The following is a 144,179-nucleotide window of genomic DNA, read 5'->3' on the forward strand; positions in this document are numbered from 1 at the left end:
GTGGAGACAAATTTTTTCTGCCGTCTGTGTCATGATGTATGTTTCGGATGGTGTTAGGTCTCTTGTTATTGCTTGAGTTATTCTCTGTGTGGATAGCCAGTGGTGTAGTTGCTCGTATTGATATCTGTCCTTTTCCGTAAGACCTAGCAGGTCCTGGCATTCTGCGTATGTTCTGATTTTCTGACCATCATACATGTCCCCCACTTTCGTGCAATCTGCTTCCCGCCATCCTTGGAAATTATCCCTTTTCCATGCCGGGGCGGAATCCCGGATTGTCATGTATCGGTATGAAAGGGGCCGGATCTATGGTCAGTGTTCCTTTCTTGGTTGCTCTATCCCATATCTCCAGGGCTGTGCTCATGATCTCACTTATTGTGACGTTTTGATGCCTATGCTCGGGTCTGGACCATAGTAGGTGGCGCATATTTGATCTTGCTACTGCTCTGTCCTGTGCCTCCCATATTTTTACTGATATGTTTGGAATCCATTCCTTCAGGACCCACAACTGAGTATTTCCTGAAGTGTGGGAGAGCCATGCCTCCTTTTGATTTGTGCGCCGTTAGAGCTTGGTTTGATAGCCTCAGGGTTTTGTTTTGCCAGATATATTTCGTAATTACTTTGGTGAGAGACTTGAAGAATGCTGACGGGATCCTTATTGGGAGCGCTTGGAAGTAATACAGTAGCCTTGGCAGTATTGTCATTTTTATGACTGTGATTCTGCCCCACCAGGATATTGAGAGTGGGTTCCATCTTTCCAAGTCTCTTCTCACTTGCTCTATGAGTTTCATGTAGTTCCCTGCATAGAGTTTCGTTATTGTGTTGGTTAGCGTGACTCCAAGGTATTTCACCCCTTCTTCCTCCTGTTGCAGCTGTAGCTCTTCCGTTGTCCTGTGTATTTCTCCTTCTTCACCAACCAGGGCCAATACCGATGACTTTTGTCTGTTTATCTTCAGGCCTGATATTGAGCCGAATTCATCTAATTCTTGAATGATGAGGGGAAGTGTCTTTATTGGTTCTGCCATGGTCATTAACATGTTGTCTGCGTAAGCCACTGTCTTGTGCGTCTGTCCTCCCATTTTGATGCCCTTAATGTCGGGTGCCGCTCTTATCCTTGCCAACAGTGGCCCGAGGAAGATTGCATATAGGAGGAGGGACAGTGGGCAGCCCTGTTTGGTGCCTCTCTCTATTCTGAGTGTCTCTGAGAGTTCCCCATTTACTACAATTCTGGCTGCGGGTGTGTTGTATCGTATCATCTTTATATACGTATTGCCCATCCCCATTTTCCTCAGTATTACAAATAGCATGGACCATTCTACTCGGTCGAAAGCTTTTTCTGCGTCCAATGCTAAAATTGCTGCCGGGGTGCTGGTTAGTCTCACTTTCTCTATCAAATGTATGATTCGGCTGATATTGTCGTGTGTTTTCCTGTTGGGGGTGTAGCCGGATTGATCTTGATGTATCAGCTTGGGGAGTAAGGGTCAAAGTCTGTTAGCTAGAATCTTTGTGTAGAGTTTCGCATCAATATTTATTAAAGCTATTGGGTGCTATGAGCTCAGGTTCTCTGGGTCTTTCCCTTTCTTGTGAAATACCAGGATTTTGGCTCGTTCATTGACGTAGCGATGTTGGCTGTGTCCTTGAAGGTGTTAAATAGATTTGTCAGGATGGGAGCTAGAATTCCCGCGTATGTTTTGTAGAAGGCTGCAGTGTAACCATCCGGACCTGGGGCTTTGTTTTTCGGTAGGTCTCTGATTGCTCTCGCTACCTCCTCAATTGTTATTTGTTCATCAAGTGATGTTTGTTCTTCTGTTGTGAGGGTTGGGAGTGTTATCCCCTCCAGGTATTTTGCCTCCTCCTCCTCATTCGGTTCGTCCGATGTGTACAGTTTCTGGTAGTAGTCTCTGAATAATTCTTTTAACTCTATAGATTGTGTTTTCCTTAGTCTGTGTTCGTCTTTTAATGCTTTTATTGTTTGGTTTTGTTGTTTTCCTTTCAATTGTCTTGCTAGCAGTTTATCTGCTCTATTCGATTTCATCACAAACCAGTGTTTTAAGTGGAGTAGCTGGGTTTCCGCTCTTTTTGTTCTGAGTGCTTCTAGCTGGCTCTGGACGTGTCAGTAAGCTCGCTGTATTTCCGCGCCCTATTGTCTACCATTTCTTCTCTGATTTCTTCCAGTTTGCTTTCTAATTCGCTTTCCCATTGTCTGTATTGCTTGTCTTTCTGTGCTTTCAGGGCTATTATTTGTCCTCGAATCACCGCTTTAAAGGCTTCCCATATTGTGCTTTTGGAGACCTCCGGGGTGTCCTTTCGTTCAAAGTATTCTGTTATTTTCTCTCTTATTGATTCTCTCATCACCGGCTCTTGCGTTATTTCTCTTGGCATTGTCCAGCGCCAGAGACCCGAGCGTTTGCAGATCCTGGGGAGTGATATCCACAGTGGGGCATGGTCTGATGGCGAGATCTGGCCTTTTTCTATATCGTGTATCTCCCCTAACAGGCTCCCGGATACCCAAAAATAGTCAATTCTTGAACTTGTGCCATGCACGTGTGAGGAGTAGGTAAATCCCGGGGTTGTGCCTCTGATTCTCCGCCATACGTCCTCCAGGGCCAGCTTTTTCATCATTTCCTTTAACGGTTGCGAGGGCGACCCTTGTTGGGTGTGGTTGGGGTTTGAGCTTTCTTCCCTCGGATCCCAAACCAAATTGAAATCTCCTGTCAATATTATTTCTCCTATTGCAAAGTGTTCTAGCTTGTGAAGTGTGTCCTTTAAGAAGCCGTCCTGACCTGAGTATATTGTAGCTAGCGTTAGCGGGCGGTTTTCGATCTGGACTTTCGCAAATAGGTATCTACCTTTCTTGTCTATCATCATCTCTCATAGTTGTATATTAAGTTGGTTAGCGAATGCTATCAAAACCCATTTTTCTTCTCTTCATCATTGGCTTGGAGTATTTGGTTGTAAGCCCTTATGTGGACTTGTCCTTTTCTTTTCTTCTGTATGTGAGTCTCTTGCAGCATTATTACGTCATCTTTCTCTTTGTGTAGGAAGTGTTCCATTTTCTTCCTTTTCACGGGAGAATTTAGCCCTCTAATGTTGTATGTTAATATTTTCAGCCCCATTCTTTCTCTTGTGGTTCTGTTTTCTCTTGAACGTTTCTGAGTGGATCGCTGCTATATCCGAAAGTGCCGGTGTTTTGAACATTTACCCCAGGTAACTTTCTCGGTGCTCCCCTCCCCAACCCTCCCTCCCTTTCCCCCCAACTTTTTCCCTGAGGAGGGCAATGGGCCCTAAGGGTGCTCGGGCGTGTGGCCTTCGCTCCATGCCCTCTATACCTCAGGTCAGTGTCTTTCGCAGGGAGTCCTAAACACTGCTTGTCTGTTGTGGATTCCAAGGATGTCCCTGGACTCTGGAGCAGCCTCTGTCGGCAAATTGGCCCTTGCTCTCTTTTCCTTGCGAAGTCGGTGTCTCCATTTCGTCTGCTTTAGTTTGTTCTTTTATCTTCATCCGGTATTATTTATGCTCCAGATTCCTGTTTTGGCGTCTCAAGCATTTGTTCTCTGTCTGCCAGCCCCTCGGCGCATGCCGTTCTCGAGGTGCGTCCTTGTCTTGTGCTGACTCCTTCTCTTGCTCTTGCATGATTAGTATCCTGAGGCCCTCCTCGCTTGTGGTGATTTGGTACTGCTTCTCCTCCCATGTAAAGATAAGACCAAAAGGGAAAGTCCATTTGTAGCGGACCTGTTTCTCCATCAGATGTTTTGTTATCTGCGCCATCTCTCTACGTTTCCTGAGCGTGGATTGCGCCAGATCCTGGAAGAGCTGTATTTCTTTGCCGTTCATTCTTATATTGTCTATCATTCTGGCTTTCTTTAGGATTTGCTCTTTTTGCGTATATTGTGACAGTGCCACCAGTACATCTCTTGGTCGGGCTCCCGGTTCTCCCGCTCTTCAGGGCCGACTCTATGTATTGTGTCTATCTGGACTTCTTCTCGTGGGTCATCCGATAGTATGTCCTGGAACACCTGTTGGACTGCCGTATGGAGGTCTTTGTCCTCGACCGATTCCGCCATATTTTTGATTCTTATGTTCGACCTTCTGGAGTGGTTTTCTAGGTCTTCAGATTGGGTTTCTAGATTTTGGGCCAGTCTTACTAACCGTACTTGTGCTTCCGCGTATTGCAATGTCTCCTCGTCTAGATTTTGGACTGTCCTTTCCAGTTGGTCTCTACGCTCCTCCAGGTTCCCTATATCCTTTTTCAGTTCTTGGATTGCTTGTTTCATCTCCCCTTTCATGAGTTCGAATTGTGTTTGTGTGGAAGAAATGAATTGGTCTTGAAATTCTTTGAACCACGTTTTCATGTCGTCTTTCGTGGCCATTTCTGTGGCTCTTGTCTGCTCCGGAAGGGTCTTCCCCTTATCTTTTATTGTGTTTTCTTTCGTTGACGCTCCTTTGTCTGGTCCCCAGAGGTGGAGCAGGTCTTGATCTTGTTTGGCTTTGGTGATGGAGGGTTGAGTCGCCTGTTGCCTTTGACGGGTTCTGGATTTTGACATGTGTGTGCGTCTTTAATCCTGGCAGTCTTGGCAGTGTGGGTGTTTCCACCGCTTAAGCTTGCTTTTCTATAGGATACCTGCCCCGACTGGTTCTGCTTTGTTTCTGGATGAGATCTTATGGGTTTGTGTCCTTTGTTGCGCCTAGTGTTCCTCTCCCTCCCAACAAGTGCCCTTTAGCGACTGAGGGCCCCCTATAAGGAGAGGTCTTCTTAATTGACCTTTGTTCAGAGTCTCTTCTTGTTCTTTGCAGTGGGGAGGGCAGGCCTGCTTCTGAAATAACTTGAAGCACTTTATTTGTTTGTATTATTCGTCCTCTGCCTTGTTGTACACCTTAGCTTGATGCCAACAGTGGCCAATCTCGGCCTCTTCAGGCTTGTAAAGTGGCCTATGCCGTTCCCTGGGCCTTCTTTATGGGGTGGATCTCTCTTTCCGGGCCGTCCCCAGTCTCTGGGATCCCCTCCTGATGCTACTGGGTCCGGAGGAGGGGGGCGTAAGCTTGCTGAAGGGGTGCGTGCCTTCCTGCCGTCCCTGGGGGGCTTACCGTATGTGTTTCCGGCTCATTTACTCGATGTCGGCGGTCCCTTATTCCTCTGTTGATATCTCCTCCAGCGTGGAATGAGCACCACGCTGCGTCCACCTCCTTCCTTCCCGGCGGTGTTCACTGTTCGTTCGCCATGCAGGGGGATTCTCTCCCTTCTGGTGTTGCTCCGGGCCGAGGCTGTAGATTACTTCCTCTGCTCGTATCGGCTCGACTGTGTGTTTCCCGAGTTCCCACCTTGGGGCTCCGGGGGGCCCTCTGTCCGCCGTAGCTTGTTGGCTGTCACGTCTATGCCCTGGCTGTGTGATACTTGCCTGGATCCTCGGAGTAAGTGTTGGGAGATCCGCTTCAGCGCTTCAGGTGGCCGTGACTGTGTGGCGCTTCCCAGGTTCCTCGAAGTTGGAGTCCAGAGACCGCTTCTGCGCTTCTTGAGTGCGCGGCACCAGGTCGCTCCTATGGGGACTCGCTGCTGTTGTCTCCAGTGGCACCCTCCACCGTCAGAGGTCCCAGGCTCTCTCTCCGCATTGGGTAGCCACACGGGGCGGCCTCGTGAATGCTTTTCCTCTTCTTCGGTCGGCGGGGCTCCTTTTCCTGTCCCTGCATGCGGCTGCTGGGGTCGATTTCCCCTTTCTCAATTCGCCTTCTATGGAGTACCGCTCCGGATGGCCAAAATGCCTGCTTTTTTATGTTTCTTAATTATTGCGGCGTGAGCTGGGGGACGGAGCTCCGCTCACGCACGTCTACCCGGCTCAGCCGCCATCTTGGAATCACCCATGGGGATTTAGATGATGATGTGATGTCCAATGTTTCCTCTGCCAGTGCTGATGCTGAGGCCAAGCTTGAATTCATGAAGCAAGAGCTGCTGTTTATGCAGAAGGAGCTTGAATTTAACATGGCCAAGTTGAAGATAGAGCAGGCAGAAAAACAGAAGGACAGGGATCACCAGTTGGAACTGGCCAAGCTGCACGTTTCCAATGGATCTAAGGGTCCTGGACATGGGTATGGGTCCTCCTCTTGTCCAAGGTTTCCAAAAGATCTGCTCAGTGTGTATGATGAAAAGAATGACATTATGGACTGGCTGAATACTTTTGAGTATGCATGTGAAGTTCAACAGGTTGGCAATGCTGACAAGATTGCATGGTCACTTAGCAGACTGCCCCATTCTGGCTGCAGTGCCATTATGGAAATGCCAAAAGCTGAGAGAGCAGATTTTGCAATGTTGAAGCAAACTCTCATCTTAAAGTTTGGAAAGACTCCTGCCCAATACTTGAAGAGATTCAGAGAGTACAAAAAGAAGGAAGGAGGTACTTGGGTGTCTTGTGTAATTGAATCCTTAAAAAACTTGACTGGCTGGGTTGAAGGTTATAAGGTCTCCACCTTTCAGGGTATGATATGTCTTGTCATGCTTGAACATATTTTTGCATCTTGTTCCCCTGAGCTTAAGCAGCATTTGGCAGATTCAAAGGAGATAGATCCTAAGAAGCTAGCCATAGCAGCAGATTTTTGGGTGTCGCATGGAGTGTCCCATAAGGACAAGGCTCATCCTGGTAAGCAGGAGGAGGGGAAAAATCCCATAAAGAGGGTGGGGGATATGATAAAACTTCCTCCCAAAAGGGCCACAAAAAGAAACATATGGGTAAATCACAAGAGAACTCACAAGGTAGTGGAGATTATCCTTCAAAACAGAACTCATGTTACAGTAAGCCTCCCTATGTCAGCAGACCCAGTGGATCGTGTGTGGCTTGCGGAGCAAGTGACCAAGTGAAGGGGGATCCCAGATGTAAGGTCAAAACCTTGGGGGTCCCCTCTGCTAATCTGGCCTTCTCCTCCTATGTGGAAGAAGAGATTACAGGAGCATCCTTCTCCTCAGACTCCTTCCCCATTGGGATAGATTCTGAGGTAGTTTTAGTTTCCCTGGGTTCCTGGAAGCCTAAAGTCTCAGAGGCTTATGCTAGGATTCCAGACAATACCAAACACTAATTTAAGGACAGTGTGCTGATGGATGGAGTAGATCTTCCAGCTCTTAGGGATAGTGGGTGTAGTCGAACTGTAGTGGACTTTACCTTGGTAGACCCAGAGGAAGTTGCCAGAGCTCCTCTGATGCCTACTAAGGGGGCTCATGGCCCACCTCTCCAGTTCCGATTAATACCTGTAAATCTTACTATAAATGGTACAGTAGTCAGGATTCCAGTGAGCATTCAGAGAGATGTCCCAGGAAAGGTCTTGCTGGGAAATGATCTCAGAGCTTTAGGGCTTGTGGGAGATTGTCAAAATCTTCAGATGAGGTACCGCGATGACTATGTATACCACCGTCTCCAAGCACCGACCAGAGAGAGTAACCAAAGACAATCCCTGGCCAGTTATTGAGGTCACAGGTGCAGAAGCAGGAACTCAGGTGGCTCAGGTAACCAGAGGAACAGGCAGTCAAGTAAGGATATTGCACAACTATGACGGTAAACAACTCTCTAGTATAAGGAACTAAATGACACCTACCAGGGTAGCCTGCAAAGATGTAGTACGGAAAGCCCACCTCGTGCTCTCTCCCTATGATGGGTCTCAGGGAACGGTGAGCCCAACAGCAGCAAGATGACTGATATTATCCAGTACCTGTAGAGACCTGTGATGTTACTTGCACCTTCAGGGAAGAGGTGTTTAACTTCCCAAGTGAGGAGTACAGAGTTCCAAAGTTCAAGGATTAATCCAAAACAATCCGTGGGACAAGGCAGTAGTTCATGAACCAAGTAACCAAAAGTTTCCAATGCGCCAAATCCAGGAGGGTAATCCAAAAACAATCCAAAATCTGTAAGCAAAGTCCAACAAATCCAGGAATATACACCAAAGAACGTAACGCCGTTCAATGCCGAAAGCTACAGCTGAGAAGCGTGGTCATGCGGTGCCGGCAGCTCTTTATACTGGCTACTTCCTTAATTGGTCACGTGATTGGTCACGTGACAGGTGACGTGATAGGCCACATGATTACATCTGCAACGTCGCGAGCCCAGATGAGCGACGTTGCTTGCGATCACGTGACCGGAAAGTCCCAACCAGTGAGCATGGCGGTCTGCATCGGCTGCGAATTTTGTAAGCCGGCGTTCCTCAGCGCCAGCGGGACCACAGACGCCATGGGTACTGCCTTCATCTGCCTCCCGTGACATCCCGCTGTTGTTGGGAAGGGACACGGGTATTGGGAGGGAACAAGGAGCTAGGCGGGGCGTGAGCGGGAGCAGGACTGGGAACTGAAAGGAGGCGTGTGGGTGCTGAGTGATGGGGAAGGGTAGGCATGACAGAGTCCCCCCACCCAAGGACCCACGCCCACGTGGGCAGGCAGGGTTGAGCCTATGGAACCTAGAAACCAAGAGCGGAGCATGGACATTGGCAGCGGGTTCCCATGATCTCTCCTCCGGACCAAAGCCAACCCAGTCTATGAGATAGGAAAGCAATCCCCTACTGATGCGTGACCTCAAGACATCATTGACCTCATATTCTATCGCAGAGTCATGAACCAGCGGGGACGGGGCAGAATTGCCCTGTGCCGGGCAAAAAAGGTTTTAACAAGGACGTATGGAACATGGGATGTATGCGCCATACAGGAGGCAAGGACAGTTGGTAGGCAACAGGATTATTGACTCTCGTAACACGGTAGGGACCCACAAAACGAGGGAGCAATTTACGACAACCAGGTATATGTAGGTGTCGAGTGGATAGCCATACCTTGTCACCGATGTTGTAACATGGGGCAGAAGAACGTTTCTTGTTTGTTGCAGTGCACATCGTAGCCTGGGCTTCCCTAAAATGGGCAATAGTCTGAGCATGAATGCTACCTAGATCCCTAATACAGGCAGCAGCAGTGGGATTTAGGGCATTTTAAAAATCGGGTAATGGCAGGATTCGGAGGTGTTGACCATAGACCGAATAGAACGGGGAAAACCCAGTGGCTCAGTGTGGGGCATTGTTGTAGGCAAATTCTGCTATGTGTAGAACTTGATATCATGTCTGTTGATGTTGTATGGACAGGCAGCGGAGATACTGCTCGTGGGACTGGTTGACGCGCTCAGTCTGGCCATCAGTTTCAGGGTGGTATGAGGAGGAAAACCGAGCATCAATTCCTAGTAGCTTCGTGAGAGAGCGCCAAAATCGGGAAGTGAACTGGGAACCCCTATCGGAAATCATGACAGAAGGTAACCCAAAGAGACAGAAGACAGAACGAAAGAACAGCTTGGCTAAAGTCGGAGCTGAAGGAATGCCAACACAAGGGACAAAGCGAGCCATCTTGGTGAATGTATCTACAACAACCCATACAGTGTTGTGGCCCTGAATCTTTGCTAAGTCAGTAATAAAGTCCATGGTAACTGTGTGCCAGGGGCGTGGTAGAATGGGTAGAGGGTTGAAACAGACCTAAAGGCCGACCTTTCCTGTTTTTACAGTTGGGCGCATATTGAGCAGGTAGACACATAATTGTTCACATCTTTGCATATGGTCGGCCACCAACACCATCTTTGTAATAACTTAAGGGTCCGACCCTGCCCTGGATGGCCATTTATTGGTGTGTCATGAGACCATTCCAATGCTCGAATACGAGTGTCCTGAGTGGGAAGGTATAACCGGCTCTGTACGAATGGTAAACCATCATGGAATACTGGAGCCCACTCTTCAGCATCCTTGGGATGTACAGAGAACCACTGACGCATAGAGTCAAGCAGATCTACTGGCGGGGTACATAAGCAGATAACATGCTTTTTGTGCAAAAGAGTCTCTGGGAATACGGGAAGGGTCTCCCCCCTGGCAGCCGTGACAGTGCATCTGCTTTGCCATGACCTATACCTGGACGGTGACGTATGATGAAATCGTAGGTGTCAAGGAGTTCCCCCTTTCTCACCTGAGTTCGATCTTTACTGGGTTTCTTGATCGATGCCTTCTTGCGGACGGAGCGAGTCTTGAATAAGGCTACACGAGTCTCTTCCGACTCCAGCGTGCGTTCAAAGTTCCGGGATGCAAGGATCCAGGAATCCGGGAAATTTACAGAGTGCTCTACTAGCACACGAGTCCAGGAATCAAGAAAGGAAGGAAAGGGACTATGAATGGGGTTGGCTGGAAGAAGCAAGGAAAACAATATCGCGAGCTACGGAGCACATGTCTGGTCGCTACTTCACAATAGCATTGAGACGCGCGGAGCCGCAGGAGGCGTGGTCTATAAATAGAACATGCTACGTCCACGGTGTAGAGCGAGGAAGGTGTGTCACAGTGGACGGCCATGTTGGAAGTACAAGGGAGTGTAAGCCCCATTGAGACAAGGACCAGGAAGTCCAAAAGGGGCGTGTCCTGTAGTTCATGACAGCATGCCTCCTCCGAAGACCCGTTCCTCCAGGTTTGCCCGGGTGTATAAGGTGAAATCTTCTGAGCAGTCGAGGGGCCTTGAGATTAGAAAGGGGTTCCCAAGTTCTTTCACTAGGAGGATATCCTTTCCATTCAACCAGGTATTGAAGCTGACCCCAATTATACCTGGAATCTATAAATGAATGGGTCTTAAAATGCCATATTCCTTATGAATCCCAGACTATCATGCAACCTGTGGAAGCAATTGATGGAAGACCCCTTTCTTCCGGACCTATAACCCTGCAGACCAAGGAGATCGAGCTTGCTATAAATCAACATTGAGAAAGGATAAGATTTGACATCATCAAGTCCGCCCATTACCCCATGGTTTTGGGAATGCCCTGGCTTCAAAGACACAACCCCTATATCAATTGGGCAGCGGGATCCTTGTTCCTGGGTTCTGAGTTTTGTATGTCCCACTGCTTACATCCAGACCTTGATCCTACACCATCTAAGGAATTTCCTACAACTCATCAGAACACAATCTCAGTTTCAAATATCATCCGGGTCCCGGAGGCTTACCAGGAATATTCCGATGTTTTCTCCTCCGCCATTGTTCAGGCCTTACCTCCCCACAGACCTGAAGATTGTGCAATTGAGACGGAACCTTCCGCGGTGATTCCATTTGGAAGGATGTTCATCCTATCAGAACCAGAAAAGAAAGCCCTTCGTGAATACCTGGATACTAATCTCGCAAATGGCACCATACGACCATCTAAATCTCCATCAGGGGCCTCCCTGTTCTTTGTTCCTAAAAAAGATACTAAAGAACTCAGACTGTGTCTGGATTATCGAGGTCTAAATCAATGTACTGTCAAGGAGCGCTATCCGCTACCCTTGATCTCAGACATCCTAGAGGCAGTAAGAGGCGCAGTTGTGTTCACCAAGCTGGATCTCAGGGGCGCCTATCATTTGATTCATATCAGGGCAGGTGACGAGTGGAAGACAGCCTTTAGAACACCCTTTGGGCATTTTGAATACTTGTTCATGCCCTTTGGACTTGCTAATGCCCCAGTGGTGTTCCAACGTTTCATGGATCGAGTGTTCTCGGACATGCTGTTCCTTTTTGTGATTGTCTATCTGGATGATATTCTAATATTTTCGAAGGACCCTCTCAAGCATGAAGAACATGTGAAAGCAGTTTTACAACGCTTAAGCGAAAATAAAAGACCTGGCGAAGCCCGAGAAATGCATCTTCCTTACTTCTATTGTTCACTACCTAGGGTTTGTCCTTACTCCCGATGGTATCGGTATGAATCAGTCCAAGGTCAAGGCTATTTTATCCTGGCCTAGCCCCGCCTCAGTGAAACAGATACAATCCTTCCTGGCTTGGCTAATTTTTATAGGAAATTCATACCTTCCTTTTCCGAGATTGTCCAACCAATAATTGCCTTATTGAAAAAAGATGTTCCCTTTCATTGGACCATGGCCCAAGAGAAAGCCTTCCAACAGTTAAAGTCTGAATTTACACAAGCTCCCATTCTTGCTCAGCCTGATGTTAATCGACCATTCATAGTGGAGACAGATGCCTCCAATTACACCATTGGACCTGTTCTAAAACAGCAATTCGAGGATAGCTTGGAGCATCCCATCGCCTACCTTTCTCGGACATTAACTCCTAGTGAAACCCATTACTCCGTCCTAGAGAAAGAGCTGCTAGCCATCCGTCAAGCCTTCACAGAGTGGTGTCATTTACTTCTAGGAGACAAATTTTCGGTCCATGTCCGCACGGATCATCGAAACCTACAAGTATTGCAAGCCCCGGAATGTAGGAATAGTCGCCAATCTCGGTGGGCCTTCTTTTTTGCCCAATATCAGTTTCAGATTCACCATGTCCCTGGAACCCAAAATGTAATAGCTGATGCACTTTCTCGTCGTCCAGACTATGAACCTCTGGAGGATCGAACGTATCCCAAGATGTTTCCTCATACCATATTTGTAGCTCAAGCAAACAACCTCCTGGAAGAGATTCACGTGCAAACTCAGACTTCGGAACTTTGGAAAGGACTTTCAGAGAAGAATCAATGGGACTTAAGAATCAAGGACGGATACTTGTTCAAGGATTCTAACCTGGTCATCCCCACACAGAAACTACAACAAAGGATAATAAATCTCTGCCATGATACTCTTCACTCCGGTCATCGTGGTATTTCCAACACCCTCCATCTAATACAAAGACAATTTTGGTGGCCCAAGATGAAGACAGACGTACAGCTGTACATTCAATCTTGTTCCGTCTGTAATCAGAACAAACATGATAACCAGAAGCCAGCAGGTCTCTTATTACAACCAAATCCACCAACAAGACCTTGGGAAATCATAGCTACAGACTTCATTGTGGAATTGCCGCCTTCCAGAGGTTATACCACTATCATGGTCACCATTGACCTATTCACTCATATGGCTCACTTTACTCCTCTGTATAAATTACCATCCTCATCAGAACTTGCTGGTATTTTCCTGGAACACATCTTCCGACTGCATGGACTTCCTTCCAAGATCATATGGGTAAGAGGACCACAGTATATCTCTCAGTTTTAGAAACACCTCTGCAGGATATTAGGGATCCAACAAGCTTTTTCCTCGGGATATCATCCCCAAACCAATGGTATCACAGAACGAGTAAATCAAACCCTTGAACAATATCTTCGTTGCTTCTCTACCAAAGTCCAGGATGATTGGTCACTTTTAATGCCAGTGGCCGAATTCGCCTACAATAATTCGGATCATTCGGCTGTTAAGACCAGCCCTTTTTTCTGCAGCCAAGGATTCCACCCTTCGGTCTTACCTTCTGTTCTTCCACACCCAACACCTGTTCCAACTGTCGATTCCTGGATCGAAACACTCATCAATGTACGGAAAGACGGCAAGGAACATCTTGAGAGTGTGCGAATCCAAACCAAGCACTATGCAGGTTCAAAGAGAAGACCAGGACCTTCTTACTCTATTGGGGATAAAGTATGGCTATCCTCGAAACTTCAGCCCCGACATCTCAGACCGAATAAATTGGCTCCCCGGTATTATGGGCCCTTCACTATAAAAGAAATCATTAATCCGGTGGCCTTTCGACTCCAACTTCCGGACTCCTGGAAGAAGATACATCCAGTTTTTCACAAATCTCTGTTGAAGCCGTTCATCCAAGCCACCCGGACTACTCTTAGACCTAGTCCTGTGATTGTCGATGACCAGCTGGAATATGAAGTTTCTCGTATTTGTGACTCCCGATATAGACGAGGTCGGCTTCAATACCTGGTGGAATGGAAGGGCTATCCACCCAGTGAACGTACCTGGGAACCAGTCTCGAATTTAAACTCACCCAGATTGCTCAGAGGGTTCCACCGAATACATCCAGGTAAACCCGGTGGAACGGGTTTTAGAAGGGGGCATGCTGTCATGATCCATCGATCACGCCCCTTCTGGTCTTCCTGGTCCCTGGCATATCGGGGGTTACTCGCTGTAGTACACCCAACATGGCCGTATGCACGGAACGCGGTCTATCGACCTTTACGTCCTATGTAGCACGTTCTATAAATTAGCCACTCCACTGCGGTTCCGCACATCTCAACGCTACCGATAGATGTGGCCTGACGTGCTCCGTGTTTCGTACTCCTGAACTGTGTTGCTTCCTGGTTCCCGGACCTTCCTCCTTCTCCTTTCCTACTGTCAGGCTGAGAGGTCCTGTGTCCGCTGAAGCTGCTGAACCCCCGACAATCCCCCTGAAATGTAATTCCCAGAATTAGATATCAATTCAGCTCTGCAAACTACACCCCAAAGGGAAAAGGGGAAGTGGATAACAAAACAACACCAGGCTGACTGCGTCAAGGCTAACCAAAGCTGAACCTGCAGAGGATATAAGAAAAGCAGATACAAATCCTTTTATTACTTACTTAACCTTTAGAGTGGGAAAGACTTTAAATACTTAACTAATAATTAAGAATCATACCTGGTTCTTCTCTTGAAATTTCTTAGAGAAGCTTGTAAAGAAGCTGAAAATCTCTCTTACTTGAGACGCTTGAAATTCACAGCAACTTCTTAATTTGGGCAAACCTGGAAAGTTTTGCTTTTTGCCTTTTTTCCAAAATTCACTAATTGTCCAGTTAAATAGTCTTTAATTTTTTCTTTCTTTTTCTTTCAAACTTTTCTTTAGTTTTCAAACTTTTTACAATTCAATAAAGTTTGTGAATTCTTGAAGAAACACGTGCTAAACATACACGCAGATCATCTCCATACCGAAGATTCGCACGTTGAAAACTTCCTGCGTTGAAGAACACGCGCACTGTAAGAAAAATCCATGTGCAGAAAACACACGCGTTTATAAACACACGCGAAGCAGAATTCACGTGCAAACGGAATCACGCACAGATAACACACACGCTTGTAAACTCCTGCGCTGATGAATTCCCGCGCCTATTCACATGCGCCTTATAACCCACGCGCAAAAGAGTTCACACGCGGTCGAGTACCCACGTTAAAAAGCACACACGCTGGTAACCACACGCGCAATTGAGTACTCGGGCAGAAGCACACGCGCTTGAAAACACACACGCAATAGAGTTCTCACGCGGCAACAGAAACTCGCGCTTGGAAGCACACGTGCTAGGAAACACACGCGCTATAGAGTTCTCACGCGGCAAACAGATTCTCGCGCTGGGAAGCACACACCCTGGAAAACACACGCGCTATAGAGTTCTCACGCGGCGAACAGATTCTCGCGCCAGGAAGCACACGCGCTGGAAACACACGCGCTATAGAGTTCTCACGCGGTGAACCGATGCTTGCGCTAGGAAGCACACGCGCTGGAAAACACACGCGCTATAGAGTTCTCACGCGGCGAACCGATTCTCGCGCTAGGTAGCACACGCGCTCGAAAACACACGCGCTATAGAGTTCTCACGCGGCGAACAGATTCTCGCGCCAGGAAGCACACGCGCTGGAAAACACACGCGCAGTTGAATTCTCTCGCACGCGCATAGGTTCAACGGTTAGTTTCATATTACACGTAGTACGCGTTTTACAAATAGCGTTCACCCGTTAACCTCGCGCAAATTTTCAAGCGCACTCAGAAAGTTCAAAAATATAAATTCAAAGGTAACATTTTATGAGTTCTCACTTAAATGTCTTTAAGATAAACAGAGCGGCAGTTAAAACAAAGTCACTTATCTCCAGAACGATTTCTTAAAGATCTTCAGAGTTTCCTGTCTTCAAAATGAATTCCTGACAGCTGATAGCTTCTCCTGAAACCCCGAAGAAAGTAGCCGCTCAACTGCTAACGCCTGAAGGATAAAATCCACCAGGCCCAAGTCTAAAGCAGGAGCAGCCACTACACACGTCCTCTCAGCTGGGGTTTAGATGAGGAAAGGCAAAGAGTGACAGTTTAGAATGTTCATTGTTGTTCAGCAGTGTTTCCTAACCAATCAGAGCTGTCACTGTGAAACTCCATTTTGCATTGGGTCAGAACCAGGATTCTGAATCAGGAAGTTAAGGCCAAACCAACTACAATAGAAAACTTTCCACCCACACAAGGCTAATCAAAAAAGGATAATAAAAGAGAAATAAGGGGAAAGAAACTTGAATAAGGGAAAATAGCCTGAATAGGGGAAGGAAACCTGACAGTACCCCCCTCCTAATGCCCAGTCCCTGGGCCTACCTTATGTGGATTTTTAGCATGAAACTTAGCAACTAAACGGGGAGCATGTACATCAACTGAATCTTCCCAAGATCGTTCTTCAGGTCCATATCCCTCCCAATCAATTAAATACTGCAACCTTCCCCTCACTCTCCTGGAAACCAACATTTCTTTAACCACAAATTCCTCAGATGAATCCTCCAAAATCACAGGGGAAGGTGGTGTTCTAAATCTAGTTCCTGAACAAACTGGTTTTAAAAGGCTGACATGGAAAGTAGGATGTACCTTCAAATGCTTGGGTAATTTCAATCGTACTGCCACAGGGTTGATGATTCTCTCTACCTCGAATGGGCCTACAAATCGTGGACTGAATTTATTCTTCCCCTTAATTTTTAGGTACCGGGTAGAAAGCCAAACTAAGTCTCCCACCTTACATTCAGGACCAGCCTTCCTTCTCAAATCAGCACACCTTTTATATTTCAACTTGTTTTCTCCCAGCACCTTTTTTGCTCTATCCAAGTTATTCTTCATTACCAACAAATGATCTTCCACTCTAGGATTCCCAGAATCCTCCAACACCTCAAAACTCAGAAAGCGAGAATGAAACCCACAACCCAAAAAGAAAGGGGACATAGAAGTAGCATCTTTACCACAATAGTTGTAAGAGAATTCTGCCAACCATACCAAATCCACCCATTCCTCTCCAGCTTGTAAATAACACCTTAAAAACTTCTCCAATTCCTGATTTACTCTCTCCACTTGTCCATTAGTCTGTGGATGATACCCAGAAGTCAAACTAACGTCTACCCCAAGTTTCCTACAGAAGGACCTCCAAAATTTTGAAATAAATTGAGATCCCCTATCAGAGATAACTTGACTTGGGAGTCCATGTAGTCGAACCACACCTTGCAAAAAACTATGAGCCAGTTTTTCCGCGGTAACCTCTCCCTCCATTGGTAAAAAATGCGCTTCTTTAGTAAGAAGATCCACCACAACAAGAATGGTAGTACAACCCTTATCTTGAGGGAGATCAACAATGAAATCCATAGAAATAGTGTGCCAAGGACGAGGAGGAACGGGTAACGGCTCCAATAAACCATGCAGCTTCCCAACTTGACTTTTTGCTTGTGCACAGACTACACATGTTTTAACAAAGTTCAATGTGTCTTGGCAAATTTTTTCCCACCAAAAGTTCCTTCGAACCAATTCCAGAGTTTTTCTGAAACCAGGATGTCCTGATAAAATGGATTCATGACAATTTCTCAAAACCTTTTCTCTTAACTCTTCAGTAGGTAAATAAAGCTTGTTATCAAAAAATGGAAGATCGTCTTTCAAACTTCTGGCTGGATCCAGTCTCACCCACTCCTCCATCTTCTGCAAGGACATATTCTGGCGAACTTCGTTCAAAGAATCCATTTCTTTAATGGCTCCGGCTAACAAAAAACATTCTGGAGCAATTAGAGGTTCTGGCTCCAGAATCTCTCTCTCCTCACTACCAGGAAATTGGCGGGATAAGGCATCAGCTTTTTTGTTCTGACTTCCGGGTTTAAAAGTCACAACGAAATCATAATCGGCAAAGAATAAGGACCAACGAAGTTGTCGTGGAGACAAGCTTCTTACAGATTTTAAAAACAATGAATTTCGATGATCAGTAAGAACCGTTACCGTATGTCTTGCCCCTTTCAGAAAATGCCTCCATTCTTCAAAAGCGGACTTTATTGCTAATAGTTCACGATCTGCAATTGTATAGTTCACTTCAGCAGACCCAATCCCAATACATAATAATTTTCGATTTTGGGATACGAAAAATAATTAACTTATTTATTTCTTCACAATTGCCCCACAACAAGGGGCACGTGTTTTCCTCAATAAGGTTACAGCTTACGATGAATATTACTGTTTCTTTATTTCATTTTCTTCAATTTCATACTTTCACTTGTTAAGAGTTCATTTGTCAACCAACTGTGACTGTTAACTAACTTATGTTAAAAAAGTTTTTTTCATTACGTATTCTCAATTTTTTTAAATGATTCTACACCTAATTCGTGTATGTACCATTTAAACCATTGTTTTTACATGCTGTTACATGTTAGACCTTACTTTTGTATATCATTTTCTGTTTCTTTGATATAAAGCTTTTAATTTGCAATTTCCATAATGTTTATGTCTCATTTTGAAGGAATGACTTTAATTTCTGACTGCATGCAATATCTATGAATTATACTAGATATAAAGGTTTTGGGACCGGATGAATAACTTTAATTTATTCACACCCCATACGGGCCAACCTTAGATACACCAGGACTTTGCTTTGTTGTAAACACATAGTTCACTTCAGCAGCAGAAAACTTCCTAGAAAAGAATGCAACTGGATGTAGTTGACCAGTAGTTTCATTCCTTTGAGAAAGCACCGCCCCCAACGCTAAATTTGAAGCGTCCGCCTCCACAAAAAAAGGTTAAGAGAGATCAGGATGAATTAGAATCGGACTAGAAGTACATTTTTGTTTTAACTCTTGAAAAGCTTTTTCTGCTTCAAGGTCCCAGTCAAATTTCACTCCTTTTTTCAAAAGTCTCGTTATAGGAGCAACCAGCCGAGAAAAACCTTTGATAAATCTCCTATAAAAATTGGCAAACCCTAAAAAACGTTGTATTTCCTTAACCTTAGTAGGAGAGGGCAATTCAAGAACTGCTTGAACCTTTTTAGGATTCATTTCTAAACCCTTAGGTGAAATTATAAAACCTAAAAACTCCACAGAATCTGTATGGAATTGACTTTTTTCCAATTTGGCAAACAAATGGTTTTCTCGCAGCTTTTGTAAGACTAAGCGAACATGTTTCTGATGTTGATCCAGGTCAGAAGAGAAAATCAAAATGTCATCGATATACACGACAAAAATAATATCCAGGTATTCTCTAAAAACCTCATCAATAAAAAATTGGAAAGCCGCTGGAGCATTACATAAACCCAATGGCATAACTTGGTATTCAAACAGCCCAAACCTGGTCTTAAACGCTGTCTTCCATTCGTCCCCTTCCTGCACACGCACAAGATGGTAAGCTCCTCTTAAATCTAATTTAGAGAAAATATTTGCTCCTTGTATTTGATTAAGCATTTCCGAGATGAGAGGAAGAGGATACCGGTTCTTAACAGTGACTTTGTGTCATGAGGACAGGACGATGGAAGTGTTGGTCACGGTGGAAGCGCCATTAATACACCCTTCACGGCGTCCTGTGCAGTGTTCTAGCTGTTACGTTCTGTGCACTTCATATTGAGGTTAGCCACGCCCCCTCCTTGCGTTGCAACTGTTTCCTGTTCTGCGCTACACTGGTGCCTTTGGTTCCCGTGCCCTCTGTGTATTTTCCTCTCCGTCTGGATTTCTCTCATCTGTAGCGTCCTTGTTCCTGATCCTTATCTATTCCGCCTCTAGCTGTGCTACTCTCGGCATCTTTTCTTTCTGTTTATGCCTCCGTTTCTCTGCCTGCGCTCGGGCTTTCACTATCTGGTAACTCCGCCTCCTTTTCTCTGCTTTTTCAGACTGCTTTTCCTCTGGGGCATCTTTTACTTTCGCACTGCCATTTTCGCAGCTCCTTCTCCTGTTAGCCTCGGGTTTTCACTTCGGTCTGAGGCATTCTTTTGATTCTACTTTCTTTTCCTCCTCGTAAACGTTTGGGTGAGTTCATCTGGATTCTGCATTTCCCTTCTTTCTATACATAAGGTCCGCTTCCCTGTTTCTATTTATTTCTTGCCTTTGCTGTATCACGTCTTCTCTCTACCTCCTCTAGTTTCACTGCTTCTGTTTTTAGTTTCTTTTGGTCCTTCCCCATTTTTCCCTTACACCCTACCTGCAGCCTGTCCTTTGTTGGATGGATTAAAGGACTTGGTTTTCCGGCCTTCTTCTGTCGGATTCTGAAGATGGACCTGTTGCGTTGCACTTACCGGATCCCCTGCTGCGGACCCTCTTGTCCTTATTTCCTCGTGGCGCTTACTCTAGCGCTCTTCAGTTACTGTATTCTTCCCGGAACTGAAAGATCTTTGGACTTCCATTCAGCCCTGTGCACATTCAAATAATTCAGGGTTTTTTTCTGCCACTGGCTTTTTCCCCTCAACAGGCTGTGCAGGGAATCCTCTGCCTTGGTTGTTGTCTGCCTTCTTACACAACCACTGTGGCGAGTTCCCGGAACAGACCATATCTCTTCTCAAAAAAAAAAAACTCCGGACCGGACTACGCAACCTGCTGAAGCTGAAATATCTTCCTGCGAATCAGACACCGAATCACAGGTGAGCCCCACTATTGACACTTTGTTAACTGCTCGATAATCTATGCAAGTTCGAAGCGTTCCATCCGGTTTTGGTACAAAAAATAAAGGAGAGGCCGCCAGTGACTTAGAGTGACGAATAAACCCTTTGGCCAAGTTTTCCATCAAATATTCTTTTAAATAATCATTCTCTTTGTCTGTAAGAGCATATACTCTACTACTAGGCAAAATTGTTCCTGGCTCCAACTCAATTTTACAATCAAAGGGTCTATGGGATGGTAATTCTCCTGCCACTTTCTCATCAAATACGTCCCAAAAATCTTTGTAACACTGGGGAAGTTGACCCACTACAGCTCCCACATCATGACATCCAATTCCAGTCTCAGCCAGAAAACTAGACACTGAATTACTTTGTTTGACCTCCTCCTCAAAGAGACTTCCTGAAAAGCAATTCTCTTTACAAAAATCTGACTGCATGTCAATTGTCCTAGCACTCCAATCAATCAGAGGATTATGGAGAGTAAGCCAAGGCATACCCAAAATAATCTTTAACAAAGGAGCATCAATTAACTCGAACGAAATTATCTCTCTCTGACCGCCTGATAACTCCAAAGTTAAAGAACCAGTTCTGTGAGTAATAGGACCAGAAGATAGAGACATACCATCAACAGCCCTAGCCTGCTCTACAACCTCTTTCTGAAGAATTGGAATTCCCAAAGATTTTGCCAGACCCCAATCCATGAAATTCCCGGTGGCACCTGAGTCAAGCATAACAGGACCATTTCCCTTACACTCCAACTCAAAGAACAAGGATGCATTTACGGTTATATGGGGAACGCTGTCTGCACAGTATTGGCGATCTGTTGTACCTTGACCGCTGAAGTAGAAGTCTTCTTGGGAGTGTAAGGACAATTCCCTAAAAAGTGCCCACCTCTTCCACAATATAAACACAGATTGTTATCTCTCCTCCTAGCCTTTTCTTCCACAGTTAAAGGACCTCGGACCCTGGGAGGTGGATTATTCCCTTTGGATCTACTCTCTACTTTAGATCTATCCACTCTAACTAGAGACTTTACGTCGCTCTGACAATGACGCCTCTCTGCCTTCCTTTCACTCAAATGAAAGTCCAATTGAATAACCAAATCAATCAGACCTTCACAAGTAGAAGGGCGCTCAACCACTCCTGACAATGCATCCTTTAACTCATCTCTAAGGCCCTGATAAATCAACGAGGCCTGTTTATCCTCGGGCCACTTGCTTTCTAACATAAGGGACTTAAATTGTGTTATATAAGCAATCAAGTCTCTATTACCTTGTTTGAGTTCTAAAAGTTCACCATCCACTTCCAGAGATAACTGTCTTCTATCAAACATCTTTCGGAATATCTCTAAAAAACTGGTGTAATTTCCTAAAACCGTACTCCTTTGGCTCACCAACAACCCAGCCCAAGCAGATGCCTCCCCAGAAAGATAGGACAACATAAAAGTAATCTTAGATGCAGCCGTGGGAAATAGTTCTGGTCTATTCATAAAATGTAATTCACATTGCGTCAAAAACACCCTAAACCTCTTGGGGTCCCCATGATAACGTTCTGGAGGCGCCAAAGGAACTGGCATAATTAAACTCCTTACCCCTTCTGCCACTGGAGGGGCCCGTTGTATTAGTGGTAATTGATCTCCACCTTCCCTTTCTAACTCAGGTGGAGAACCAGCACCCCCTGAAACCTCATCCTCTCTCCTTTCTCCCCTCTGTTGAATTTGTGTTACTTCAACACTCAAGTCATCCACCTTTTGACTAAGTAAGGCATTTTCATCCCGAGATATTTTCAACTCCTCCCGTAACTCCCTGATCAAAGATCCTAACGCCTCCATGGATTCGTTGGGGTTCATGACAGCTCGGGCGGACTAAATTATTGGCCTTTTATTCTGTCAGGCTGAGAGGTCCTGTGTCCGCGGAAGCTGCTGAACCCCCGACAATCCCCCTGAAATGTAATTCCCAGAACTAGATATCAATTCAGCTCTGCAAACTATACCCCAAAGGGAAAGGGGGAAGTGGATAACAAAACAACACCAGGCTGACTGCGTCAAGGCTAACCAAAGCTGAACCTGCAGAGGATATAAGAAAAGCAGATACAAATCCTTTTATTACTTACTTAACCTTTAGAGTGGGAAAGACTTTAAATCCTTAACTAATAATTAAGAATCATACCTGGTTCTTCTCTTGAAATTTCTTAGAGAAGCTTGTAAAGAAGCTGAAAATCTCTCTTACTTGAGACTCTTGAAATTCATAGCAACTTCTTAATTTGGGCAAACCTGGAAAGTTTTGCTTTTTGCCTTTTTTCCAAAATTCACTAATTGTCCAGTTAAATAGTCTTTAATTTTTTCTTTCTTTTTCTTTCAAACTTTTCTTTAGTTTTCAAACTTTTTACAATTCAATAAAGTTTGTGAATTCTTGAAGAAACACGTGCTAAACACACACGCAGATAATCTCCATACTGAAGATTCTCACGTTGAAAACTTCCTTCGTTGAAGAACACGCGCACTGTAAGAAAAATCCACGCGCAGAAAACACACGCGCTTGTAAACACACGCAAAGCAGAATTCACGCGCAAACGGAATCACGCGCAGATAACACACACGCTTGTAAACTCCCGCGCTGATGAATTCCCGCGCCTATTCACACACGCCTTATAACCCACGCGCAAAAGAGTTCACACGCGGTCGAGTACCCGCGTTAAAAAGCACACGCGCTGGTAACCACACGCGCAATTGAGTTCTCGCTGTCATGATGCCTACCTCCAAGGAGCCCGGTCCGACCCAGCAACCCCAGAGGCAGGCATCATTTCCCCCAGGGGAGTGCCAGCGGGCCCAAGCTGGGGCCCTTTGGACTCAGTTCTGGCGCCTTAGGCGCCAGGCTCATGTTGGACCTCTGTCCTGGCGCCTTAGGCGCCAGGCTCATAAAGCTAGACATGTGTTCAAGTGTTTTAATGTGCACTTACCTGATGCAGACCATGCTGCCACATCCAGGCCCTCTTGAGGCCTGAATAGGAACTACTTTACCTGTGGGACTACTTTCCACCCGGGTGTGGTCGGGGAAGGATACATACCTGATCGGAGGAAGGATACACACTTGGAACTTCTTCCAAAGCTATTTAAACCACACCCGATCAGCAACTCACGCTTCGCGTTGTTCTGCTCCTCGCAGCTGGACACTCACCGTGTCAGCTCCTGCATCTGGACTTCAGCCACGCCTGTCAGCATCCTGGGTCACCTGCAAAGGGAGACAAGAGAGCTACCAGCTAATCTGCACCACGGAGACATCACCGACGATCCTGAAAGGGAAGACATCATTTTTAAAAGCATTTTGTTACGATCACTGCAGCGCTGCATTTCACTCACCTTTCCTGGGTTCCTCCATCTTCAGCAGCGATCATCCGGATACACAGCCACTTCCCAGAGCCTAGAGAAAAAGACAAGAATAAGAGGTGAGAGAAGGAAGGGAATAGGAAAAGCTCAGTTTCCTTCTAAGACTTACCTGTTGGGTCATTCCCATTTCATTTCGGGTCTTGCTGCTTCCAAGCAGGACCCCGGCCCCTATGGGGAAAAAAGACAAAGACATTAGATGAGCGAATGCAAAAACATTACCTGAGCGCTCATCTAGGACTTACCAGATCTTTACTGGAACTGCACGTTTCACTTCGGGTCGGCGCCATATCTACGGCATTCCGAACCCCGGCCCCTATGGGGAAAAGACATCAACATCAGCGCTTTGTTGCAAGAAGTCTCCAAAGGAATCTTCATTCATCACCTGAAAAAAGACAATGAACATTATTATTTAAAGCTTGAACTTTTGAACTTGCAACAGAACTTTTACAGCGCCTTACCAGTATAATCAAGCTTACCTGAACTCCCATCCAACCTCAATCCAGTGAAGTAACTGGGTTCAACGCGCCCCTGCATCAGAAGCAGGATGGAGAGCTCGTCCTTTCAGACCCTAAGGTGAGACTTCACGGGGAATCGTGGAAGGGTATCGTGGAGGGTTGGAAGAGAGTGGGAGGCTTGAGCATAACTCAGTCAGTAGGTAATACTCCCTTTTCACGCACAGGGGAATATTCCTGCGAGCCGGAGAAGCCAGAGTAGAGGGCCCTTCCTGTCCATCTTCAGAGTCCTGCGCTTCACCATTGAAGAAGCATCAGCACTCGAAGCCAGACCTGCGCCTCCGTGGGAATCAGGTGGGCGTTACAGAATGCGAAGCCTACCCACAATTTCCCACCCGAGCGCTATGGAGACTTCCGAGACGACCAGCTGGCCCAGCTTTTGAGGGAATTACGGGCAGAGGTGCACTCAGCCCACCAGGAGACTAACGCTCTCAAAAGAGAACTGATCTTATCTAAGGAAAGAACTGATGACCTAGCCAAAAGGTTATTGCAGGCCCAGGCAGGGCACGCTCCTTTACCTAATTCCGGAGACATTTCCACATCAATGGGTTTGAGTAACCCGGTACAAATTAATCTACCTGGACACATGCCTTTGGCCCCGCCTGAACGTTTTGCGGGGGATCCCAAGAAATATGCCGTCTTTATGAACCAATGTCGTTTACACTTTCTATGCAGACCCGGAGCCTTCCCTAACGACCAGACCAAGGTAGCCTTTATACTATTTTACCTCAGTGGCAGTGCTGCCGATTGGTCTATTCCATTGGTAAATCAGGATGATCCCATTCTCCAGAATTTTCAGGGCTTCCAGGCCAGCATGGAAAGATTGTTCGCTCGACACTCTCAAGGACAGGCCCTTGATAACGAACTGCTATCCTTACGACAAGGTAATCAGGATCTTCTGTCCTACAGAGCCACCTTTAACAGACTGGTTGTGGAAACTGGATGGCCAGAAAGCAAAAGGATCACATTGTTTCATCGAGGCCTGCGCGGAGAGCTTAAGGATGTTCTAGCTCAGATAGTAAACCCACCCCAGGTCTGCGCAGACTACATTGACTTGGTGGTTCAACTTGATCACAGACTTCAAAATAGAAAAGCAGATCGGTTCAAGTATGAAAACCGAGCACCGATCAAAACCCACGCTACCTCCAAGAGTACCGACGTATCTGAACCTATGCAAATCGGTGGTGTTAAAGGACCATTAACGCAGAAAGAACGAGAGAGAAGGCGGCAAATGCAACTTTGTCTGTATTGCGGGACTTCCGGTCACTTTCTTCGAAATTGTCCAGTTAAACCACTTAAGAAGGTGGTTGGAGCTACTGATAATGAATTAGAGACACCTGATTCGGGAAACGACCTAGCCCGGCAAGCGTAGGGGTCCGCTTGCCGAGCTTGAAAACTAACTCTTTGACCTCGCATTTCGTCATGCCAATGGTGCTTGTGGACCCAAAACAGCCTCAGCAGTTGCATGCTATAAAAGCATACATCGACATTGGAGCTATTGGAAATTACATAGACCGTGAATTGGCTTCCAGGATTAAGCTTCCTCTCCGCCCGAAAGTAACCCAAGATGTCATTACTACAGTAGATGGAACCGAAATAGCCTCAGGGCCTGTAAAGCATTCCACTGTTGAAGTGACACTGGTGGGTCAGGATGGACATCGGGAAGCAATCGTGTTTGATGTGATCAAGGCCCCACAATTTCAAGTAATTCTTGGAATTCCTTGGTTAGAAACACATAATCCCAGAATTGTTATCCAAGAAATCCAGCTATGGGTCTAGCCACAGCAACTTCCACCCCTGTAAAGCTACCGTCAGAATACCAAGAATTCCAAGACGTTTTTCAGAAAGAACAGGCTAACACGTTACCTCCCCATCGGTCTTATGATTGCCAGATCGATCTGGTACCCAATGCTCAACTACCTTGTAGTAGGATTTATGCTCTTACGGAACCTGAGAACCTGCATTTGCGTCAGTATTTAGATCAGTACCTAGCCAATGGTTTTATTCGCCCGTCCAAGTCTCCTGTCTCCTCAGCTCTGTTCTTCGTGCCAAAAAAAGAAGGCGACCTTGGAACGTGTATAGACTATCGCGCCCTAAATCAAATAACGATTAAGAATCGTTATCCTCTGCCCTTGATCCCTGAGCTTATCGACCAGGTGAAAGACGCTTGTGTGTACACCAAGTTAGATCTCCGAGGAGCTTATCACCTGGTGCGCATAAAAGGAGGCGACGAATGGAAGACTGCATTCCGCACCAAATTTGGGCTCTTCGAATATCAGGTGATGCCCTTCGGTTTGTGCAATGCACCTGCCGCCTTTCAGTACTTTATGAATGATGTTCTTCGGGAACTTATCGATGTCTGCGTCATTGTTTACATTGACGACATCCTGGTGTACTCTTCTTCAGAATCTGATCACAGAAAACATGTTAGGGCAGTTCTTGAGAAACTGCGCCAGCACAGACTATTTGCAAAACTCGAAAAATGCGTTTTTCATACCACAGAAGTTGAGTTTCTCGGATTCATCCTGACACCTCAAGGAGTCCGAATGGACTCGCGAAAGGGGGACGCCATCCTCAAATGGCCATCTCCAAGCTCGGTGAAGGGAGTTCAGAGCATGCTCGGCTTTGCCAATTTCTATCGAAGATTCATCCTGGAATTTTCCCGAACAGTCCAACCCATCACCGCTCTCCTAAAGAAAAACAAACGCTTCGAATGGACTCTTGAGGCCGAACAAGCCTTCCAGGACCTGAAAACCAAATTCACCTCTGCACCTGTATTGAAGCACCCGCACCCAGATCTCCCGTACATAGTGGAAACCGATGCTTCCAGTTCGGCCATGGGAGCTGTCCTGTCGCAAAGAGACCCAAAAACTAACCAACTACACCCAGTGGCCTTTTGGTCCAGAAAATTTTCTCCTCCTGAGATCAACTAGGCAATTACCGATAAAGAGTTACTGGCCATCAAATCTGCTTTCAAGGCTTGGCGTCACTACCTTCTCGGGGCAAGACACACCATCACCGTAATTACGGACCACAGAAACTTACAGTATTTAAAGACGGCCAAAGCTCAATCTTCACGACAACTCCGATGGGCTCTATTCTTTGCAGAATTTGATTTTGTAATTACCTATCGCCCTGGCTGCAAGAATGGAAAGCAAACGCCTTATCCCGGATTGGCATGGAAGAACCTAATTCGAGCTTAGAACCTGTGCCCATCATACCTGAGCAAAGAATCTTAGGCTTAACTTCATTGCAATCTATTGGGGATATCCAAACGCAAGTAAAACAACTTCTAGACTCTTCAACCTTACTGGAATGGAGTCAAAAGGGTCCTCATTACACCGTTAAGGATGACTTACCCTACTTCCAGGAGCGGTTGTTTCTGCCAAGTAAAGAATTGCAAGAACTTGTTATTGCCCATCATCATGAATCTTTAATGGAAGGACACCCTGGTATCGCTAAAACTGAGGAAAAAATCAAACGCCACTTCTGGTGGCCTTCTTGGAGAAAAGACATAAAGTCTTTTGTACTGTCTTGTGGAATTTGCGCCCAAAACAAGGCTCAAAAGAAAAGGCCAGCCGGCCTACTTCAACCCTTGGATATTCCACCGGCACCATGGCACACCCTGTCAATGGACTTTATAACAGATCTGCCTCCTTGTGCTGGTTACAACACAAACCAGAGTAATTGTGGACCTATTCTCCAAAATGGCCCACTTTATCCCTTTAAAGGGTTTGCCTTCAGCTTCCACCTTGGCCAAGGAATTCCTGGAGAATATAGTTTGCATACATGGTTTCCCTTCCATTTTAGTCTCGGATCATGGAAGTCAATTTATCTCACATTTTTGGAAGAAGTGTTGCCAACTAGCACAAATAGATGTGCGGTTATCCACCAGCCACCACCCCCAGACCGACGGACAAACCGAGAGAACCAATCAGACTCTCGAGCAATATCTTCGGTGCATGTTACACCAATCCGAGCTAAATTGGAAAGACATCCTTTGGATCGCAGAATATGCATACAACAATTCAGTGCATTCTGGAACCGGACAAACCCCCTTTTATACTTTGTATGGTCACCATCCTCGGACCTCTGATCTAGATCCACCTCTGACCCTGGAAATGTCCGCAGTAAATCATCTGCATTCCACAATAACCCGAGCCTTCAAAGAAGCTGCAACTCATTTACAGCAAGCCAAGAAAAAGTATAAAGAAAACGCTGATTTGCACCGAAGTAAAACTCCTCCTTATCAAGTAGGAGACCAGGTATGGCTAGCAACTAAACATTTACCCCTCAAGGGCCCGCAAACCTTCAATCCCAGATTCATAGGACCTTATCCCATCAAAGCTATAATCAACCCAGTGGCCTTTAAACTGGATCTACCGTCCAACATGCGTATTCATCCAGTTTTTCATGCATCACTTTTGAAGCCAGTACAACCAGGAACCCGATTGTCCAAGCCTCCAGATCCAGTTCAAATTGAAGGGGAATTAGAATTCGAAGTTAAAGACATTTTAGACTCCAAGGTGGTAAAGTCGAAACTCTTCTATCTTGTTGACTGGAAGGGATATGGACCTCAGGAGAGATCGTGGGAGCCTAGTAACCATGTCCACGCACCTCGATTAGTACAAAGGTTTCACCGGAGATTTCCGAACAAGCCCAAACCCCCGGAGGGAAGAACCTTGGGAGGGGCCTTGAGAGGGGGTACTGTCATGATGCCTACCTCCAAGGAGCCAGGTCCGACCCAGCAACCCCAGAGGCAGGCATCATTTCCCCCAGGGGAGTGCCAGCGGGCCCAAGCTGGGGCCCTTTGGACTCAGTCCTGGCGCCTTAGGCGCCAGGCTCATGTTGGACCTCTGTCCTGGCGCCTTAGGCGCCAGGCTCATAAAGCTAGACATGTGTTCAAGTGTTTTAATGTGCACTTACCTGATGCAGACCATGCTGCCACATCCAGGCCCTCTTGAGGCCTGAATAGGAACTACTTTACCTGTGGGACTACTTTCCACCCGGGTGTGGTCGGGGAAGGATACACACCTGATCGGAGGAAGGATACACACTTGGAACTTCTTCCAAAGCTATTTAAACCACACCCGATCAGCAACTCACGCTTCGCGTTGTTCTGCTCCTCGCAGCTGGACACTCACCGTGTCAGCTCCTGCATCTGGACTTCAGCCACGCCTGTCAGCATCCTGGGTCACCTGCAAAGGGAGACAAGAGACCTACCAGCTAATCTGCACCACGGAGACATCACCGACGATCCTGAAAGGGAAGACATCATTTTTAAAAGCATTTCGTTACGATCGCTGCAGCGCTGCATTTCACTCACCTTTCCTGGGTTCCTCCATCTTCAGCAGCGATCATCCGGATACACAGCCACTTCCCAGAGCCTAGAGAAAAAGACAATAATAAGAGGTGAGAGAAGGAAGGGAATAGGAAAAGCTCAGTTTCCTTCTAAGACTTACCTGTTGGGTCATTCCTATTTCATTTCGGGTCTTGCTGCTTCCAAGCAGGACCCCGGCCCCTATGGGGAAAAAAGACAAAGACATTAGATGAGTGAATGCAAAAACATTACCTGAGCGCTCATCTAGGACTTACCAGATCTTTACTGGAGCTGCACGTTTCACTTCGGGTCGGCGCCATATCTCCGGCATTCCGAACCCCGGCCCCTATGGGGAAAAGACATCAACATCAGCGCTTTGTTGCAAGAAGTCTCCAAAGGAATCTTCATTCATCACCTGAAAAAAGACAATGAACATTATTATTTAAAGCTTGAACTTTTGAACTTGCAACAGAACTTTTACAGCGCCTTACCAGTATAATCAAGCTTACCTGAACTCCCATCCAACCTCAATCCAGTGAAGTAACTGGGTTCAACGTGCCCCTGCGTCAGAAGCAGGATGGAGAGCTCGTCCTTTCAGACCCTAAGGTGAGACTTCACGGGGAATCGTGGAAGGTTATCGTGGAGGGTTGGAAGAGAGTGGGAGGCTTGAGCATAACTCAGTCAGTAGGTAAGAAAGTGAAAATTGTGGAAAAGGTGGCCCAAGAAGATCTGTGGATGCGCAACCTTGAGATATCACAAATCGCGCTAAATTAAGTCAATATAGAAACAGCTGCAGCCGTGTGGTTAGACTGGTGATTTTCCACTGTCAGTCAGTAGGTAATACTCCCTTTTCACGGCCAGGGGAATATTCCTGCGAGCCGGAGAAGCCACAGTAGAGGGCCCTTCCTGTCCATCTTGAGAGTCCTGCGCTTCACCATTGAAGAAGCATCAGCACTCGAAGCCAGACCTGCGCCTCCGTGGGAATCAGGTGAGCGTTACACTCGCGCAGAAGCACACGTGCTTGAAAACACACGCGCAATAGAGTTCTCACGCGGCAACAGAAACTCGTGCTTGGAAGCACACGCGCTAGGAAACACACGCGCTATAGAGTTCTCACGCGGCGAACAGATTCTCGCGCTAGGAAGCACACGCGCTGGAAACACACGCGCTATAGAGTTCTCACACAGTGAACCGATTCTCGCGCTAGGAAGCACACGCGCTGGAAAACACATGCGCTATAGAGTTCTCACGCGGCGAACCAATTCTCGCGGTAGGAAGCACACGTGCTGGAAAACACACGCGCTATAGAGTTCTCACGCGGCGAACAGACTCTCGCGCCAGGAAGCACACGCGCTGGAAAACACACACGCAGTTGAATTCTCTCGCACGCGCATAGGTTCAACGGTTAGTTTCATATTACACGTAGTATGCGTTTTACAAATAGCGTTCACCCGTTAACCTCGCGCAAATTTTCAAGCGCACTCAGAAAGTTCAAAAATATAAATTCAAAGGTAACATTTTATGAGTTCTCACTTAAATGTCTTTAAGATAAACAGAGCGGCAGTTAAAACAAAGTCACTTATCTCCAGAACGATTTCTTAAAGATATTCAGAGTTTCGTGTCTTCAAAACAAATTCCTGACAGCTGATAGCTTCTCCTGAAACCCCCAAGAAAGTAGCCGCTCAACTGCTAACGCCTGAAGGATAAAATCCACCAGGCCCAAGTCTAAAGCAGGAGCAGCCACTACACACGTCCTCTCAGCTGGGGTTTAGATGATGAAAGGCAAAGAGTGACAGTTTAGAATGTTCATTGTTGTTCAGCAGTGTTTCCTAACCAATCAGAGCTGTCACTGTGAAACTCCATTTTGCCTTGGGTCAGAACCAGGATTCTGAATCAGGAAGTTAAGGCCAAACCAACTACAATAGAAAACTTCCTACCCACACAAGGCTAATCAAAAAAGGATAATAAAAGAGAAATAATGGGAAAGAAACTTGAATAAGGGAAAATAGCCTGAATAGGGGAAGGAAACCTGACACCTACTACCTTCCTTGATCCTGTCTCTTCCGCGTTCCGCGCAGACCGCCTCCGTGTGCTGTCTCCATTCCAAGCTTCCTGGAGTTTCCTAGATCCCGGACGAAGAAGCTGATCAAATCCTGGAATCCGAAGACGGCCAAGCGGGTTTGTACAAGACCCGAACTGCTCAAAAGAAAACCCTGACAAAGAACTCTGCAAAACAGAGAAACAGGTGAGAAAAGGGGAAACCTGTGACACAGGCACAGTACGGCAAGAACCCTACAATTGAATAAGTAATATTTTCTGTGAATTTAATTTCTGTTCAAAGGTACCAATATGGACTCAGGCGGGGGACAGTAGTCCAATGTGTGCCCGATCCTTAGAGTGGGATAGAGGAGACAGTGTCTCAATATACTTCCCTTCATGACTCCCCAGCGTACGGCATGCATCGAGGTGCAGCCTACCCATATCGTAATCTCATTCAGGTCAATGCCTTCACTCACCGTGTCACGGAGCTTCTCCAACTGTGCCGACTGCTGTACTGAAAGCAGCGCGGCCGCAGGGAGCGTTCAAGGTTGTCTCGGCAACCCCGCGCATGCGGACAGGGAGGCCGGACGGTGGCCATCTTGGTGTGGGATCCCCGGCCCAAACATCCGTTGTCATGGAGATAGGGATTTCGTGCAATTATGTAATTAGTTTGGTTCGCGCGTCGGCGCTAACCGCTACACAGAATAAGACGATCCTCATGAAGGATACAGGTAAACCTGGACAACTATATGTTTATTGTGAACAAGAAGGAAGACTAGTGCGCATGGGGGCACAACCGCGGTATGAAAAAGCCACGGGGTGCCCCCATGGCGCACCAGTCATTAAGTTCCCTCTAGGTAGGGTTTCCCCGAGGGCTGGGCCAAGGCCATTTGTCAGCGGTGTCAAGTATGTATGCGCATGCGATCCAAGGAGGAGTTGTTTATGCTGCAGTTAACACGTGGCCCGTGGTAGGTTACTTACCTTGGCTCCCTATTTTTGATTGTTTTCATGATAGGTCAAATTCTGGATCTCTCCAGCCCTTGATGATAGGTCAGTAACTTTAGCCTCCCTTTATCTTACGTTTAGCCTCACTTTGTATTTATTCTTGTTAGTTAACTAAATGAATGTCCCTTTGAATTGCCCACAGGACCAGAATTAGGAATCTACTACTTCTTGTAGCACACCATATATAGGAACAGAGAAGCCCCCACCCTGAAGATGAATCTTTGATCCGAAACGCGTTGGTTGATTGTTTAAATCCAAAAAGGGTTTCCCTGGAGAGAGTCAACCACTCCAAGAGACAATTGCGTCTAACACACTTTTCACTAACAATCAAAACATTGGGCCTCATTACGACCCTTGCGGTAATCCGCCGTCATTACCGCCATGGCGTAATGAACGTTAACGCCGTGGGACGATGGCGTAAAGTGCGCCACATTAGGACCCATCGCGCACGAGCATTACGCCATGGCGGTAATGTAAACAGCGCCATGGCGGTAATGCCCCCAAAACGGCACCTACCGGCATCGTATGCGGCGCAAGGTGCACCACCGCCACCGCCGTACATAGCGGTGACCGTAGTTAGCGGTCACCGCAATTAGCGGTGACCGTAGATAAGCGGAACCGGAAGTAGCGTCACCGCGGCGGAACGGGAAAGAGCACGGCGGCCATCTTTAAAAACACAATCCATTGCCATCCTCCGAAACCACTGGACATCCGAGCCTGAGACCCCGCCAATACCGTCTTCAACCTTCTACCTGCAGGAAGATGCCTAAAGTTTTGAAAAAAGCCTGTGACCGCCAGCGGCAAGACCGCTTCTCCAGAGAGGAGCTTACCATTCTAGCGGAGACCCTCCAGGAGAACGCTGCAGTGGTATTCTCCAACCAACTGACAAGACCGGCCATATCCAAGAAGAAGGCCATATGGGCACTGGTAGCTCAGCGGGTCAGTGCCGTGGGAACAACACCCCGCAATGTCAAACAGTGCCGCAAGCGGTGGGACGATCTCCGGCTCAGAGTCAGGAGCATACTATCAGCCAACATGAACCTGGCAATGGCAACTGGGGGAGGATCGGAGTCCCCTATAAAATTGCAGCCATGGGAGGAAATCTGTGCCTCCACAATCGGAATGCAGAGCATTGAAGGAGTAGGAGGAATGGAGAGAGGAGCCCCGACATCGGGCGATGCAGGTAGGTGGCTCAAATCAAGGCATGCAAATCTCACCTAAGTCCATTCATGTGAAGTACAATGTTGGCCCATAGTGTGAATGCAACACATCAGCAGGAGACTGCCCACAGATACATCCGATCTGCACCCTGTACACATGCAGCACGCACACCCTAACTGCAGGCACCCACATACCTCCATGCTACTTCCACACAAAAGGGAGACAACTTTTTTCCCCTGCATGAAATGTGCCACATGTACTAACTGATGAGATGCCAGTCGCCACAATGCCCGGCCAATGTCCGCAGACCCATCAATAACACTCTCCCTCCTCTGTCCCACCACAGGCTCAAATTCCGACCTTGAGGAAGAGGACACCACAGCCTCCACACCCACCAAGAGGGCCAGGCCAACTGTGCCAACGCCACAACCCTCCACCTCTGTCGTCCCGAGGAAAACACCACAGCAGGCAAAATCCCTGCAAGGGAAACAGGACAGGGCACAGACAGCCACCCCAGCAGGCAGTATAGCAGCAGCAGCAGCAGCAGACATCACACCAATCATGCCCACAGAAGCCACAGCCTCTGCTGCAAGCAGCACAATTGGGGAGAATGCTGCCATTGCTGCCTCCTCCGATAGCGAAGCAGGGATCTTTGAGGAGAGTGATGTCAGAAGCCCCACAGGCCACCCTCATTCCCCCTACCTGTCCCTAAGCAGCCCGCATGCGGATGCCACACAGGGTCAGCCAGAGGATGACGATTGGCCAGCCACTCCATCCCCGCTGCAGGGGCAGATCAGCCCAATGGGAATACCACTGCCATTAGCCATGGGCCAGAATTCCAACCATTCTCTGGAGGCGATTGCCACCCGGCAGCAGCAACTTTCCTCGCTGCTCGAAGAACATGTTGCTGAATGTGGGGGGTCAAGTGCAGCAATGGAGAAATGTGCTGAGACTGTGAAGGCAGCTATAGAGTCGTCCACAAAGGACATCTGCGCGGAACTAGCTGCTGTGCGGCACGCCATCACTGACCTTGTGCAGACAATACGGGCCATGCGTCCAAATGAGCAGGCAGGATCCTCCTCGGTTGCCAGCTCGACACCGAGCAGCCCCATCCGCCGATCGGGGAGGAACCTCCGCAGCACAGGCAGGGGTGCCCCGGGGGCCAGTGGAGGGGGCTGCCAATAGTGGCCGGACAGTGTAGGAATCCTACTACTGACACTGCTGCACAGACCAACTCACACCTTTGTTGGGATTCCAGGGGGGGGGGGAGGGTGGAGGGGGGAGTGGGTGTGTTGGGGTGTGCAGGGGGGTGGCGGGGTGGTGTGTTGGGGAGTTAAGGGGGGAGTTTGGGGGGGTGTGTGTGCAGGGGGGAGGTGGGAGGTGGGAGGGGGTGTGTTGGGGTGTGCAGGGGGGAGGTGGGAGGTGGGAGGGGGTGTGACACGACAGTTCATAGTTCAAATACACTTTTTCGTTTCAAAAAAGGAAATGTGTGGACATTTTCATTGCGTATGTGTGCTTTATTGGTGTCCAGTCCTCAGTGTGCATGCCCCAGAGTCACACAGTGCCCCAAGTGCAGTCTCCATGCGATGAACACCAGCCGTGTGTGCTAGAAGCAGTGGTTGATGATACTTTGGCGCATGGCACGCCCCTCCTGTGCATCGCCTCCTCCATGTGGTGGCGCCCCTTCTGCACCCTCCTCATCCTCATCCTCATCGTCAGGTGGTTGCAGTTCTGCGTCAGGGGGCAGGGGCACATTCCGTCTGACGCACATATTGTGCAGCATGACACATGCCATGACGATCTTTGCCACCTTCTCATGGCCATACAGGAGTGCCCCACCAGACCTGCTGAGGCTTCGGAATCGTGCCTTCAGGAGGCCGAATGTCTGCTCTATGACCACACGAGTACGTGTATGTGCACGGTTGTAGTCCTCCTCGTGCTGGTTCTGCGGGTTCCGGACTGGCGTGAGGAGCCACCTCTTCAGGGGGTAGGCTGCATCACCTGTATGTAGGCGAGAATGTATGTGTCAGTCATGTTGTCTGATCAGGAACATGATGTCCCACCATGGCTGGCATGGAACTGTTACCTTGGCTCACTTCTACATGCACTAATTGATTCACACTATGCAACCAGTATATGCTCATTGCTGCCATGGCCTGTTTTGCATGCCATCACCCTATGTATGCAGAGGGGTTTTGTGCATTGTGAGTGGCCTTCCTCTGTATCCGTTCTCTGTGTTACTCACAGCCAGGTGGAGTATGCATCATCCCCCCCCCCTTTCAGCCAGGTGGAGTATGCATCATCCCCCCCCCCCTTTCAGCCAGGTGGAGTATGCATCATCCCCCCCCCCCTTTCAGCCAGGTGGAGTATGCATCATCCCCCCCCCCTTTCAGCCAGGTGGAGTATGCATCATCCCCCCCCCCCCTTTCAGCCAGGTGGAGTATGCACTGGTACGTCATTCCCATGCCCACTTCCATGACATCGCACTCACCGAGTAGCCAGGATCTTGGGCCTGCATGTCGCTCCATGTAGCGTGGTATTGTGGAGTTCCTCAGGACCATGGAATCATGGGTTGATCCGGGGAATCGGGCACAACAATGTGTGATGATCTTGTTGGAGTCACAGACCATTTGCACGTTGACAGAGTGGAACTGTTTCCGGTTGCGGTACGGTACCTCCATGGCACGTGGAACCACCAATTCCACATGGGTGCAGTCGATGGCACCAATGCAACCGGGTATGCTGGCTAGTGCATGGAAACCCACTTTGGTGTTTGCAATCTCCTGGGCAGTCCGTGGTAATGAGATGTGGTCGTCTGTGTGCTTGAGGAGGGCATCGAGCACTTGGATGAGTGTTCGTGAGAATAATGGTTGTGAAATGCCATGCAGGTGCCCCACTGTGTGCTGGTAGGTGCCTGTGGCCAGGAAGTGGAGTACAGCCACTACCTTCAGTAGGGGGGGGATGGCGGTTGGACTTTCTATCATGCTGACGATGTCGTTGTGTGTCATGTCTACGATGGCGGTGATGGTGTCCCTGTCCAAACGGTACAGGGTGTGGATCTGCTCAGCAGTGAGGTTGTTTGGATTGGCTCTGATGCGTGGGATTGGGGGCTGCCTGCGTGGTGGCACTGGCTGTGCTGGTGGGGCTTGCTGGGCCTGCCTTGCCCTCCTTCTCCTCCTGCGTCTCCTCTGTGCTGCCTGTTGTTGTTGTTGTTGCTGTTGCTGTTGTAGTAGCACATGCATTGCTATCAGGTCCTCCAGCCCCAACATTGCTAGTCGTATTGGCATCATTGTGGAGTGTGACTGGGTGTGGGTAGGGGTGGGGTGTGCTCTTTTTATGCTCCCCTGAGTCTGTATTGCCTTCACCTGTGCTGTTTCTGTGCACCTGTGGCAGCTGCATTCACTTGAATTGGCCCTTTACGGTTGGTTCGCGATGGCGTTATTTGCACCATGGCGGTAAGGTACTTAGCGGCCTCATTGATGGCGTTAGGTGCATGTCCGCTTGGGTCGGCATTTGCGTGCCTTTCCGCCATGGCGCTAAGTACGGTGTGGGCGGTCGCGTGCGCGCACCCTTAGCGCTGTTTGCGGCAGCGTTAACTACGATGCCGCTATTGGCATCGTAGTTAACGGTCACGGGTCATGATCGTACCTGGCGGAAAACGATGGCGGTAAGCATTTACCGCCATCGTTTTTCGCTTAGCGCCAGGGTCGTAATGAGGCCCATTGTTTTTTATTGCTATGCTCACTATTTGTTTGAAGTATCAACCTATTGTTTGAAGTGTCAATGTTTCTTGATATTGTCATGAAAGACAATAATGTTGAAATTTATCAATTATATTTGTGTAAAACTAGAGAATTAAAAGATTCTCTGAGAATTAAGTTTGAGACTGCGTCTATTGAATGAAGAATATCATTTATGTATTTAATGAAAGGATTGCGACAAAGCACAAATGCTAACTATTTGTATCTAATCAGAGTATTTATGAATGCACAAATATATATCTAAGCCTCCACAGGTTAAAGTCTACCAAAGTATTAATGAATGTTGATTGGGACTTTCTGTTCCATTAAGAGTGCATTTGGGCCTACTGGGTAGAGATACACAGTGCTGTTTTTTTGACAATTTCCATGTCCCAAGTAGCCTTGTGATGTTTGCCCGTTTGCACCTGAAATAGCAATTAGAATCTCATTACACTTAAGTAGAGAGATATATCTGAAAGTTCACTATACATTGTTTTATAAATCGGAAGTAGCTGTGCACCCCTGCACCCCAAATCCTTTGCCATTTTTACTGGCCTACACTAGCATTTTGCATTTTTGGTACGCTCATCGCCCTATTGCCCTATAGGCCGCCAGTTCAAGCCTGCCGGCTCATCCATAATGGGTGAGGGGGCGTCCACCCACTGGCCACCTCACCCATTATGGAGGAGGCGAGGAGCCAGCCCAGTGAAACACTGAGCAGTCCCTCAGCTGCTTTTTCCAGCTGAGGGAGTGCTCCTGGGCTGGCTGAAATGTGAAAGGGAAACTCTGTTTGCCTTTGACAGTTCATTTCCCCAGCCTCACATGATCACTGAGCCATGCAACTCTGGGGGTGTTTTGCTTCGCCAGCCTTGCATAGCTCATTGGAAATGCTGGCTGGGACACTGCATGTATGTATGTGCAAGGGGGTGCTCCTGCGCCTCCTCGTACATACGGGCCGAGCAACCTGGAGCGGGGCATTTTAGCAACCATGCGACATACGTTTATGGCAATTTATTTTTTATTTAAATGTGTATGGATGTGTGTATGCTTGTGTTATGGGACTGTGGTGGGAGCAGGATGGGCGGCACCACTAGGATAGTGGTGGGAGTAGGGTGGGGAGAGCCTAGGATCTGTGCTGGGAGTAGGGTGCGGTGACGGCACGCAAAAGTTCATAGCGATTTCTACATACTGTCCATCTGGCACTTTTGGGGGGGCCCAGCCTGCCCAAACTTTGCCCAGGGGGGGCCCAGGCCAAAAAAGTTTGAAGACCACTGCTTTAGAGGATCCTTGGAAAAGATCAATATGTCATCCAGATAGACAATGATGAAAAGGAATAACATGTCAGAAAACACCCTATCCATAAAACGTTGAAAAACTGCGGGAGCATTAGCTAGTCCAAAGGGCATGACTAGATATTCATAGTGACCAAAGGGTGTTCTAAAGGCTGTTTTCATTCGTCTCCTTCCCGGACACGGATCAAATGATAGGCACCCCGGAGATCCAACTTCGTGAATATTACGGCGCCTCTCACAGCTTCCAGGATATCCGAGATCAGCGGCACTGGGTACCGATCTTTGAGGATGCATTGATGTAAGACACGATAGTCGAGGGAAGGTCTGAGTTCCTTGGTGTCCTTCTTGGGAACAAAGAAAAAAGCACCCGCTGGAGATTTTGAGGGTCTTAGGGTGCCATTTTCAAGGTTGGTATCCAGGTATTCTCGGAGGGCCTTTTTCTCTGGTTCGGAAAGGATGAACATTCTGCCGAAGGGAATCACTGCTGAGGGATCTGTATCTATGGCACAGTCTTCAGGACTGTGAGGGGGTAAGGCCTGGACTATGGCAGTTGAAAATACATCAGCATATCCCTGATTGGCCTCTGGGAATTGTATGATATTGGAAACCATGAGTGGTGTTTGCTGGTCTCTTGGTGGTTCTTTCGGGGGTGTCGAGGAGGGATCCAGGAATAGACAGTGGGACATACAAAACTCTGAGCCTAGGAATAGTGATTCTGTTGTCCAATTGATATACGGATGGTGCTTCTATAACCAGGGCATACCCAATACCATGGGGTAATGAGCTGACTTAATCCGCTCTTGGTGATGGTTTATGGAAAGCTGGATCTCTTTTGTCTGCAGACTTATGGGTCCTTAAGTGAGGGGTCTTCCGTCGATTGCTTCCACCAGCTGCATGGTGCTTTGTGTCTCGTATGGAATATGATGACTAACAACCCAGTCTTGATCAATGAAAATTCCCATGGCTCCGCAATCTACCAAAGCCAGAATGGGATAGGTCTTATTCTTGGAGGGCGACAGGAAGGCCTGTAGTGTCACCAAATTGTTTTGTCCAGGAAAGTTCAAGGACGGAATTGATGTGGAGCAAACATCTCTCTCCCGAAGCTCTGCTCCATCTAGGATGGGGAGGTGGTGTTTCCCGAACGCCGAGGAGGGGCTAGAGGACACTCCCTAACCAAGTGTTGGTCTGAGGCACAATACATGCACAACCCCGTATGAATCCTTCTCATCCTTAATCTCCTAATTCAGTCCTCTCCTGAAAAGGGTAAAACTCGCCTAAGGGGACCAATCAGCTTCCTTGACTAATTGCTTGAATCGGGTAACATAGGTGAGCATAGCCTGGGATCCTTGCTGAAAGTCTAACAGGCGTTCCTGGGCACTATAGACCTGCTCTGAACGGTCAAACATGGTTTTAAGGGCTTGTATGAAGCCATCATAGTCATCGAGGAGAGCAACGCCGGAATTAACGAGGGGCATAGCCCAGGTTAAGGCGTTTCCTGAAAGGTGGGAAATTATGAAGCCCACCTTAGCTCTGGGAGTTGAAAAGTAGTAGGGCTTAAATGTAAAGTGGACCAAACATGAATCCAGGAATCCGCGAAGGGTTTTTGCCGACCCATCGTATTTGTCCACTATGCCGCCCAGCAACACACTTTCTTTTGTGGCAGAATCACGGGATAGAACTAATTGTTTGAGAGCGGCGTTTTCCGTCTTTAGATTCTGTACCTCGGTTGATAGCTCTTGCATGCCACGCATCAGGTCCTGGACGGCCGTCTCCATGTCCATATCGAGTTTGGTCGGGTGTCGTCTCAAACTGTCAAGGAGTTCCCCCTTTCTCACCTGAGTTCGATCTTTACTGGGTTTCTTGATCGATGCCTTCTTGCGGACGGATTGAGTCTTGAATAAGGCTACATGAGTCTCTTCCGACTCCAGCGTGCGTTCAAAGTTCTGGGATGCAAGGATCCAGGAATCCGGGAAATTTATAGAGTGCGCTACTAGCACACAAGTCCAGGAATCAAGAAAGGAAGGAAAGGGACTAGGAATGGGGTTGGCTGGAAGAAGCAAGGAAAACAATACCGCGAGCTACGGAGCACACGTCTGGTCGCTACTTCGCAATAGCATTGAGACGCGTGGAGCCGCGGGATACGTGGTCTATAAATAGAACACGCTACGTCCAAGGTGTAGAGCGAGGAAGGTGTGTCACAGTGGATGGCCATGTTGGAAGTACAAGGGAGTGTAAGCCCCGTTGAGACAAGGACCAGGAAGTCCAAAAGGGGCGTGTTCTGTAGTTCATGACAGTAGGTGGAAAAGAACAGGTGCCAACGTACTTGACGGCTGCTAAGGCACTTCAGGTTGGCCAGATCCTGTAAATTACGATGATCGGAGTAGAAAGTTATCTGGTGTCGGGCCCCTAACAGATAGTGTCTCCAAGTCTGAAATGCGTCCTTAATAGCCAGAAGTTCCTTCACTGTGACAGTATAGTGCTGTTCTGTTGGTGTAAACTTGCGGGAATGGAAAGCGACGGGGTGGAGGAGCCCCGTGGCCGGACAAGCCTGGGAAAGAACTGCACCTAAAGCGAACGAAGAAGCATCGGCCTCTACCACGAAAGGCAGCTCAGGGTTAGGATGTTGCAGTATAGGAGCCGTTGTAAAGGCGATTTTTAATGTATTAAACGCCTCATCTTGTTTTGGGGCCCAAACACAGGGTACCTGTGGACTGGTCAGACGGGTTAAGGGGGCTGCTATGGAAGAGAACCCTGCGATAAACCTTCTGTAAAAGTTTGGAAATCCGAGGAAGGACTGCAACGCCTTAACGGTGGTGGGAACAGGCCAATTCAAAACAGTGTCAACCTTGACTGAGTTCATAGAGAGTCCTTTAGAGTAATTGTGATAACCCAAGAAATGCACTTCTGTGGTGTGGAAAAGACACTTTTCAGTTTTGCAAACAGCGCGTGGGTTCGAAGTCTGTGAAGTACTTCTCGGACATGGCTTATATGAGACGGAAGTGTTGGAGAAAATATCAAGATGTCATCTAGATACACGATGACATATGTATCTATGATGTCATGAAGTACATCGTTCATAAACCTCTGGAATGTCGCGGGGCATTAGATGAGCCAAAGGGCATCACGGTGTACTCGTATAGACCATGCTTAATACAGAAAGCGGTCTTCCACTCGTCGCCTTGTTTTATACGAACCAGATTGTATGCCCCTCTAAGATCCAGTTTAGTGAAGATAGTGGCATGAGTAAGATTGTCAAGGAGTGGTGTTATCAGAGGAATGGGATACCTGTTCTTGATTGTTATCTGGTTAAGACGATGGTAATCCACACAGTGACGCAAGCCGCCTTCTCTTTTGGGTACAAATAAGATCGGGCTAGCAGCCGGAGACTGGGAAGGACCGATGTGACCTATTCTCAAAGCTGTCTGGATATATTCACTTAGGGCTACATCTTCCGTGGGTGACAGGGAATAAATCCGTCCACATGGTATAGAAGTTCCAGGGATCAGGTCAATGGGACAGTCGTAAAACCGGTGCGATGGTAGATGTTCGGCACACTTCTTGTCAAAAACGTCAGAGAAGTCACTGTATTGTGCCCGGATAGTCGAAACCGTAACCCCCACAACATGACCTGGTGGATCGCAGTCCATAGTCTGCTCGTCACTGATCTGTAGCTGGGTTAAAGCGCCCAGGACTTGTGAAGATGTGACCTTGCCAGAGAGCGTGAGACAATGGTTCTGGCAGTGGACGGATCCGAAGAACAAACCTTCATGGTACCAATCGATAACAAGATTATGGGTGCGTAACCAAGGGAGACCCAGAATAAGCCCAAACTGTGGAGTGGAGATCAGATCAAAGGACAGGGTCTTGCTATGTACCTCCTGAATAATAAGTGTGAGAGGTGCTGTTTGCTGTTTGATGGGACCAGATACAAGAGCCGAACCATCGACGGCCTGGACTCGTTCTGGTTGACGCTTGTTCTGGAGGGGTAGATTGAGTGATGCTGCCAAGGCTATATCCACAAAGTTCCCCGTTGCCCCTGAATCGATGACTAGTTTTACTTTGTGACTGGTGTTGTCTACGGAAACTAGAAGGGCTTGATTGTGCATGGGTCCCATGAAACGCGGTTCCCCTGAGGAGGATAAGGGTGAGCCTGTCCGACCCCCCTCGTCTGGGGTCGGGCTTTCTGAAAAACCGTTGGCTTGGGCCTCGGGCGCCTGAGGCATTCCCTCACATAATGTCCATTGAGCGCACAATAAAAGCAGGCATTCGAGGATCGGCGTCATTCCCTTTCCGTGGCTGTGATTGGGCTGCGAACCCCCCCTATTTGCATGGGTTCCCCTTTGGACGCACTGGAAGAAGGGATGGAAGAGAAAGGCACTGATTTTCCAAGTTCCTGTCTCCTCTCCGCCCTTCGGGCATCTACTTGCAAGGCCAGATCAACTAGTTCAGGATAGTGAGACAGTAGAGAGGGCACCACCGCCAATGCATCATTCATGGCATCGTTAAGCCCTTGGTAAAACACCACAGCCTTTTTGTTCTCTGGCCAGGATGTTTCTACCGACAGCTGATTGAACTGGGTGATATACTCAACCAGTGTTGTTTTCCCCTGACTTAATTCCAATAACTCTAAGTCCTGTGCTTGGGCCTTGTGCCTAGTATCAAACATCCTGGTCATTTCTGTTATGAGTACATTGAAGTCATACAAAATGGGATCGTCATTCTCAAGTAAAGGGTTCGCCCAAGCCGCTGCTATACCCCCCAAGTGGGATAGTGTAAATGCAGCCTTCGCTGTGGAGTCAGGAAAGGCCTGTGGGCGACACAAAAAATGGAACTTGCACTGATTCAGAAATGTGCGGAACTTGCGGGGGTCACCCTGGAACTTTTCGGGAGATGCCAAAGGGAACGGAGTGGGAACAAACACGGGTGCCGGTGTCGGGGCAGGATTGGGAGGGTTTGCCTGGGGAGGGGCATCTCCAAACTCGGGATCAGCAGGTAAGGCATGGCGCTCACTCTGTATAGTATCCAGCCGTTGATGGATAGCTGCCGTTGCAGCCGACATATCAGCTCTCAACACCGTGATAGCCAGTACCAGAGCAGCAACCAGATCCCCAGCAGTGGCATCCATAGCCAAAGCGTTATAGAGGCTTCTCAGTCTGTCAAAATCTTCAGATGAGGTACCGCAATGACTATGTATACCTCCGTCCCCAAGCACCGGCCAGACAGAGTAAACAAAGACAATCCCTGGCCAGTTATTGAGGCCACAGGTGCAGGAGCAGGAACTCAGGTGGCTCAGGTAACCAGGCAGCTGCAAAGGAACCAGCAGTAAAGTAAGGATATTGCACAACTATGACGGTAAACAACTCTTTAGTATAAGGAACTAAATGACACCTACCAGAGTAGCCCCTAAAGATGTAGTACGGAAAGCCCACCTCATGCTCTCTCCCTATGATGGGTCTCAGGGAACGGGGAGCCCAACAGCAGCAAGATTACTGATATTATCCAGTACCTGTAGAGACCTGTGATGTTACTTGCACCTTCAGGGAAGAGGTGTTTAACTTCCCAAGTGAGGAGTACAGAGTTCCAAAGTTCAAGGGTTAATCCAAAACAATCCGTGGGACAAGGCAGTAGTTCATGAACCAAGTAACCAAAAGTTTCCAATGCGCCAAATCCAGGAAGGTAATCCAAAAACAATCCAAAGTCCGTAAGCAAGGTCCAAAACATCCAGGAATATACACAAAAGAACGTAACGCTGTTCAATGCTGAAAGCTACAGCTGAGAAGTGTGGTCCTGCATTGCCGGCAGCTCTTTATACTGGCTACTTCCTTAATTGGTCACAGGACAGGTCACGTGATAGGTCACATGATCACATCTGCAACACCGCGAGCCCAGACGAGCGACGTTGCTTGCGATCACGTGACCGGGAAGTCCCAACCAGTGAGCGCGGCGGTCTGCATCGGCCGTGAATGTTGTAAGCCGGCGTTCTCCAGCGCCAGCGGGACCACAGACGCCATGGGTACTGCCTTCCTCTGCCTCCCGTGACATCCCGCTGCTGTTGGGAAGGGACATAGGTATTGGGAGGAAACGAGGAGCTAGGTGGGGCGGGAACGGGACTGGAAACTGAAAGGAGGCGTGTGGGTGCTGAGTGACGGGGAAGGGTAGGCGTGACAGAGATACAGCTGAAAGAGCCTGCACAAGGTCTCAAACAATGGCAGCACTGGCCAAGTCCACTGCAGTGCCCAAGCCAAAGGAGAAACCCAAGGCTAAAGGAGTCAGAAAAACCAAAAGCAGGAAAGAGAATATTCCCCCTAACTCACCTACCACTGGGGTGGAGGTAGTTAACCAAACACCAGAACCTGACGAGGTAGAGGTGTTGCCTGAAGTATTTGATCCAAATGACCATCCTGAACTAAAAGATTTGTTAGTAGAAAGTGGTCCTGACAGAGAAGAATTCAGTAAAGGCCAACATGAGTGCCCATCTCTGAAAGGCCTAAGGAGAAAGGCCTGTGTCCAGCTTGAGGGTGATCCTCCTGGGACACTTAGGATTTATTGGGAAGGTGAGCTCCTGTACAGTGAGTCTACAGAGTCTACAGAAGGAGACCATAGGAGGTTGGTGGTTCCCCTTGCTGCAAGGCCCTTCCTCCTGTAGCTGGCGCATGACGTGCCCCTTGCTGGTCACATTGGAATAAAGAGAGCCAAGCAAAGGTTATCTGTGCACTTCTACTGGCCCAAGATGCAGGTGGAAGTAGAATGTCACTGCAGGAGTTGTGCCACCTGCCAGTTATCTGCTAAGAGTGGCTCAACAATCCAAGCTCCATTGGTACCACTCCCGGTTGTGGGTGTACCATTTGAGAGGGTAGGGATTGACATTGTTGGTCCCCTTGATCCCCAAACATCCTCAGGCAATAGGTTTACCATGGTGCTGGTCGACCATGCCACCAGGTATCCTGAGGCCATCCCATTAAAAACGGTGACTGCCAAGTCAGCTGCAAAAGCTTTACTTGTCATCTTTACTAGGGTTGGCTTCCCTATAGAAGTTGTGTCTGATAGGGGCAGCAACTTTATGTCCAAGTATATGCAGGCGATGTGGAAGGAATGTGGTCTCACCTATAAGTTTTCATCTGCATACCACCCACAAACCAATGGTCTTGTGGAAAGGTTTAACAGGACCTTTAAAAGTATGATTGGGCTCTGGAAGAACCCCAAAGAAGAAAATGGGATCTTCTGTTACCATGCTTACTGTTTGCCTACAGAGAAGTACCACAAGAGAGTGTTGGCTGCAGCCCCTTTGAACTTCTGTTTGGTCACCCTGTAAGGGGACCCTTGGCCATAGTCAAAGAGAGATGGGCTATGCCCACTCCCCCTATTACTACCACCGTAGTGGACTCAAGCACTGGTGAAACATTGGTATGACCAGAAGGCTTCCCTCGTCACTGTCACACCTGGTCAGAAAGTCCTGATCATGAATCCTATGAGGCCTAGAGCTTTGCAGGACAAATGGTCAGGCCCTTACACAGTGGTGGAGTCACTGGGTGAGGTCAACTATTTAGTGGACCTTGGAAGGGCTGGACGGGCTCCAAAAGTGTTCCATGTGAATAGACTGAAGGCTTTCATCCCAAGAGTTGAAATTGCTGCACTGCTACTGGCTTCAGATGTTGAAGAAGAGGAGTCAGAACCTCTCCGTGACCTGTTCCAAGGCAGTCCATCAGACAGCTCCATTGAGGGTGTCCAGGTGACCCTCACCAGACTTCTGATCAGCAAGCAGAGGTCAAAAGTTTGCTTAGGAAGTTTTCCCCCTTGTTCTCACAGTCCCGTGGTTTGACACCTGGGTGCAAACACGACATTGGCACAGGAGACAGTGTACCTACCAAAAGTAAGGGATACAGAATGTCAGACAAAGTAAGGTCTTACATTAAGACATAGGTCAACAAAATGTTGGCTCTTTGGGTGATTGAACCCCCTAGTAGTCCTTGGTCTAGCCCAGTGGTATTGGTTCTAAAAGCAGGTACTTCTGGGTTGAGGTTCTGTGTGGATTACAGGCTCTGAATGCTGTCACCAAGACAGATGCACACCCCTTGCCTAGAGCAGATGAGCTGGTGGATACTTTGGGTGCCTCCAAATACCTCAGCATATTTGACCTCACTGCAAGCTTATTGGCAAATAGCTCTTGCAGAACATGCCAAGGACAAGACAGCTTTCTCAACACCAGGGGATCTTTACCAGTTCAGGGTAATGCCTTTTGGGTTGAAGAATGCACCTGCCACTTTCCAGAGGCTTGTGAATCATGTGTTGAATGGGTTGGATAAATTCTGTCTTGCAGTCTGTCTTTTCAGTGCCACCTGGGAAGACTATGTGAAACACCTTAGGATTGTGTTACATGCTCTTCAGGAGGCACACTTGAACATAAAGCCCAGTAAGTGCCAGATTGAGGAAGGATCAGTTGTCCATCCTGGACATGAAGTCGGTGGAGGGAGTATACAGCCTCTACTCAGTAAAGTACAAGCAGTACAAGACTGGCCTACCCCCACTACTCAGACCCAAGTGAGAGCCTTTTTAGGACTCACTGGGTATTACAGAAATTTCATGGCAGACTATGGCACCATAGCTGCCCCTCTGACTGCTCTCACCACTCCAAAGAAATCCAAGAAGGTAACTTGGTCTGAAGAGTGTGAGAAGGCCTTCAATGGCTTAAAAGACGCCTTGTTCCAGGCCCCTGTTCTCAGGGCTCCTGATTACCAAAGACCTTTTATTGTGCAGACATATGCCTCTGACAATGGGATAGGAGCTGTACTATCACAAGTAGATGAGAAGTGTAAGGAACACCCTATTGGCTTCATTAGTCGCCAGTTTAAGGACAGAGAACTCAGATGGTCCACAGTAGAGAAAGAGTGTTTCTCTGTTGTGTGAGCCCTAAGAAAGCTGAGGCCCTACCTCTATGGGACCCACTTCACTGTGCAAACTGACCATAAGCCTTTAAAGTGGCTAATGAACATGTAGAGAATCCAAAGTTGCTTGGGTTGTCCATAAGTCTGCAAGGTTTTGACTTCACTATTGAGCCTAGGCCAGGTGTCCAACATAGCAATGCTGATGGGTTGTCCAGAATGTTTAACCAACCTGAACATGAGACCTTACAGTACAGAGCACTTGGGTCTCATAGTCATTTCCAAAGACCCTAGATACTCTCATAGGACTTTTTGGGAGATGTGCAGATGTGTCATGGACAGGGTTGGTGGCAGTTTATCGTTTCATGTAATTTTAACCCTTTCCTGCCATTTTAACCGATCTTACCGCGTTTGGCATGAATAGGTGGCCTGGCTCCAAAATGGCCATGCCACGAGGTTCTTTGTCCTGTCCTTTGGGCATCTTGCCCCTTTGCCTTCCCCAGTTCGAGCCGACCCGGGTCAGTCCTTATTTGGTCATGCAGTTTCCCGCGAAACGCCAAGCTTTTGCAGGCTTCTGCATGCCTTGTGTGTGTGCCTTCAGGATGTGGGCTGGGGTGTCTGTCCCCAATACACATCCTGGGTGCCAGAGAGTCTGGAGTGCTGTGAATGCCTGGGACCATCGTGATCCGTGATTGGTCCACGTATGGAGTGTGTGTTTGAGAGCAGATCTCCCATTGGGTCTTCTCCGTTTTGGCGCGAAGGGAACTTCGGACAAGAGGAGGCTGAAAACACCCATACCATGTTGATCTCTGAAGGATAGGATCCAAGTATCCTGAAACTAAAAAGACGAGTTGGGAACCGCTGGTGAACTGCTGGAAGGTTTGGCACCCTGAGCCCACTGTCATCCCGTGGGTCCCCTCTGAATCTGGTCGTCCTAGAAGATCTGCGAAGATGCTTTGACCCATTAGAATAGTGGGACCAACTATTCTTGGCACCTTCAACAAAACCTGCAAGTAAGCCTTCTCGGAAGTGTCCCTAGGCCAACCAGTGGGCTGAACAGCTTACACAGGACCTTTGCTCTGTCTCCGCCATCGTTTCGAGGAGGCCCTCGAAACTTGGTATAGTGCTAGCTCTGTGTCCCCGGCACCCTCACACCGAATTTCAAACATTTGGCATTCCCAGGTCAGAAGTGAGACGAGTGCGCCAGGACCGTAGTAAACGCAGTTATCGTGTTGCCCAGCCGCGGGAACGATCTTTGCAGGTGCGCTGCATTTGTGACCCCCTTGACCCTGAAGCCTGCTGCAGTGAAACTGGCCTGATCCATCCATCAGGAGAGGAAAAATCACCATTGTCCCATTTGGGGATCATCACTGTATCGCCGGAACTGAAAGCTGCAGAGGCCTCCTTTTTGTCGCATTTGAACCTGCAGCTGCAGTGGACCCAACTGGCGAAGTTTGGTCTGGAGTGCACCTGGGGCCGGTGAGTAACCCTAACCTTAACTGGTGGCGCCTAGCACCTCCATCTGTTTTTATGCACGAGTGGCCCCTGGGGGTCCCTCTCCTTTCCACTGCTAGTGCGAACTTGCAACCTATTCCCGAACCTTGGAATCACCTCTGTCTTCAAGTGGAGGCCCTCCTCAAATAGAGGGAATCTATTCTTCATCGCCCCACCCACCATCCTGAGCTGCTAGAGACCCCTGAAGAGACCCCATTTTGCCCATTGGAACAACCGCATTCGCATGCACTACATGTACTATTGAGCATAAGGCTCCTCTCTTATTAATGTTTGGACTGCCTCTTAGTTAGGTGTGTGTTTGATGTTGAAAGGGACTAAAGACTATCTGCACTGCCTATTTTCCTTCCCCTCTAGGTTGTGAATATATTTCATGCCTTTAACCCTTTAGATCCCAATGGTCTTGTGTATATTTTGTATTGATTGTGTTGTGTTGGTTTAGTGGGATTGCTGTGATTCTTTTACTGTGTGTTGAATTACAAAGGCCTTGTAACAAATGTGTTTATATTTTTGATATATACACCTGTCTGGGAGTCATTTATAAGTGTCCTTGCTCTGTGTGCTCATTGAGGTCTTTCAGTCACCCTCACCCCTCCTGAGACTTAGTCTTGACCGCCTACCATACCTACCATAGCTGACTACTGTATCTAGCCTAATTTGTGCAGACAAAGTGAGCCTAGCCTCGCCCCTCCCCACTCCCATTTCCTTACCTATGTCATGTTGGATATTGTTAATCATGTTCCCCTTCTGCCTTGTCCAAGTGGATACCCTGTGCACTGGCAACCACTTCCTCACCCTTAGTAATGGACTCACCAAACTAGCCTGCCCAAGACACCATCCTATCCCTTGTCCTACCCCCTTTCTCCCTACCCCCCCCCTTCCCATCCTCCTCCATTCTCACTCACTCTCAGTCCCAAGGACCCCTGCATAACCAATAAGGAATACCATTCGACCCTGACCATCCTTAATGATCTACACACACTCCCCAATCTTTCAAGCAACGGTACAACATACCCCAGTTTAGGATATGAGAGAACATCCCGATGAAGAGTATGCACCAAGTTACCACACCATAACCCCACTACCAGGACCCAGCCACCTAGATCACCCAAACCCACGGCCCCCATAACAAATAACAAACCAACCCAGCCTATAGGAACTAAAAGTACAAGAAAAAACACAGAGCCCTGTATTCCACCTACTAAAAATGCACCGACTAAGGATCCCAACCCTCCCATTTGTCTAAAAAATGCACTCATCAACGCCCGCTCCCTAGGAGCCCACGCCCTTGAAATTCATGACCTCATCATCGAACTTGACCTGGATCTGTTAGTAATCACAGAAACCTGGCTACATCAAGCTTCAGGTCCTCTGCTAGCATTGGCCATCCCACCAGACTACACCATTCTAAGATCTGATAGAACCACCACTCCAGGTGGCGGTGTTGCCATCATAACAAAAAACACCATCAAATTAAGATCAAGCTCCATTGAAATAATCGCAGGATACGAATTACTGCTCGCTAAACTCACTTTGAATGAAAACACCACAGTTAACATAGTGGTCATCTATAGATCCCCTAGCACAAACAGCCACCCAGAAACAGACATCCCACTAATACTGGAGCCCTTCCTTAAACCCAAAATGAAATGTATCATCATTGGCAATTTGAATCTCGGTTTTAATGATAACCAAGACACCAAAGCAACCTCCCTTCTCTTGGCACTGAATGACATGAACTTCTGCCAACACGTCAATGTCCCTACCCATACCAAGGGCAGAACCCTTGACTGGATCCTCACCCTCAATACCAACATCACTATAGGCCCGATTACCCCACTTAGTTGGACAGACCACTATTGCATAGAATTCACTATCACTAGTGACGACCCCTGCACACCCAAGAACAAAACCATGGACACCATTGAAAGTAGAAATCCTAAAAAGCTCTCAGCGGAGAACCTTGACCCCACCCTGAACAAAATGTTAGATACTCAATCCTCAGCAACGATCCAACTACCACCGCTGAGTACTACCACAAATGCCTCTCCACAGCGATTGACACCATAGCACCAGTCACCCCCAAACTAAGACGTATCAATAAAAAATCTAACTTCTGGTTCAACGAGGAACTAATCGCCCTTAGAAGGAAAAAACGCTCTCTCGAGCATGCCCACAATAAACTCCCTCCCCTGACTCAGCCAAAGCATTCAAAGACGCCAATACCCTCTACAAAACAGCTATCATCACCCATAAAGCAAACGCCTACAATGCTCGCATTAGCAATGCAGCATCAGACTCCAAAGAGCTCTTCTCTATCGTTAGAGAACTTGAAAATCCACTTCCGACCGACACACCCATCAACGCAAGCAAAGAATGGTGTACCACCATACAAGATGCTCTTGCCTCCAGAATTGCTGTGCTGCAAAATAAAATCAACTCTAAAAGACTACTCCTAGCAATCAAAACCCCCCCACCCCGAATCCCTGTACCCTTTCCAGTGACAACTCTAACCCCCCCTTCCAATTCACACCCATCACCCAACATCTTGTATTTGACACAATCTGATATGATATGATATGGCATTTGTAACGCGCCTATACACAAGTGTTTCAAGGCGCGACGAGGCGGGGGGGGGGGAAACAAAGGGAGACAGACAACGATCCTACTAGGCCAGGTGTAATTCAGATTGCGCAAGTGCAAGGGTAGGGGGGGCTGGGGAAAAGTGCAGGGGAAGGGGAGAGGGGAAGTGCAGTACATGGTTAGTAGAATACAAGATAAATAATAGGGCTAGCTGGTGGCAAGTGCAAGGAAAGTGCGGTACATGGTTAATAGAATACAAGATAAATAAAAGGGCCAGCTGGTGGCAAGTACAAGGGTAAGTGCCGGGAGAAGGGGCTGTAGGATACAGAGACAGTCCCGTAGTGCATGTAGGCAGTGCAAGGAAGAGTGGCTGGGCCAGGACATGAGATCGGTGAGTGGCCCAGTTGCAGATTTAGTGCAGGTTCAGTGATTTTAGCAGGGGAGAGAGGGAGAGAAAGCGGAGGCAAAGAGGAAGGTTTTGAGGTGCTTCCGGAACCGGAGATGGTTCTCCTCAAGTTTCAGGGAGGCAGGAAGGCTGTTCCAGAGGGAGGCCCCTGCTGCGGCGAGAGATCTACCACCAGCTTGTTGCTTGGAGAAGCGGCTGAACCCGAGGTCGTTGGAGGTGGATGAGCGAAGGGCTCGAGAAGGAAGATATTTAGGAAGAGAGAGTTGCAGGTATTTTGGCCCAAGTCTCCAGAAGGCCTTGTGGACAATGCCGAGGGTTTTTGAACTTAATCCTTGCAGCCACTGGGAGCCAGTGTAGTGATTTCAGTCCTGGAGAGATACGGTCCCTGGGCTTGAGGCCAAGGACAAGTCTTGCAGTCCTGTTCTGGATGAGTTGCAAAGGGCAGAGAGTAGAGGCAGGAAGATTTAGATAGAGGCTGTTACAGTAGTCCAGCCTAGAGAGAACCAGAGCTCTGGAGACAGTGAGCTTCTGGGTGAAGGAGAGAAAAGAAAGGATACCTCTGACGAGGTGTAGCTGGTAGTGTGACTTCTTAGAGACGTCAGAGATGTGAGGAGAGAAGGAGAGTGTGGAGTCAAAGATGACCCCGAGGTTTTTTGCCGTGCAGGTAGGAGCAGGAAGAGGGCCAAGGGAGGCCGGCCAGAGAGCTGCAGGGAAGGAGGGAGTGGGTGTGCCGATAAGTAGAATCTCAGTCTTACTGGCATTAAGGCAGAGGTCGTTGTCGGCACACCATTCCTGGATAGCAGAAAGACAGTCAGAGATGAGGGAAGTGGAAGAGAAGGCCGAGGGTAGCCTGAAAATGAGCTGGGTATCATCAGCGTAGCACTGAAAGTTGGGACAGGGAGCGGCTATGCGGTGAGTAAGAATTGCCAGATACTGATTGAACAGCCAGGGGGAGAGGTTAGATCCCTGGGGGACACCACAGGTAGAGAAAAAGATGTCAGAGAGGAAGGAACCCAGTTGGTCCTGGGAGGGTCGATTGGAGAGGAAGAAGGACAGCCACGCCAGAGCTTGACCAGTGATACCCAGGTTATCACAGAGACGATCGAGCGGGATGGTGTGGTTAACAGTGTCAAAGGCAGAAGAGAGGTCGAGCAAGATGAGAACACAAGGGGTGTTAGAGTCAAGGTTTGAGATCAGGTCCTCACGGATGTTCAGGAGAGCAGTTTCCGTGCCTCTGGCAGCTCTGAAGCCAGACTAATGGTCATGTAGACTACCCACAGATTAAGCATGGAGATTAAGCTGGGAGATGGCCAGTTTCTCCAGGAGCTTGCCCAGGAAGGGAGTGATAGAGATCGGGCGATAGTTAGCTGGGCAGGAGGGGTCAGAGGAGGGTTTCTTAAGAAGGGGGTGCACAAGGGAGTGCTTGAGGGTGGATGGGAAGACTCCAGAGGCGAAGGAGTGATTGCAGAAGTCAGCCAAGGCAGGCGCCAGGGAGTCGATGTGGTCCTTGATAGTTTTGGAGGAACAGGGGTGGACCTGTTTTGACGAGACTTTCATAGATCGGACTTGTCCCGAAACCTTGTCAGCAGAAAAAAGGGGAAAGGCAGAGAAGGAGGGAGGAGGGGTGGCTGCCGAAAGGCCAGAGGGAGAGCAGGGAATAGGGCAGGGGAGGTGATAGGAGGAGAGTGAGGACAGGATGTCTTGAGTTTTTGAAATGAAGTGAGAGGCCAGTGGCATGCAGAGGGCCTGGGAGGGGACAGGAGAGGTGGAGACTGCAGCAGGGTTGGCCAGCTCCTTGCAGATTTTAAAGAGTTTGGCCGAATTGTTAGATGCCGCAGAGATGCAGGCTTGGATAAGGGCTCTCTTCTTAGTGAGAACGGAGAGCCGGTATTGCCTTTGGAGCAGGCGGCAGGCCAGTTTGTCAGAGGATGAACATGAAGCACGCCATTTCCTCTCTGCCACCCTGCACTTGCGTTTAAGGGTGACGAGATCTGAGTCATACCAGGAGTTACATTTGGCTTTGGGCTTCAGGCGGATTCTCATGACAGGGGCAAGGATATCAAGGGTATCAGATATAGCAGAGTGCAGAGGGCTGTGTCAGGGTGGGAGTCAGCCAAAGGGGTGGGGGGGCGAGAAGGTGGTAGCGAAAGCCTCAACTGACACGCGCTTCATGGGTCGGATGACCGCAAAGGTGGGTGGCAGTGATGAGGGTGGCTTTGCCTGTGGGGTAGGGAGGGTGAGGTGGGAGGATAGGAGAGAGTGATCATTCCAGGAGAGAGGAGTGGAGAGAGGGACAGAGAGGGGAAGGTCAGAAGAGATCAGAGCATCAAGAGTGTGCCCTGCAGAATGGGTTGGCCCAGACGGGAGAACAGAGAGTGAAAGAGAGTCGCAGAGGTCGCGAAAGAGTCTAGCAGGAGGACAGGAGGCATCAAGGTGGATATTGAAGTCTCCAAGAAAGAGGATTTGATCAGTTACGGACAGGAGTGAGGAGGAGAGGTCAGCCCACTCAGAGAGGAAGGAGGAAATTTGACCAGGTGGCCGATAGATAGTAGGCACGGTAAGGGAATGGCTAGGAGAGAGAGTCGGCAGACAAGGCATTCAAAGGAGGAGTAGGTCTGCGTAGGAGTGACAGTGGCAGGAATCCACTCAGGGAAGATAAGGGCCACAACCCCCCCAGCACGGTTGGGCCTGGGCAAGGAGAGGATCTTGTAACCGTTAGGTAGGAGTGTGTCAAAGCTGGCGACAGAGCTGGCCGTGAACCATGTCTTAGTGAGACCGAGGATGTCAAGGTCCAGTTCCTCAAGAAGGCGACAGATATCAGAGGAATGTTTGACGGCAGAGCAAGAGTTAAGAGTGGCAATGTGGAGTTGGTTGCCATCCTTGAAGGACTTCCGGGGAGGGGTGCAGATCAGAGGTACGCCCTGTGGAGGTGAAGAAGAAGGAGTCAGAGAGAGGGCAGGGTGAGAGGGTGGAGGCAAGGTAGCCGAGGACAGAGAAGAAAGGAAGTTGATAAGGCGCGGGAAGCGTCTATCAAAGAGGTGGGGGTTGGCCTGAGGGCCTTGGACCAAGACAGTCCCATTAGCGTAGACATTAATGATGGCCTTAGAGGAGCAGAAGGGGGCCAAGAGGTCATCCCAACGGGTGCCACCATTAATGGGAGAAGAGGAGAAGGGAGAGAGCACAGAGACCATATGAAGGGTCCATTGGTCAGGGGAAGGCACGAAAAAGAGGATGTCAGTAAGTGTTTCCTCGGAGGCGGCGCTAGTGTAGGTGTCAGCGATAGGGAGGCCTGGGTTGGAGACCAGGATATCCTTTTTAAACTTTTTCCTACCAGATTTAGTGAGGAGAGCAGGATAGTCAATGGAGAAGCAGTTAGAGAAGATAGGAGAGATAGAGAGCATCATGGAATAAGGAGGGAGTGGGGAAGACAGACGAGATCAGGCGGAAAGGAATGAAGCGGCAAGCCCTAGTTACCACAGTTTCAGAGCTACAGTAACCCAGTCAAAACGAATTAGGTACCCAGTGTAGAGGCCACCTAAATTTGAGAGTCCTGCGAGGGGAGAAAAGCAGACCTAATTAACCACAATTGGCGGTACACACTGAAGTGTAGAAACCATGTGAAAGAAAAGGAAGGGAAGGAGTGGGTAGTAGGGCTGGGCGAGCAGGTGGAGCTAACCAGAAAAAGGCGGGCCGGCGACTGGCATCCCCTGCGGACACCTGCAGACACAGGGAGCCGCAGCCATAGGAGTCACCCTTTGCCTAAGGGGGCCCTTAGCCGATGGGGGCTGCCGGGCAGGGGGCTGCCCAGGGGGGTGGGATTTTAGACAGGAGGAGAGGAAGGGGAGGGGGGAGTGGGCGTTCAGGGAGGCGGGAGGGGACAGGGGAGAGGAGGACCAGGAAGTGAGTTGGAAGGAGGGGGCAGGGGGCAGCACAAACGCGCACGGAGCGCTAAACCAAAAGAACAACAGTGCCTGAAAATAAATGATTCTTACTGAAGGCCCAGCGGGGCCTGGAAGGCAGCCTCAGAACACGCACACCGGGCTATGGGCGACCACTCACACCAGCTCTCGCTCAACAAAGAAGCGAGCTTCAGGAGCGGTCGTCGCATAGTCCCGGAGGGACTACAAGGACAATCAATCAGAGGGGGGGGGGTGGGCGGGCAGGGAGGCGGGAGGGGACACGGGAGAGGAGGACCAGGAAGTGAGTTGGAAGGAGGGGATAAGGGGTAGCACAAACACGCACGGAGCGCTAAACCAAAAGAACAACAGTGCCTGAAAATAAATTATTCTTACTGAAGGCCCAGCGGGGCCTGGAAGGCAGCCTCAGAACACGCACACCGGGCTACGGGCGACCATCTCCAAACTAAAAGCGTCCAACTGCAAAGGAGACACTGTCCCAGCCAAACTAGTCAAAGCCTGTGCTTCTACCCTGACCCGCATCATCACTAAATTTGTCAATGCCTCATTTAACTCCAACACAGTTCCGACATGCATTAAAGAAGCCTGGGTTACCCCGCTTCTAAAAAAAACAAATCTAGACCCCACCATTCCGACTAATTATCGCCCCATAACCACGGTTCCATTCTTACTCAAAATCATCGACAAATTAGCCTACAACCAAATTCAAACCCACCTGGAATCTAACGAGCTCCTCGGTACCAAACAATCAGGTTTCAGGCCCAACCACACCACTGAAACAGCTCTCTTGGACCTCAAAATCCAGATGGATGCCATCAGAGATTCTGGGAAATTCTGCATTCTCCTGCTGTTGGATCTCTCAGCTGCGTTCGACCTGGTGGACCATGAAAAACTCTGCAACTCTCTTGCCCACGAGTTTAACTTCTCTGTTGAAGCCACTGCTTGGGTGAAATCCTTCTTAACCGACCGCACCTCCAGAGTGTCCATAGGCAAAGAAGCTGCCAACCGCATCCCAGTCCCCATAGGAGAGCTCCAAGGCTCTTGGCTCTCTCCCACGCTGCATAACGCATATACCAAACTCTTGTTCTCAGCACTAGACGATATGGGTGTCATATACACTAATTTTGCGGATGACACCCAGATCCTTATACCTCTTACAGGGAACTATGACCAGGACACCGTAACAATAAATAAAATCTCCGTCATCATACAAAACTGGATGGTGCTAAACAGCCTATGTCTTAACGATGAGAAGACAGAAGTCCTCATCGTAGGATCTCCAGCCAAAATAGCAACCCTTCACCCAGAATACTCAACCATCAACATCGATGGCACCAATATTCCAGTGTTGAAGCAAGTCAAAACATTGGGCGTGTACATAGACGCCAGCCTGACTATGACTAAACAGATCAATGCGCTCACCTCTTCCACGGCTTACACCTCCAAATTAATTGCGCTCAGTCGACAATTTCTGACCCCAGCAAACTGCCTCACCCTAGCCAGAGCACTGGTCCTATCGAAATTGGACTATTGTAATGTATTACTACTAGGCACCTCCAACACTAACCTAGCCAAAATGCAACTCTTGCAAAATAAAGTTCTGAGGGCAGCTCTAGGCATAAAAAAATCAGACCATATCTCCAAGACTAGGAAACACGTCCACTGGCTCCCCATCAAAGCCAGAATTATCTTCAAAACATTATGCATCACATACAAATGCCTTACCAAAAAAGGACCTATCTATCTCAACAATACTCTAAACCCCAAAGTTGACAAGAGATCACTTAGATCCAATGACAAACTCCTCCTGGACCCCCCTCGATTCAAAACCACCAGAGCAGGGGGTAGCAGCTTCACCACTCTCGCCTCCAAACATTGGAAGACCCTACCCATTAATATCAAAAAAGAATCCTCCTTCACGGTCTATAAGAAACTGTTAAAAACCTGGTTATTTAACCAATATTAGCACCTAAAGATAGGATCCCGTTCCATTGTATATTTGTTGTGAATATTTGCAAATTGTATCATATAATATAACTAATGTAATGTTGACTTTTATTAATTACTAAGCTGTCTTATAAGCACACTGTGACACCTGAGGGTCTGGTCGTGTAACAAATAAAATAAATTAAAAAAAATACCTTGATTGGTCTGGCTTGTCCAGAGGTTACCCTGTTCCCAAAAAATAGGCTGGCCTTCTGAACCTCTGCCCACCAGGTCAGAGTTCAGAAATCCGTCTTAACACTTTGGTTTGGCACCAATAAATGGAGTGGAGTTGTAAAGATCTGTGTTAGCACCCAACCACTGAATTACAAAAGAGGTGCTCATCTCCAACGCTCGGTACATCTGCTGAGCTAGTTCAGAGAGCAGCCCCAAATGCAGAGGCTGGCATCTTCTGCCCTTGCGGTGCGGGTGGGCATGGATCTGCTGCGCTGTTACCCGAATGCCTCTCCCTGAGCCTGCCTTTGAGTCCTGCACGCACATCCACCGTCTCGGGAGAGTACTCACAGCCATGCCCCCTTAGGGGCCGGTCTCGCAAAGGTAGCCACTAAGCAGCATCGCTCCCTCCGTAGCGAGGGAAGAGTCACTGCTTCCTCCACAGATGCCTTGTTGTGTCAGAAAGTCCCGCCGACACCAATGTGAATGTGGTGCAGCCAAAGGAGTCCCAACTGAGGGGCTGGGTATAGAGCGATATTGTAGGTGAGAAAATCGCTGCTTGATTGCGTTGGCTTAAGTATCTAGTGCCTTTCTTTGGCACAGATCAGCTTTTCTCCTTTTCAACATGCTTTTAGCACCCTTCTGCCCGGGTGCAATGTTTGCCAAGGTGCGTAACCATAGAAGTCACACAAACCTCCTTGCACAGGAGTTCTCCCCGGGGAGTTGCGCACAGCCTTGACTGCCACGGTCACCTCAGTGGAGGCAGAACGTACTTGTTGCAGCCATTACTCATTACACTCTTTCTGGTAACTTGCTAAGTGCACACGAGTGGCTTTTTCGGCTTTCTGGACAGCAATCCGGCTGTTTTCTGTGGTGTTCCAATGTCTGCTGGTTGATCTTTGGCACGAGACACAACACGTCCACAAATCTTAAATATAAACAAAGACCACCTGCGACCCGTGTTGTCTTGTTCTAGCCACATTTTTCTCAATCTCTCCCCATCACATTTGGAAAACAATAGTCTGCTCAGCATTAGAAAGCCTGCTTTAACTGTGATGGTCTCCAACCCAGGTTTCAAGCAATACATAAACAATGACAGCTTACATAGCTCCCAACCTTTTCTCTCGCCAAGGTGGGTGAAAACATCTGATTATCTTTTTGGCGGGTGAGAGCCCATAGAAATGAATGGGCGTATGGGGCACTTGGCAGGTGATTCAGCTCCCTGCAAGGACGGGTGACACCCGCCAAAAGCGGGTGAGTTGACAGCTATGAGCTCATGCTTCATGCCATAGGCGGGAAAGAGCCATTCGATTACTATTCGGCTGAATACTTTGGCCAACTATTCGGTATTCGGCAGAATACTAAATCTACTATTCGGTACACCCCTAATCTATATCGATTTAAGATAAAGAGTAACCTTTATCCCAGCTGCGTGTGTGCTACTTTATTACCACAGATCCTAAAATTGCCCTCATTGCAGTACATCTCTCTCCAACTTCTGTTTGTTTTACCATAAATCCATACCTCTCGACTCACACACTTCTGGCGGGTGTCACCCACCGAGAAAGCATCTGTCTCACCCACCAAGCTCCCTACCCTTCCATGTAACTTAATGGGCTGTTGCGGTTGAGTCTGGTATGAAAGGGAGATGTTGTGATGGTGACTCATTGTGTTTGATCCAGGCAGCTTTATTTACATAGTTACAAATTTACATCATCCAGTTTCTCTTGAGGGTATTTCATAGCTCTCAACCATTTGTGTCGCAAAGGTGGGTGAAATCACCCGATTTTGTTTTCGGCGGGTGAGACGCCCATTGGAATGAATGGGCGTGCAGGAGGCTTGGCGGGTGAGTCAGCCCTTTACAAGGTGGGTGACACCCGCCAAAAGCTTGAGTTGAGAGCTATGGTATTTACAGTAGAAAGGAGATAAGTCATAACTGTAGAGCAGAGAAACCCACCGGCCATCCTTCTGACTCCAGCTCAGGCCCTCAACTGACACTCACAGAACATTCACTCACAGATACACCCAACATTCTTCTGAGCTGCATTCATGCATCAACATTCTAACATCAAGCACTCCAGACCAGTGACATAAGACAAGACTACATTATAACATGGGCTTTCACCCGCCAAAAGCAAAATCGGGTGTTTTCACCCGCCGTGGAGTGACAAAACGTTGAGAGCTATGTATATTCACTTATTCCCCCCATACCCGCTTTTCTTCCACAAAGCACGGCCAGGATTACCCAGACAGAGCACAATTCTCCAACACCCGCCAGAGCCTCGGTACTGTGAGATCACTATAGTGGTGATTTTGCGCATTATAAAAGCTTTAAAACGTTACATATACATTTTGGGGTGTGTTTAAAATAGAACATATTTCCTTTCTTGCTCTTAACAACATTCGCATCACGTTGACCCTTTCCCCAAAAGAGCCACTATTTGTCCGTTTTCTACTTCCTCGACGCTCGGGCGACAGCGTAATGTCAACGTTGTCAATAGAGACCAGTACTAGTAATTGATTACCAGCAAGAAGATCGCTCCATAATAAATCTGGTTTCATTTGAAACCGCCTTTTTGTTCTTAATACAGAATCGGAATTTCAGAATATACATCTTATCTATATATCACGGTAGGTACTATTGCCCAACGTTACCCCTAAGTATGGGGTAAACTCGTGTACAGAGTCAAATTCCTGGTCTAGCTCCGACTATGACAGCAGTCGGCGTCGGCGATCGACTAACTTTCCTGCGTAATGACGAATCCCGCACTTAGTTAACACTCACGCACTGAGGTTTCTCGCGAGACTAAGAAAGTTCCAAAATCCCCCATCCTGCCCTCCCCTTTCTCTTTCCGCCATATTGCAGGACCGGTGAGTAGCTGGTCGTGTTTGGGCCACGATATCATCTGTTGGATATCATGGACATCCTGCTTCCCTTTGCTTGTCTGCTGGCCGAACTGGGGAGTGCGATGTCCAGAGATCCAGGAGACTCCGGTCTAACGTAGCGGGACTTTGTCGGTACGATGATCCGCACCCTGCAGAATCCCCACCCCTCTTAGGTCGTGCTTTTTGGGTTGTCGCTTTTCGGCTTTCATTCTCGGGGACCGCCCGCGCCTTTGCATTATGCAGATGCTCTGGCTGTACAGTCCGATTTTGAACGTCTGTTCAAGTACTGGGTATACTGTCATCTTGCACCTTTTAGCTACTTGGTCAGTTTGTAAGATGTCTCCAAGCTTCACGGTTCACCCGCAAGTGCAAAGTGCAATTAAGTATGTGCATTCCCTCTTGATTAAATGGTTCCTTCTGCTATCTTCCATTGACGGCGGTGCATGGGTGAGGCTGAAGCTCGCGTGAGCATAAAGCTCTCTGCGCGTGAAATACTTTTCATCACAGCATAACCTTTGGTTTTTGCTAACCATTTTTAATGAACCGGCGCTTGGCTGTTGCTAATGGAATGCTTTCATTCGTTGAATGAGCTGCAAAGATTGGAAGGCTAACTGACGTGTAGGGCTTGGCGCGCGTTGGCTTTTCGTCCGGGCCATGTCGGCGTCAGAATTGGATTAGATACGATGCGGCAGACTAGAACTGCTTCTATCTCTTTCCCCAGCTTCAACAGTTTACGCGTTTGATATTTTTCCCGTGTAGTCTAACTTGCGTACCTTTCTCACCAACACATGTGAACGTCATACCCTCTTAAAATGCTTTTTTTTTTTTTGTCAAATCATCTTCATATTTCTAAAGCTTACAATTGCACTTTTTTTTAACGGGTGCTACCTGACAAGTGTTTCGTAAACATTCGGAGCTCGGTGGCTATGCGACCGTTCACCTGTTTTCATTTTCCCGTAATTAATTGCCGGTTGTTCATTTTCCCAACAGGCAACATGGTGCGCATGAATGTAATTGCAGATGCTCTGCGAAGCATCAACAATGCAGAAAAACGTGGAAAACGTCAAGTTCTGATCAGGCCGTGCTCCAAAGTAATCGTGCGCTTCTTAACTGTGATGATGAAGCATGGTAAGTTTATACTCTATATTTCAGTATGCCTTCCATCCCTCATGTACCCCTAGTTTGATAAGTAACGGTACCATTTGTTTGTAGGTTACATTGGAGAATTTGAAGTCATTGATGATCACAGAGCTGGAAAAATTGTTGTGAACCTTACTGGCAGACTAAACAAGGTAGGCTAGGCGTCGAAACTACTATCACCACCTTAGGTATTACATTCGTTTTTTTTTCCAGTCGGTATGATTTTTTTTTAACTTATCACCAGTGCCTTATGAATTGAGTAGCTGCTAGCAGTTGTTACTGGAGTCAACATATTACTTCACAATGCATAACTTTGAACGCTTCTTTAGATTAGATTATGTCCACCCTCTTACTGCCAAGCTACTTGCTCTCGTTGAGTTAACTCTCGCCTGCCTTTCCGTCTGTTCGAAAAGACGTGTATGCACTCCCTTCTACTCGTTTTCTTGGCTGATCTAACCCGAACCACCTTTTTGTTGGCTTCCAAATCAAGTTCCATCAAGTTTTTGGTATTTCGGTGCGTCACTTCTGTTATAGGTTTTTCACCAAACCCTCCACTCGTGGCTGTATGTTTGACTTCAGTACTTGGATGTGGAAAAGCCTCATTTAGTGGTTAGGTCTGAGGTGCTTTTGTGTAATATGGTGATTGAAGCATAACCTGCTTTTCATGAAGGGGACCATGGCGCTCACTTTGGATTTCATTACGTTAATTGGTTTTGTGATTTAATTTACTTGTGAAAGCCTTCGTATTAAATGCTTGGCCCATCTTCTGTGTAGGGCATTTGCATGCACCTGTGGTTGAACGTGTAGGCCCAGCTGCTGAGTAGTGTGTAACTTCCTACTTATTTTGCTGAACGAATGTGATTGCTGTCTGCAACTTAGTCTGTGTAAAGCTTTTTGCTAAACATTGCCAGAGGCGATTACTTCATATGGAACAACCTCTCCCTATCTTGAGCAGGACTTGCTCAAATTCCGGAAGATTCTCAAGACTTTTCCTCTTCACCACCTCCTTGCCCCTCCTCTGCCAATCTCAGTCAGTTTGGTGGCTTTGGACCTGGCCTCCTGTACCCAATCGCCTCTGCCTACCTCTTGGCGCTTGCCACCCACCGTCCTCAATCCTGTAGGCTTGCTTGCGCTTTCTACCAAACATACTATGCACTTCATCTGCTGCTCACCCACGAGCACTGGCGTTCCAGCACACCCAACCCCCAGTTCCCCTTCTCTGCACTCGCAAGGCATAGCAAGTGTGCCTTTTTCTTACACTGTAATTGTTTTCAATCCCATGTTCCCTCCCAGCTGCCCTGTGGGTGCTAATTGTCTTGGTGTGTAAGCGCTTAACAAATGCACAGTAAAATTGTGCTGTTGTGTCAACTTGTGAGTGGTCTTGCATAGCAACTGAGGCCCAACTGTGCTTGGCGCTGACATGGGTTAGGCAGAAGGAAGAAACTTGAAGTATGAGCTCATGATCTGCGACCAATACTGGTTAGCGTGGATTGTGACATGCTTGTGGAGTGGATATTGGTGGTTGTTGGTGTGGTAATGGCTAGGCTTTGGCGCCCTTCTGTGAGGCACAACATGGGACCAATACAGGTTTCTCGACCCTGTAAATGTACCCAATCGTGAGTACAGGCCAGTGTTTCTGCTGTCAATTTCAGTTGTTGACCACAGCTATACAGAGCTGTATTGTCCTTTTTTAGGGGCCGTGTGGGTGAGGACTACACTATGTAAAGCAAAACAAATCCCACAAAACGGCTTCCTCCCTTTCAGCTGTGACTTTGTTCTTGGTATCCGCCTAACACATACACAACCAACCCTTTTAGAATTTAGGTGGGCACAAGGTTTTTCCAAAATATACATATTTACAGATAAGGATCAAATTCTTTTAAAAAGAACCAATGGTTCACAAAGCTGCATCATTCCTCTGAGAACACAATTTCATTTTAGTGTGTATGCATCAAGACACATTTTGCCATGTTTGTCAATTTCGACACAACATGCCCACAATCATGTCTTTAGTGGAAACTCCCTTTTCAAGGGGGGAAATGGGTGTCAACACTAGACATGTGTTTCTAGAACCTATACTTTTGAAATCCGTTTCTTTGCATTTCCCATAGGTTGAGTTGTTGTTGACCCTCCAATCAGTGCTAGCTCTTTTCTGAGACGTGCTTATCTCTAGATAGAGGTGATGGGCTAGCTCTCCCTACTGAGATGTAATTTCCCTAGATAGAGGCAATGGGCCACCTATCTAGGGTGAGGGGCTAGAAAGACTGACCCTCTTTCCTACAGCCAATTCGTTATGACATTGGGTATGGATCACACACAAAAAATCCCGAGAAAGTCAAAACTGCTGTCTGGATTGTAACCTAAGCAGGTGAACGATTTAAGGTGGGTGACCAGTTGCTGATTGGGCATCCCACAAACTGTCTGGTCCACGAGTGAATCCACCTTCAGGACCTTTTATGGTTAAAAATGAATTAACTTTAAGGGAATACAACCAGTACACTTCAGTGCTGCTGATCTTTGGGTGTAATTTCTCTTTCCTTCCCTGCAGACCATTAGATCTCTGGGGGTGGATGTTACTGTTCATACTTACAATCCCAATGTTCAATAAGTGATCACCTTAATGTTGAATGGTCTGCATTTATGTGGACAGAAGGGTCAATTTGCACAATTCCACTGAACTGATAGACCAGATGGCTCCACCAACTGGTCAACCCTTTCTTTCAGAAACTTGTTTCCAGTGGCAACATTTTTAATGTGCGGGTACTTTTTTTGTTGCAGTTATTTATGCACATGACGAGTTATATTTGTTCCTCTTCAGATAATGCATTAATGGAGTTTCCTCTGGCACTATTCGTCCAAACCTATCCATGGGGCTGTGTGGATGAAAACATGGGGACATGCTCTGTCTGCTTCCAATTTTTGTTGTATTTTTACTCGCTATAGTATGTGACCATTTTTAGGTAGTTAAGTGGCTTATTTGTAGGGCTTGCTGTACAAACGATTCAGATTATGGGGTTTGCAGAAATACACCCAAATTGAATCGTATCGTGAGACTTCTCTTGTGCACGTTTTTGTAATTTTGTTTTTCCTTTCAGTGTGGTGTAATCAGCCCGCGATTTGACGTGCAACTGAAGGATCTGGAGAAATGGCAGAACAATCTGTTGCCGTCTCGGCAGTTTGGGTAGGTCTCTTGACTCATTTCCCCCACACCTAATGGAATCGCGGCTTTCTTATCATATGGCTTTTGCCTTCACATTAGTGTCACTTTCAACCGATATTGTTTCAGGCCTGACGAATGTAAATGTGTGGCTTTTTTAAAAAACACGTTTGTGGGGTGGATTGTAGTCTTTTGCATTGTCTTTTCTTTTTCCTGAGATGTGAAGGGGCATTCGTGTTAGTATTAAAATGTAAGCGGGTGGGGGGCAATAACTGGGGACTGGTTCAGGAGTTTGCAATCTTGTTTGTAGATCACCATTGCAGTTCAGTGGCTTTTGGTTCACAGGATTATAATAGAAGTCCATTCAAGTCCTCTTGAATGGGTGGTTATTAAGCATCTAGCCTCTTGGCATAATTGTGCTCTGCAAAGTCCTTTCACCACAATAACTCATCGGACGAAGGATGATAACTTTTTTATGAAGAATCGGTGAGTGCAGAATAGTTCTCGAATTGTCTCGCTATGCTTTTTTCATTTGAAGGTGCAATCTTGTGCACATCACTATTTTCATGCTTCTGTGGTAGCATACCTTTGCAGACGCAGTAGTGATTGAGAACTACTTGGCAAGTGACAGATCTCAGTAGCTCTTAATAGGATTTGAGCTTTTGTGCTTGATGTCCAGCGCATTAGCATGCCCACTTAATGGGGCCTTCGTCTTGATGGCGGTGCATTCTAGGGCAAATAGCTTAGTCCTGGCATCCTGAACATCGGTCGTTTCTTCACTGGCCACTTGGGGTACATAACGGTCTATGAAGGGTAACTTGGTCCTTTGTGAACTATATAAATCCAGTTTTACTTTATTTCGGATAAGCATTTCTAAAAAAGCTCTCATTGCCATGCTTTCATGAAATTGTGCAATTAGGCTTCTTAATATGTATGCTAAGCCTTTATTTTGTAAATGTATTGCTATTTTGGCTGTTTTTCACTGCTTAATAAAGATACAACTTGGTGCTTAGAGTACTACAGCAATATTTGTATGAAGTAAATGCAATATGACGGCACTCCCGCCTCTCGGGCATGTAAATAAATCCCAAACCAAGCAAATGCCTCCACGTCATCCCCGCCTTATGCCAGCAAAGTCTAACTATTATAACAAAGAAATGGAGGCAGCTCCTAACTAGACCAGTACATTATTTGAAATACTGAAGGCTATCAAAAAACCCAAAGTGCTCCCACCACCACATAACCCATCCAAGGAAGACTGTGACGGGGTGCAAGAAGCCTTTGCTGCTAAAATCGTATAGGCTAGAAACAATATCTTGGCAAGGGCTGCTGCAAGTACAGAAACTCCACATCGGAAGAGATTTAGTTTCTCATCTGTCTCAGGAGGAATTATGTTTGGTACTGTCCAAAATGAAGCCAACATCCTCCCCACAAAGATCATGTTGGACCACAAAACTTTTCGCACCCATTCTGACCAGGACAGTTGACGCATCCTTCAGTGAGGCTTAGTTCCATAAGCAGAAAAGAATGTTAACAACACCATTAGTTAAGGTGGCTTTGGATCCAAAGGATCCCAGCAATTTGTATGTCCCATTACTAACTCCAACTTTATCCTGAAGATCTTGGATAAAATCGCAACAAACCAGCTGCAAAAACACATGGAAGCATCAGACACTCCACAAACAATCAAGTTTTCGGGCAGTTCACAGCACTGAGTGAGCCATGCTGGACTTAAACATGTGCATATGCTGGAGTTGATCGATGAAGGCAAATCCAGGTTTGAGCCAACATAGCGTTCGACCTGGTAGACCACCAGCTACTCCATTCGGCACTTGACAAATTGCTGATGCTCTACAACAGCGCTGGCATGGCTAGCGTCTTTCGGCTAGCCTTTCCTGAAAGACAGGAAAGCTAGAATACACTGGGGCGATAATTTCTCAGAGGCAGCCCTGATTATGTTGGGAGCTCCCCAGGGAGCCAGCCTAGCCCCATTAGGAGTCTCTGTGACTTGCTAGAAAACTATTTTTTTTTTACACCAATTGACACAGCTTCAGTTTGAACTGACAGCACCAAAATAGCAGAGCTATACAATGTCATAGACCTGGATGCAAAACATTGAATGTGCCTGAACAATATGAAGACAGAATTAATGATCTTTGGATCCCCTCAGGCAAGTTCCAAACTTGGAGCACAGTATAAAGCTTTCTCTCTCAAAGAAGCCATGATGCCAGAAATACCCCAAGTAAAAACACTGGGGATGATGGTTGAAGTGTCGATTGGCTCTGGAGCTCATGTCAACTACTTGTACAAAATAACACATACTACCTGTTAAGAGCCATCGGACCCTTCATCAATAAAGTGAACACTGCAACAATTGCGAGAGCAATCTTCTTGTCGCGCCTAGGTTATGGAAACGCCTTGTTGCTGGGAGCCACCAAGAGAGCTACAAAGATGTTGAGTAATGCAAAATGACGCAGTTTGCATAATTAAGAGGAATTAAACACATATATAGCTATGACAATTGTCCATAGATGCCTTTTTGGAGAGGCGCTGACCTATTTCATTCTCACGGTACGTGCCACTGAGATGCTTAAGATTGGCAGATGCAGGTCTCTTGAGTATACCCAGCGTTGGCATCAGGACGAGGCAGATCTTTCCCAGTCAAGTCTGCAAATTATTGGAACAAGCTACCTGATGTCCTGAGACAAGATGGAAACTATCTTATTTTCAGGAAAGCACTCAAAACTTTACTATTCCAATACCTCAAAGAATCAAGGTATTTGCCGGGACCCTGCTAGGGCCATTTGTTTTCCTATCTGTGATTTTGCATCGCTGGTTTCTCCGCGCCCTGATGCCTGCAGGTTTACGGTGCATTACAAGCACATAGACAACTACACAATTGTAAGAGGACAGAGTAGATGCCAGAGGTGGCAGAATTGCCATGGCCAAATGAAACGTAGAGCTCAGATTAGCCGCCTCGCAAAAACTCTTCTGCGAATTATTAAATCCCAACTGACAACTCATACCATAACAATCCAGCTAATAGCTGGTAAATACAAGGTAGAAATACTTAGCACTAAACGGGAATCGTACAATATCATCAGGCCAGCTCTAGCGCCAAAGATTTATTTGTGAGCCATAAAGAGATGTAGACGCCTATTACCCCAGTGGATACATGCGCAAAGGACTGGTGTACAAACATTCAGAACGCCCTCAACAACACAATAGCCACTCTGCAATCCAAAAGCTCTGTAAAACGAAAAAATATGCAAAACGTGGACATCACCCACCACAACACAGAACCGAACACCAAACCACCCCAGGACTTTACATTTTCTAAAACCTCCGCCTTGAAGAGGTACACAGAATCATCACTTAAAGGCAACAGCTGTTGAGCGCAAATAAGATGCTGCTAGAGACATAGCTCCTTTCATATCCAAACTAATCAATGCTTCATTTCCGTCAGGTATAGTACCTAATTAAAGGCATCCTGGGTTATACCCCTACTTAAACAAACTCTAGACCCAACTATCCCTACAAATTATAGGCCAATTACCCCAGTCCCTTTCTTATTGAATCCTGGACAGGGTAGCCTACAAATCCTAGAATATCTTGAGATTAACCAACTCCTAGGGATTTGCCAGTCGGGATTTAGACCCAACATGGGACAAACAGCGCTCAGATTGACCAACTAAAGGAACATGGCCTTACTACTGTTAGACCCATCAGCAGCATTTGATTTGGTTGACCATAAGGTACTATGCAACCACCTGCAGCCTATTCCCAGAATGCCATTACCTGGATTCAATCCTTTCTAAATGGGACTAAGTCTTCTCCCCTTCAGCAGCAGCCAACCCTTAATGCTGCTGCTGAAGGGGACATGCTGAGTCCTCCAAGGCTCCTGTGTATCACCCACTATGTACATCTTCACTAAGCCCTTGTTCAACAAACTGGATCTTGTGTTTGGCAATTACAAGGATGATGTAGCATTAAAAATTACCTCATTTAGACATGGATGGCCTTTGCATGAATGATGACAAAACGGAATTACTGATTGTAGTCTCTATCTTGATGCCACCTTAAATCTACATAAATGGGTGAAGGCCATGCCATCTGCCACGGCACATAGGGAAACTAATCGGGGCATGCAAACCCCTACACTCCAAGGAAAGCTGTATTACACTCGCCAGAGCTCTAATACTGTCCAAGTTGCATTACTGCAATGGACTTTATTTGGAAGCCAGTAAATGTGCTCAAACTAAACCTTGCAAAATATTGCGCTCAGATCAGCCCTGAGCATCCCACGGAGAGCTCACATATCTGAAACAAGTAGACAATATAAATGGCTGTCTGAAGACAAAATTCAACTCAAAACTATGTCCCTCACGTATAAAGCACTAAATCATGCAGCCCCCTTGTATCTCAGAAATTTAAATTAAATCGATCTACCCGAGCCACCAGGTCATCAAATACTCTGCCTAATAATCCCAAGATACAAATGAGAAAAATCTGGCGGGATCAGCTTTCTAATCATGGCCTCCCAGCTGTGGAATTGGCTGCCCCGCCCTTAAAAAAAATTGCTAACTTCAGAAGCAATTCCATCAAATTGCTAACCGTGTAGTAGTAACTTAATACTTTCCTCTGCACCACTATGACCGCAAAACGTGAATAGCATTATATTTATGCTGCAATTATGTAATCTTTCCTATAAAATTGTAACTTTTCCCCTGTAAATGGTTATTTGCATGTCTAACTTCGAATGTGCCCAGATACCCCCGGGTTAAGGTGTGCTGTAGAAATAAAACAAGCGCTGTAAAGCTTAGCGTTTTAAGATGTTTTGGTGTGTATCTGCTCCTACAAGGGATCAATTGTAACTACCAAAAAGCAGCATGGGCAATTTGTGGTGCTGCAATGTTGGGCTCAAACAAGGAATACAAGATCATAGCATAGAACTAATCGCATGCAAAGCATCCATTGCCCACATGGTCATTTTTTTAAATATAGAAAGGCGTTCATACTTCCATTTCCAGCAATCTATTGCATGACTTGATGAGCACTTGAGAATGGCTGCATTAATTGGCTGCACAAAGTCTCTAATCGGAATGTCTTTGAATGTATTGAGGCAGAACATTCAAATGGACATCAAGTTATTTAACAGTGTAGTCTGTTTTGTGCAGCGTAGTCCGTTGTATTGTGCATTTGATGAGAATACACACCCTGGGGGCAAGTGTCTTTACCCCAAAGTTTATCATAATGGGTTGACCAGCATGTCAACTTGGTCTTTAAGAGTAGTTTGTTTTAAATGTTAAATGATACTACTATTCTGTTTTATGAATATTTTCTGAGCACATTCTTTAGACACGGGCACTCCAACACATCTGCGATCACCCCCCAACCTGTAACTTGGGGTTTTTGTTATCAGTGAATAGTAAAACTCCCTTTACCAGAAATATTTATATTGCGCTCGTACACAAGTGTTACAGAGCGCTGGCATTCCACACTTCATCTTTTCTTGTATGCGTATTGCTTAGACCTTTTATCCCCTTGCCCTACCTGTGGCATAATTAAGTTGTATCTTTAATGTCATCCATACTGTATTGTAGTATAATCACTCCTCTAAATACTCCAACTGTTCAGTAGTTTTCCAGATGGTCTAAACCCAAGCTCAGACCCAGAATGAGTTTAATTGGTCTAATGCTGCGTGGGAAGTACCCAGATCCTGCCAAGTGCTTAAACGCATTCCACCAGACTTGCAGTTCTTGGTGCAGTCTTCCCTTAAGATGCCCATATTAGCATGGTGTGACTGGCTCATATTTCCCCCCTTTTGTTACTCAATAGGATTGGGATGAGTAGACTTGTAAGCCCCATTTGCTCGTCCAACTCTGGCGCAGTCCTTCAGGCTCCCAGTGCAGGGTGAACATCTCCTGATTTCCCCCAAACCCCGCCCCCAGTTTTCTTTTTGCATTGTAGCACAAGCTACCTTGCTGCAAGGAAACCTTGAATCTAGGTGGATGGTATACCATGCAATCGGCGGTAAACCTAGCTTTCGATACAACTCGATGGATGCTCCTCGTGGTTCAAGCATGGTTTGTGCCAACTAGCGAGGCCTGCCCTCTTGTAAGGATTGCTGTTAGGCAGAATCCTGTGCAGTTCCCTTGGGGAACACTGCAAAGACCACATGAGTAAGCAGTAAACCCAATTGGTAGCAGTCTGCACCACCGTGATTTACCTGATAGCTGTGGCTGAGCAGTCAGACCTCTCGTAGAGTAGGGCAGTATATAGAGTATACACAATAGGGCCAAAAACGGAGCAAACACTGACCAGAGCTTTGTATCAAAAGTATATAATTTATTTAAAACACACTTTAGGCAATACACTAGCACTCTAAATCAAAAGCAAGTTAAAACAGTCAGGTAAAGTATACACACCTCCCTTGATAGACAAGTCAGAGTTAAGACGCCATGATTTGTTAAAACTGATGTGAGCGCGTAACCTAGATGGCACTCCAATAAGGCAGATCATATAAATGAAACGGGTCCCAACACTTTTGTTCAAAGCAAGGGAGTAAAGGCAGTAAACACTGTAGAGCCAAAGTTCATAGGCCAGGCTCACTTTAAATGGAGCAAAGCTAAATGTGGCCAAGATCAGTTTAAAATGCACTAAGTCTTTGCAGAATGTTCAAAAGAGGTTGGGGTGATTCACAAAGTAAAGTTAGGTCTGGGGCCAACCCAGTTGGAAAGCGAAGGATTTAAGGGTCACCTTGGGCAAACCGAAGAAAGGGAGGCCAGGCAGAACACAGTACCTTAAAGAGAGGAAGCTCCAGCGGTGGCAGTTGTTCCTGGCAGTGGTTGCAGTTCGTTTTCGACCAGGGGAAGAGGGTCTCGTCGAGGAAACTTTGGAGTCGTTGCACTGCACAGGGGTGAAACCAGCCAGAGTTCATCGGTTCAAAGGTGCGTTCCTTTTATTCGCGGTCAAAGTGGTGAAGCTTGGCTATCCGGCCGCCGGGGTGCTTGGCAAGGTCGATTAGTCCAAGACTACTTTGGAAGGCGAAAGGGGCGAACTGGTTGATCCACCAGCTCGGAGGAAGACTTGTCAGCAGAAGATCTTCTCGTTGGGAAAGGGAGTTTGTTGCAGCAGGGCTCCACCAGTGGTGTCTTTGCAGATGGCTCAGCTTCTTCCCTCGGATTCTTGGTCCTGTGGCGATTTCTGAAGTTCCAGTCCCAAAAGCCCTGCTTTTATACAGAAAAACCCCTTTCAACAGCCTAGCTGTCTCAAACCTGCTAAGTGGTGAGCCGGGCGGCTCACTACTGGGCCAATCAGAATAGAGTGCGACTTGGGTTGCAAAGGCAACACAGTCCAGGGTGCCAATTCCCCTCCCCACACATCCCGTGGAACCCAGAGTGGCACCATTTGGAGGGGTTCTGTGGAAAAGCCTGCCAAAAATTGGAACAAAGGATTCTACCTTGGTTAGGGTTAGAGACGGACACGAACGCCATTTTAGAAGAGTTCTGGCAAAAAGACCCAACCATTGATTTTAAAATTAAATCAATAAACAGCGATATCTTTAACATTGCACCAAAAGTGGTGCGTTTAAAATCAATGGGAAAATCCCATAGGAAATATTCCGCTGAAATATTTTGCATGGTAACCACTGCCACCAGCCAGAAACTCGACAAGGGGGACGTGACAGTGCCCCCTTAAACAGACCCTGGGGCAATCAAATTAACCCCTTCCAGTACTTCCACAATATGATGGTTTGTACTGGTTCTGCTTACAATTTTCAACTAGTAAAGTCAATGGTGACATTACATGCCCTGGGAGACAGTAGTCGGTCCCAGGGTATGGAGTCTATGTTTGGGGGTGTCACTGATACCCCTGTGTTACTGCACTGAGGGTGCTGTGTAACACATAAAAAATAGATACCCTATGGAGTAAAAGACCTGATAGCCCATAAGCACAGTGTCAGACATACCTCAATTCATGTCGAGTGGGCGGGAAAGAGTCTCGCTCTTAGCAGGAGAAAAACAAACCCCCAAAAATCCAGCAAGGCTGCTGGGGGGACTCACTAGGTTTGGGAAATTAGCCTTATAAGAGAATTCTCCCTGACACTTTAACTGAGGATTGGGACTGGAAAATTAGTCCTTATTCAGGTTGTGCTTGGTTGGTGGGCAGCTGTGCAATATGAATGTTGCACCTATATATCATGGTGGGTGGGTTCTGGGGGGGGTTGACCACTTGATGCACGCATGGGCACTAGCCTTGGTTCTGCTTGCCGACCCAGTCATGGGGTCCAAACATTTGCTCCCGGAGAACCTGGTTCTATCGTCTTTAGCCTTTGCTGGTGTCTCAACAGGCATCAAATCTAAAGTCTACTGGCATGCGCAAAATCTTTGCAGCTGAACAAAGTGCCCTGTTAATAATTCCTTATTACTTTGGGGAGGGGGGGGTTCTGTCTATCCCCTGAAGAACACAACTGTCTAATATTAGCTTCGTTATGGGGGCAGAGGTGGTGACCCTTGAGTAGGGTGTCCTTTGTATTGCTTCAAACGGAATTTTTGCCTAATTTTTTTCAAACTGAATTTGCTTTTTGTAACTTGCCTGTACTAGCTTTTTTGATTTGTTGTGTTTCAAGCTGCATTTTTGAGCAAATTTCCTGTTGCACCCGTGAATTGCCTTAACTAGGACAGCTCACCTGTAGCAAACAGTTTTTAAAGTAGGGGTAGTTTTCTGAGAGAATTGCCTTGTAATTGAGCTTTAAATCACAAGCTTTGTTATAGCCTCAATTAAGGCGGGGGCTTTGTGGACCCCTTAACTTGCTGTTATCTCAATTTGTGCACGTAGCCATTGGCAAATGATGATGGACCCATGGCAAGTAAGACATGGTGATGTGTGCGTAACTGATGGGGCAAGTGACTTATGTAGCAGTCCTAGTAGCTTGCAACATTTTTTACATTGCTATGCCATACTAACATTAAGTGGTTAGATTTGAAGTAACTGTCACTACGTCTGCTTCTCTGCATTTACCCCAGTGTTCGGACGAAACTACTAGGCTAACCCATCTAAAGGTGCAAGCTACTAACCAGTCGAGTCACACTTCCCGTGGCTGGGCTAAGCAGTTCTGCACATATGCGAAGCATATTTCTTACTTGCCAAGAGTGATCACCAACTGCTTGTATTATAAATGGGTGGGGGGGGGGCAGGGATTGAAGTTGGTGTCTGCATCAAATGGCTTTAAAGATGCTATATAAAAGTACCAGTTTGGGGGAAAGATGGGGTCATAGAGCCAGGCTTAATTCTGACACGCATCAGATCTGATGCTTGTTAGTACTGCTAGCAATTGTCCAGTTAGGATACACTATCTTGGCTCTAAGCAATTGTAGAGGAATGGATTTTAGAATTTCAGGTGGCACTAATGGAATTGTCCTAACCATACATTTTACTACTGGTAGAAGCCAACAATAGGACTTTCTTATTATTGCTAGACACCAAGGTCCTTATGGGCTGGAGGTCATAATGAACTTGGTGTATGGCAATATTTAAAGCGGATATCAAATCGTACTTTGCTCTGCAGGTGTTCAAATCTCAAATTTGAATTGGTTGGTTTGTATTCGATATCGTTGTGGTATGACTTTCAGTAACTGACATTTTATTTGGCATGGATGAATTCTGCATTGACTCTTAAATAGTTTATGCAGTCAGACACCATGCAACAGTATATTTCACTTTTCTTTATTGATGGGCCACTAACCACATTGGTGTGCTCAAAAGAAAACGTGAGTACAATTAATCAACTTTGTTCCCCAAGTCATTGGTTCTGATAATTATGGGGGTTTTAGGGGCCTGGGTGCAATTCAAGATTTGTGTGCAAATGGTAATTAAGAAACCTCTGTAGGCATGTTTCTAGGTGTTTTGTTGGGTGGTGAGATATGCATAGCTTAAAGGGAAACTGCTAGAACGGCTGGATTGTCGTGTGCATGGGAGTGGGCGTTTACTATCTGGGGATTGGCCGGCACCTGGAAGCATCGGACTGTAATATCGCCACTCTGCAGCACCATCGTACCTGTTGCTCACCTGCTGCCCGAGTAGGGCTGCCTGTGTGAATTGAAGTTGCAGATGTCTAATGGCATAAAAGTGACTTAGTAAAATATATACTTGGCCAGCACAATTAGTACTTCTGCTGAGGAGTTTCCAGGTCATGCCTACTAGCGCACCCATCACCAGGATATCATGCAATTTCTTTCTCGCTTCGTTTTGGTGGATGTTTCATGAGCGGGGAAGAGGGGGCAGTGCGTTTAAGTAGTTTATCCCAATTACAGGGTTCGCAAAATCTACCAGCCACTAGCATTGGAAAGTAGAGTGGCGATCACCATTATCTTGCTAGTGAGTACAGGGATGTTATACGCTTAGTTTGCTTTTACTTCAAACGCACTTAATGCAAGATTCACTGTAGATGCTGGCCAGCATTGCTCATGTATGAAGTGTGCTTATGGCGACATGCACTATTTTACAAGAACTGGTACATGGTCACCCGTCAACTTGGGGTGAGTGCTTTTCTCTAAACTAAGGAACTCGCCCTACAAGTCTAGTGGGGTTTTAATTTGCAAGGCCTGAAGTACTAAAACGGAATGTGGCGCTACGATCTTGCAACGAGTGAGCCGAGGCTCTCAATTGTCTCCTCTGAAAATATACTTATTTATTCTAATCTGTAATTGCTTATAAATTAGATATGTGAAAGTTATGTACAAAAACCATTACATCTTTGTAGTGCCTGGTTACTTCTTGACCCCTTACATAATGCAGGCCGCATGCATTTTAAATCCTTGTGCCTGATTTCCCATGCAGGACAAAAAAATATATTCTTCCTGGCTTCAATTTGCTGTGGGCAAACCAGATTTTTCCCTCAGAATCCAGATTTGTAGATGTTTACCACGCCACGAAAGACAGTAACCGCCCAGTTTCCTTTGGCCATTCCATGCTTTCTCATCTAAAGCCCTGGTGTTTAACTACATACTTTGCATTGGTAAGCAGCCTCTGGGCACAAGAACCTCTCCCGACTTGACACAAACATTCCATCAGCCACGTATTTTATAAAATCTATAGTAAACAATGTAACTGTAATCTTGTCACTACAAATATAGTAGCACGCCCCCACCAAATCCTTAATAGAATTTAGTCGTCCTGTGTGCATAAATTGGCACACACTAAGGGCTAGCACTTCTACAGAATTCTCCAGTTTCTGAAAATCTTGATGTATACTCCTGAGACTTTGAGCACATGGCGCACCTGCTTGCAGATCACTCTAGAAAACTGGCTTAAAGTTGGACAATGTCCCTCGTGACAAATCCAGAAGTTTCTAGTATCACTTCAACTCCTGTATTGGACACTAGTCTGAACCTTTGCCATACTCTTGTTAAACCGTCGAATTCAATTGCGGTTTGGGATTTTGAGAAGTTTGCAGTCTCGTTTTTACCTGGAGGCCAGTTGGGGTTCTGGGAGTCGGTAGTAACAGCCATGTAATAACTACATGGTTTCTGTTCCTTTATCAGCCTTTTTATGCAGACATAGGGCTGTTACTGTTAGGCAGAAACCTGTGCGGTTCCCTCTGGGACCACTGCAAAAGATTTAAGACTACAGGTGGTTGGCAGTAAACCCAATTGGTAGCAGTCTGTACCACCCAGATTTACCTGGTAGCTGTGGCAGAGCAGTCAGACTTCTCTCAAGAAGAGTTAGGCAGTATACAGAGTTCACAATGGGTCAAAAGAACACAGTAGAACAAGCAAACACTGACTAGAGCTTGGTGTAAAACAGAATTATTTATTTAAAAACACATCTAATAAAACACACTGGCACTAATATCAAGCAGTTCAAAAACACGGTCACTAAAAGATATACACTCCCTTCAACGATTAGTTTAAGTAAAGCAACACTTATTGAGCGCTTAACGAAGATGGCACTCTAATCGATCGGTTTAAAAGGGAGAGAAAGGCAGAGCAAAGATGGAAACAGATCGCAACACTTTCAGCAGAACCCAGTAGGACAAGAAGGCAGGTTAAAACCTTAAAGTCAGTTATCAAGGCCGGACCCACTTTAAGACATGTGTCTAAGGTCACACGGTTCAAAGTGCCCAAAAGTCTTGGAATAAGTTCAGAAAGAGTTGGACCAAAAAGAAAGGGACCAGTTAGATGGTCAAAGCGGCCAGCCCAGTCCAGAAGGTTAAGGGATTGTTACCTTGTAGCAATCTTTAGAAAGGGAGGCCTGGCGGACACGGTACATTAAAATGGTGAGAACGCTCCAGCATGGGCAGTTGTTCCTGGCAGCCGGCGCAAGTCGGTGCTTCCTTCCGAGGAAGAGAGGATCTCGTCCGGAAGGAAAGCAGGAGTCCGTTGCACTGCCAGGGAAGAAACCTCCTTTTTTCGCAGTCCAGTGGTAAGTGGCTATCCGGTTGCTGGGGTGCTTGGCACGGGCAATTCGACCACAAGACGTCCTGGGATGCGAGAAAGGAAGGTAAACTGGTTGTGCCCAACAGTCAGGGGAATAAGACTCTCCAGCAGGGAGATTTGTCGTTGGGAAGTGGTGCGTCGGTTCAGCAGGGCTCCTCCGCCTCGTAGCAGGTCGGCTCAACTTCGTCGTCAGATTTTCAGGCCCTGTGGCGATTTCTGAAGTTCCCGTCCCAAAAGCCCTGCTTTTATGCAGCACACCCCATTCACTCAGTCTAGCTGTCAATCAAAAATGCTGGCCGGCTCACCACTTGGGCCAATCACACCAGTGCGACTTGAGTTACCAAGGTAACTCGGTCCAGGGTCCCTAAACCCCCTCCCGCACACCCTGTGGTACCCAGAGTGGCACTAATTTTAGGGGCTTCTGTGGAGAAGCCTGCCAAAAAGTGGAACAAAGGGCTTCACCTTTGGTTTGGAGTTGGAGGCGAACACGAACGCCATTTTAAAACAGTTCTGGCAGAAAATACCAACCGGTGAATTAATAATTAAATAAACCGGCGGTATGTTAGAGGCTATATAAAGTGTTGGCTTTGAACAATGGGAAAATCCCATAAATTTGCGGTTGAATATAAAAAGTAGTATCCACTGCCACCAGCCAAAACTCAGCGAGGGGAGACGGGACAGTGCCCCCTCGAATAACAGACCCAGGGGTAATCTATTTGCCCCTGCCAGTACATCCACAATATGGTTTGTACTGGTTCTGTTAGTAATTTGGGACTAGTAAAGCCAATGGTGACTACATGCCCTGGGAGACAGTAGTCAGTCCCAGGGTATGGAGTCTATGGTGGGGCGTCACTGACACCCCTATGTTACTGCACGGAGGGTGCTGTGTAACACATGCAAAAACATGAGACCCTATGGAGTAAAAGACCCCATAGCCCATGAAACACATTAACATTCAAAGAAACACCATAAATCATGCCCAAGAGTGGGAAAAACTCTCATCCTTGGCAGGAGAAAAAAACAAACTCCAGAAATCCAGCAAAGCTGCTGGGGGACTCACTAGGTTAGGAAATTCAGCCTAAACAGAATTCTCCCTAACAGTAACAAATATTGCGGTTTTGTACAATTCAGGCCCTTTTATTGGCCTGAATCTGTTATACTACAGTCTTAATTTGAGATGCACTTTTGCCATGACAGAATACTGTGTAAAGGTGCACCACTAAATATGGGCCATTGGTCAATATCCTGTTTGTTTCACGTGACTTGGCATACTTTCCATTGCATACTATGACATGTCTTAACTTGAAATTAGCATTTAGCAGATCCTAACCTCTTACCTGCGTGCTTTGCTGACAAATTTTGTTTGCCTTATTGACTAGTAGCTGTCTGTGGCACCGATATTAACATTTCTCACTTTGTTTCCTTCTGAACAGATACATTGTACTCACAACCTCTGCAGGCATCATGGACCATGAAGAAGCTAGGCGAAAACATACAGGAGGCAAAATCTTGGGATTCTTTTTCTAAAATGTAAAGACTAATAAACTGTTGCAACAGATTTTGTTTAGAAAATCATTGTTTTATGTTTCTTTCAACACGATATTCAAATCCAGTATCTGAGCCACCCCTCGAACGCCTGCAGCTTCCACTGCAGAATCTTTGGATTCAAAATTATAGCACTATCAGATAAACCCTTGGCTGTTGCATCCCACAGCCATGTTATGACTTATGTACCACTGGGACCATACATTGGTTAATTATGGTATTTGAGTGTCATTTTGATTTGAAATTTTTAATTCACTTTTAGTCCTTGTACACATCCACCAAATGTGTGGTGATGGCTTATGCCATTGCATACTTTGGCAACTGTTCCCATATCCTATTCTACGGGAGATTACTTCAGATCATGGTGAAGCAGAAATGGTTGCTCAATTCCTGAGTTGTAGTGTAGTATGGAGCGGGTGCAAGTTTGGAAACGATTTTGAGCTGATATAATTTTTGCGACTTTGTGTATTCCTGCCCCATAAGGCATGGAGACCCATCTGTTCTCTTATGGGTTATGTGATCGTGTAGATGTGGCGGGGTGTAAGGAGTGTGGGCCCCCAGAGTTGAGCAGTGAAATTGGTGTGGCGAGGGAATGAGTCTAGGATGTTAGCAGGGATTGTGATTTGTGCTGGGTTATGTGCATTCATTGTATGCAGTTTGATTTTTTTTTTTAAGGCATTATGGCATGTAAGTGGCGTAATGGCAGTCTCCTGCCAAATGCCAGCTACATGGTTGGAGGCGGGTAGATGATCCCAGTTTCATTGGGCACTTCGAAGAATCTACATGCCAGATCCTCAAACCTGTGGGGGTTTTGACCTCTATCAAGGTATGGATTTGCTACGATACACATTTGCCCCTTTGTGCCCACTGCAATTGCAGCCCTGCCAGGCATGAATGGCTCTTCAATATTGTGCCTTCATCTCGTAGCATGCATACTTGGCGATCCCACCAGGACTCTGCCAACACTTAAATACCTACTCTGCATCCTCCCTAATTTACTGGTACAAATCAGCACAGTAGTCTTCTTTGATTATCTGGTTGTCTGAAGGTTTGGGAGTGGTATCTAGTCTTCCTCATTGGACAGACCCTCTAAACCACTGCCCAGTAACCCAAACGCTGTACAGTGGGGGATTAAGGACTGACATGGAAGATTAGACTCGTGAGTCGTGAAGATTCCTTGTAAGTAATTGGGACATTAATATGTACAGGAAAAGGTGTAGCGAAAAATATCGGAAGATGGGAGTGGGAATACATATGCATACCTAGGATACTACTTTTTAAAGGGATTTAATGTGGGGCAATGGGAACCAGACTGCTTTAGTTATTTGTAACAGACTATGATGGTTAAGCTTGTCTGTCCTTCAGCAGCACAGACTACAATGCTGACACAAGCTGGCTGCCAAGGGTGAAAATATGTATGTCGGACTCGAACAGCAGTTCGAATCTGGTAGGAAAGTCTAATACATCTTTTGCACTAGAAAAGCTTGTTAATCACCGAGGAAGGAGATTTCATTTAGTCCTGGTCAAGATTCGTGGACCTAGACTACAACTCCCAGAATGTTTATCTGGCTCTCCTATGCAGGAACACAAAGCATTACATCTGCAATTTCTTAGTGACCCAAACCACTCTTCTTTCACCCACCTACTTAACCTGGGGAAGATGACTTTAGTGCATGAAGGTGAGTGCTAGGTGATTAGGAACACTGCTGCAAGAACCATGGGATGTTCATATGTGGTATTAGATGTGACAAGGATCCCCAATGTCGGGGCTCAGTTATCCACTTATGTCCAGCTCGGTGGCGGGAGATGTTAGAAGGGTAACCAGCTTGTCTTCCCTATGGGGAAGATGAGCTCTTCCACAGGTTCTGGCCCGGTACTGTTTTATGGACTGGGGACTAGTGAAAAAAATTCCTTTGGCATGCTGGAGCGGTGATACCAAAATGGTCCACGCTCACGAGGCCATATAATCAAGGTGGCCTGGTGGTGGCCCAGGCTCAATACGCAGCATACTGGTTCAACAATGGTATTCTTTGCCATCACATTAAAATCGTATGGTATTCTACTGGCACCCAGGATCTTTGTTCTCTGGTGCTTCCCCTCCCCCCCCCCCCCCCCCCCCCCCTTTGGAGGGACCCAGCTGTGCCTAGCCCTACTGCTGTTGTCACAGCACTGTCATGGGATAAAATTAGGAAACTCATTGGTAACCGTCACGCATTTCACAGGGACCTCAGCCCAGGAGATAAGTGGCTGCCGCATGGGAGACTTGACAGCGTCTCCATTATAGCCCATATTGGCTCTTTTGTGGCATGGGCGGACTTGCCTACACCTTCCATTAGTCATCCCGGTGGCTACATTATGCAGGGCTTTGCTGCAGTCAGGAGGTCATGGGGGAGTTCCCTCGTGCTCCCCGGTCGGGTCTATCTTGGCAGTGGTAATGGGCAGTGCCGTTCCTTCCGGTATAGTGTCTAAGCTGTTCAAGCTACTCCATGACAAAACTGATAAACGGCTCACCAAACTGCGTGAGACATGGGGCAGGGAACTGGGTACTAATATCACTGACGAAGACTGGAAAATGTGCATGCGTTCTCTGGAGGTTTCCCTCGACTCCACTTTTCGTCTAATACAACATAAGGTGCTGCATAGATTTCACTACTCTGACTAGGCTCCATGACCACTCGCCCTGAGATGTCGCATGCATGGTGAAGGCTACTTAAAACATTGGGTTATCATAATTTCAGAGTACTGGTTCGGGGTTTGCTATGCTGTATCGGCAATGTTGACTGTATAATTGCTGCAGACGCAATACATTGCCTGTTCCGCATGTTTCCCACTCAAGGGTACCAGCCATAAATTTGCCAGCCTCTGCATGATCCTAGCTGTGTTGTATACTGTTGTAGCTTAGACCTACTTGTCTGGCCTTTGAACACTACTTCAGAATGTCAGTTGGGCATCTGAAGTGAGTGCGGGATCTCTTAACAACCAACCAGTTGTAAGCCTCCTAATATTTGGCCCCTTCCAGTCTTAGCTGCGAACACTCACCGCAGATGTACTCAGATGCAGTGTCACCAGTCGTACTCGGCCCCCCAGACACCCTTCGAATCAAGTATGCTCCATGTACTAGTCACGGTATTGCATTCGCTGCTTTAATCAGTGACGCTGTTCTGTAATGCAATCCCATTATATTGTAGTTCTATTCATGGTGCCTTGTATAATGTTGCTATAAATTCCTTGTCATGCACTTTTTAAATACAATTTAAAAACTAGCACAACCTGCAAATCCCCAATCCTTCACCTAACGGCAAACCCCAAATAACAGTTTTTTGATATACAGACCACCAACGTAAAATGCCTTTCATTGAGGCCATCGCCAACCTAGCCATGGAGCAGGAACACCGATAATCCTGGGAGACTTTACATTTGGTTTGATGAACTAGTAACTCGCAATCACTAGCCAAACTGAAGACAATGAAACGAGAGGCTAGTAAAAGGAGCAACCCACACAGTGGGACATAAGCTAGACCTGTTTGTTGCCAACAAAACCTCACCACAGTTCCAATACTACAGATCCTCTGGAGTGACAACCTCATAATTGTGATTACGCTGCCCACGATGACAGACCAACAACCTGACAAACTACCGACTACCATGAAAATAAACTGGAGGGCTATTGAAGCCAGAATCTTGGCAGAACTAGAAATCAACAGACCACTAATAATGACCCTGGACGAAGCTGACACTGAAACAAAACTAATTCCTAAATGTATCGCCTGAACAATCAATTGCCAAGGAAAAATCTTTCACCCTATTGTGCAAAAGAGCAACAGCAAAATGGCTTACCCTGCTACTTGGCACCATGAAATGAGAAAACCGGAAGCTTGAAATATAATTTGGGGGTGGGGGGGCGGAAGGGATGATCAGGCGAAGAAATTCCAACTCAATCGATGCATCTGTTCATACAAAAGAAATCCATAAGTCCAAAAAGAAATATAACATCACCAAAGCTGCCAACACACAAATATAACTTTAAAATCATAAACTAAATGTGAAGCACCCCTGGCTGCAAACACACGATACCCTAACTGAAACTATGCAGTGACCTTGCAGACCACTTCACAAACAATCTGCATCATCCAACAGATCATACAAAATAGACTAACTATAACATGTAACCCACCCAGCCACCTGAGAATCGCCAGAACAAACGCTGAAGCTTCCCCAAGCATCAGCAAGAGGCATTCTTAAGCTGGTAAGCAATAGAAACCAAGCAGGCTCCCCATGGATCTGTGCCCCAGGCATACAAGTCAATCCTCGCATAAGGAACACCCTTGGAATACTACAGAAATCTTTTCAAGCAATCTTTCAACCGGGGCAAAGTACTGTGATCATTTAAACCGCTTCTCAAGGACATTTTTGCTTTGCACCCAGGTAGGAGCCCCCCCCATGTGAGGTGTTTTCGTTGGGACACCTGTGGGAACGTGTGAAGGTACGACTGTTGTGTTTGTGTGGTTTCCATAATGTTTCGACCCATTTGCTGCTGCCCTTTGTTACACCCTTTCATTTCCCAAATGTGACCTACATTTAGTCACTGCTTTACGCACTGTACACTTTTGTAACCTGCACAAGTCACCTACCCTTCAAAAGGTCTGCCTGTGCTCTTTAAAAAAAATATGCTTGCCCTTCCTCACCACATTTGTTTTCCTGATTTACACATTCCAAGTACATCTGTTTAGGCTGTAAGCATAAAACCTGTGTACCATGGCTCAGTTTTTGGCTTATGGTATTGGTTGTTTTGTGAAACATTACAAAAAATGTGATTTCCCAATTGGAAGATTTGGGGGGGGGGGGGGAGAGAATGTAGCAGAGCATTGTTTTTCTCAAAATTCACAGAAGCCATTGCTTTACTCGGCCAACCATGTCCACCACAAACTGGAATTTTTCCCTACATAATTGTTGCCTGACCTGCGCAAATCACCCCTTCCTAAACTTCGAATATTGTCTATCTTTTCAGAAATGTATGCCTTTCTGTCCTCCCATTCAGCTTTCCTACCCTTTTCTTCGATTATGTCCCCGCATGTCCTATTGGGGGAAAAAAAGGCCAAAATCGCTTACCTCTCTCATGGTTGATAACCATATCAAGTTATTTAGTTTCCACTCAACCTGTTCTTGAAAGCTAGGAAAATGGGGAATTCAGCACAGCAAATCATTTGCTCCTAGCTCTTACAAGGAAGGTCGAGAGGAGGGAGGAGATGCTACTCAAAATGGACGACCTGGAAAACTGACGAACAACCGCTGCATTTTTTGGGATTCCTGAGTGAGGGGAGGGGGGTGTCTGATGCAGCTCTGCAGAGGACCCAAAGCTCATCTCTGATAATGACTCGGTGGTTGGTGGATGAAGCCAAAATAGAAAGAATCCATAGAGCAGGTTGAACGGAACGGTTGGGGGAATAGGGTCCAAGATCGGTCCTCGTCCGCCTACATAATTAGTGACGGGCTCAAGATCCTTTTGAAAGAGCCCGAAGGGTGTGGTGACTTATGGCACAGCACAGGTCTGTTTTCCAGGATCTCTCGGCACTCACCCTTTCAAAGAGGTGCCTTTGCTCCCACCTCACCAAGTGGCTTAATGAGAAGGGTGAGGTACAGGTGGGGGGGTTTCCATTTGCCCTTATCTTTGAGATAGAGGGACGCAAATATCTGCAGAAGAGATATGCAGGATCACCAGGGAGCTTATGGGTACAGAGGAGCTGCATACCTTGAGGGAAAATGAGGAAGATCGCTGGGAGGGTCAATGGAGGCGTTGTATCCCAGGCTCCTGGAAATACAGAAAGCTTGGCACCCCATCTGAGAGATTCGTAATCGTTCTGATGCTTACGGAGGGGTTGGCTGGGGGAGTAGTTGCCTGTACTTGAATCGGTCCCGACCAGGGACTGGGACTCATCCGAGGACAAACGTTACTGAAGTTCGAGCTTTTGAGATCAAGTTGAGGGGGACATCACGGTGTAATTGTTTTGAGGTTGCTTTGGTCGGGGCTTTAACAGAGGAGAGGAAGTGGGGGTAGTTGTATGGGTGGATAGGACCTGGGACACTGGGGGTCCTGGTGGTTCGTTCTGCCCAGGTGTTCTTTGGGAGGGATCAGACGCCGGAGGGGGGAGGGAGGGAGGGTTAGGAGGGGTAATCGCTGGTACAGGCCAAATACAATATCCTGGCACTTAATGGAACGGCTTACCTTGTGGCCCGCATCCCTCGCTCGAGTCAAGGAGTGAGACCCCCGAGGGATAACGTGATGGCTCCAACCCAAGGGGCCTCTAGGGGCAACATGTTGAAAGTGGGTACCATCAACATCTGGCTTAACTCTCCCACAAAGAGGTTGCTGGTTGCAAGGGAGTTCCAAAGATCGGGGATGGACCTATTGTTCCTCCAGGAGACTAGGCTTGCCAAGGGGGAGGAGAGGAGGATTCTCAGTGCGCAGATAGCCCCAATACTGGGGCACGGGCCCACTGAGGAAGGCGGGGGTGGGGATCCTGGTGAACAAATCGTTAAGGATGGAAATCATAGACCTGGTCCGGTGTGGAGGGATGGACCTTGGTGGTCACAGGTACCATGAGGGGGTCGGTTCTCACTGGCAACGGTCTATGCCCCGAATCGGGGCCTGCTGAGGTTTTTGGGGAACACAATGTCAAATTCTGGTTGAGAGCATGGGTCATCTCACTGGGAGGGACTAGCAGAGACTACAGGACAGTCCCAGAAGCGCTGGGGCAGGGGTGCTGAATTCCAGGAAGCGCTGGTGGGGTATGGGCTCATGTATGGAGACACTAACACCCCTAGGAGAGGGGATGCACTTTTTCTCCTCCCTACACAGCACGTACACCAGGATAGGCTATTTGTACATATCAAGGGAACTGTGGCAAGAGGCGATAAATTCAGAAATGATCCAAATATCTTGGTCGGACCATGACATGGTCACGGACGAGCTCTTATGGGAGGGATTGACACCCAAAGTGACGAAGTGGAGGTGAAATATATCACACTGGAAAGGACCCTGTGTTTTTTTATGAGATGAGTGATGCAATCGGGGTATACTTTACGCTAAATGATACAGGGGAAGTTGCAAGGGATACAGTGTGGGTGGCTGGGAAGGCCACGTGGAGAGGGATTCTAATCAAAGAAGGGGCGAGGAAAAAACTGGAACGGGCGCTTTTTGATGGGAGGCTGCGTGAGGAAATGGGTAGGAGAGGATAGTTTATGAACAATCCGATAGGTGGGAACATATTGCGGCAGCCAGGGCTAGGAGGGAGGATCTGTGCCTATTGGAACCTCCAGTTCCTTAAGCAGAAGTTCTATGAGATGGGGGACAAAGTGGATGCATTGTTGGCAGCCAGGCTGAGGTGCAGAACGCTGAGAGATGGGTGAACAGGGTGTAGAGGGGGGCGGCCACCTACCAGACCAGGGGGTTGCACAAACCTTTGCTACCTTTTTTGAATTGCTATATACTTCGGAGGTGGGTCAGAAAGTAGAGGACCTGCGCCAGTACTTAGGTGGGGACCACCTACCGACACTTTTCCAAGCAGATTCCGAGATATTGAACGGCCCTATAACTGAGGATGAGGTCAGGAGGGCGGTGGGAAGACTGCCAATGGGTAAGGCCCCGGGAGAGGATGGATACAGTGGGATTTTATAAAAGCTTTCTCCCCGGCCTATCATCCTTCATGACAGAACTGTTTAATGGCATACTAGGCACAGGGAAGGGGCTGGCCTTGTTTGGAAGGGTGCTCATCAGGGTAATACACAAGGAGGGGAAGGATTCCTGGGAATGCGCTTCATACCGTCCAATCTCCCTATTGATTATAGATGTGAAAATATATATGCAGATCCTTGCTGCTAGACTGGAGGGGCTTATGCCCGCACTGGTCCACCCAGACCAGGTGGGATTTATCAAGGGAAGACAGGGGGGGGGACTTGATACGAAAGTCACTGAATATGATCCATGCCTCCAGAGAAATGGAGGGGGACACAATCCTTTTATCACTCGATGCTGAGAAGGCGTTTGACTGGCTGGAGTGGAGTTTCCTCAGGGCCGTCCTCATCGGGTTTGGTGTGGGGGGAAAACTTCCTGTGGGGACTATTGGCTCTTTACTCTGCCCACAGTGTGTGTAGCGGTGAATGGAGGGTACTCCCGATTGGTTTTCACTGAGGAGAGAAACGAGACAGGGCTGCCCTTTGTCGCCAATCCTGTTTGCGGTTTGTCTGGACCCCCTGGCCCAGCGGATTGGGGCCGACCCAGTGGTGGCTGGATTCCAAGTCGGTGGGGATGGAATACAAAATTGCTCTATATGCTGACTACATGCTCTTGTATGTCACAGATCCATTACATTCTATACCTACGGTGCTCTTTGATCGAGCAGTACGGTCCGAGGGCAGGAGTGAAAATGATTTGGCCTAAATCAGTGCTCTTCCCCTTGGACATCAGGAGGGACTGGGAAATAGATAGGTTTTAAACCGCTGGGGATGCAGGTCTGTCGGCGCCCAGAGGAAGTACCTGGGTATAAATGTGACAAGAACCTGTGAGGAGTTATTCGAAGGGAATTCCCCCTCCCACCCCCCCGCACCTGATGCGGAAAATAGATGAGGATCTTACGAAGTGTGGTAAGCTAACGATTTTGTGGCTGGGTCGGCTTTGTGCACTAAAAATGGTGGTCCTTCCCAGAGTTCTTTATCGGTTTCAGATGCTGCCCATTCGCATCCCAGAGGGGTTCTTTAGGGAGATTACCTTGAGGTTCCTCTGGCAGGGGAAAAAGGCTTGGATTCCCAGGGAGACGCTAGTCTTACACAAAAAGAAAGGGGGGCTGGCCTTCCAGATATGAAGCTATATTAGGTGGCCCAAATTTGAGTCCTTGTACCCCATCTTCGATGGCAGTGGGCTCTTCAGTAGATTGCCTTGGACAATTTGCTGCTGCATCCAGTGAATGTGGGAGAATGGGTTTGGGTCCTCAAAAGTAGAATTCCACTGAGGATTTGTGACCATCCAATTGTAGGCACACTGTGGGATATCTGGAAACGGGGGGAGATATGGAGGGGGTCACCACATGGCCCTCTCCACTGGGACACCTTTGCCTTGGGGTGCAGGTTTATTGGGGATGAAGTGCTGGGGTGGATAAGGGATGTGGACGGAATGGCCTGGATGAAATAGTGTCTTTTGGTTCTCTTTGGGATGGAGGAGGGGGAATATGTGAGGCTCCCCAAAGTGCCGGCCTTATTGTTGGCAGCGAGGCGTGCATATCGATCAAATGGAAGTCCGACTTCCTCCCATCCAAGAGTGAGTGGATTAATGTAGACAGAAACCTTTGTTATGGAAAGGATAACAGCAGGGTTCCATGACCTGGCGGGCTCCTTCGAGATGGAATGGGCTGACTTCATTGAGAAATGCATCACTAGCTCTCAGTGTCTGGGTGAGTGGAGGGGTCCAGGAACGGGAGATGGAAATGATACAATTAATTGTCCGGCTGAGCAGTAAACATACCGAATGGCTCTTGAAGGTGACAAATGAGTACTGGGTAGGGGATTTGGAAGAGTTGCCTTGGAGTGGAGAGTGCCGTCTAAATGTGTTTAAGTAGAAATTGTGCAGTGTGCCTAAAGGTACAAAGAGTGATTTGTACAGGCCTAACCGTACCAGGGAAGGGGCGAGTTCTTTAAGGGTGGGCAATGGTGATGTTATAGTAGTGAACTCCAACATTTCTGGAGATGTGTATTAAAAATTGGAAAGTGGCTGAAAAACTTTAATAACATACAAATTTGAGAAAAAAAAGCAATGCAGGGTCTTGCTAAACAGTTGTAGGCTGACTGAGCAAGTGTGCTACCTTACTTCGAGGTGCGAGTGGCCCTCCATATCTCTGGTCAATTCTGCTTTCATGGCTGTGGAGCATAAATCGTTGTCCAGGGCAAGCAAACAAATCCTGACTGGGCTGACTTCAGTGCAGCTCAACAGAATGCTAATTGCGCCCCCCCCACCTGTTTTTACCTCCCTAGTTCCCTAATTTTCTCCCTTACCGCCTAGGTCCCAGTGGTGGTTAACTTTTATTTTTTTAGTTGCGTATAGTTCAACCTTTTGAGAAAAAAGGGAAGGAAAACCCAGCACTAATGAGACCGCCTTTTTAGGGAGCCAGGGGTTGGTCTTGTCTGGTATAGGGGGGGCTGCCCCGCCCCCTGCTGGACCTGGGTGGGCTTAGACAGTTCTTCACCATGAAAGGCAAGGCTCTTGGAACTAAACCTCAGTCGACGACTGGACTGAAGATCTGAAGCAGTAGGAAGCCTGCAGCCACTTCCAGTGACTGCCAGTGCCAGCTGAGTAATGGCTGTATCCCAACATCAACTTCTAGATGACAGTGAAGACCCCAAAATGACGACTTCCCCTCCTGGGCTGGTGGGATCATCCAGTCCCAAGACAACCTTCAATTTGAGCCATCTGCGACCTCCATGGCCTACAATTCACAAATACCCGGGGACATGTGCCATTTTGTGTTGCAATGTCTGCCAAAGGTCGGTTTGGTCTGTAACTTGGTAGGCATCCTTCTGGACGTCGAGTGACTGGATCCTGCTCCTGAAAAGCCCCTTGACTGAACCGAAGAGGACTGGGAAACGGCGTGAACTCCACTGCACGATAACCGATATGCATACAGAACCAGTGCAAGGCTCCAACACCTGTGCTGCAGAAATCTACTGCTGGGTGTACCACTGCTTGAGTGCCTCTGCAGACTCTCTCCAAAGGACCTTCTTCGGCCTTCCAGGTCAAGAAACCCAAACTGGGGATATCTGTCGCCTCACCTGGTGGCCCGAACTGCTGCATCGAATTCTCCACTGAAAAGGTACTGTCTCAAGCCTTGGTGCTTAACACGGTTTTGCTGTATGATTTAGTGCACCAGGAGGGCTGCAGTTAACTTGTACCCCTCAAGGGCACCGTGGGTCCCATTGTGAACAATCCATTGAGCCTAGATTTCTAAAACTATTGTGCTTCCCTGCAACCAAGAAGACTTCTTCATAGAACTACTCGCCTGATTCCTTCCTCCTCAACCTTGGTCACTGAACCACCAGTGCCCCCTTGACTCTGTATGTAGCGCCTAGTATTGGGTTGGACTTTTGAAGCCTGGTTAAGCTGGGGTTCATTTGTTAGCAGTGTGTTCTAAATGTTTGCTTACAAGAGTTTTAACATTGCTTTTATCCTACTTTGATTTAAAGTGTGCCTTTTGTTCTGTTTGGATTTAAATGACACAACCTTTTATTCTATTAGTTGGCTGTGATGTTACTGTGAACAGTACTTACTTTGCTTAACAGCCTTAACCTTAGTGTGTATACAATGAATGTTATTTTTATATAAACTACAAATGGAGAACTCACTATGCCAGCAGGTGCATGATCAAGCAGAACTCTTCACTTGAGTGGTTGTCCTGGAAGAGCAACTGGAACTGGTTCGGATGAAAAAGCAGGAAGATGTGGTGAACCGCTCGCAGAGGGATACTATAAGAGTGAGGGGAATACCACATCCGACAAAGGACCAGGTCTTGAAGGCGTTAGTTCAGAGGCTTTTTCGTGGCCTACTACAACTCTCAGATCAATCAGATCTGATCCTGGACAGGACACAGTTTACTTGGCAGTCCAGCAGAGAAGAAATGTATTGCCAGATGTCCTGACCAGCTTCCATTTCTTTCATCGGAAGAAGATAATTCCAAAAGCTAGAGTAAGGGTTCTATCAAATTCCATGATGCAGACATAAGCCAGTTTCAAGACCTATCCCTACTCAGCCAAGAGGCAAAAGCTAAACGCAGTAACCAGCTGGCTAAGGGATCACAAAGTGCGCTACAGATGGGGCTTCCCATATAAGCTCCTGTTTGAATACTAGCATCAACAATATGCCATTTCATCAGAAGAGGAGGCCGCCACATTACGTTAATGGGAGATCATTTGGCTGGACCCCCAGGGGAAGAACAGATGGACTTTGTTCCAGTGAGGGAGTTGGTCAGTGAGGAGTTGTCGCCATCTCCCCCCCCCCCCCCCCCCAAATCACCCAGGAAACCTAAGGGTAAACCTGCAGAGATGAGGGATCAGTTAAAGAGCTTGATGACGTATCCCAGAGCTAAACGCTGAGGAAACCCGAACCCAGTGCCAGTTGGGTTTCAGGACTCGTTCTCTGCTGTAGTTCAGTGTTTCTTAATTAGCTGTGCTACTTTATTCAGTCACCATTGATGCACTATGGTTCTTATATACGTGGAGGGCTTGTTAGAACGGTTAATCAAAACAAGGGATGTGATAGTCGCTTGGGAGGGCTTGCAGTGCTAATCCCTGGAGAGGCACCCTATATACGTGGGAGATGACGCTTGTGGATGGGGAATCCCCTGTTAATTCAAAAGTGTTCTTTGTATATAATTTGAAGCTGAAGATAAGGGGAAGGAGACAAGTTTATAGAACTGTTATGTTTACATTTCATTTAAGGTTCCACTTTGCACTATAACTGCGTGCCTTTTTTAAATTGAGGGGAAGCCGCGGTCGAAACATGGGGAGGGGCAGTTATGATCCCATGTCTGTTTGGGTATGGTGGCTCCTGACCTTGCTATCATTATCCAGAACCTAACTCACTGATCAAATGGAAATCTGTCATCCAAAGAGTATCATAATTTGGCAACTCAATAGTATGTATTCAGGAAACCCATTTGCTCAAAAAAAATGAAATGCGATTAATAAGACGCACCTCAACTATTTTGCAACCAGTGGCTCTAAAAGTAAGAGATTCACTTTGATCCAAAGAGGGGGCTTCCCTGCGGGTTATCAAAGTACTGAGGGATGCAGAAGGAAGGTATCCATTGATCAAGGCCAAGTTGAGAAACCAGAAGGTTACTTTGACCTCCACTTGCTCCCCAGGCAAAGGTCAGGGTGCCTTGCTCAAGGCCTTGACCTGGCTTTTTGCAGGGCTGGCAGAAGGGTAGATAATTGTTGGAAGGGAACTTCAACTGTGACGTAGAAGCCACAATGGATAAAACCCTACCCCCATCAAATCTGAATAGCTGAAACATACAAGCCATGATGAAATTCTTATGGGACTTTTCAATCATAGATACCTGCTGGTTCTTTCACCTGGGGGAGTGCGGTTATACATTCCTTTCAGCAGTTCCGCTAGGGATTCTCGACGCTAGACATGCTGTTGGTGTCCAATACTCTGATCCTGAATGTGACCGCGATGGAGATCCTCTTGAGAGTCCTCTCAGATCATGTTCCGTTGCGCTAGACATGGGGATCCCTATAGCGGTCAACAGGAGGCTCTGGCATCTGAACGACTTCTTTTTATGAAATATCGCTATAAAAACTCATATAATTTAACCCCTAAACAACTACTTTGCAGAAAACGACACTGGAGGCCTAGACTTGCACACAGTATGGGCGGCGGGTAAAGCTGTAGTAAGAGGGGCTGATCTGGTTCTTCCCATAGCTGATCGGTCGTGACAAACAGGCTTTATCATAGATAGTGGAGCACATGATGATATCAGGAGTGTAAATGATGTAATAGTCCTAGGCTCAGAACACTTTGATACTCCTGAGATGTGCATAAGGCGTTTGATAGTGTAAGCTGCAAGCACCTTGAAGCTCTACTTAAAACATTCGGTTTTGGCCTCAATTTTTTTAAAATGTATCATGGCCAACTTAAAAATGTTCCAAACACAAATAAGAGTTAATGGCCAATGGATATTCCTAATTTCTCTCGAGTGGCACTAGACGGGGCTGCCCTTTGTCATCCCCGATTGTTGCCCTAGCAATGGATCCATTGGCTGAGCACATCCACTTAAACACTACAATTCAAGTGGTCATACATAACAATTTCCCCCCCACAAAATTGCATTATACGGTGATATATTTTGCTTTGTCCGAGATCCTTGCATCCCTACCAGAACTGATCACTACTCTGAAAAACCTTGGTGACATTTGAGGCTTTTGCATAAACAATGATTCATCTATAGGTCTCAACATTTTGGAGTCCCCAACATCCTCAGAGTTCTTAAACATAGATTCCTGTTTAAATTGTCTGAGAAGTAGATTACATATCTGGGAATAAAGATCACCCCATCATATGAAACCTTAGCGAGGGCAAACGTCCCTGAGCTATGGAGGGAAGCCAAGGAACAACTAGCAATGAGGACATTTCTTGATCAGGCTGTGTCCAAGCAGTGAATATGACTCTTCTGAGACTATCGTGTGTTCCAGGCTCTCCTAATCCAAATCACAGAGAAAGACTTGGCTGTGCTATAGAAGCTGATCAGCATATTTATATGGGCGCACAAACCTCCAAGAGTCCCCCGAAAGGTCCAAACTAGGTTAAAGGGTTTTGGGGATTTGGTACTATGTCGATTCAAAGTTATTTTCTAGCTGTCCAAATAGCCCTGATGCTGGACTGGCCAATAGCAATGAGGGACCCGAAATGGAGGGATATTGAATCTGCACATCTGGAGATACCACTCAATCTTCTCCCTTTCCTCACCAAGGGAGCCAGACAAACCGTTTGAAGGGGTGGATGGCGCTTTGCCACGATTAGATGTACCGTAAAACACTGGGACAGACAGGCCACCTATTGCTATTCAATGCCGGTCTAGGTTCCCTCTCACCTGTGTCTCAAAATCCGGAGTTTGCACCTGGACAGGATAAAAGGGCATTCAGGAACTGAGGGAGGCGGAGGAAGGGGGTGAGGGGAGTAGGGCCCCGTAACACTTGGGAAAGTATATAAAAACGGGTCTCCCTGAATGAATGTAAGCAAAAAGGTTCTCTACCGGAGGCTGAGCGCTTCCGATACACACACTATGCACTGTATCACCAATAGAGTAGTGAAAAGTGCTGGCACCAGAAGACCCACAGGCACCTCCCAATAAACCAAGGTATGGGTGTATAACACATATCCAGATATGTTTTGGAGGAACTAGAAGTGGGAGAGAAATTGCCCTATATGGTTAAATGGGAACAGGAATTGGGATTGGATATACCGTGGGAATCATTGCAGCATATCTGGGCGAGAGCTCACAAAAGTTCTGAGTGCACGTTAATTAAAGAGGGGGCCCTTAAACTATGCTTCTGATGGTATATGTGGCTGACCCCCCCCCCCCCCCACCCCAAGAGATTGCATATTATTTACCCGAATTCCTCAGATTGCTGCTGGCACATTATTTGTGGTCGAAGGGCGGTTGGGGGGGGAGACATGGTGTGGCTGCCCTACAATAAAAATAGAAGACATTGCAGGCTGCAAATGCCCAATGGTGCTGGTGATGGGTGATGCAACCGAAGACAACTCCTAATCCATGTCTGGCCCGAGGGCTGATTTAATTCCCATGTTAATGGCAGCCAGAATATCTCGGGCTTGTTTTTGGAAAGCTCAGAAGGGCCCCATAATTGCATAAGGGTGAATCAAAGTGTGGGAAATCTGAGCCATGCAAACAACCTCTGCGCTATTGTCCAGCTCGATACCCAAATACTCCTGCACATGGGCACCCTTCCTTGAATACGTATGAGACGGGGAATACAGAATTTGACCCTGGAGTCATTTTATATAAGAGGGTTGTGCCGGGAGTTGCAAAGAATGGAGAGAACAACTGAGAATCCATATTAACCTTCTAGTGGTCGGCTCTTGTGGCTGGTTCTTCTATGTCTGGGTTCAGCAGGCTCACATTTTCTTTGTTTTGTTTTTTCTCTCGTTCTCTAAACCGCATTCTAATCCTGCCATAGGAGATGTAATTGTTTTGAATGCAGTTGGGGAGTTAGGGGGTCTAAAAACAGAACTTCACATGTTACCTGCAATCTGAGATTGTTCCTGCTGTTTGTACTGTAGGGTTCCCAAATAAAATAAAGCTTGAAAAAAAAAAAAAAGAAATCGATTGTTACTAATTGGAATTCTCATTGACCCAGTAAAATCTGCATTTTTTTTCAAATTTAGATCGGAGGGACCTACAATTTGGGGCGAGTAAAAAAGAAAGGAGATTAATGGAAAGCAGCATTTATAGTAAATACAGACATTTAGCAAATCATGCAATGTCGTTCAGGCTTTGTAATGCCACAGCTATGTTTTAACACCTTATGACATAATCTGATGTTTTGGACGCTTTTATTATTGTTTCATCTGTTCACTAAATTAGAGAATTGTGATTTTTAACCTACTTTGGTTAACTTTCTGGGATTTCACATATCTACAGAAGGAACCAGCAGAAATGTAGGGAAAGCAAATACAGTACTTGAATGGCCTACATTCAAAACAGTGAAAGAAATACAGACGTTTTGGGGATTTACTAACTTTTTAAGAGGTTCCCTTAGAAATTCTTCTGAAAGTGTGAGACCCATCTGTGCTCTTACCAAAAAGCTATAAAGGTTGGTTGGATACAGCAACAAAAAGAGGCATTTGCTTTTCTCAAGAGCGCTTTGAGATCAGCACCCACACTTTGACATTCAGATCTGAGTTTACCATTTATAGTACAAACTGATGCCCCTGCACTGGCCATTGGAGCAATTGTCTCTCAGAGATCTGATCTCAAACAAGTTACCCTGTAGCTTTTTTTCAAAGAGTTTATCTGCTACAGAAACCCATTATACTATGTGTGGCAGGGAATTACTTATGATCAAGGAAGTACTTGCACAATGGAGATACTACTTGGAATGCACAAGCATGCCTGTAATGGTATGAACCGATTGCAAGAATTTAGAATTTTTGTGCACCCTGAAACGTGCCAACCATCTCCATGCTTGATTTTCTTTCTTTGTACAATGGACGTGGATATATCTGCGTATGTTCATGCACATATTGCTAAGTTATCCTAAGAATTCCCATCAGCCTTATTGCACCCGTTACTGAAAGCTCAGAAGCCATGGGCTCACAACACTGCTCTCACCCCCCCCCCCACCCTCCCCACCCCAACTAGGGAAGTAATCCACCCCTGGTTGGGTACTCTGTTGCAGTCGGCTATCCCAGTTGGACAGTTCATCAGCATTGCTATGTTTGGGACCTTGCCTAGGCTCGATAGTGAAGTCCGAGGCCTGCAGACTTATGCATCACCTGAGCTACTGTGGATTATCTCCCTTCATATCCATCAACCACTTCAAAGGCTTAGGAAGAGCACAAACCATGAAGTGAGTCCCATAGGGGTAAGACCTCAGCCGCATAAGGTACCAGACAATGGAAAAATATTTCTTCTCCATCTTGGGCCATCTACGTTCTCCACTCCTAAACTACACTCCTAAATTGGTATCTGTTATGACATATAGATTGTTCCACACCTTTGTGATCAAGCTGTTATAGGTCCTGAAACACACTCTTCTGAGATAGTCCAAGTTTTTTTCAAATGGGGTCAGATTCTGCCATATCACCCAGATATGTTATGCAGAGATCCACTCTCCCATTCAGAACAGAGTTGAATCTCCTTTAACAGCTGTTAGTTGCAGCCACCAATTCAGAAGCCAGTACCCGGGTGTAAAGTTCTGAAACGGTCGAAACTACTGTCCTCACCTTAGCACAAACGGACAGGGATATGTTGCCATACCCTGCAGAAAGATCATAACTGCTACTGCACTGGACACAACATAGCTGCTCCATGAATTTGTTATACACTGATGGGTGTGGTGGGGGGGTGGTGCCTCTGTCCTGTGGACAGCATCCAGAGCTCTAGTGTCCATACAGAATCCCCAACTGGATGTACCTGCCTGTTGTTCCAAATCCTCAGAACTGTACACATGCCAGCTAGCGGGCTCAAACTCCCCTTGGACCAACACTGTGTTGATTTCACACAGTGTTAGAACGAATTTGCTGCTTGTCAACACCAATTGTCTGTAGGCCCACCAATTCCTAAAGTCCAATCTGGCTCACACCAGTCTGTTATACTTGGAGTCAGTGAGAACAAGGGAGGAAATTGCCTCAGCAAAATGTACACCTCATCTTGCTGTTGTGTGGTCAGTTGAGGAGACACTAGGTCACCCACAGTGGCGCCATTAGTAGGGATGTTCTAGCACAGGTTAGGGAGAGTGTGAGTTAAGGGGAGTGAAGGCATGCCATGGTGCTGCAGGAGCATGGAGGCTCCATTTGTGGGCTGCAAGGACCAGGATACTACATTTTCCATTAACATCATGGGTTTTGGTGCACTCATGTGCCCACGGGACTTACTATAAAGCTCCTCCCCAGCCTGTGGTGCTTGTTGGTGATTATGGCGTCTGCAGGCACGGGCATGAAGGAGAGGTGGGGAACAACTCAGAGAAGGTTGGAGGCTGGTGTCGCAGTGCAGTATGAGTGACAGGAAGAGGAGGCACCAGCAAATTTTCTTTCCAGTGTGAGAATCGAACGACGCTCAGACTGTGGACCCATCCCGCTTCACGGCATGTTCTACAGTACCTGGTGAGGAGCCAGTTGCCCCTCCCCCAGGCCTCAGTTAAGTGCTCCCTAGTTGTGTTACTTTCATCTGGTGAATGAGGGGAGTTGGAGTGGTGGGGGCATACAGCGCTTCTCATAAGGAACGTTTCTCCTGGCATATGAAACGTTCCTACCACTAACCAATAAAAGGCATATTAACGCTCTTGGTGGAGTGTGCTAGAGGACATTTTTTGTGTCGGGCAAAACAGTCCGGCTAGAGGCCGAATTATCAGAGGGGTATTGAACACTGGAGTAAGTTCCCTGGCTAACACAATTACCCTGTCATGTGTTCATGTGTTCTGCAAGCACCCACATGCTAAAAGGTTATGCTCATGTGTCTTGTACCTGTGTTCATGTTATTATTGTCCAGGTGTTGCTGGGTGCTATGTGCTTTTGTTAGTTTCTTAGCCACTATGCTACAATTTACTGAATGATTGCTTTCCCATGAGAGCATAGTCCTAACCAAGGAGTGTGCTCAATTCAGGAGGAGAGTGTGTATGAGTTAGGAGGTCAAGAAAGCAGGAGGCTACTAGTTCTCTAATAATAAATGTTGTATGTGCCTTTCCTTACTGCCCACTACCCATCCATTTATGCAAGACCCTCACCCTCAATTTGGTTACCCTAACAGCCCCTTCCCTACTTCTCCCTAACCCTCTCACCCGCCCTCCCCCCTCCCATTGGCTGCCTCGAGGTAACCTGTTAATTAGAATCAGGAACCCGTGCCAACCAAGGTGGGAGGTGTCAACTACATTTGGCTTCCGTGGTCAGTAAGGAGTTGTGAGATACTCCAGGGGTGTGACAGAGACACAAATTCCTCTGGCTTCCTTTCTTTATCCATGAACGAGGCTCAAATTCTATCCCTCAGAACAGAATCCTCCACACTATTCATAGGGAACTCTATGGTATCCTTACTAGGTCCACCAAGGCCTCCTAAATAAGTTCCCTTGCTAAATTGTAAAACCTGGCATGGCCCAGACCACTCAAATGTGAGCAAGGATTTAGCAAACAGGTTTGGCATGACAAGGTCCCACCCCCTTCTCTGGGGCTCACTAAGCGCTCCAATCAAATTTAGCAGAGATCTATAAAATCTCCCTGTGAATGGCAGCTGAGTAACACATGACGGGTCACTGCACCCTCCTACCACTGGGCCTGACCATTTCTGCACAGAGCAGAGGAGATACCTCTGGTACAGATGCTCAATAAGGTGTCAATGACCGACTTGGCAGCCATTCTCTGTGGTCTGGTGCAAGGACAGATGGTGTTGTGGTCAGCAACCACCAATTGTATCCTATTGCCTAAGGTCTCCAGAGTCAAGGGGCTAATCAGGTTAGGCCATGTGTCTTGTAAAAATGGATCGACTCCTAAAAGGGAATCCTGAGTGTCTTAAAACCTGTCTCAACTCTGTCAGGCTGATGACAGGCAATGAAACCCCTGCATTGGGTGACTCTTGGGACCCCCATCCTAGGCCAGAACAAATGTATGTTAGACCACTCTGGTGATATCCTGACATTAGAATGATCCATAAGGAGGATGTCATACACCGACTGTAGGAGAAAGGGCCACACATCCAGAGGAACCTCTAATCTCTCACGGTTTCCTCTGGTGGGCTCTGTGGGCTTACCTTTCAGTAACCCACCTTCTTACTGTATTCTCTGCTACGCTGGAGGTTCACCCTCCCATTGGAAACAGGCCTTTATCCACAGGCCTAGTAGAGATGGTTTTCTTCTTTGTTGGCCCATACTGGTTTGTCCCCTAGGGATCTCCTCCTCTAGAAACAAGCTTGGTAGTTCAGGAGTCCAATAGATCCAAGATCTTCTGGCAGTCCCCCTTCCAGGCCTGGTTCAGGGACTTGACCAATTACCTCAACAGATGTTGGAGGTAGGACAGGGTGAATATTCTCCTTCCCCCTGCCTCCTCTTCTAACTTCTTTAGCCATGTGTTTTTCCTTAGGCTTGGCTAAGGCAGCCTGATTCTAAAACGTAGTTCTTGAGGAGTCTGGGGAGTGTCGGTCAGTGCCCAAGTCATGCAAAGAAATCCCCCCCAGAACTCGTCTAGGAACAGTTCTCCTAACGACAGATGTCCTGACCATTTCACTATTCCCAACTCTAATTACAGGTGCTGCTGGAACATCGAGAGAGGGCCTAACAGCCAACTGTGTATGCCCCACAGGATCTCCGACAAGAACCTGTGGGCTAATCATGAAGGAAGCTACATCAGTATGACTGGGCCCAGTGTTCCTAATAGTAGAAGCCTTCACACCCGCTACCTGACCACTATCATCAGAAGAAAGATGACTATTGGGCAGGACTGAGATCGGAGCATAAGCTCCAGAATTACTAGGTTCCAAGGAATCTAGACTAACTTCAGATTCCTCCCCTGTGGAGAAGAGATCTAAAGCAAAGGACACCCCTGTAAATGTATCTTCCTCATGCTGAGGAAATGCCTGACTTACATAGTGGACCACCAAGGTTTTACCCTTACATCCTGGGTCCCCATTCATGTGGTCACTGGCTCCACAAGTGAAACAAGTCCCAATGGACTTGGACACATAGGGAGGCTTAGCTAAACCACTCTCATGCTTGGGATAGTTAGTCCCGCCACTCCTACCTGACTTTTGTGATTTCCCCTCATGAAACATTGTGTGGACCTTCTTGCACAATGTTTTATCTGTTTGTCCACCCTTTTCCCCCTTCTGCTTCTTTCCCACCCCCGGCTTACTAGAAGCAGGATTGTCCTTATGGGACAATCTATGTGAAACTCTGAACTTCTTGAACCTGGTCTAGGCATAGTCCAAGGTGGAGGCACACACATTCTAAATCACATTGAAAATTGTCATTATAAATAATGTAATTTGCCGACATAGAAGGCTTGACCACAAATAGAGCCGACACACTAGGCTTCACAGCCGAGGAGGCAAATGAAATTCTGGGTCTTATCACTGACCGCGGTTTCAGTGCAACAGGCAACAAAAAACAAGATCCAACTAGTCAAATAAAACAATTGGAATATCTTATAAGGAAGGAGATAAATCGCAAACTGCATGCAATTACATTGGGGAGATACCATAAAAGCCAAAGAATACCTAGGGGTCTACGGCTACAGCTACGACCAACCTTATGCAAGGAAAGCAAAGCCTTTGTAAAGAAATGGGAAGCTATATTAAATAAATGTTCCTTAGACCTCATACTACTAACCATACAAGAATTAGCTAAGGATCTGAAAAACTTAGGAGAAGAAATTTAAGAAATTGAAAAAGAATTAGTGCCGACACTGAACCAAGAAGAGGTAGACTCTATTTTGGAAGATATTAACAAAAAATTATCTGGATACAAATCAGAACTAGAGGCTAAGAAAATCCGAAAATGTAAACGCGACACTTACGATTATCTAAAGGACGAAGTCTATACTTGGATGGAGAAATATGGTCCCCAGCTGAGAAAACCAAAACAGAACCACACTAGTGAAACTTCCAGCTCTGGTACTGACACAGAGAGAGAAACATCCAATCAGGAAGAAGCTACCCCCGGAACTTCAAACACATCAGGTACAACAGAGACACCCAACAGAGATAGAGTGCCTTTTTTAGGAGAAGGAAGAAGAGAACACGAAGGGGCAAGAGAAAAACAAAAAGGAAAACCAAACACGAGATTGCAACAGAGGAAAATATAGTGATTAATCTATCCTCTAGAACTTTGACCTCAAGTGAGATCACAACGCTACAAAAAGGACTCAGTTTTGTTCCCACTTACGATAGCACTCTGTTTGATTCAAAAATCGAATTATACAAACTAGTTCGTAAAATGAAATTGAAGGTGTTTTTCAGTGAATTGGAAGAAAGCAATCCCAGAGAAATAGTTTACTCAGATCTCAAAGAATTCAGAGGCAAGAGTAACTTTATACCTCCAATATCTGTCCCTTCCGTGGACATCTTTCAAAAACGGGTCACAAGAGACCTAGAGAAAGTGAAATTTAAGCAATCAAGGAATCATAATATGAAACCCCATGAACTTAAACTCATCAAGAATCTGTATGGAGATGATAAAATAACAATAAGGTCCGCAGATAAAGGAGGAGCCCTAGTATTACTGAACACAAGTGACTATGAAGAAGAGTGCCTTGGGCAACTCAGTGACAGTAACACCTATGCCATACTTGAATCAGATCCCACAGAAGAAATCTGTTGCAATTTGGAAAAATTCCTTGAAAGGGCTGAAGAACTCGAATGGATTAATCACAACACAAAGACATTTTTGATGAACACACATCCTAAGATTCCACACTTCTATACTCTCCCAAAGATCCATAAAGATATGCAAAAACCTCCAGGAAGACCTATAGTAGCGGGGATCAACAGCATTCTTGAACCACTCGGCAAATACATTGATTATGTTTTACAGCCATTAATTCAGAAAACGAGCACTTACATCAAAGACTCTAAACATTTCCTACAGTATTTACGTAGCACTGCATTTGACAACAACATCTGCTTCACGGTGGATGTGAAAAGCCTATATACTTCAATTCCCCATGATCTCGGCAGAGAAGCAGTGGAGTGGATGCTTTTGAAAGAGGGAGATATAGCTGCACAAAAAGAATTTATCATGGGACTTCTTGAATTCATCAGTAATAACTCATACTTCCAATACAAGAATTCATATTATCTACAAGTCGCAGGTACGGCCATGGGGGCAACCATGGCCCCTTCATATGCAAACTCATTTATGCATAAATTCGAAACAGAATATGTCCTACTAAATCATCTGTGGAATCAAGATCTTATTATTTGGATCAGATATATCGACGATATTTTTGGCATTTGGAGGAACACAGAAGCACGCCTCTTAGAATTTTTCGGATATATCAACAGTATAGACCCTCGGATACAGTTTACATATGAATACTCACAGAAATCCATCCACTTTCTAGATGTGGAGATTAACATCACACAAACTGAATATCAGACAACAATCCATCGGAAGAGCACAGACAGGAACAGTCTGTTACAACGGCTCAGCTTTCACCAATCAAGTTTGATTAGAAATCTACCGTATAGCCAAATGCTTAGAGTTAAAAGAATTGTCAGCAACCAAAATGAATACGAAGTAGCAGTTAAGGCAATGGGCAGCAAATTGCTTGCACAAGGCTACTCACAGGAAGAAATTGCATTGGCAGAAGCACGGACAATTACACAGAATCGAGAAGATCTACTTAAACCAAGAGAAACCAAGAAAGATACTTCACCTCCGCTAGTCTTTGTTTCCAAATATTCACGCCAAAGTAATCGCATTAAGGCAATTATAAAGAAAAATTGGAACACCGTCACATGCGATAAAAGGGTTGAACATCTATTTAAAGAAACTCCCACGTTTGCCTACCAAAGAAGCTCCAACCTCAAGTATACCTTCTACCCACCCTCCCACCCTCATCATCACCCCCAACTTGACAATGGTCCCAATTCAACTTGTGGAGTATTCCAGGGGTAGTTATGTTGCTCCACATGACCGCCAACTCCGGGTCTCACCACTCCACCCATTTATAGAACATGGGGCCGTCCAATAAGTCGCCCGCCTCGTTGCGGGTCAAAGAAGGATCACTTAGCCAAACCACATGCGCCACCAGTACGTGACCTTAATCCGCTGGATGGGGTCTATTGTTCTGCGCGGGTCTGCCCCCTCTGGGAGGTAGGGGTATAGAGGACTCTATGTAGGCTAAAGCTTCAGTCGGATTTTCAAAAAAGTGCGCTCTTCCTGCATGTTGAATCCTCATTTTAGCTGAGAACAAGGCATATGTGATCTGACCCGCTTTCAAGAGTTTCTTAACTGGTTCGTAAGATCGTCTACTTGCCTGAACCGCAGAGGAGAAGTCTGGGTATATATGTATACGTTTTTCCTCAAATTGCAGCGTACCAGCCTCCCTTGCCAGGCGAAGGATTGTGTCTCTGTAATTCAGGAGACGCGCAATTATCGTACATGGTGGTGCACCAGGTTTGGGCACCGGCGCTAGCGTACGCTGCACTCTTTCAACCAGGAAATGGTCAGAGAATGCATCAGGACCAAATAGGGATCTGAACAGAGCTTCCAGTTGTTTCTCCATCTGTTTTTTTCCAAATGATTCTGCTATGCCGACCACCCGCACGTTGTTTCTCCTCGATCAGGATTCGAGGTCTTCGCACATGTTTTGCAGCTTGCTCATCGTTTCTTTAATTTGGGAGATGTCTTGACTGTGGTGAGCAATAGTATCCTCATTAGCGCTTATCCTATTTTCAGTTTGTTACGCGCGCGCTCTCTTTGTCTATTCTGGCCCTCATGGATCCTATGGTAGCCACTATTTCATCCAGCTTCATATTTACTGCCAGAAACCCATTTTGCACCAGCGTTGCTAGTTTGTCTTCACGCTCCCCTCCATCATGTTCACCCGAAACAGTGAGTTCTGAGTGTATTTCGGCTGCAGTGGTTGGGCACTGGCTGCTAGAGTAAGTGTCCGTTGGGCATTTCTTTTTGCCACTAGGGGTCTTGGATGTCTTGCCCGCTTTATGTGGTTCCCCCATGACAGCGAGGAGCCGTGTGCCATTTCCACCTGCACCAGTGTTAATGGTAAAGCAGAGATTGCTATAGGTGCTCGCACCGTCACCATGTGGTTCGTCTGTCCGTGTAAAAATGGGGTTCTAGGTGCGTCTGTAGTTTACTCTGCGTTTTATGTCTCTAGAGCTTGTTGGACCGAATGGACTGTGCTCTTCCACGTATTTAATATATGCTTTTAGTATCTTGTGGCCACAAATGCAGTACTTGATTACGGAGTCACTCTGTGTCACAGGTGTTTCTTTTGTTTTCCAGTGGCAGAAGGCTGCGGTATCTAGATGTGAAGTAGTGTTGCGGCTCCCCTGCACCAGATGGTCAAGATGCAGCAACCCCTGTGCGTTCCCCGGCTCGATCCGCAGAGCCCCCGGCAGCTGGTCATTTCATGCGCGTCCCCCACGGGGTCAGTGCGCCTCACAGTGGGATGTTGTTGTGCTTGCCAACGTTAGGCGGCCCCACCTGTCCGCAGCCTATGATGTCTCTCCCCGCAGGCAATGGCAATGGTTCTCCCTGCCGGCAACCAGTGTTGTTGCAGCGGCGGGAAACCCAGGCACACAGGACCAAGGCAGCCACACGGCGCTCCACCCCGACCGCGCCCCTCCGGTACCTCACTAGGGGACGAGCGTGGGTCAGGGAGCTGAAGCGCCGGCTCCGTCCTGAGTCTCGATCGATTGCCGTGCACGGGAGGACAAGGAGCGCCTCCACCTCCGTCTCTCTCCTGCCGGAACAGCACCCGGGCGTCTGATGAGCACGGGGGCCTCCGGTAAGCGCCAGCAGCCACAGTCCTCACTCCGTATTGATGAGGGCCAGTGTATTAGTTTAGGCGCGAATGGTGCGGGCAGGCTCCTCCCACCTGTGGCTTGCAGTGCTCCCGCGTCCACGGCGTATGGGTGGATCTGCGTGGTTTCAATAGCCAGATCGCCTGAGTGCCAGGCGTCGGCCAGTTTCCCCACGGCCATATCTTGTCGGGTGCAGGTCATATTTGAACAGGATTTTCACTGTTTATGCCCAAGCACACAGGTCTTCGGTAGCACAGCTTTCCGGCAGCACAGCTTTCCGGCCTCCTAGACAGCCCCAAGACGGATGAATCAGCACAGGATATTACGGTGGAGCGGGAGCTCCGAAATCAGGCAACCATCTTGCTCGTGCGCAACAGTGCCCCCGGCTCCTCTTCTTATCCAAAGTCAGGTGAGTGATCAGACTCAGCCCTCCAATGGCAAGATCTGCCCCACTCATGCACACCAGCAGTGGTCCAATCATGGACCACTGTGGGTCCCATGCAAGCATGCACACCAGTCATGCAGGCACCAGTATGTGGATTTAGGACTAGGCAGTCCCATCCCACGTCCTCGGAACACACACATAACCCTGCACTAGCCCGCAAAAACCAAGGCTTTCCCAAGCAAGTGCATGACTTTAAAAGTATTATCCTGACCTGGCAGGTTAGGGAGAAGGGTTGGCGACAAGATGGCCAAGAAATGAACAAAGGACCATGTGGCACAGCCATGTTTAGACACTACTCAGTCAGCAGCCAAATGCAGTAAATGCAATAAGGCTAACTAACAGTACACCAAAAAATAGCAGAAATTAACTGCTGCCATCGGTTCATCCCTAGACACATCTCTAGTAACCAGACAAAATCCTCTGAGTGTTAGTCTAGGGCAATGTAAAAAGTTAGCCCATTGCACTGCCTTGTAAGATGCATTGTGCAATGATAAAAAGTTACCAAAAGTGGCAAGAAAGTCAAAACACTAAGGGAAATGAAGTTTCCCAGTACTGACAGCTTTAAGGACTGACCGCTTCCCCATGACAAATTAGCAGCTTCACTTCACTGTAAAAAGTTAGGTCCAGGTTCAAATACAAAATGTAAAACCTTTTGGGGGGGCATACAAATGTAGGAAAAATTGCTGAAAGAGAAAAACGTTCCTAAAATATGGTGCATGTCTTTTAATATACATATGAAGGGTCACTGGATGGTGTGAGCAGTGCACTATCAATACAATATATGTGGCATTGGTGAACCCCTCCTGGGCAGATGAAAGAGAGTAGCCACCTAATGCACGGGTTATTGCCCGCTCTCTTTTCTGGTGCACAGTGACGGGTTTATGCGTTTCCCACCCCACTGCAGCCCCTGCTGGAGAGGTCTTGGATACTCCCTTGAGGGTGGAGGAAAGGCCCTGGAGTAGGGGTGATAAAAGTCACATCATTACATGACAATGCTCGCATTCATAGTTCTTGCTTCGTGTTTCCTTTTTGGCATACCTAAGCAAGACTTCTTTCTATACAAGGCGGCATTAGCAGACGGAAATAGTCAGTAAGTGAGCCACTACACCCCGAACCATGTGAGAAGTGAAGAAGTAGCTTGCACTGCAAAAATTGGAATACTTGAACTGTAGCTTCCCACATAACTTCTCTGTCTCCTTATACATAATCCACCCTGATTAGTTCACAGTTTTCCTCTTGTTGTTCCTATTCACACAACATTCAGACATGGGTGACTAGCAGGGTCCTGGCCACCCTCACATAAACCTAATGGCTGAAATGCACCCACGCATAATAGCACCCACCTATCTTCCCAAATTTGGACTCTGGCCCCTCCAAGGGCTTTCATTCAACATCAAGTTGGGACCATAATTATGATGAAAGGCGCTAAACAAATTACAGTTGAATTAATTAATTAATCGCAAAAGATGCTAGGTACGTATAACACACCACTTCAGTGGACACTAGCCGCATGCATGGCTACCTGCACACATCAGAATACAGCAAGGACTATGACAAAATTCGGTTGTGCTGGTCACATAACATTTCTGCCTACTTACACCAGACTATGGGCCTCATAAGTGTGCCGGTCTGGTAAAAATGCTGGTAAAACGGCCAGTAAAACTGGATTTGGTATTTTTACTAGACGGGCACACTCCGAGTTTGCCGGTAGGGGCTGTGAACTACTGACAGGCCTGACCTGCTGGGAGTTCAGGCCCCTACCAGAAAAGAATTGCCACAATCACTGACACTGGTACTACCAGCACCAGTGATTGGGGCAAACCCATTCCATGGAGTCTTATTAGTCTTATTAGACTCCTTGGAATGGGAACTTACTGCCTTTGCTGGTACCCATAATATCCCAGTAACACTGGGATATCAGACGCTGGTAACAGTAAGGCGAGTTTGCCGGTAACCCGCCGGTACCACCACTGGGTTACCGGCAAACTCGTAATGTGAAGCCCTATGCCTCAACACCTCTGACATCAGCATGCAGCGCAGACCTTTGACAAATTCGGACATGTTGAACACATAGTGAGTCTCTAGCACTCATGCCACCCTCTGACTCCTCTCCTCAGCACTGATCACATGCCTGACCTCATGAATAACTCTATACTGGAGCCTGGCCAGCCTTGCTAAGCCTTATTTGGCCAAATGCACGCACACATTGTAATCTTACTCCATGACCTCAAGCATTCTGGACTTCGGTCCCCGAAGGCGCTCCCACCACAAGCACATTGAGACTATAATAATGGTAAAAGGCCCTATATAAATGACAAGTACAATGCAATACAATGTCTTCTGCGGACAGCCCAATTGTGCCATTCCCCAGCGTGAGAATGAAGCCTCTGCCTATGATTTGTATGCTGTGACAGTGAACAGTAACCTGAATCATTGTTGCTTGGCGATCTCTTGCCATGTCTGAACCTACCTTTCCTCTGAAATGCATGCATGCTCTTCTGTATAAAAACCCTGTGCCTGGAGGGATGCTGTGCAGAGTCGCGTTCTGTCAGTAGGTTGCTGTTGTCCTGTGTATGTTGGCTTTGCTGATTGCTATTGTGACAAATTGACTTCTGTCTTCAGGTGTACACGGATAAGTAGAGGCGAAAACACCCAATCAGCCCTCACACTTCTTCAATGCAAGAGCCAACACAATCATAAAGGTAAAACAGGCACAGTCAAGAGATATACCCCGTTTGTCATTTGTGGTAACGGGGGCTGAGGGAAGGCTATACTCTGAAGAGGGGTGTGAATGTGGTTCAGTAACAGCCCAAACAGTATAACAGTCCAAAATAAAGGAATGTCCAATCAAGGTCCTATAAAAAATATACACTTGAATTGAATACACCATGTACAATAATAACTAACTAGAAATATACTACACAAAACCCACCACTGAGGAAAGAACACAGAATAAGCAAAGATAGTAGATGCAGCACTGGAGGCAAGCAAAATGTGAGAAACCTGAAGGTGTCTCACTTGCTAGTCCCTGGGGATCTGTCATACAGGTGGCCAGGACACGGCCATCACTATTTGATCCAGTTCCTGGGGGTGGATCAGTGCGGGAGTATCACCTGGATGAGGGGTCCTCGGGGAGTGGAAGTGGGACACCAACGGGTGAGACACGGTATCCCTCTTCTTATGACGACTTTTCCACAGCTTACCATGTAGGACACTCAGACACTCTACCCTGCTCCCCCTTTTTCCAGCACAAACACTTTTGCACACCACGTAAGACAACGGACTAACACCATAGCCGTTTACCTGACATGTCCCAATGAAAGGGTCAGGCAAAGTCAGGCAATTGACCAGAATCACACACACGCCTGACGGCCCTTTCCCTTCCCCACATGGATAAAAGGTGGAGGACGAGAGCACACTATGAGCAAGGCAAACCGCAAGACGAGACAGCTATCCCAGTGCAGCAGTTCAAGAGGAGAAGAAAAGCAGCAAGAACCGAAGGGGCGAAAAGGAGAGAGGCGGCCTTGCCCTTTCCGACCCAGACATGCAAAGGCTCCCAGAAAGGAATCATAAGACCGCAAATAATAGCCAGCGTGTGTTGCAACAGATGTCAACGGTACACAGAGCATGCCTACACTGATCATCAGGACAGGGAGGGACGCTTGCTACCGTGGTACCGTCCTTGACTCCAGAGACAAGAAAAGCCAAGTGGTTCATCACAGCCGGTGAGTCGAGAGGAGAACCAATAAGAAACCAAACTGTGTTGAACAAAAGTTGCAAATGGCAAATTAAGGGAAGTTCAAAGAACTGCTCCCATCTCAAGAGTTTGTTGAAACTACTGATACCAGAAGGCCTTAGGAGAGCCGCAAGGAAAAGGGTCAAAGTGGTCATACAGGGGTCTAGCAAAATCCCCTGTACAGTTGAAAGTCTTTGACAGGCAAACCTTTGGAAAAACGAAGGGAAGTGAATCCTGCATATGTGAGAAAGGGGAAGTAACTGTGTAGTTGGCAAGCGTGAACCCGACGGAGGGATGTCCACAATAGATTGTTTAAAAAGACATTAAGACTTGTGAATGCAAAAGGAGAAATCTTGTGAATGAAAGCCATAGTGAACCCGACAGAGGGAGGCTGTTTTTTCTAGAAAGGTCTGAGCCCGGGAGAGGGGGAACCAAGGGTGAAAAGCCTTCAACCAACGACTTGTGAATACTACAGGCGAAAACATTTGGAATACCACATTTAAGAAGGGTCTGAGCCCGGAAGAGAGGAGTCCAGGGGTGAAAAGCCATCACCCAACGACACGTGAATGTAGCAGATGTTACCTCTTTGTATTGCAAGCCATAGTGAACCCAACGGAGGGAGGCTAACATTCGAGAGGTATCTGAGCCTGGAAGAGGGAGACCCAGGGGTGAAGAACCATCACCATAGTGCAATCATAAAGGAACTTTTGTTTATTATTTTGAACATATCAGGCCCTCAGAAGTAAGAAACGTAACCACTGAAAGTCCTGACATCGCTAGGAACTTTTGTGGATCTGAGCTTGGAAGAGGGGGATCCAAGGGTGTAAAGCTATCACCCACCTTACATACAGAAAGGAACATTTTGTTTTGTTATTTTGAACCCGTCGGGTCCTTGGAGGCAAGAGGCGTTTTATAGAAAAGAGACTTAACCACAAAAGATCCTGAAGCAGAGAAAGGAACTGTAGTGTCATGCTTGGAAAGCTCGAGAGTGTGCTATGCTCAGGAGTCCTGCCTTGTCCTGTGCTCAAAACGTGGGGAAGGGAGACCCCCTGGCTATAACATTCTGACTTATCATTTGTGAACACTGCTTTCTTTCTTGTGAACACTATACCACATTCTTTTTGTATTTAGTTGTAAGGATTGGCAATAGTTTTTTTTTTAGTATTTTAGTACAGGCCCTTTTATTTGACAAGACACCACTAGGACTGCCTTATTATGATTTGATGGTCATAGCTTGCTCCTATCGTACATTTAGGTTTAGATTAAGTGTTTTCCCAACCTACCCTTACAGTTTAATAAACACCCTTGAACTGTGGTCACTTGTGTCTCTTTACTGTTACCACCATGAGTTCCTTACAAAAAGCAACAATGTTCTTGAAAAGGGTTGTATACTTGTGAGCAGAAATGGTTAAAAGTGACCTAACCATCCTCTATGGATCAGAAATGGACCAAGGGGGTAGTTAGCAGTCAATAGTACCTTCTTTGTAGTTCTGGGTGGTTCAGCATCGCTGAACCAGACTTCTTGGCACTGTGTGAAGATTGGGAGAGAGCAAAAGGCAGCAACGGTGGGTCCTGCTGGTTCAAATGTTTTGAACAGTTCACGAAACATGCTCCACGCAGTTCAGTGGCGAAAAACACTAGGATCTCGACTGTCTTGGCTCTTTGGGTGCTGTGAGTCCCAATCCAGGGGCTCAGGGACAAGATGGGTTCTTGTTCTCGGGCTCCCAAACACAGAGAGGCTGGCACACAACTGCAGGGGTCCTCCAATGCGGTGAGGTCGTGGGTACCGCCAAAGAGTCTTTATGGGAGGGTGATTTGTCTACTTTCCAAGTCAGTTCTATAAAATGGGATTATATTAGTTCATGGTAAGAACTGGAAGAGACAGTGATAAAGTGCAGAAATTGCAAAGTGGATGCGAATCCCAGCTTTACCACTTTACCAATGTGTGATCCTTGGCATCACATTTTATCTCGTACTGCCTAACCTGTCATAATTGACAGCGCTTAAACCTTTTAGAATTGTCAGCCCTTGAGAGTGCTTTTGTTCTTAAGGTATGATCTTCAAAAAGGCCTCACTGGCTATAGTGTTGCTTCATTTATAATAATAGTGAGCATTGATATATTGCACACCACAGCCGCTTGTTTCTTTGCTCTCTAATGGCAACAATACTTGAAAAAACATGTCTCACCTAATCTTAGTCTGTCTTGATAATGACACCTTCCTGGTACCTTCTACTCTTCGTTCACCGTCTATGCTATGGTATGCATAGCTTTCTCTTTGATTCCAATTGGTCTCCTGTATCCTTGCTTGAGCACTTTTTCATTCTGTAAGGCAGCTAATCGTAGTTGTCTATTCTGGATTATGTGCACATTTTTCATATGATCTATGTCCTGCATTTATACTATGGTCAATATATCTTCCTCGTGGCTTCTATTGATGAAATGTTCCTGTCCCTATGCTAAAACACAGATACCCTAATTGTCGACTGTTAATGTTGCCCTTGAAATGTTATTCTTTTATGCTTCTGATTACAGCAAGAATGAAGAGGGCAAGGGGACTGAAAGAGAGTTTCCCATGCTTATTCTGATCGATGCGAGGCAGCATATCTTGCTTTCGGTTGTAATCGCACCGAGGGAGGCGTGACCAGAGATTCTGGGTCTCTTAATTCCTTTGGTTCTGTGGAGGGGGCCCTCAAAAGTGTGCATGCCCGGCCTCAAAATTGCTTGAGATGGCCCTGAGTACCGCTTTGGCTGACAGAGTGGCAGGTCCTGTTCCAGCAGCAGTTCAGCCCCAATAGTCCCTGGCGGTGGGTAGGGGACAGAGCATTCTTCTGCCTTTGGAACACCTGCCTCCACTTCACAACTGGAGAACTTTAGAGAGGACTGCTCTCCCAAAAGGGTCCAATGAAATCTTCAGAATGGTTCAAGATGATTCTAAGAAGTGGTGGGAGATCCCTTCTTTTATAGGCAAAAAAATCACCAGTTGATTGGACTACAGCTAGTCTCCTTTAGGGGTTCAATTTCTGCTCTTGAAATGTGTGGACTTTGCCCTATGATGTCAAACACAAAGTGCTTTGCTCCGGAGGTAGTGGAGGGGACAGGAAATGGAGGCCAAGAGAATCAAGAGGCCAGGACCCTCCCAAAACTGTACAGACCCCTCTTTGGCCCACCCTAACTCTGCCCCACCCTTCTCAATAAGATAAAAGCCCTTTAGAAATGCAGCCTCCCGGAGTGAAGCCTGGCCATTCTGAGAATGGGTGTGCCTTTTGGTTTCTGTTCCCATGCCAGCGTCCCGTGGAGTGGCTGTCCTGGGGGGAAAGGGTGTTACATGCCCTTACAAAGGAACAAAGAAAAGCTATCCCCCAAGGCTAGTCCTATTAGTGGACAGGGGTGGTCCTTGTCTGGGAGCAAATCGCATCCTTCCACAGCTGAAATGGGCACACAGGGATGACACATGTTCAAAATCAATGTAATGTGGCTGGGATAACTCTGAGAGATGCTGGCCACCGTACCCTAACTCAGGTATGGCTTATATTTGGAGTTGGAAGTGCCGCCAGGACAACATCTTCAGAGTTATGTCGTTTTTGGAACAAGGGTGCCTATTTTAAATGCAGACCCTGCACTGCAGAGACTTGGCTGTCACTCTACCTGTCAAATGGGCAGTTGTGACCTCTGTACCTGCTCCATGCCACTGGCAGAGCAGCACTGCAAAGAAGGATAATGATGCAGCAAGTCATAGATAATGTCATGTCTTTGGCATTGATCATATGAAAGGGGAATCTGAACAGCAGTTTGCCTTTCAGAGATGGAACTACCTGCATCATTGTATTATTTAACAAAAAATCAAAAAAGCCAGGGCTATCATACCCTTGACAGATTACAAGTCATCACAGCTACTAAAGATGTTCATCAATCCACCTGGACAGTGTGTGGTTGATTTTACACTACACGATTAGTGCCTGCAACATCAGATTCCCACTGCCCTGTGGTGAAAAGCAACGGTCGCGAGACATGACTCCCAGCGATCCCCGTAGGCCCAGTTAAGACAATCTTGGCGGTGTGGACCACTGGCAGGCGCGACTGTGGTTCGTGGGAGCAGACACAGAAGAAGTGTTGACTGAATTGTGTGGGTTGGTGAGCGCAGTGAATTGCATTGCTATTTGCCATGTCTTGTTCATAGTAGTTGACAACGGGTGAGGCTAGTGTTTGTCTCTGGTAAGGAAAATCTGCAATTTGGAAATTGTCTGGTTGTCCTATATAGGAGGAAAAGTACCCTGCTTATAAATGCATTGATCTGATCAGTGTGACGAATTCTTAGATGTCGTCACTTCTCCCTGACGGGGAGCGCCTTCCAATGACACCAGGGAGGCGAGGCTGCTACTGTGAAGCAGTGCAACCATGCACCCTCCTGGCTTTAGAGAACATGAGGCTGCAATGCCGGTCAGAGTAGAGTAGTATAGACCAGTATCTTTAAAAAAATGTATCTTGTGCAAGTGTGCAGAAAATACTATTGGATGACTGTTCTGTAGTTGTCCTGTCGAATTCTTCCCTGGTACTTGAAACCCTGTATGTTCAACTCAGTTGTGACAGAAACGTGAAGGTGTCCCACCCACTAGTCCCCGGGGATCTGTCATCCAGGTGGCTAGGACATGGCCATCACTATTGGATCCAGTTCCTGGGGGTGGACCAGTGCAGGAGAATCACCTGGATGAGGGGTCCTCTGGGAGTGGAAGTGGGACACCGACATATGAGACGCAGTACCCCCTTCCTCATAATGACTCTTCCCCATCCTACTCCATAGGATATTCAGAAGTTCTACCCCCGGCCCCCTTTTCCGACATGAACACTTTCTTATACCATGAAAAACAACAGACTAACACCAGAGCCGTTTACCTGACATGTTCCAACACAAGGGTCAGGCAGAGTCAGGCAATTGATAATAACCACACACACCTGACGGCACTTTGCCTTCCCCACAGGGATAGAAGGTGTAGCACTAGAGCACACTACGAGCAAGGCCGACCGCACGACGGGTCAGCTATTCTAGGGCGGTAGTTCAAGAGGAGTAGAAAGGCAGCTAGAACCGAAAGGATGACAAGGAGAGAAGTGCCCTTGCCCTTTTTGACCCAGACCCGCAAAGTCTCCCTGAAAGGAATCATAAGACCGGGAATAACAGCCAGCGTGTGGTGTAGCAGATGTCAACAGTGCACAGAGTCCTCCTACACTGATAACCAAGGCAGGGAGAGATGCTAGCTACCGTAATATCATCCTTAACTCCAGAGACAAGAAAGACCAAGCGGTTCATCACACCCGGTGAGTCGGCGGGAGAACCGATAGTAAAGTGACCTATGTTGAGCGAAGGCTGCAAATGGCAACATAAGGTGAATTAAAGAGCAAAGACTGTGTGTGTTACAGAACTGTTAAAAACGCAGGGGAAGACCAGCTGCAGAATGGTCCGGCGCCACGTGGGCGCTCAAATGAAACTCTGCTTGGTCCCCGTTTGCTAAAACTATAAATACCAGAGGGCCCTAGGAGAGCCCGTCATAAGAGGTCAAAGTGGTCATACAAGGGTCGAGTAAAAACCCTGTGTACAGTCGAAGGTCTTTGACCCACAACCTATATGAAAGCCTGACTGGGGGCTTTAAGCAAAAGCCTTACTGGGGCTAAAATCCAGACTTAAGTAAAGTGAAAAAAGCTCAGGCAAATGTGAACCCGGCTGTGGGATGCCTACAAGGCAGGGTGGAAAACAGTAACCGTGTGAACATTGTGATGGCAAGAGTGAATCCGGTTGAGGGAAGCCCAGAGTGAAAGATTGTTTAAAAAGACATTAAAACTCCTGGTAATACTACAGGTGAAATTATTAGGAGTAAAGAAGCCGTAGTGAACCCGACAGAGGGAGGCTAACAGTCAAAAAGGATCAGGGCCCGGTTGAGGGGGATCCCGGGGTGAAGAGTCGTCACCTATCATAAAAGATTACAAAGAGGAACCTTTTGTTTTGTTATTTTGATACATCAGGCTCTCGGCGCAAGAGATTTTGTGTAAAGAGACTTGGCCACCGAAGATCCTGATATCGCTTAGAAGAACAGTAGCCTCTTGCTGGAAAAGCTCAGCTGTGTGCTATGCTTAAGAGGCCCGCCTTGTCCCGTGCTAAAAACGTGGGGAAGGGCGACCTCGCAATACCATCCTGACTTATCATTTTTGTGAACACTTCTTTCTTTTCTTGTGAACACTATCCCACACTATTTTTGTAACTTAGCTGTAAGGACGGGCAATTGTTTTTTTTTTTAGTATAGGCCCTTTTTATTTGACGAGATGCCACTAGGACTGCCTTATTATTATTTGATGGTTGAAGCGTGCTCCCATCTTCGATTTAGGTTTAGATTAGGTGTTTTTCACACCCCTTTATACAGTTTAATAAGCACCCTTGAATTGTGATCACTTGTGTCTGTCTTTACTGTTGCCACCATGAGTTCCTTACAGTTGCAACCCCAGCTTTTGTTTTCACACGCTCACCTATTTTAGCACAGGAGCTGTAATAGGCTTTGTTTCCTCCCTCTATGTGTCTTTTCTACGACACTTCTACGGCCCTGTCTCTGAAAAGCTGGACCGCGTGTACAGGGATGTAGACTGTGATGTAACAGCCTTCTGGATATAGACTTGGCCAACACATGTGTGCGTTTCTGAAATGTCTGTAACGGGGGAGGAACAGAGCTTGTGTGACTCCACCTGAACCTCTGAGTAGACACTACAGAATGGTGACCTATGAGCCGGACCAAACCTGGCAGCCTCTGAGCACAGTAGTGCTCGACGTTGCCAGAGTGAGGTACAGCCCTGGTTCTGGAATCATAGTCATATCTTGTCAAACGCCTGCTAGAATGGGTTCAGGTCAGTCTAGAGAGGAGCCACCTCCTCCTAAAGGACGTCCAGCTCACTTTATGTATACACACTACCAAAACCCGTACATTTCTAGAAAAATGGCACAATTATACTCAGACTGAGCCACAGAGACACTTTCCTCAGGAAGGCACATTTGACCTAGATAAGATCACCACGTTACGAAAGGTGCTAGAGAAGAAAGACACACATGTACACCAGCAGCAGTGGGATAGCCATCTAGACTGGTTCACCGAAGCAACAAAAAGGCAGTCAGAATCAAAGACCCAAGCCCTGAAAGATACCCAGGAGAAGCACCAGGAGCAAGTTAAGACACGAAATACGGAGTACTCGATCCTACAGACTGCCACACACATAAAATCAGATATAATCACCTGTACCGCGTCATCCAAAGCCCCCCGCCCCCGAATGAATCCCTTGAGGACATCCTGGACACTTAAAACTCAGCTATAGTAAATACATCAGCTGTTCCTCAGCTGAGTATTCCTGCACAGGTATTAGTCCAGACTCCACCCAACCACCGTCCTACCACTAGTTCATCCCAGTCGGTTCATCAACCAGCCTGATCTCAGCCACAATACAAGCTTAGATCTCCAATCTCTTTCAGTCTCTAACTTCACCTATCCCTCTCACTTTCTAAGGGTTTCCAGGATCCCCCCACAAATAGCAGCACTGGCATGTTCCCTATTAGGCAGCTCCTGGGAGGAGCAAATACCATAGTCACAGTGCATGCACCCTGGAGTGCCACCAATCTGTTCAATATTGTCCAAACATTCCCTAAGATTCAGGAACACCCACTTAAGTTCCAACAGGAACTGCAGGTCATTATCGACTGTTACCGAACCACTTGTGCACATCAAAACCAATTACTGCAAGCTGCTCTCCCAACTGTGCTACAGCGCTGCAACTGGCAAGATGAAGAACCTTCCACCGCAGGGCTCCAAGTCAAGGGTACACGTGGGTGGACGGAGTCCCCCCACCTTTTTCAGAGGGTGGACAGAGTCCCCCCAGGTATTTGAGAGGCATGTGTAAAATGAAAATCATTGACTGCCATTTTAACACTGACCTCGGGACTCGAACTTCGCAGGCCAGGCACTTCACCACTGCACCACATAACCTGACGAAATGCAACACACAACTAAAGGTGAAATGTCACATTTCGGGATTGCAAAATTGTTCCAAGGAAAATATTGGCATTGGTTCTTGGAGTTTAAAACATGCACACCTTTTTAACATTTAAACTATTCAAAGAAAATATCCTCCCTTGGTTGTTTGTGTGTTTTGATTTTATGAAAGCCAAATGCCATTCGTCCTGTGAAATTTGTATGGTTATGCAAAGCCAATTGAATTAAATGTGCATATTTTACCTTGATATGCTAATTCCTGGTGACGTCACATGCCATTGTATTTTAGTGAGTCCCCCCACCTTTTCATTTAGGACTTGACGCCCTGTTCCACCGACAGGTTAAAGGCTTTCACAGACAGACTGGTACAGATGATTATTGGAATTTACACCCAAAAGACTGATTGGGCCAAGATTAACACCTGCAAACAGGCTAAGGATGAAAATCTGGTGGAATATCTCAAACGTTTGAGCATTGTTTTGAGTAGTATTCTGGAATCATTGATGCAGCTGTTGTAACTCCCCATGCTGTGGTATCACAGTTTTTATGGGGTTACATCCAAAGGTATAAAAGCAGTCCTGATAGTCTAGGTGGGAACGAATTTGACTGAGGTCTTGTTAGCTGCACAACATTTCAATGAAAAGATTTAGAGACTAAGCTTATGGCATTGCAAGTTCTGCTACATGCCAGGAGGGCAGAGATGGGGAAGAGGAAGAGGTAATTTTCAACAGAATGAACAGGGAAATGGTAATGAAACATATCACCTGAATGCATACAATGACCAGTGTAACTATGGCAAGGAATTTGGACACTGGAAAGCCAATTGTCCAAATTGGCTTCAATATGACGGTGAAGGAGGTGTGACGAATCTCATGATGTCATTCCTGCTCCCGGAGAGGGAGACCCTTTCCAAGAGGTCAGGAAGGTGAGTTGAGGCCGTTACCTTATAGCCCCCCTGAGAGTGGTACTCAGCGGGTGGATCTCATGGAGAGGGATTCCCCCTCCTGGAAACAGGGAGGACATCGGGAGCCAACACAGTACAACAAACCTTCACACTCCTTCTTTCTTCATTTGCTTTGCCTTCCCCTGATCCTATAGGTTCCTCTATGTGTCTCTGTTATGACAGTGATATTAGTACTGGGACAAGGAAGATCAGGACAAACTCCATCGAGTCACCCCTCAAAGTACTGTGACAAAGAAGATAAACAGAGTCCTAACCAACCTTTCATAAAACCAGAGTGAATGGTCTAGTTATTCAGTCACAAGAAGCTCAAAGATGGAAGAGGTACTGACACTGTGGTCAGTCCCTCCTCGGAGTCACTGCGAGCGTGAATGTCCTTGCCCGCACTAGGAATAGCTGAAGTTCCAGCTGCTGACCAGGCAGAGTTTCAGAGTCCCTACCTGCTGTGCTGAAGTGTGACGTGTGGAGAATGAGCAAGATTGAAGACCCGGGGAGCAGGAGAGCGCTGCAAGATGCTGAGGAGCAGGTATGCGCTGCATAGCCCCACCGAAGAGTGACAGAGCCATGAGAGAACAGGAAACAGCTAAGAAGAGCAGCGAGAATGCGAGCAGAGACCCGAGAAGGAGGTGAAAGACCGGGAGCCCTGAGAGAAGGAACGAGGCTGCCCGGGGTCCTTTGGGACATTTAAGAAACCATTGTGAAGGGGCCAGGGACCCGCACTTGAGAAGCATACAAAGGGGTCTGGGAACTGCATTTAAGAAGCCTGAATGACGGGGCCTGGGACACACATTTAAGAAGCCTGAATAAAGGGGCCTGGGACCCACAGATAAGAAGTCAATACAATGGGGTCTGGGACCCATATATGAGAAACAGAAGAAGGGGTCTGGGACCCACACATGAGAAAGACAGCCCATGGCAGGAGAGTATACCATGGCTGTCCAGTGAACTGCCAAGAGGAGCCTAAGAGAAACCTTGGGAAGGGAGACATTCCCTCAGTCATAGTGAATCATCAAGAGGAGCCTGAGGAAGGCCTGGGAAACGGAGACATTCCCCCATACACAATCAACTATCAAGAGAAGCCTGAGATAAATCTGGTGCAGGAAGACATTCCCCCAACTACTTGACTTGCCGAGAAAAACCTAAGAAATGCCTTGTGAAGGGTGACATTCCCCAAACCACATTAGACTGTCAAGAGAAGCCTGAGAAAGGCATGAGGCGACAAATCCATTTTAGTTTTGTTATAAGTGTGAGGGTTAGAAGTAGGAATTTGACACATGATGGCGGACCTTTTAGTTACGGACATTCTGGCACTTCCTTAGTTTTATTTGAGGCAGGCAAACTCCTCTTAGAGTTAGGTTTAGATAGGCTTCCTTCTATCTTTTGGTACAAAATAGAAGTCTTTGCCCAAAAGCATGCCTCCTGTGCGTCAGTCTCCCCCTTCCACACCCTTACGACGGTCGGCCAACCCACTGATTGGCTTGGCTGTGCCCCCGCCGCCATCTACACAGAATACTCTTTAGGATTGCGATGGGGTTCCTGAACCTGTTGTCCCACTAATACCACTCCATCCTGCTTCACCCTATGTATTATTATTTTGGTATACATCTTTTATTAGAATTTGTGAATAAAAACAACACCAAAGCTTGAACATCTGCCCCCGCTACCTCCAGATCTTCCCAACCCCACTCTTGTCCCTTATCCTGGTCCCATTCCAAACATTCCCTAACTCACCCCTCTTTCTACCCATTTCCCCCATATTTTAGCATATTTCCCCTGCATTCCCTTTATCCATATGCTATCTTTTCCATACAGCATCAGCGGTCCATACTTGCCTTCCAGTTCACAACTGTTGGTCTGTCATGGGATCCCCACGTGGCCACCAAGTCTCTTTTAACCACCATGGTGGTCGTTGCAAGCCATTTACTGTCCCATCTAGACCCTTCATAGTCTCCATAGGTATGACACAGTAACAGTTTGGGGTCTTTGGGTACTGGGCTTCCTAGGGTTTTGGCCATAATGTTAGTAACCCCATCCCATATGGGTGAAACCAACCGACACTCCCACAACAGGTGATAAAATGTGCCCACCTCCTCTATACATTTAAGACTCACATCTGATTACGCCCTGCCCATTTTGTAGAGCCGCTCCCTATAGTGGTATACCCTCTGCAGAATTTTGTACTGTATCAACCACATCCGTGAGGACATGCTGACCTGCCTGACTGCTACCATCGCTTCCATCCAGTCCTCACTTGCCAGGGAACCCAGATCCCTTTCCCTTTTTTCATTTAGCTGCATCAGCGGGGGGTACCGAGAAGTTATTGATGGCATGGTATAATGTTGAAATCCCTTTCTCTGAAAGACACTCCATGAGTAGATTAATCTCCAGCGGGCTGTGCTCCGGAAGATCTATATCCCCTCTGAACGGTGCCGTCGAGGCATGCACCAATCGAGGGTATGTGTATGCATCTTCAGGGCCCAACCCCCATTTTTCTCTTAATCCCTTAAAGGACATTAATGCATTGTTTTCGATCATGGCTCCCACTTTAGTTGATTCCTCATCTTCCAGACTTCCCCCAATCCCGGGTTCCCCCATAGCGGCTGGAATCTCATAATTTCCATTCCACCCCAATCGCCTGCATAGTGTCCTCTCTTATACGTATCCGTTTCCACCCTGCTGAAGGCAGCTGCCCCCTCCGTCCCATATAGTATTAACAGTGGATCTGTGTCTTGCATTGCCTCCAATTCTACTTTTATGTGAGGGAGGTCTCTTCCCCCAAACAACCAGTTGTTCAAGACTATTAACTGAGCAGCCCAATAGTACTTCCTATCTGGTCACCCCAGACCACCCTCCCATACTGATCTCGTCAGGGGCGTTGTTGTCCCATATCACCCCTCTAATCGGGGCATTCATTATGCTAAAGTACTTGTTCGGGAGTTGGACCGGGGTGTTTTGTAGTTCATATAGTATTCGGGGAGGCGCCAGCATCTTTAACAAGTTGACTCTCCCCAGGAGCATTATCGGCAGCTTTGCCCAATGTTTGGCGTCCTCACATAGCCTGTTAATCAATGGGTCTAGGTTATGCTCCAGGAAGTTCCCCATCTGCATGTGTGTATATATATATATATATATATATATATATGTATATCCCCAAGTACTAGAACCCCTCCATATCAACTTGCAGAGGACAGTTCCTAGGCAATGCTTCCCATCCTCCCTTGACCGGCATAACCACTGATTTCCCCCAGTATATCTTCAAACCACAGTACCAATAGAATTCTTGGAGTATCTCTATAGTATGCGGGCCAGATCTTTCCATATCCCCCAAGTATATCAGGAGGTCATCCGCATATAGGGATATCTTGTCCTCCCACCCCCCCGACCCCCCCCCCGGGCCAGCAGAACCCTCAAACTAAGTGGTCTGCTCTAAGGGATTGAGCCAAGGGCTCAATCGCCATGAGGAGCAAGAGAGGCGGCAACGGGCATCCCTGGCATGTGCCTCTCTGGAGCAGAAATACACAGGACGTGTGGCCATTGACCCACACCCGGGCCATGGGACGCATGTAGAGCAGCTGCACCCATTTCATATATTGGGACCCAAACCCCATCTTATCCATCACTGCCCAAAGGAACCCCCAACCCACCGAGTTGATGGCCTTTTCTAAGTCTAGTACAATGACCACAAAGGGCCCTTTCAGTGATTCTGAGAGCGCCAGCGCATTGTAAAGCCTCCTCAGGTTCATTTGAGTGGCCCTTCCGGGAACAAAGCCACATTGGTCCGGGTGTATTCGTTTGCTAATCAACTGGAGCAATCTGTTAGCAAGAACCTTGGCCAACAGCTCGGTTTCGACATTCGGAGACGTTAAGGATAAAAAAAAAAACTGCAATGAGTCACGAGAATGTGATAAACATGTGGAAAATTCCATCTCAAAATTCATAGCAAGAGGATATCAACAAGGTCATTTGAAGAACATGTACTAAAAACAAAAAAAAGACTTAGATCTGAACTTTTCGTCAACAAAACCAAACCTCAAGCAACAGAGCATTTCCATAAACTAAGGTTCATCACCACTTATTCCACAAATGCAAAACAAATCAAAAATATTCTACAGAAAAATTGGCATCTCTTGCAAATGGATACAGACATTTCAAGGTACCTTGATCAGCAAGTAAACTTTATCTTCAAGAAAGCAAAAAGCCTACAAGATATATTAAGCCATTCTAATTTTATTCATTCAAAACCAACTAAAGGATATTTCTTTTTTGAACAATTTTTATTATTTTTATTAACAACACTCCAAACATTACAAACATTGAGGACATCCGCATTTAAGCTTCTCATCATTGTATTCACATGTTGAGCGTTTCAGTCCTCCCCCCTCCCGCCCCCTTAACTCGAGCCCCTGCTTCAAATTCACCTTCTTGCGTATCTCCGGGCATGTCTACCTCATTAATCTCCCTCGTGTCATCTTCACTATAGTCAGCCTGGGAGGGTCCCACCATCATGGCCACCAGTTGTCTCCATGCTATCAGGGGTCCTGCTTCCTCCTCCCCTACTGATTGCTTCGTACCAAGCTGCCGTTTCTGCATCTGCCCACTTCAAGAGGTCAGCCCACCACATCTCAATTCTGGGTTGTTGGGCTGCCTTCCAGCCCATTGCGATTCTCCGTTTGGCCAGGATGTAGGCCAGGTCTTTCATCTTGCTGATGTGCTTCAGGTTGCGTGTTCTGGCAAAACACCCCAGCATGCATGCCCAAACTGACTCCACCTCCAATGTGATCCCTTTTTCGGCCAGGCGTAGCTTAACCTCTGTCCAGAATCTACCCACCTCAGGTCACGCCCAAAACATGTGTATCATCCCAGCTTCCACCTCCCCGCACCTTGGGCATTTCTGTGTCACTTAGCTCCCAAACCTGGCAATCTTACTAGGGGTCATATATGCCCTATGAGTAACATATAGCTGGATCTGCTGTAGCCTCGCGTTTTGGGACACCTTCTTATGGTACCTTTGAGCCCTATCCCATTGTCCATCCAGCATGGGTTCTCCCACCTCCTCCTCCCAGTCCCGTCTCAGTTGGAGCACCTCCTTGCCCACCCTGGTCATCCAATAGTTCGTATATGCAGGATATTTCGTGCCCTCCCTCCGAGATATCGTACATCATCTCGATGACCGCATCGGGTTGCTCCGCTAGCACTGCCTCAGGCCACCTTTCTTGCACCTGTCTGATGATTCTTGTATAAGTAATATGTTGGCCTTTGTGCACCCTGTGTCCTCCATTAATCTCTGGAAATCTAGTGCCTCCCCCTCCTGCCATACATCTCCTAGGGTGACAAGGCCCATTGGTTCCCAGTATTTGTGGATCCCTTTTATCATTTACAAGTCCTCCCCACATAGCGCCACTAGCAGCACCTGCAGGGAGCATGGGGTCAGGTTTCCCACTATTTGCCATGCTTTGCTCCATATTTCCCAGCCCAGTACCAACAGTCTCGCCATTCCTTGCACCTTTGATTTGGGCAACCACACCACCTCTCTAAGAAAGAAGGGGGCGGTGTCCTTGTACAATAGTCTGGCTTCGGCCGTCTCTTCTTCGGACAACCACCTGGCCACATATTGGAGCTGTCCCGCCAAGTAGTATAACTCAAAGTTCGGTAGGTTTATACCCCCCTGTCACATGAGTTTTGTAACTTCCAAAGGGCCACCCTATTCCTGGAGTTATGCCATATAAAGCCCCTGCATAAGCTGTGGAGTTTCGCAAAAAAACGTTTGGGGAGCATATACGGGATGTTCATAAAAAAATGTAACAATCTGGGCAGGACCACCATCTTGATCAAAGCTGCCCTACCTAGCATGGCCAGGGGTAGCCTGGACCAGAACCCCATGCTATTCTTAATACCCTCCACTGCCTTTTCCGTGTTGTGTTTGTGTTCCTCCTTGGCTGTGTGGTATATGTTGATTCCCAAGTATCGGAAATGTCCTGGTCTGCCAGGGTATCGGCAAGACCGGTAGACTCCTATGCGGGGCCCACCTGTATCTCCCCAGAGGGAACATGCTTGATTTCTTGGGGTTTACCGCTATGCCCGAGAGGGTGGTGTAACATTCCATAACCTCCAGGACATATTGTAGGTTTTCTTCTGGGAAGTGCAGGTATAGTAATATATCATCGGCGTACAATTATATGAGGTGCGATCCTCCCTTCGTGCGGATTCATATCTCCCCATACTGTTGTCTGAGACAGATTGCCAGTGGTTCCAGCGCAAGAATATACAGCATGGGCGACCAGGGGCAGCCCTGTCTAGTGCCCCTACTAAGTTGCCATTTGTCTGAGATTATTGTGCCCGTTTTGACCCTGGCGGTTGGGGAACTATATACCATTTTGACCCACCTCAGGTACCCCGGCCCCATCCCATATTCTTTCAGAGCCGCTAGTAACCACGGCCACCTCACAGAGTCGAAGGCCTTAATAGCATCCAGCGAGACTATTGCCATTTCGCCAGGGTCCTTCTCTGTTTGTTCAATAATGTGGTGGAGTCTCCTATGATTGTCGGTTATATTCCTGCCTGAAACGTAGCCTGTTTGGTCAGGGTGTATCAGTTTACCAATGACTCGTTTGAGCCTGTTTGCCAGTGCAGCTGGGAGGATTTTGCTATCTTGGTTGAGCATTGATAGGGGTCTATATGACCCACAATCCGTGCTTGGCTTGCCCGGTTTTAGGAGCGGGATGACCACCGCCTCCCTCAGGGACTCTGGCAGCCTTCCTCGTTCGAACGCCTCATTCAGCATGGCCAGCAGCGGGTGGAGCACCTCCTGCTTATATGTTTTATAAAATTCGCTAGGGAGCCCGTCTGACCCCAGAGCCTTACACGTGGGTAGGTGCTGAATCACTGTCTAATTCTTCTAATGTAATTGGGGCATCCAGGTCCTCCCGTTCCTGATAGTTTCATTTGGGCAATCCTATGTCTTCTAATGTTTCCTGAATCTCTCGACCCTTCTCTTCCCCCGTGTCCCCGTAAAGGCATTTATAGAATCTGAGGAACCCCTCATTGACTCCCTCCTGGGTGTCCCAGGTCTGGCCTTCTTCCCCCTTTATCTCCCTGACCACTGGTCGTGGTGTTTCATTTTTGTATAACCATGCCAGCAGCCTGCCTGGTTTGTCTCCCCCCGCGGGTTACCTTTCGATATATTTTTTGTAGCTCAGTTTACATAATCTGTCCCAGTGCTCCCTGCTAGTTTGTTGTAACAGCTTCACCCGTTCATCATCCTCCTGTGAGGTGCCCCCCCCTCTGCATTATTTCTTCCAGCTCCTTCTCTGTCTCCTGTAGCTCCCGCTCAATGCCCCCTTGGGGCCCTCTGGATTTAGATATGGCTGCGCCCCGTACTACCACTTTGAACACCTCCCATAAGGTTCCTTCTGACTGTACACTCCCCGTATTAATGTCAAAGTACTCGATAATCGCCTCCCTTAAGTCCTCACGGAATCCAGAGTGCTGCAGAGCCTCGGCTCTGAGCTTCCATGTCAGGATTCTCGCTCTAGGGGGCTGGTGCCCCCACTCCAAGACCAAGGGGGAGTGGTCCGATAGCACTCTGGCCTTATATTCCTTACATGTGTGCAGTGTATTATAGTTGAGCAAGGAGGGGAGGGGGGTTAGTTGGGGAGTTTATGTTGGAAGAGGGAGGGGTACGAGCTCAATTTTATGTCAAACCAGACTGGAGAGGAAACCTGGGAGGGGAGGAGGAGGGACAAACCACGAATGGCAATGGGTAGCCTTAGAATGGTAACCTGGAACGTGAGAGGCCTCAACAGCTATCTGAAGAGGAATAAAGTAATGATGTATCTGAGGAGGCTGAAAATTGACATAGCATTACTACAGGAAACCCACCTTACTAAGGAGAAACTGGAGGTGGTTAAGAGAAAGTGGAGAGGGACCACCACAGGAGCCACATACTCTGCTTATGCAAGGGGGGGTGGTCACGTGGGTGGCACCTCATGTACCATTTCAGTTGCTTCAGTCCACAGTAGACCCAGATGGTAGAATGATAGTGGTGCGGGGGATGCTGGAAAACAGGGAAGAGAGCATTATAAACTCATACGCCCTAAAACACAGCGGTCACCATGTTACTTATCTGCGCCGTCTTCCTTCTGGATACCCGATTCCTGGGGGCAGCTCTGCGTATCCAGCCATTCTGTAGCATCCTCCGGGGTATAAAAAAACAGTGTTCTATTTTTGTGGAACACTTTCAGTTTTGCTGGGTAGATCAGCATATACTTGTAGTCTGCTTCCCTCAATCTTCTTTTCACTGCCCCAAAGTTCATGCAACGGCGTTGCACCTGCAGGGTGTAATCCGGGTATGCCGTTATGTTTGCCGACGCCCTTTGTATCGTTCCTCCCTTGCGGAAGTGCTCTAGGATTTTTTTCCGGTCTCGAAAGTTCAGGATCTTGGTCATCACCGGCCTGGGGGGGGGGGGGGTCCCGGTGGTGGCTTCCTCATCAGGGCCCTGTGCGCCCGTTCCACCGTGAACCCCTGGGTCAGCACTCCTCTGGTTATCTCTTGTAGCAGCATTGATTCGATACACTCCGTGGGGTTAGGTCCGTCAGCTCCTTCAGGCACCTCATGTACCATTTCAGTTGCTTCAGTCTACAGTAGACCCAGATGGTAGAATGATAGTGGTGCGGGGGATGCTGGAAAACAGGGAAGAGAGCATTATAAACTCATACGCCCCAAAACACAGCGGTCACCATGTTACTTATCTGCGCCGTCTTCCTTCTGGATACCCGATTCCTGGGGGCAGCTCTGCGTATCCAGCCATTCTGTAGCATCCTCCGGGGTATAAAAAAACAGTGTTCTATTTTTGTGGAACACTTTCAGTTTTGCTGGGTAGATCAGCATATACTTGTAGTCTGCTTCCCTCAATCTTCTTTTCACTGCCCCAAAGTTCATGCAACGGCGTTGCACCTGCAGGGTGTAATCCGGGTATGCCGTTATGTTTGCCGACGCCCTTTGTATCGTTCCTCCCTTGCGGAAGTGCTCTAGGATTTTTTTCCGGTCTCGAAAGTTCAGGATCTTGGTCATCACCGGCCTGGAGGGGTGGGGGTCCCGGTGGTGGCTTCCTCATCAGGGCCCTGTGCGCCCGTTCCACCGTGAACCCCTGGGTCAGCACTCCTCTGGTTATCTCTTGTAGCAGCATTGATTCGATACACTCCGTGGGGTTAGGTCCGTCAGCTCCTTCAGGCACCTCATGTACCATTTCAGTTGCTTCAGTCCACAGTAGACCCAGATGGTAGAATGATAGTGGTGCGGGGGATGCTGGAAAACAGGGAAGAGAGCATTATAAACTCATACGCCCCAAAACACAGCGGTCACCATGTTACTTATCTGCGCCGTCTTCCTTCTGGATACCCGATTCCTGGGGGCAGCTCTGCGTATCCAGCCATTCTGTAGCATCCTCCGGGGTATAAAAAAACAGTGTTCTATTTTTGTGGAACACTTTCAGTTTTGCTGGGTAGATCAGCATATACTTGTAGTCTGCTTCCCTCAATCTTCTTTTCACTGCCCCAAAGTTCATGCAACGGCGTTGCACCTGCAGGGTGTAATCCGGGTATGCCGTTATGTTTGCCGACGCCCTTTGTATCGTTCCTCCCTTGCGGAAGTGCTCTAGGATTTTTTTCCGGTCTCGAAAGTTCAGGATCTTGGTCATCACCGGCCTGGGGGGGTGGGGGTCCCGGTGGTGGCTTCCTCATCAGGGCCCTGTGCGCCCGTTCCACCGTGAACCCCTGGGTCAGCACTCCTCTGGTTATCTCTTGTAGCAGCATTGATTCGATACACTCCGTGGGGTTAGGTCCGTCAGCTCCTTCAGGCACCTCATGTACCATTTCAGTTGCTTCAGTCCACAGTAGACCCAGATGGTAGAATGATAGTGGTGCGGGGGATGCTGGAAAACAGGGAAGAGAGCATTATAAACTCATACGCCCCAAAACACAGCGGTCACCATGTTACTTATCTGCGCCGTCTTCCTTCTGGATACCCGATTCCTGGGGGCAGCTCTGCGTATCCAGCCATTCTGTAGCATCCTCCGGGGTATAAAAAAACAGTGTTCTATTTTTGTGGAACACTTTCAGTTTTGCTGGGTAGATCAGCATATACTTGTAGTCTGCTTCCCTCAATCTTCTTTTCACTGCCCCAAAGTTCATGCAACGGCGTTGCACCTGCAGGGTGTAATCCGGGTATGCCGTTATGTTTGCCGACGCCCTTTGTATCGTTCCTCCCTTGCGGAAGTGCTCTAGGATTTTTTTCCGGTCTCGAAAGTTCAGGATCTTGGTCATCACCGGCCTGGGGGGGGGGGTCCCGGTGGTGGCTTCCTCATCAGGGCCCTGTGCGCCCGTTCCACCGTGAACCCCTGGGTCAGCACTCCTCTGGTTATCTCTTGTAGCAGCATTGATTCGATACACTCCGTGGGGTTAGGTCCGTCAGCTCCTTCAGGCAATCCCACGATACGTATATTGTTCCTCCGGGCACGTCCTTCCGCCTCCTCCGACCTGCTTTCCAGGTTGCCCACACGTTGTTCTAGGGCATGGAGCTCGGATTTGTGGGCTGCACATGCAGCAGTATTCAGGGCCTCTTCCTTCTCTAGGTCGCCTGTACGTGCTGCCAACGCTCTGACGTCTTGCCAGAGGAGATTCACTTCCTCCTGCACGGCTCCGACTTTGAGCTCCAGTGCCGCTTTTAGTTTGTCCATGGCCAATCCAATTTGGTTTCCCAAGCCACTTTCAGGTCTGCAATTGCTGCAAATATCTCCTGGTCTTTGCTCGTGGTGTCTGTACCCCCGATGGGGGTTCTATCCTTGCTATCCTTGGTCCTGGCCCCCTCCGCCCCCGGCGATGTTCTGGCATATTCGTCGAGCATCGGTTGCTTGCTCTTTCTTTTAGGCAGTTTGTTGGCCATCTTAAAGTTTCCGGGCTTGCGTGTGCAAGCCCCGCAGCGTGGGGTCTGTGGCTTCCGTAGAATTGGTCCCCAGTTGGCAGCGGGACCTGGGTGGGCTATATTAGGAGTTTTCTTGTGCTGCTGAATCTGCACCTGGAGTGGATTGTGTCCTCCCACGTGATTGTGCCCAGGTGATTCTTTTTCCCCTCAGTCTGTGTGCCCCAGCTCCTGCTGATCTAGATCCGTGGCTATGCCCCCCACTGCTTATGAGCCTTCCTGGGTGTCATTGCAGGCCCGGCGTGTTTCAGCCGTGAACCCCGCCGGGTCACGGGTGCAGCCTGCTCTTGTGGGTGGTATTCTGTGGTGCTGTCCGCAAGGTGCGCCTCACTCTACCCCACTTTCCGCCTCATGCATGGGCCAAGGGGTGTCTCGTTCCCTCTGCCCCTATGTCCACTGCACGCAGCCCGTTGCCATGGGTGGCACGTTGCCGGTCCCTCGATACCTTTCACTTCCTGACCATGCCTCTGTTATGGGCGCGTTGCTGGTGTCCCCTCATTTACTAACGCTGCTCTTGGTCCTTCTCATGGGGCTGGCCGCCTTTCCTTGCATGTGCCACAGTTTGTGTGCCTCCTATTTTAGTCTATAATTGTGCTCCGCTTACCATTGCTTCCGGGCAAGCGACCGTTCCATTTTTCTTTTATTTCCACGTCTGTGTACCGTGCTGCAGTGTTCGGATGCTGTGTGCCTCAATACAATGGCGTTCGAGACATTTGTATCTTCTACCGCCCATTCCCTCTGTTAGTTGCGTGTCTGGGCGTGTGTTCACAGCAGTTCGCTTGCGCCAACGCCTGTGTTGTCGGAGACAATGTATCTCTCCGATCAGGCCCTGCATATCCCTTCCTCCCTCTGATCTCCCCTTTGCTTCAGGCTGCCTCCATGTCCGACTCTCGCTGGCACCGCGGTTCACGGGGCTGCAGCCTCATGCAGCTGTACCTTCCTCGAGCCCCAGTCAGAGTGCAGAGCATTCCCTTTGTTTTCTGCTCGCCCAGCCTTAGTCCGATCCGCTCCAGGCACCTCTGCCTCTAGTCTTCGGGGAGTCCAGTGGCCCGCACTCAGACCAGTCGCACCTTTGTTCTCTCGGCTCGTCAGGTGGCAGCCATTTTCCTTTGTTTGCTGCAATCTCGTACCAAGCTTTTCCAGTCTCCGACAGCGTTTTATTTCACTGGTCTGTGTCTCGTTACATCCAGGCGTGCTCCACAGCTTCCCCTGCAAGGACCTCTTTGTTATGGGTCATTTAAGTCTTTTGTTGCACAGTTTTCTGCAGGATTCTGTACGGATCCGCGGAAGCTCTAGCCGAACACGTCCTCCTACATGGCTTCTTAGCCATGCCAACCAGCTAAAGGATTAACCCAATTATGGGGTGCACACCCACTAAAGGGCAACTTCAAATGCGGTAAATGTATCAGCTGTCTGTACTCAAACAATGGTAAACAACAGATAACTCCACAAAATGGTAACTTACATGTAATAAAGGATTTCATCAACTGCAATTCAAATATTGTAATTTACGCTATAGAATGCATCTGTCAAAAAATATATGTTGGCAGCACAACAAGAAAGCTTAAAATAAGGATACAAGAGCACTTTAGAGCAATAACAAAAGAAGACATCAGATATCCCCTAGGCTTTCATCATGCGACAGAACACAGCCAAATACCCAAAACAAAAATGAAATGTTATGGTATTGAGAAAATCATAAAGCCCCCAAGAGGAAACAACTTGGAAAAAATTCTAAGATCTGGGGAAGCTTACTGGATTTGTACACTAGACTCGTGCTACAGCAGCCTCAATTCAGATACAGAAATGATTCACCTGTTATGAAATATTCATCATGACTTAAAAAGGCTGTTCAGCCTTAAGACTATAGCGTTAAGAGAGTCAACCAATGACAAATGTGTATAGAGGACTCCTTCATTTTATTTTGTTTTCTTGTTACTATTGTGATAAGAATGGTTCTTCAAAGTCAATGGGCCTCATTACACGGATGGCGCTAAGGGATTACCGGCACCAGTAAGGGCACCGGTGCTGGTAATCCCTTAGCGCCATACTACGAGGTCCCTCAGCGGGTCCCGTCCTTAACGTGTGGCCAGACCACACGTTAAGGAAGGGACCCGCTGAGGGACTGCAGGGCAAATAATGGTACTGCTAATAGCGGTACCATGATTTGCTCCTTCCCCATTCCCATTGAGCCCTATAGGGGCTCAAATGGGAATGGGGAAGGGCCTTGGTGAATGGGGAATTACCGCCCCACCAACCTTAGAATGGGGTGGTAATACCCCCATTCACCAAGGCGGAATCGGTAAAATACCGGTGGCAACCATGGCGCTAATAGCACCATGGTTACCGCCATCCGAGTAATGAGGCCCAATGTATTGTTCATCGTATGTTTGTTGATCTAAGAATTAAAAATCAGACATTGCTTACTATCAAGACTGAGCGAACAACTCATTTATAAAAAGTAGCAATATCAAATTAATGACAACCAAAGACATTAGATAATTCAAATACATTTTTTTTTTAATTTGGTTTATTACAAACCTTTAAAAAAAAACAAAGAACACATCATCATATTACACATCACACAATCCATCTTGACAGATAAACAAGGGCCACAGTGTTTTTTTTTCTTTTTAAAAAGCGATTTTTCTAAGTGCAACGTTCATTAGTTAAGTCAGTCTGTCACCATTTTAGATCACAGAAAAAGCATTCAGAGAAAAAATGGCTTCTAAAAAAAAAGTCATGGCTATAGTAAGTCTTCTGTCGCTTTCGTCAAAAAGTACTTGCCACCAATCTTCTAGGCTTAATGATGGACGTGCACTGCTGAATTTCCCCAGATGGTTACATCTTTCACCAGATAAGGCTGGGCACGTCATTATTAGATGTTTAAGTGTTTCCTCCGATTCGTTACACAATCTGCATGATTTCGGTATGGTAGCATCATTCACCCATAAGCTAGTGCGTTCTCTCGTCTGAAAAGCATTTAGACGAAATTTCAAATAGATTTTCCTTCGATGTGTATCCGGAAATTTCGCTAAATAATTTTGGATTTCATTAACACTTCTTTTCAGGGGAGGCACATTTTTCATTATGCGATGTTTTTGACTTTGCTCACTCGTTAAAATCCAATCTTGTCTCCACAACTTTAACTTAACATTATTAGGATTTGTCTGCAGTGTGTGAGTGTCGGTGCCCAATTCCATCAGGATCTCCTTCGAACGCTCTACCCACATAGAGAAAACAGACACAGTCGTCGTCTGTTTCACCGGGTTCAGTATTTCGAATTGGGGGTTTTGCGAAGATAGTGTTATTTTTCGATACAAATTAAGCGTGGACCAACAGACTCTTGCATTGAGTGAGACTAGACTGAGCTCATATCTGATGCATGCTGTTGGTGTACCCCATGGAAGAGATAAGACACGTAACCAAAACATATTTTCCAAATGGTTCCATAAGCCAGCAGAGCACCCAAGGGCACACTCCGTTCCATACAGAAGAGCGGGTACAGCTTTCTGTTTATAGAACGATAACACCGGTAAATTCAAATTAAAACTGGTTTAGAATTAGATAGAGTAATTCTCTGACATGTGACAGACATACAACATGTGACAGAAAGGGTAACAACAAAGTTTGAAGTGCCTGTTAAAATGGTTGCAACTAAACAGCATCGCTAGCCGGAACAGAAGTATGTTTACTGTAATAAATGTAAATAAATATAATTGTACGAATAATACAGATTTTCCATACATTCGTTACAGAAAGTCATGATTCTATTAAAGACTCGGAGGCGAAAGATTATGCTCAAACTTCTCTTTACTCACTCGAGCAGCATCAATAAAACAACAATCATGAAAAACAATAACAATAAACTACAAATCCCAACAAAACCCAACATATTTGTAGTCCGTTTTTCATAGGTTGTTATGAACACGTGACTTCATTCCCCAATCACGATCACTTCTCCTCTATAACATGCTCTGATTCCATAGTCCTTCCTCTTTCTTTCGCTGAACTAATTCAAACTTGCGCCCCAACCGGTAGACGACTTAACTCTCCCTTATATTCTTCTCAAGGCGTTGTTTTCTACTCCGTCCCTGAAACACATATAAACTATTACCAATCTCATTATGAACGGGTGGGCAATTGCATAACAATAACTTTATCATACCAAATATAAGGTTGCATTATTTTTAAAATATCACATTATCTACTTGTGTAGCATCGATTGAAATTGGGTGGAATAATCTTTCCCCTCCGAGTCTTTAATAGAATCATGACTTTCTGTAACGAATGTATGGAAAATATGTATTCTATGTCAAGACTCGGAGGCTCAGATTATGCTTGTTTAAAGCTTACCTACCACCAACGACGCTACTTTCTCCACTGGTCTAAAATAAACATTCTTGAACGTCTCTTCATTGGACCAGTCTGCCGCCTTTAGAATATCTTCCAGACGAGCTCCTGCCATAAAAGCAGATGATGCCATAGCACCTCGTGTGGAATGTGCTCCAAACTGACTTACATCTACGCCTGCTTCAGCCATGCACCACCTGACCCATCTAGACAAAGTGGCTGATGCTACTGCTCTAAAAGGTTTCCTAATAGCTATCAGCAATTGATACTCTCCCACAGGTCTCACCCTATTTGCTCTTTCTTCGTACACCTTCAAGCATCTAACTGGACACAATTTAGGTTTCCCCGGAAAAGCCATGTACTCAACTGATTTAATGTTTGTCTTTGTTCTCTTCTCTATGTAAAATACTACCCCTGAAGGTGAAAAGGATTTCCTATTTACTTCTAAAGCCTTCACATCGGATACTCTCTTACAAGAAATCAGACACAATAGGGTAGTTAACTTAGCCCACAACGCTTTCCTAGACAAGAACTAATTGTCTGGCCAAGTCTCAAACATCTTTAATACTATACTCACATCCCATAATTGAGAATATCTAGGTGCAGGTGGTCTCATGCATCTGATACCTTTCAGAAGCCTACGTACCAGGGGGTATTCGCCTACCGTCTTACTCTCAATGTACACATGACCTGCCGAAATCGCTGATCTCCAATTATTAATGGTCCTGTAAGCCTTCGCCTGCGCCGCTTGCGCTGCCAAGAAATTCACTATGTGCACTACATCTGTACGTACGGGATCAACCTTTCTCTCCAGACACCAATCACTCCATCTATTCCATGCCACTCTATAGGCCTTCCCTGTAGCCGTGCCCATGATTCCCTAATAAATTCTTCAGCTGTGCTTGAAAGTCCTGGCTTAGACCAATTTTTCCTGAAATCGCCCAAGCTATGAGACTCAAGTTCCCTGACCTGACCAATGGATGAATCCCTCCTGCTGGATTTAACAATATATCCTCTCTGTCTGGTAACCGAATTGGAGCTTCGTAAGACAACTCTAGAAGATCCGGAAACCAAGCCTGACCTCTCCAGTCTGGTGTTATCAAAATCACCGTGGCTTGTTGTCGCCTGACTTGCTCCACTGTGCGCGCTATCATGGGGAACGGAGGGAACGCGTATTCTCTTGCTGGTCCCCAGGCCTGGAGAAATGTATCTGTCGCTGTCACTTCCGGATCCAGTCTCCAGCTGTAAAACCTGGAGATCTTCCTGTTCAGTCTGGAGGCGAACAGATCTGTCTGACACGGACCCCTGCGACGCATTATCTCCTGAAATACTGAGTCGACCAGCTGCCAATTGCTGGAGTCCCTCAGGTATCTTGAGTTCCAATCTGCTACCAGATTGAGATCCCCAGTCAAATGTTCCGCTCTCACGCTTATTCCCTTCTGGAGACATATCTGCCAAAACTCTTTGGCCATCTCCGTCAGCCTTTTCGATCTCGTTCCACCCCATCGATTTACATATCTGACCGCCGAAACGTTGTCCATCTTCAACAGAATGGCAGCTTTCACTCCTTCCCGGGTCCAACACCGGACTGCGAAGGAACCCGCCAGAAGTTCCAGGCAATTTATGTGGAGACCCAGCTCTTCCCTCGACCACCTCCCTCCTGTCGATTGGTTTCCAAATCTGGCTCCCCATCGGCTGGCATCGGACTCTATCACCAGGTCCGGGGATGAGCCAGATATTGCCCTGCCATTCCATGCTTCCATGTGGTAGAACCACTATTCCAATTCCAATCTCGCTTCCCGCAATACCCTCACTTTCTGTTCGTAAGATAGACCTCTCCTGAGATGATCTATCTTCAGCCTCTGCAACGCTCTGTAATGCAGAGGCCCTGGGAATATTGCCTGAATTGATGATGACAGACGGCCTACTAGTCTCGCTATTTCCCTCAATGAAACCTCTTGTTTCGTCATCATACTCTTGATTTATTTCTTCACTGAGTTCACTTTGTCCAACGGGAGCTTGAGAACGCCCCAGGTCGTCTCTAAGCTGAACCCCAGAAATTCAATTTCCTGCCCTGGCTCTAGTTCCGACTTCTCCCAGTTTATCAGAAATCCCAGCTGCTGTAGCAAACCCGTAGCTACCTGAACCTGTTGTACTAGAACTCCCCTGTCCTGACACATTAGACAGATATCGTCTAGGTAAATGATCAGCCTTATCCTTGCTCTCTCAGGTATGCTACCACGGGTCTCAATAGCTTGGTGAAACACCATGGCGCTGGAGCCAACCCAAACGGAAGGCATTTGAACTCCCACTTCTGTCCTTTCCATAGAAACTGCAAAAGTTTTGTCTGCTCTGTTTGGATTGGAATCGTTAAGTATGCATCTCTGAGATCTATTCCTTGTCAACCAATCTCCCGGCTGGAGAACATCTCTTAAAAGATGAATCCCTTCCATCTTGAAGTGCCTGTACACTAGGAAGTATTTCAAACCACTTAGGTTTATCACTGGCCTTACCTTGCTTTTCCTTTTCACTAAAAACAGATTGCTTACGAAACCTCCCGGCCCTTTTGAGGCTGGACCTATTGCGTTCTCTACCCTGAGTAACTCTACCTCCTTGTCTACAAGTTCCTCGTCTTCTCTGATGAACTTTATCTGCCTCAGCAACACCTCTTGATGTGGCTCTTGCCAAAATTCCAACTGAAAACCTCGCACAGTCTGCCTTATCCATGCATCTGAAGACAACTCCTCCCATTTTCCTACATGCAACTGCACTCTCCTTCATACTGGAGGAATACTCACATCAAACCTTTTTGTGTATTCCACATCTCTCACCTGAATTATTCTGGTGCTGTTGTCTGCCATTGTCCCTCCAACCTCTACCCCTGCCTCTTCCCCTGGAAGGGAAGAAGGCGTTGGATCTCCGATCTTCCTGTCTCCAAGAAGCTCTGTCTCTTTAGGGGCCTCTATACTGGCCACGGCTGGACGAGCGGCCCTTTCCTCCTCCAGCCCTGTCGAAAACCTTCCGGCCGAATATTTTCTTCAGAGAAGATTGGGCCTTATCCATTGAGACGTATGTACTGGTGAATTTCACCATGTCTTTAATGAACAGGTCCCCAAACAGCTTTGCCTTTGCTGCCATTGCTTGCTCAGATGTCGCCATCTCCCCTAGCCTGGAATCCAGCTTCATTAGGATGGACCTTCTCCTCTCCGTGGCTAACGCCGTATTTGTGTTACCTAGCAGACAGAGGGTCCTCTGAGCCCAGCCAGCTACAATGTTCAGGTCCATGGCCTCTTTCTTGGCCAGCTGCCAGATTCTTGTAATTGGCCCTAGCATGTCCAGCAACTTATCCTGGCAGGATCTCCAGGACAGATCGATGCCCCTCTTTACGTTTCTGCCATACCTGCCCAGGAACGTAAGGATTCTGTCATCGATTTCAGGGGTCTCTGCTACCCCGTCCGGAAACCCTCGGTCTCGGACACTCTGCTTTCGGCTTAGATCTTGCCTCCTTGCTCAGCGGCGCCCTCGAGCGTCTTCTGATGTACTCCGCAATCTTTTCCGGAGGGTCCCACTCATTGGACCTTGGATGAACAAGGTCATCAGGATCCTCCTCTTCCCTCCTGCCTTTTTTACTCTTAGGTTGACTTTCATCCTCTTCTGGGGAGGTCTGAGATTCTGATGAGGTGGATCCCTCAGATCTAGAACTGCTCTTGCAATAGTCATCATCCGACTCGCTTGAGCTTGTGACTCACCTCTCACGAGATCTCGCCTTCCTTTTCCCCGCGCTGGATCTGCGGGGTGAACCCGGGGGGGTCTGGGCGCTATGGTCCCTGCAGGTTTTATGTTTGCTTCCCCCTTTCTTCCTGTGTGCCTTGTCTTGCGACAAAGCAGCCAGGCTTCGCAAAATGCCCCTCTCCCCGCGGGGCCTCTCGGCACTCTCCATTCTCTGGACTGCCTCACTCATACACAGCCCGCTGACGTGAGGACCTTCAGAATCATCTGAGTAATCACTCATATTAGTAGTGCCTTAAAGGATCTATATGCAGTTTACCTGGGCTGCCCCCGTCATGATGTATATATTTTATATTGTAGCTTAGCGAGTCTCGGTATCAAATAGCAGTTTTGCCTGGGACTGAGCCCGTCAATGAGATCTTGCACAATCTCTTAATGCCTCCTCCCCAGCAGGCAGAGTAATGAGGGGTCTAAGATTTTACCTGGCTTCACCAGTCTTGCAGGCTTCAAATTAATTCTCTCCTTGCCTGCGGTACCTGTTCTCACCACTAGGTGGCGCCCACGGTTCACAGAACCGAGCTGCTGCTTCCCTGCTGCTTCCCTGCAGCAGTAGCAATCACATGACGCTGTGAAATGATGCCTCTGTGAACTTAATGGCTTTGGAATGCTGAAGGGACTCTCCCGTATGCACACAACCGACTTACTCTCACAGAACGCAAGTTCGTGATGGCGCCAGAACTCAGGAGTCCCGTTGCGCCGTTGCGAACTTCCGTAATAACAGTGCCTCCTAACGAGGCAAAGCCAATGCCAGAACGAAAAAAATCCCGTCGCCCCTTTCCCTGTGGATATGTTCTGCCAGTCAAACCCACGCGCTGCTTGCCTACGCGTTCCTCTATGCGCGTGCGCTACCTAAAGCGTAATTATAAACATAATCACTGTCAATATAATCAGCATACACATGAAAGTAAATAAAAGTCACTTATCTCGGCTGCTCAAGCAGCAAAGAAAGAGGAAGGACTATGGAATCAGAGCATGTTATAGAGGAGAAGTGATCGTGATTGGGGAATGAAGTCATGTGTTCATAACAACCTATGAAAAACGGACTACAAATATGTTGGGTTTTGTTGGGATTTGTAGTTTATTGTTATTGTTTTTTATGATTGTTGTTTTATTGATGCTGCTCGAGTGAGTAAAGAGAGGTTTGAGCATAATCTTTCGCCCCCGAGTCTTGACATAGAATCCTGGCAATATTATACAAAAGCCGTAGTGCAGCACCTCTTATACCAATTCACAAAAGGAATTAATTTTAATAAACTCTTAACCAAGGCTCGCCAACTAGTTGTGTTAAAGCTGAATTTCAAACTTAAACTAATGGATTCGACATTCAGGAGTGAAATTGGGCGGTAGGAGGGGCATTCATTCGGGGGCTTCCCTTTTTTTTGCATAGCTACAAAATTAGCGGTCCTCAGGTCTACCGGGAACTACCCTCTCTCCCGACTCTCTAGTAAAATCTCTAACATAGGGTCGCCCACCCTGTCCCACATGTTCAGCCAAAACTCCACTGGAAACCCATTCGGCCAGGGTGTTTCACCTCTTGTCAGCTGTGGATGCCCCCCTAGATCTCTTCTTGAGTTATTTCTTGTTCTAGGTTCAGGCGCTCCTGTTTCTCCAGCTGAGGTAGGGCTATGGCTGCCAGATATCTCTCTATTTCCCCAGTTGTTGGCCCTGGAGCCTCTGCATAGAGGGATTAATAGTAATCAGCAAAAACTCAAGCTATTTCATCCTGCTCTGTGTACTCCCCCTTCCCCTGTCCTATCCACAATAGTCCGGACCCATCTTGCCCCTTCCTCTCTCCTTTCAAGACAGGCAAGCATTCCCTCCCCTTTCTGTCCTATTTCATAGATCCGCGCCCATTTGACCACATACGCCTGTCGGGCCTCGTCTGCAGCTTGCTCTTTAAATTCCCCTCCCACCTTTATAAGGGCCTGTCTCATTTCAGCCATAGGTGCCTGGTTGTGCCTCCTCTCAGCCTCCTCCACCACTTCTTCCTTCTCCCGTAACTTAATCCTTCTCTCCGCCTCATGTCCCCCGATCACACACTTAGCAGTGCCCTTAATCATTGCCTTTGTCTCTATTTAACGCAAAGTACTCCTCAGTCTCTTTGTGGAGTTTCTCTTTTATCGTCACATCCCCCTGGTAGTATGCATTCAACCGCCACTCCCCTTCCCCAGCTTTGACCTTCCCTTCCAGTTGAATATACAACGGGGCATGATCCGACAGCCCCTTAGGCAAATATCTTGCTTCGACCACCCTGCAAATTAGTGTACAGGGCAGGAATATATAGTCAAGCCACGACTGGGAGTTATGGGCCCAGAGTGGTAAGACAAGTGTTTCTGACTTGGGTGCAGCACCTTCCACGCATCCCGTAGCCCTGTCGCTGATGAGAACTCTGCAAGCCTGGTTCTTATCTCCCCCCACCACGATGCCCCCCTAGCGACCATCTATCCAGGTCCCTGTTTAGGACATTGTTAAAGTCTCTGCCTACGAACGTAATGTCTGCCCCATGTCTCGCTAGGACATGCCTGTATTTCAGCCATCACTTCCACCTGTGGTGTTGGTGCATATACACTCAATATCAGGACACATTCCCCCCACAGTTCACCCGTGATACCGACAAACTGTCCTTCCCCATCCCTTATCACCTTGTCTATTCTAAGAGGGACCGATTTGTGTACCAGTATCGCCACTCCTCTGGATCCTCTGTAGTACCCTACATGATCCGCTATATTGAATTGTCACCTGCCTAGACAATGACACACTGTGCCTATCAGCTGGGTTTAAATGATCTCTGCCTTTTGGTCTCTAATATACCGCATGACAAGGCCCCTTTTAACATGCCATTGAAATTCCATGTCAGGCATCAGAGTTGTATACGTTGCCTCCTCGTCCCCGCTGCCATGCACATTCTCTTGCCCAGTGTGCGCCCCGGTGTACTGGCTCAGGCTGGTGGTGGGAATCCCTCTCTGTGAAGTAATGAACAACCTTCCTTCCCTCTGAAGCCCCACTCCCACCTCCCTCTAAGAACAACTTTCCTTACCCAACTAACCACCCCCTCACCTTCCCCCAATACCATTTAAACTGCCACTTCCCTATACTTCTCCCCAACTAGAAGCATCTGCCGCCCCTTAAACAACAAATAACTGTCCCTCTCTGTAACCCTGGAGCTGGGACTTAGTGTGGGGGCAGCGCAGAATGGTTGCTCCGCCCTTACTCCCACGCTCAGGCAGCCGTCAGAATTCTTCTATTTTCAGCGTATTGCTCAAATCCGTCCAAATACCAGAACCATAAATTGTTGCGAGGAAGCCCCTTCATCTATTCTGGGTGCCTCTCTTCCCCTGCCGTTCAACGACTTGGGCCCTCCAAGCAGTCGCTCTCTGTGGTCAATCCTCTGGCTGCTCAGCAATTGTCTCCGCTCAATCCCACTCATCAGCCGGTTTGCTGAAAAAACGCCCTCCTTGTGGTCCACAAACTCTTAGGGTAGTTGGGAACATCATTGTGTATTTTATGCCCTTTTCTCTAAGTTTTTTCTTCACTGCGTCGAAAGACCGTTGTGCTTTTTGCACCGCATTGGTAAAGTCTGGGTAAATTGCCACTACTGCCAAGGGCCCTTTCTTTCTCAACATTTGGAGGATGGCGTCCCTGTCCTGGTAATTGAGCATTTTCACAATCACTTGCCTAGGCGCTAGAGAAGAATTTTGAAAAGTCCTGGGGGTTGCATCCATTCCTGGATCCTTTTCTCCAGGAAGAGCTCCATCGAGGGGCCCTCCTCTTTCTCTGGTAACCCACACAGCCTGATGTTGTTCCGGTGCGAGCGCTCTTCGGTGTCTTCTATCATACTCTCCACCATCGCTGTTCGCCGAAGTAGGGGTTGTGTGTCCTTTTTAAGTGGGGTTAGCGCATCCTAAAACGCTGATATATGCTCTTCAGCCTCCTGCACCCTAGCGGACATGTTTCACAGATCTTGTCACAGGAGTTCAAATTCAATGCTGACTGTCTCTATCCTCTGCCCAAGTTTGACCTTGGACTCTTGAATGGCCTTGAGGATATCTTGAGTGACGCTATAGTCATCCTCCCTTCTCCCCGGGCCTTCATTGTGGGGCATCCCGCCGAGCTCCCTGTGGCCTATGCATCTATTTTGGTTTGGGTGCTTGGTTTCTTTCCCTTGTCCTTGTGTTTACTCATGTCTGCGGTCTCCTTATGCACCATTGCAGGGGTTCCGATGGTACTGTCTAACGCCCACATGCACCCAGTAGCGACTCAGTTTTGTGGCTCAATTTGTCCAGGGAGATTGGTACTACACCCCAGCCTTTCCGCTGCTTTGCACAGATATCTCATGGTCTCAATCCACTTACAGGCACCTCCGCGCAGGTTGCACTTCTTGCTCCATTTGTCTTGCTCCAGATGGCCCTTTGCTCTCTGCAGGGGTGAGAATGCCAACCCCCCATTTCTGGTGGTGGTTCGTTACTGTCCAGGGGCTCACGGCCCTTCCCCGCTGCCTGTGCTCAGCCCAAGCTTACTGGGACCCTTCAATTGATCACAGGGGTCCTCACCCTCGGGCGGCCCCTCCAGAGGCCCTGTGTCTTCCCACTGGGCTCCAGCCCTGGGCAACTTAGCATTGGGCTGGTGGGTTTAGCCAGTGTAATGCTATTGTATGGCCCCCAGATACTCAGAGCTCCGCTGCCTATGCGGATTTCCTGTTCACTGGCAGTTTTTATAGCCTCAACAGATTTACCTGTCCTTAGTGTACTGGAAGGGCTTTCCTTTAGCTTGGTTAGGATTTCTATTCATGTAGTGTTCCCAGTCTCCCACTGAGAGCCACAAAAAAAGAAAAGGGATATGTAAATGTCATGGTCATGAAGTCAGGGGCACAGGCATGCAGGGGTCGCATGCATAGGGGACCTGGGTGGACACTGTCCTGGCGCCTTTGGCGCCAAGCTCATGAACAAAAGTAAACAAAAACATCCATTTAACACCAAAAGGCTTTTATTATGGACATAGCACTTCAGATGCATTAACCTTGAACATTCCATCCATTAAGCAGGATGCATTAACCTTGAACATTCCATTCATTAAGCAGCCCCAAGTGTATTCTTGGGTGTGGCTGCTAATGGATTTCCTTTGCACGTGCTCACTCTCTAGTAGTGGCAGGGTGTGGCTGGTAAGCCGGCCCTAATGGGCATGCCCACGATCTCAGCTATATGAACTAGATCGATCCTCAAGACAAACGCTTCGCGTTATTCTGCACTTGCAAGCAGCGTAACGCTCACCGTCTCCTGAGGTCAGACTTACCTTTGAAGATCCTGCTTCCTAGACATCCTGCTTCCTGCCAGCATACTTACCAACTGGGGGAAGCTGTTCCTACCCGTACATCTCTTCGGCGAACCAAGTATTCATCTTTAGACTTTCCGGAACGCCGAATTCTTCATCTTGGCACCGCAGCACGACACACTCCATCGTCAACAGCATCGCCTGCAAGGAAAAACAGAAGACAAGGTTAGACATCGAAAAAACAGTCAGTTTAAGGTTGCGCTTTGCCATACTTTGTGCTTTTCCTTAAACCATCACTTACCTGCTGTCGAACATTGCGGTGGCATCCATCTTCCATCCGGCCGCGTCTTGCGTCTCACAGCATTTCCATCTAAGGGAAGAAAACAGAAGAGAGACATTATTGCGGGCATAAATGGGAGCAACATATAAAGACATTGAACAGAACAAACAGCATCACAAGAGCTCAAGAAAGACTTACCAATCATCAGGAGAAGCATAGTTGCAGCTGGACTGGACTAATCCTTATAAGGGATCAGTGAAGGAACTAGATCCTATTCGACGCGCCCTGCCAGTAGCAGGACGGAGAGCTTATCTTCCATAATTCACAGGTGAGCTTTATGGGCCGGCGTATGCCCACAGAAACCGTACTTTGGGGTGAAGGGTTCGAGAGGTACAGCAATCACAGATTGGCACACTCACACACTCTTATCTCCATGCATGAGCAGTATCACCACTTACCACCGCTCACAGCTTTTCTACTGAGGGAGAGGCCTGAAGGGGGTGATTCAAGTTCGGGGAGGGCTGCAACCGTGCCCCAACGCCTCCGCAGAGACCAGGTGAGCGTAACAGAATGCGAAGTACATGCTTCGATACAGGAAACCAATGCATTACGGAAGGATCTTATTGTTACTCGGGAAAGAACTGATGAATTGGCAACACAAATGCTACAAGCACAAGCAGGACAGGTTCCACAGCCTGGAGTGACCCATTCTTCTCATTCTTCCACAGCACAACAATCAACACCGGTTCAGGTGGTTCTTCCAGGAGCAGTGCCTCTAGCCCCTCCCGAACACTTCATCTGTGACCCAAACAAGTTTGCTGTATTTATGAACCAATGTCGCCTTCATTTCTTGTGCAGACCAGGAGTCCTTCCCAATGACCAAGCCAAAGTGGCATTTGTACTCTTGTATTTAGGAGGTAGTGCGGCGGACTGGTCTATACCTTTGGTAAATCAAGATGACCCTTTACTCCGGAACTTTGGGAATTTCCAACATGAGATGAAGAAATTGTTTGCCCGTCATACTCAAGGACAAGCTCTGGACAACGAGTTGTTGTCACTCAGACAAGGGAGTCAAGATCTATTAATCTATATTGCAACCTTCAATCGTCTCATAGCCCAGACCAACTGGCCAGAAGAGAAGAG

The 144,179-nt window shown here is 47.3% G+C and overlaps 1 protein-coding gene and 1 non-coding gene across 3 annotated transcripts; both read left to right on the forward strand.

The window, feature by feature from the left end:
- Window positions 1-61,019: 61,019 nt before the first annotated feature.
- RPS15A (ribosomal protein S15a) lies at window positions 61,020-79,465 on the forward strand. 2 transcript variants are annotated; one of them, XM_069645602.1, is made up of 5 exons: window positions 61,020-61,155; window positions 62,161-62,298; window positions 62,383-62,462; window positions 65,406-65,491; window positions 79,341-79,465. In XM_069645602.1, exons 2-5 carry the CDS (start codon window positions 62,166-62,168, stop codon window positions 79,432-79,434), a joined length of 393 nt encoding a protein of 130 aa, XP_069501703.1. In that variant the 5' UTR covers window positions 61,020-61,155; window positions 62,161-62,165; the 3' UTR covers window positions 79,435-79,465. The 2 variants fall into 2 exon arrangements, with proteins under 2 accessions (XP_069501703.1, XP_069501704.1); XM_069645603.1 differs by having other exon boundaries at window positions 61,142-61,302.
- Window positions 75,121-75,250, forward strand: LOC138568140 (small nucleolar RNA SNORA15). Its single transcript, XR_011302512.1, has one exon. It is a non-coding gene; the product is annotated as a small nucleolar RNA SNORA15 (small nucleolar RNA).
- Window positions 79,466-144,179: the final 64,714 nt, after the last annotated feature.

Source organism: Ambystoma mexicanum, chromosome 2p (genome assembly GCF_040938575.1).
Source record: "Ambystoma mexicanum isolate Mex_15411 chromosome 2p, UKY_AmexF1_1, whole genome shotgun sequence".
Taxonomy (NCBI): domain Eukaryota; kingdom Metazoa; phylum Chordata; class Amphibia; order Caudata; family Ambystomatidae; genus Ambystoma; species Ambystoma mexicanum.

Coding starts and splice junctions, on each gene's coding strand:
- RPS15A (XM_069645602.1), top strand. CDS start 62,166: ATGGTGCGCATGAATGTAATTGCAGATGCTCTGCGAAGCATCAACAAT. Junction 62,463..65,405: donor TTACTGGCAGACTAAACAAG/GTAGGCTAGGCG, acceptor TTTTCCTTTCAG/TGTGGTGTAATCAGCCCGCG. Junction 65,492..79,340: donor TTGCCGTCTCGGCAGTTTGG/GTAGGTCTCTTG, acceptor CCTTCTGAACAG/ATACATTGTACTCACAACCT.